At 47.5% G+C, this 144179-nt stretch overlaps 2 protein-coding genes across 2 annotated transcripts; one reads left to right on the forward strand and one right to left on the reverse strand.

Annotated features, from left to right (window-relative positions):
* Positions 1 to 2881: 2881 nt before the first annotated feature.
* LOC144102597 (uncharacterized) lies at positions 2882 to 6483 on the reverse strand. The gene is made up of 5 exons (XM_077635829.1): positions 6276 to 6483; positions 5974 to 6111; positions 5105 to 5200; positions 4083 to 4343; positions 2882 to 2919 (listed from the first exon to the last, which is right to left on the reverse strand). The coding sequence occupies exons 1-5, from the start codon at positions 6481 to 6483 to the stop codon at positions 2882 to 2884; spliced, it is 741 nt and encodes a 246-aa protein (XP_077491955.1).
* A 42712-nt stretch (positions 6484 to 49195) lies between these two features.
* LOC144124082 (uncharacterized) lies at positions 49196 to 102973 on the forward strand. The gene is made up of 6 exons (XM_077656751.1): positions 49196 to 49424; positions 52623 to 52681; positions 54842 to 54980; positions 98780 to 98790; positions 100540 to 101004; positions 102245 to 102973. Exons 1-6 carry the CDS (start codon positions 49196 to 49198, stop codon positions 102482 to 102484), a joined length of 1143 nt encoding a protein of 380 aa, XP_077512877.1. The 3' UTR covers positions 102485 to 102973.
* Positions 102974 to 144179: the final 41206 nt, after the last annotated feature.

Raw genomic sequence — 144179 nt, forward strand, 5'->3', positions numbered from 1 at the left:
GCACCTTAAAAGGTCACAAAAACGGCTTTTGCGCAGCAGTGAATGCCCCTTTGAGCTGTATGTCTGCTTTTAATGCTGTCTACACCGTGCTTTTATTGCTCAATCAACTGTTGAATAATCGTTCGAAGATAACTTCAATGGGTGAAGACAATTAAAAGTATGTATGCAAAGCTTTTCTAGTGCGGTACCGTGTAATGTACTATATATCGGCAGGAAAACATGTATAAGTATGGACCATGAAAACAACTCCAAATTTTTTGCTCTGGTATAGAGCCTAACACTAAGAAAATGAACGCGAAAAGCGTGGTCTGGCATGCTTATACCCTGTATGGCAAAAAATATTGCATTTCCAAGTTTTGGGAAGTAAAATTTTTCAGAATAATTCATTCGATATGCGGTCCATTTTCTTTTCTTGATTACACCTCAGAGAACAGCTGTCAGAACTAGGCGCCCTGAAGTGACGAAAATTTGTTAGAAAAGTGAACTGCTATACACTGTTATTTATTGCACTACAGTGTGTACATCTGCTATTATAAACAATCGACAAATTTCAAATTTATCTGGAGCATGCATGTATAAAGACAGGGACAGATTTGCTTCAAAAATATATTCTGTAATACACTATATATAAAGCAAATGGAACAGTAAACATATAATCATGCAGGCCAGTTTGCACACAGTCTGTCCACTTGAAATGCAAAAATAAAAATATACTTTATGTTCACAGTATTTACAGCTTTCCCTAGTTACTATACAGATCTCAAGAGGAAGGAAAAAAATCACATGAAGGGAGGACACAGCGGGACAGTATTTCAGCTGAATCCACATTTCGGTATTGCTTTTGTGTTGTGTACTTTCTACAAATAAGCACCAAGCAGCATAAGTGAATCCTGCTCCACTAGGATATAAATAACTATTATTGTACATTCACTAGCACAAACACATGCCAGTACAACTCCACAGATGTTTTCAACCTGTATCAAAATCATCATTTATTGTCCCTTAAGGGCCTTTAGGTGGGGCACTACATAATGCGGAGCAAAAAAGCAAGAGGACATTATGGTTACATAGAAAAAGAAGGCGAGCAAATTATTATAGGGCAATGCAAAAGAGTGTGGCCGCGCAGCAATACAAGCAACATCGAAAAGGGTGCTCATAATACGAATAGGGGTGCAAGAACTAACTCATAAAAAGATGTTAATAAGAAGTGCATTTGTGATACATAAGGAGTAGTAGGCAATGCATGTTAATTACAGCTAATGATAAGTATGGTTGAACAGTAGATTCGAGAATTTATTCAGATCGGACTCAGTTGCCATCGGCTCTGGCAGGTAACTGCTACTTCCAAAGTTCTATGGCTGATGGCAAGAAAGATTTATGGTAGGCATTAGTGGAACCATGTAAATGCTGCAAACTTAAATTGTTGAAAAGACGACGCGATGTTCTATTTGGTGGAAGTAGGAATGTTTTCTGCAAGTGAGGGAAATTGTAGCCCACACCTCCACCACGTATGTGTAGGGCAGGACTTCACGAACCAGGTTTATTCCAACCCGCAAACAGCCCAAGGGATGACGATGAGTATACACAGGTGAGGAAGATGAAGTGGCATACAGATAGGTGAGATGGATGAAACCGCAGTCAGTGCTCAAACTATAGCTTATGGAAAAGACGAAGTTCGGCAATTGTGTGATGAAAAGACAGTGGAGGTAAGCCGAGCGACAATTTTGTGCCTGAAACACTGATGCTGTGGTCATAACATCACACTATAATCCGGGCTGCACAGCTTTGCACTGATTCTAATGTGTAAATAAGATAAGTTTGGTGCAGGTTCCAAATGGGTGAGGCACATGTTCCAATTTTGAGCAAATGAACGTTTTGTAGGTGAGTTTGCGGATAGGAGGGAACAGCTAGCAATCCGCTGTCAGTTGAGTGATTTTGAACTTTCAGTGACTACGTTAGGATATGCTCAGACCATGAAAGTCTGCTATTATTAGTATGTACCGGTATGACTCTATTTGTGTTAGTGCTATTAGCTTAAGGAATCACAATAATTTAGATTATTACATTTGCAGGCTTTATGGGGTTGATGCTCTAAGCATGTGATCAGACGCTTGAACCCAGTTGCTGCTAACCTCAATCCCTTTCTATCCTATTTGGCAAGTCGCAAATCAATGTGTTTTCTTGCTGCAAAAATTCAATGAAAAGGCAGCAGTCAGCCACTTCCTCCGGCAGTACCACATTAAGTGCTCTGCCAGATGAGACAAAGCATTCTTTGATGTGCGGTGGTGCAGCATCCCTGTCTGCAATGATTATTGGACTGCACATCAAGAGGCAAATTTTGGCCTCTAGTAATAATATTTTTTCGATTCGCTCGTACGAGCCACTGCATGTTTTGATGAATGTTGAGTCAGAACGGGATGGTCGCTTGTATGCAGTGCTATGAAAGACCTGCTTTGTTTGTACAAAGCGCTCGTACTGAAGTGTTGTGAATGTACTCGTGCCTAAGCGATTATTCACAGCATCCTGCTCTTCAGCGCTTAGAGCAACGTCTTTCCCCTTGCCTAAAAGACACAACTTGCCAACATGTGTAGCCTTCTGTAAACGGGGATACCCAAAGGTCTCCATGCAAAACTCTTTCTCGTGGAGACACAGAAAGCTGCTGCTCATCACCTTGCGCAGTTGTTGATGCATAATAATATAATAATGCGTTCAACAATTTGCTGAGGGATGCCATTTGCAGCTGACACCTGCCGAACTATGTGTCCATTTCCACCTTCAAAACAAAAGAAGAATGTGCCCACAGTGACCCAAGTGACCGAGCATAATTAGCCAAATGAAGAAGCACATGAACATTAAATGTCAAGCTGGCAACCCCATATAATCACTTGCACTGAATGTAGAAGCTCTCCAGAAGCAGCTCTGAAAATAAAAAGTAACAAATATTAGGTGAAGTTGAGAGCCATAAAAATTTCCTCGACAAACACAGTCAAGTTATTCTCAATCCACCTCATTGCAAGATTTTTTTCTTCATGTTTTCTATGCGAAGGTTCATTGAAAACAATCAGTTCCATGTTCAGGAACATGAAATCTCCATATTCTAGAAAGAGCACACTATAAGATTGCATGACACTAGCTGATAAGCAAAAGCTGTACACGGCTACGCCAACAAAATTCGTCTTTAAAGGTGGCTCCTACATCTTATTTGGCCCTGAATTACAGAGACAGCTAACTTAGCAATTCTAACCCGTTGGACAAAAATGCATGTGTACCTGTGTTCAATAGTACAAACATTCTGTATAGGCATTCCAATCAGCTAACAAGAGAATTATCAGAGGCATATCATATTCACAAAAACTCTGACATATGCGTCAGCACACCATCTGTTGTAATCCATGATAGTGAAATTCGGTATCTTAATTCAACACAGTGATTCGTTTTGTCATTTTGGGGGTAGGCGCAGGCTCTGCTGGCTGCCTTGCGTGAGCTATTTAACCTTGTGTTTTTTTCCAATAAACTTCAGTTGATAGTAGCGCTTGTCCTTCGTGTTTTTCTCTTTGTGTCCCCTGTCGCAGCGCTTTCTAAAGTTTTCAAAGATTTAGCAACTAGCTCAATTATCTGGGTTACTGAAAAAGAATCATTACCCAATTTACCACATCACAACTTTTAACAGGTAAGCAATGGATAATGTTTCCGGAGTGTTGTAGTTAACTACAAGAACAAATAGCACAAAAACAGAACTATATATCCAACATGACGAATACTATGACATCAGAGAATATGAAAGGCACTCTAAAAAAGAGGAAAAGGGGTTACAAGATGGCAGGAGTTATTTTTGAAGTTTATGCACCAACCAGTTTGTGCCTTCTGTGCATATTTTAGAACCACAGTTCACAAAATTAACTATTCTGAATATACTATGCAGTAAAAGCATTTATGATTGTAAATAATATTTCAAAATGGTTTGCAGGCAGTTGTACAAGAGTGTAAAAAGGTCAAAATCTTACATAGTCAAAAAATTATATTATTACCTCAGTTACTTTACAGCTATGCTATATTCACAAATGAGACCTGTAATAAGTTACCTGCTTTGGCAATTTCAGACAGAGTGAGCTCCTCTCGCAAAAGGATGTGGAGAGCCTCTGACAGTTTGCAGAGGTGTCTCCAATAGTCCGGGTGCAGGATACCTTCTAGGCACGGCAGAGCATAAAACAGTATCCACTGCCTCCACTCAGATGCTTTCCAATGTCCTCGTTCTCTAATTGGCCTAGGCAGCCTTGTCACACAGAGTGGAGGTTTGATGGCCAACAGCCGTGAATCAATGTCTTCAAGTGTAGAAGGACGACCTGCAAAATAAATGTGCATACTTTTGTTGTGAGCAGAGAGAATAAAGCAAGGTGATAATACCCTGTAGAATACAAAAATCCCAACAGATGAAAGGAAAAAAAATTAAAGGCAGAAGCACTGCTATACACACTATATAAATACCTGTACATGCATATGGTTGCAACTTGCTTGTACCAATTAAAATAACAATAAATGCTCAGTACACTGTAAAGAAGATTCAGCATTTTATTTTATGCAGCACGTTTTCCTACCCAGCAGTTACCAGCAGCCTACTAGCCCAACCTAGCTACCACCATCTTATGTCATCATGGTTTCTCAAAATATGTCCAATAGGAAGCCAGCTTAGTAGTAAGTACTAAACGGCTGCATCATACTATTTCAGCACATTGTGTACACTATGTAGAGGCACCATCAACAGTGCCTTCCACTAATCATACTCAGTAAAGCCAAGGCCACAGATTATAGCATGTGCGTGGTCTACAATCTCTCAGCTGCGATTTCCCTGCAATAAGATACACATTTGAAAAAGTGACGATAATCAGTAATAAATGCAGTGCCACAAAAAAGCCGTAATATTTCAGCAACTTTCACTAGTAAGTTTTAATTTTAGTTTATAGGGGTTTAACGTCCCAAAGTGACTCAGGCTGTGAGAGACACCGTAGTGAAGGGCTCCAGAAATTTCGACCACCTGGGGTTCTTTAATGTGCACTGTCACTAGTAAGTGAATCACGAATGAACCGCTTTGTGTGCATTGCCTTACCAACATAGAAGTGTTGACCTGAGTTCGACGTTGACAAAATTATCTCGGTCACTTGTCTTACAACGCCTATCAGGACGGAGTGCACAAGGTCTAGACCTGAAATTAAAGAGAACGGCTAACATCATTAAAAATACAGCACAATTCCATGAGACAAAGTACAGGAATGAGTAAAATACTGATGTAGGCACTGAAGGTGGATAAAATGAGACAAAATAATACCGAAAATTAGTTGCAAAAAAATTAACATATTGCAGGGGCTGTAGAACCTAAATACTGGAAGCAACCAATTTTGCATTAAGTGTTGCACAGTTTAATAAACAAGGCAGCAGCCTAGTGCTATCGTTTTATAGCTTACGAAAACCATGGCCTGGTGGAGACATTTGTAGTGTGTAGAAAACCCCGGGTAGAAAAAAGGTAGAAAGGCTGGAGCACTGGGAAAGCATGCAGGCCAAATCTCTTGTGCTTATGTAAATGCTGCACTGATCTAGGCTTGTGTATATGACAGGCTTGGCTGCCTTGGTGCACCACAAATCCGGCATAATGACGTGGAAAAATGGCACATATCATGGCAAGCACTGCCACCCAAGAGAGTTTCCATGAGTAACTAAGGAAAGAATTCGCAGGTTACACATTACCTCTCACCACCTAAACGGATGTGGTTTGCATCACTGTTCTTAATCCTCAAAACAAGAAATGAACTTGACCATGCAGGAATTTAAATGTATAGTGAGGGCGATTAACCTTATTTTCCTTTTTACTAAGCGACCGTTCATACCTCGGACAAGTTTTGCCACATATATAGTAGTTGTGACATTGGTCAGTCCATGCCAGCTAGAGAAGAAAGGAAGAAAGGAGAAAAATGCCCTTACCTCCCAAATTCATGAGTGCAGATGGCCCTTTGAAGCCATTGATTATGTTATCATAACCTTCTGCAAGCTTCATGTCGCGTATAACCATGTACGTGGTTCTGGCTTCTGGCTGTTCTTTTATGATGTACCGCATGCTCCCTTCAGGCAAAAAGATAATACAGCACTTAAGCACATGAACAGTAGTTTCCATAAGCTGGCACCCTTTAAAAAAATAAGGCTCTTCTGATTTCGGTTCTGCTGACAGCTCTGACAACTGCTCAGTGTTCAGCAATCACCCAAACCACTGTCGAGCTGTTAAGAACCTTCAACATGCTCCCCTCGGACGAAGCACCAGGGGCATCCAAAGTACCCGTTGAAGGGGACCATATTCAGTAGCGCTGCCCTTGCTGGCGCATCGACTGAGCAACACAACACAGCTGGTTTAGAGTAGTGTGTAGTTGTCAGATATGTCCACTTAACTACTTCGGTAGTGTTGACTTCAATTACAAACTTCTTCAAGAAAAGTTGCATGTTCGGATGTTTCTTGCCGAACCAGAGCCCAGCAAGTACAGGATGCTTAAACTGCAAGTGCGGTGGCAGTTCAATCACAATGAAATGTAAGGGCCACACTGAGGTCTTTGACGATTTCCAAACTGGACTCCCGTCAGTGTTGATAGTGAGAGTGAGGTCATCTTTCGGAAGTCTTTCCCGCATTCTGCTGTAGCACTGAGCACTTGTAACGTCAGAAATGACAGACTGTGGCTCTTGCAGCTTCTCCAGGTTTTCATGAAGCTGGGCCTTCGTGCTTTCAATTGCAAAGCTGAGTTGCTTAAGCAAATTCAGAATGATGAAAAATGAGCCGTGGTCCTTGAGCTTCTGCAGGGCACTGGTGTAACGGCAGTTGGGGCACTGTGCTGACTTATCAATCACATTTAGAAGAGCACCGCATGTCTCGCAAAAATAGTGGTACTGCACAATGTCTTGTTTTTCCTTGCACCACAGTTTGCGAAAAGCATATGTGCTTTGGGGCAAGACATTTTGTCCAAATAGGAAATTTATTAGCTTTATTAAGTCACCTTTAATATGATCACCGCGGTAAAGTCCTCGTACTGCACTGCATTTGAAACCGGAAGAATGGCCATACAGTCACTCCAGCAAATAAATTAATTGCCGCACCGCGCTGCTATGCTGACGGATACCGACAAACGTACAGCCCCTATTTGCTACATATATGGGAGCCAAAGTGGCCTGATCAGGGCGGTATAAAGGTGCCGACTAAACTACACTGTCTCGGACCTCGAGTGTGATTAACGTATATTTCCCCATTTCCCCCCACAGGCTTTGTGCCTTCGTGTCAAAATAAAGGACTTTCAATCAGTTATTATTAACGAATTATTAGAGTATAGCATGCCTCCTCTCTTCGCTCTAGCTCTGCAGTTCAACGTACCCCAAAGTTCTTTGAAGGCTCAGCCTCTGTGGGGTTATTTAGAGCACACTGACATATGTACCCCTGTCCAAGGCAAGAATCAAGTTCAGGAAATGAGTCATTAATTGTACCAGCGCACGAGTAAAATCCTCTCTTTACCTAGAATCAGTATGCATGCTGTTGTGGACATACTGGACTCGTTATGGACTCGTGTGGACTCGTTTTCATGTCATGCAATGTATACATGAGACGCTCCCTTGTACTTATTGCAAATTCCACTGGTGGATCTGAAGCGAGGCGCTCGAATCGCAAAAGAGCGCCCCAAACCGCCTCGGAGCACAGCGACCGTTGTCGACCAGCGCTCCGTATTGAACGGAGTTGCTCCAAACGACCAGCGGAATTCGCGCGGTCGGTCAAGGTCGACCAGTGGAACTCGAATTTGTCGTCGCGGAGCTAGAAAAGCTGCTCCAGCACGACCAGTGGAAATCGCCATTAGATGATTTGATATCTACAAGGAGTAGAATTTTCTGTGTGTCAACCTGACTATGTACTGCACTGATATTCGTGACCAATGTACCGGAGCTTTATTGATAATGTTCAGTCCGCGTATCAATATTAGCAAAGCAGAACCGAATTGAGGTATGGGTACAGTAGCCACTGCAGTATGGTTCCAAATACCGAACGCAGCCATTCAGGGATGAAGCCGTAGCCATGCCGTAGCCGAAACGCATTGTCGCCGTCGTTCAGAGGCAACGACACTCGTGCTTTTTCTTTCATAATGCTTGCGTTTGTGAGATACGAGGACAGAGTGAAAGCAATAGTGCCGGTGGCACTAATTAAGCGATTTTCGGCTACGAATGAAGGCGACTTCAACAGTGAGAAAAAACATGAAATATATTGGTGTAGTGAAGCCGGAGCGGTACTAGGGTACTACCCAGCGTACGTTCTCGCGCTTGCAGGTAAGCCTGCCTTTGTATGATTTGCTTAACCGTATCCGGAGAGAGCTTAGCCTGCGCCAGCACTTGTTTAGAGCGCGCGAGCTGTTTGCTCCGGTCCTGAGTAGCATTCGCCGTTGGCCGCAAATGTGCCTTGAACATGCCTGGCACCTGCCGGCCTGCGGTTGGCTGTGTGCACTTTGCTTCTGTTGGCTGTGCAGACTCAATCAGAGGTACGGAAATTCACTAGTAACATTTGCGTTCGAGCGCAGTCGAGCGGACAATTTATAAATTTTAATTTGTTGGGGTAAACGTACGAAGCGACACATGAACCATGAGGAATAAAGGAGGGCTCCGGATTAATTCAGACCTTACGGGGTTCTTTAACATGCTGCGTACATCGCACAACTCTAGGCCGATTTGTACTTAGCCTCCATCCCAATACGGCCACCACGAGCGAACGCCAAAGCCACAAAGCCACGAGGGGGGGGGGGGGGGGGTCCGAATAGACATGCAAACCGTACAGGTACAGTTTGGCCCTAGCAGATCAGCTACGCTAACGCATCGCTTCATTTGCTTCTAAGCACACCGCTCGAGCGCTCTTCACAAGCGTAGTGCGGTCCTGTTCTGTACTCGTGTGCGGTCCCAGGCGCCAGGCCGCAAGGCATTGAATACGGCTGTAGCGATGCAGCACCCCTACACCCGTATTCTCCTTGTGGTCGTGGTCAAATGGCTGCCATCGAGTGTGTTTAGCTATTTGTCCGCTGCTTAGAGCACGATGACCAGGCGAAGTGCAAGCAGTAATGTTCCGCTCTTGTGTTCCCAACACGTGGCTGTACCTACAATAAACGATACCTACAGTGTACAGGATGTGTTCTCTACCTCAAAAATTGATACCACCATACTGATGGTCAATGTACAGCTGCACAGATGGTATAATATTGTGACGTTTTGAGTAAGGCACATTTGGTGTTGCCAAGGTGTGAAGCTTTGCGTCTGTGCCGAGTTCTGTTGATGGCAGCTTGATCAGGAGCACAAAAGCAACAAAGTTTCTCATCTCATAGCTGTATTAAAGCTTGAAAGTTGCCCCATTTTAACCCATGAATGCAACTAATTCAAATATGGACAACATTCTCTTTTCAGATACATTCGATTCATTAAGGAAAAAAATAAAACTGATGCGGGAACCGCTGCCGCGTTTCATTGAAAAAGCGGAAGAAAGGGTGCCAGGCAATGAAAGGGTGCCAGGCGATGAAACGGTGCCAGGTGAAAAGAGGGTGAGTGTGCAGTCACTCATGTGTATTCTTTGTATTCTGTAGTCTTGCACCAAGCGCCTTTGGCATTCATAACCACCTATCTTGTGGGTCTTTCTCAACACTGTTGCTTATTCAAAAAAGGCAAAAAACATGCAGAATTGAGACTTATTGTACAACAAATAAAGTCACTGTATTTTCTATACCAGAGCTTGCCACAAAGAAAAGAAGCTGTCAAGAAGCAGAAAGATGCGAGCAGCAGCCTTCATTCTGAAATTATTGAGGAGCACGAGCAAAAGGTAAATTTATTGGAGGAATTTTTTTGATTTTACGAGTAGCATCACTGGCGGCAATATATTGGTGCACATTATTTCTGTTGTCTACGTTATTGTTCTTGTGCATTCTAAATTTTAGACTGCAGAGTTCGGCAGCATAAAGGATGCCCTGGCCCGAAAAGAAGAAAACAGGCGCCTGGGTAGGGAATTGCAGGCTGCCTAAGAATTAAATAGGCAGCTTACGAGTGCCCTGCTGGAGAAAATTGGTAAGCACCTTTGGTTTTATTTTTGTGAGTCGGTTGGAGTAATACTTTAAACTTCAGTGAATTACACAATTCATGCTGTACTCAGATGCGTCTCTTAGCACATATTGACCCTTTGGTCACACGGAGCATCAGGTATGGTTTCACTGATGGAGCACAGGTTGAAGGAACGCAGGCAGGGCACAGGCAGCAGGAGTAGAAAGAGGCAAACTATTCACTTATTTATAGCATGGCTCGAGATGGAGACAAAGAAGTCACGTTTTTTCTCCTTGAGGTTTTTCGTCCACTCTTGCAGACTGCATTTTTGGCCGGTGGTCACGATATCCCCCATCCAGCAGAGTTGTGACCCCTGAACCCATTAGCAGCAGGTTGCAGTAGGCGATCATGTAAAAGCGCAAAAAACAGGGACAAAGAAGGACTGGACAACGCGAGAAGGACTGGACAACGCGAGCGCTTCGTGTTGTCCAGTCCTTCTTTGTCCATGTTTTTTTTGCGCTTCTACATGATTGCAATGCAACAACTCGCCCAATGGTGTGTGCTCCTGTGCAGTAGGCCTCCCAGTTTCACATCATATGAGTCCCAGGCCCATGTACTGTGCGATGTCGGTGCACGTTAAAGAACCCAAGGTGGTCAAAATTTCCGTAGCCCTTCCCTACGGCGTCCCTCATAGCCCTTGTTCCTTTGGGACGTAAACAGCCATAAACGAAACCAAACCAGTTCGACATCGTCCGAGGAAGCAGATTCCCGGGAGGTTCTCCTTCAAACTGGCCACCCTCTGGGCCCACAGGTTACCCAGAATATGGCCCAGAATGTTCACTGAGCAGCACATAAGGTTCTTCTCTCCCACATGCCGAGGCCGCCCAATTTTCCCATCGTCGCACTGTCACGGTAGCTGTGTGACCTCTGAAAGAATCTTACCAATAGCCATTTCTTAGCAGAGATACGCAGATGCATGAAATAGAGGAAGGCGTGAGTTTGAAAAAAATGGTGAATGATGTAGCGTGGCTAGGCCAAATTCAAATTAGCTGCACTAGCCCTCCTGTTTTTAGTTTCGTTTCAACGCTCGGTTTTCAAGGTCAAGGTGGCATAAGTGAAAGATAGGCGAAATTGTTGAGTGAGGGCCTATTGCTAGCGTACTACAACTGGTGGAGACACTTAAGCTCTGCCTTAAGGGTATGACACGACAGTGCTAATGAGTTAAGGCCCAAATATGCGGATTGTTTGTACTATATTTTATATTCATAGATCACTAGGGATCTTGATACCATTCCTGGCACAGTGGTTAAGCAATGCGCCACTGCCTTGTGATAGCACATGCTGACACTGGTGGGGCTTGAGAGCCCCAGAGCAACTTCTCGTGACAAATCATTAATGGAATTGCCACGGTAGGCATGATGGGATTGGGACTGACAGTCTCCAAACCAGCGAGTAGATTCTGTAGTGGTATCACACTACAAGTTACCGGAACTGGCTTGCAAACTTTGGCAGTCCCAAGAAGTTTTAGGGGGAAAAGCCTCCGAAACAACAACCCAAACACTGGGGCCTCGCCGAGGGCTTCTCAGTTGGCGATTTATGATGACGGCTTTCGTCAATTTAGTTCCTTCGTTAGCACTTGGACGTCTGCTGTGCGATGGGCGCGGAAGGCTCAAGGTACAGCCACAAAGCCTCTGCTTATGGAAAAATGGGCCGTTTCCTCTAAGATGAGCACAATAACACATGCCTTGGAAGAACAGGCAAGAGAAGTTGTTTGTTTCTCAGCTTGCTCGGACAGATGCAGTAGTTGCTTCCAGCCTGAATACTCGCTTTGTCATAAACATTTCAGTATTCACGAGGCCCTGCAAATGTAAATATAAAGTGCAGCAAATTTTTGTCATTTTTTGGCCTAATGATTGCTTTAATATTCCTGGGAATGCTCAAACTATGCTCCCCTCTTTATCTCAATCTTGCTTCATGCAAATAAACTTGCGGACATTTAGTGGCATATTTGAAGGGACACTGAGGGCAACTTGATGTTGGCCTCTATGAATAGATTGCTGAATTCAAATGAAAAAGATGCACTTTCACTGTAAAAGGAGCTTTTGTGAGCTTGGAAGCGAGAAATAGAAGCCATTTTCGGACATTGTTGTACCTTTTATGTAACAAGGGGCCTTTCTCTGCCACACTTCATTGTCGTTCCACGGTGCTTATTTTTTTATGTATTTCGATAATCGCAGATGAAATAGCGAGCTATGTTCGAAGGGGCCAGCAGCGTGGCGAGGTCATTGCAGAATATATTATGCCTCCCTATCTGGACCCAGGTAACACTTATGATATTCCCGAATATCTTGTCAAATTAGAGCAAACTGTAATCAATGTTTCGTTTGATATGTTTGCGGGCACACAACCCTTCCCGAGGTGATGCTGACGCCCACGACAAGTGCTACAGGTGCTTCAGGTAAATTTTTAACTGCTAATTTTTATTTCCGGCTCCCTGAAACATCATCAGTACAGGCATATGAGAACAGGTAAATTAGCTGAGGCCAGTTCTTAGGGCCAGTATTCTTACTTTATCCCTTGAACAGTGGATAACAATATTAATAAAACAATAATAAAAAAGGAATACATTATGCCTCCCTCTTTGGACCCAGGTAACACTTATGATATTCCCGAATATCTTGTCAAATTAGAGCAAACTGTAACCAGTGTTTCGTTTGATATGTTTGCAGGCGCACAACTTCCCGAGGCGATGCTGACGGCCACGACAAGTGCTACAGGTGCTACAGGTAAATTTTTAACTGCTAATTTTTATTTCCGGCTCCCTTAAACATCACCAGTACAGGAATATGAGAACAGGTGAATTAGCTGAGGCCAGTCCTTAGGGCCAGTATTCTTACTCTATCCCTTGAGCAGTGGATCCCTCAAAGCATTCACTGATTTTCTGAAGCAGTATAAGGTGGTGTTGAATTCAGGTGCAAACCAAAGCTTTCTTCGATCAGCTGTGAGAACTGCCAGGGGGCCATTTTTGGTCAACTTTTCTGGGAAAAAGGTGCACATTAGAATCAAGTAAGTATGATAATTGGGCAACAATGAAGTATAACAGCAAACGATCGAACACCCGCCAAATTATAAAAAAGGAAACAGCTGACGTTTTTTGCCTGTCTGGGTCCTCTGCTCACCGGGAATACTATAGCACATGGTTGGCTAAGAAAATAAATTCAAAGAGTGACTGACTAGTGTTTTGGAAGCCATTGCCAATCTCTCACGGGAAATAAGAGGACTGATCTGTAGCAGGCAGTGTGCGGTATGGAGGAAGGGAAGCTCAAGAGAGGCCCTTTCTCACTGAGTTGCACGATAAAAAGTGTGCTGGAAGTCGCATGTTTTTCTAAGGACTACTGGGATTCTTTGACCGGCGGCAGAGCCAATAATGTTGAGCGTAGCATTGTCTTTTTCAACATTGTCTGCTGTGCATACACACTGAAACAGTGGCCAACAAGCAAGGAGGAGCACTCATGTTCGGCTTAAAAAAATGTGACTTAACGGCCTCTCAAATTCTTTTTTTGCTCCATCTTGTGTGGTAAGGCGCGATATGGCAATAAAGGCATTCATGCTCCCATTGAGCAAGAGACGCATGCGGGCATTGGCGAAAGGCTGCACACATCACTAATCATCCTTTGCCTACCTGCTCTAGTCTGCACTGCTGAAGCTCTGTGCTGTACAGTGAAGCGAATATCCTCTGCAAAGGGGTAATGATACAGGCACGAGGCGTTAACTTTCTTCTGGAACTTTGCACTGCGGTTGTGATGTGCTCAGGAAACGTTCTGTATTGGTGAAGGGAATGCATAGATCGCTGGGACATTTGCATTTCACGTTTTAATTGCCAAAGTGCTTGCCTGTGTTTAATTTGCTATATTTTCATTAGCCCGAAATGCAGTGAAGTGGTGTACAGTATTTTTCTTTGACAATGGTTTTGTTTGTTTAGATGTTGACTCGGTCCTGGCTTGCTTGTCTCCAACTGAAGCTGATGTACATTCTGGTGAGTGTTGGATTTTTCTCGATCCATTAGTGACCAGTTCCGAGATTGGTTTTGTTTCATGGTGATTCAGCCCCACCTTCTACATCTCCAGAAGAAGTTGCTGTACCTTATGGTGAGTCTAGTATTTTGCTCATTCATTAGAGACCCATTCATCCAGCAAATTTCGGAAGAAAAAACAATTGTGCAATTGTTCACCATAAAATGAATTTCCAACTATGCTAGAAAAAAAGCTCTGTGAACCATTAAAATCAAGCACACATGCTTGTTTTGATTTATTTGCATCATTTTCTTTTACAATGAAAGCTCGTTAAGTCTAACCCGAAGGGGACTGGAAAATTATTCGAATTAAGCGAAGTTCGAATTATCGAATGGCAGCAGGAATGAGCGGTCATTGCGCCCTATCACACGGGCTTAATTCTAAGCAGTCGCACCTAGACTCATTATCACGATCTAGGCGCTACTATAGGTTTGTGGTGGGGAATTCTGAGAATCAAATTCATGCGGTCCTGATCGCAAATAAAATTGATTGGCCAGTTATGCACCAGAAACAAGTACTAAAATGCATACGTGTAAGCAGCAAGCTTTAGTGCTAGAATATAGGACACTATTTATGCTCCAAAGCATGTTTGTTTATGGGAAGGGTTTTCAAAATTAAAAGTAATCGGTGATGTGCATTTGCTTGTGTTCCTTCTGCTGAAGCTCCATCAGCATCATTTGGAGCTTGCCCAAGAGCTCCAGTGCAACGTCAGAGTTCTCATTGGCAGAGAAGTAGCGTGCTGCAACATCGAGTGCCGACACTACTTCATATGCGAGTAGAACCTAGAAAGCTTTGTTTCCTCTTCTCCTTTTTTACTGGAAGAGCACTGCCCGCATCCTGCACAATGGGCGAGTTGCAGAAATCTTGGAAGTCTGCTACCGTGCACAGTGAATACTCCTTAACCATGGTGACCTAGACCTGTTTTGGCTGAAGAAATTGGGTGCAGCACTGCAGACTTTGGGAGGCACAGAAGCGTTGCACATCTTTTCTGCACGCTCCTGCTGTATGTTGTAATAAAAGGATTAAGCACACCCGTGCTGAGCCATTACTTGCGATGGGAGATGAAGCAGAGCTGCTCCTACCTGCTGCTTGTCACATGCATGTGGGGCATAAGGCGATCATCTCCAGCACTGGCACCCAACTTCTGCGTTAAGGGCAACACGTGCCATGACGGAGTTCTTGGTTTGCTGGGTAGCTGACTTCCAGATTTCTGCGCCCATCATCGAGTTATGATCATGGTTTCTGTGTTGGCCAAACTGCATTTCATGTCAAAAGTGTGATGTCTTCTGACCTCAATATGTGCAGAGGACACTACTCAAGCAAACGGTCTCCTGCTACCCTGCTACTAAACACACTTGAGGCCGTGAATGGACAGGTGAGCATGTACATGTTATATTTCAGTACCAAGAGATTGCAAGTTGCATATCATACTAAACCCATTTCATAATAAGTCGTTAAGACTGCTTTGTTTTGTTGCATAGGGGTGCATAAAAAATGCTTTCTTTCCTGGAAGCACAGCTGACTATTCTGTTGGTTCTGGCAGCTTTTGCATAAAGGCACACTAGGCTGGCTACTGTCACGTTGCCACTGTCATTCCTGATGAGAAAGAAGACGCACAACATTGTTCTGGCATGTTTGTTGCTGCAGCCACAGGATGGCTTGCCTTGGGGCGAACACCGTGATTGCTGCCTAAGCGGCCATTCGGTGTTATTTTGGCTACCAGCGATGCAAAGGAGAGTCAGTTGCTGTTTGATTAAAACTTCTTTCTGGGCGAGTTGGTGCATTCTGAACCTAAGAAATGTAACAGCCCTAACTCATGCATCCGCAGAACGAGAGGAGAAATACGAGGCACAAACGCCGAGTGTCAACTTAAATTTTATTGATGGAAGGCAGGCACCTTATAAAGGCGAGGAACAGGCGGGAAAAGGATGGCAGCGATACAGCTGGGGATAACTACAGCATCGAAGAATGCACACGCTAACAAGCAGTATAAGAAAATCAATCCATATCAAAACACGCACAAAAAAGAAAATTGTTGGCCACTTGTCAAAAGTTGACTCTGGAGCAAAGAACAATAAAGAGTGTGCTAATGCACCTACTGCGATATTTCTTATATGGTATGCTTCCAGGCTGACATGCGCTGTCTTGTCGGCACTCTTACCGAGAATCTTGGTCTCTGAGCGGAGCCACGCACCCTTTGCACTTCCTAACCTGCATGCATAACCAAATGTGTGTACTTGTCCTTTAAATCACTTAAATTTCGGGCATGCTCCCCCAGACGTTCCCCGATGCACCGACCAGTTTGGCTCGACAAAGCTTTCCACATGTCAAGGCAATGGCGTAGGCCACTCATGTGGAACACTTGAACTGAGTTTCATGTTTTACCTGGCATCCACATTTTTTGGAACTGAAGCGATTTAAAGAGGCGAGTACATAGGTTTGGTTTGTGCACGTTGGTTAGTGCAAAGGATGCATGGCTTGGTTGGGAGAGATCTGGATTCTCTGTAATAGTGCAGACAAAATGGCGTGTCAGCTTTGAAGTATACCATGTAAGGCAGTAGGCGCATTAGCAGCCTGTCTTTATAACTCTTTTCAGCAGGTGTCGGCTTTTAGAAGTGGCTAACAAAATGAGTTTTTTTTTTGTTTTGGTTTTTCTTATGTTGCTTGCTTGTGCTTACATTTTTTGTTGCTGTTGTTATCCCCGACTGCATCGCTCCCATTCTTTTCCCATCTGTTCCTCACTGCTATACGGCGTCTGCCTTCCATCAATAAAATTTCAGTTGACAGCCAGCGCTTCTGTCTCGCATTTCTCCTCTCATTCTGTGAATGCATGTGTTAGCACTGTTATATTTCTTAGACAGTTGCTGTTGCTGGTGCAGCAGAATGTCAAATTGCATGTTGCAGGCACGTAACCAAGATTGTCAACACTTTTACCGTGCAACTCATGTTTTTAATTGCAGTTTTTGCCATCTCCAACCACGTGTTAACATGCGCTGTGGAGAAAAAATTCCATGAGGACTGACAGACAGAAAAACTTTATTTCTGCAAGTGAGTTTTAGACCCTGCTGGGTCCCAGGGCCACTGCGCGGTCCCGCACTGCATCATGTAGATCATGTCGGGACACGACGTTGGCAGCCCGAGTCACCGCAGCAAGCTGCGATGTCAAGTCTGCAGATGTGAGCAGGACCTCCCAGTCATCTTAGCTCGAGATGCCGTGCTGTCCCTGCGGGGGAGGGTCAGTAGGGCAGCCGAAAAGGATGTGGGGGAGTGTGGCCTGAGGGTCACCGCATAGGGAGCATGCAGGGGACGTGCCACAATAGTGGGATAACAGCTGAGGGGATGACAGAGAGCGGGTCTGGAGGCGTCTGAAGACGATCTGTTGGAAGCACGGTGCAAAAATACTGAGGTGTTGACACTGCGCCCGCTGGAGCGTCCCGATTATGTTCGGCCACGGCGGAGTGCGCCATGCAGTTTGGCTGCAAGCCGACAGATGGCGCCGATATCAGCGGGCCCAGTTGAGCGGTTCTGGCGCCTTGAGATTCCGCTGCCCAAGCTCGATTTTCGCTTTGGTGGCGTGAATTGAATTCAAAACACAGAAGAAATTCGTTGCTTAAAATTAAAATCAGTAGTGTAGCAGTTATAAAATCTTGTTTCCATGAAATTATCTTGTGCAAAGCGGTTAATGATATGGGCTCAGTCGAGCAGCACTCAAAGCTCATTCACGTTTCGCTTCCTCGCTCAATTCATGTTTCATTCGATCTAATCATAGATCTAAGCATAATAAAGATAAGTTGAGGTCCTCGTGAACTTTTACGCTCACAAGGGCAGAAAATTATTGCACCGGAAAGTTTTTGCTTGACGCTTATCGTTGCTTCTTCACTCTGTATGAAGACCGTTCAAACATTGTTTCGTTGAGTGGGCTAATTTTCAAGATGCAGAGCACTAGTATAGCGAAGCTATTTACAACTCGTTTTAGGTAAAAACTTTTTCCCGCTGCAAATGTATCAGGCAGGATGAAAGGGTGCGTCGTATCGTGTACCATAACCCAACGCAAAAGCTTGAGAAAAAAGCATTTTTATTCCGATGCAAATTATCATAGAACGGGCACAATTTTCAATAAGGTCCTTTCCACTGGATGCTAAATGGCGATGCGGTGTATTTGTTGAAGCACCATCAAGTGCAGGCATCGAAGTGGCAGAGTCAAATTGGTGTCGCTTAACCGATGGCTACAAGGCTGTTCCCTTACTTGCAGGCATCATAGCATGCAAGGAAGCTTGGAAAGGCTGCATCGCCCTGTCGTTGTCGACCTTCGCCTGACGTAGCTTGGATGCTTGCGCAGGAGGTTTCCTCTTCCGGGTTGGTTTTCTATGTCTCTGTGGCCGTGTAAGATGTCCTGTGGCCGTGTGAGATACTTAGGACAGTTCGGAAACACAGTCACCGACCGATTTTTCGGAATAGAAGGGACCCGGAAAATGGTCCGAATAATCGAACAGACCGAAAAATCTGTGAAGTACAAAAAAACCACTTTATTGAGATGAAATCGGCTTAAAAACGTCACTGATTTTACCTCGCGACAAATTTCTCTTGCTGGCGACGATTTTCGCCAGTATTTGCTCCAAACTTGTGCTTTCACTGTATACGCTAGACAGCAAGGTCACTACATTTAGTTGGAATACTTCCCACACTTCTTTGATGGACCCGGCAGGGCCATGTTGTCCACAACTCGAGTGTGCACCACACTGCTCGTCAAACACACGCAAAGATAAGGCACTTTTCATTCAAAGAGGCGGAACCGCCGGACGCAATCACAAAACGGCGAACGGATGTAACTTCGTGAAGACTGAGCGCCACTCGGTCGACGCGGTCAGAGAAACCTAAGTGACAAAACGACGAATGGCAAACGTATGAGACCCGCCACGGTGGCTTAGTGGTCAGGGCGCTCGGCTACTGATCCGGAATACCCGGGTTGGATCCCGACCACGGTGGCCGCGTTTCGATGGAGGCGAAACGCTAAGCCGCCCGTGTGCTGTGCGATGTTAAAGATCCCCAGGTAGTCTAAATTATTCCGGAGCCCTCCATTACGGCACCTCTTTCTTCCTTCTCTCAGTCCCTCCTTTATTCCTTCCGTCCGAGATGCGAGATAGCTCCTGCACAATTTCCTTCTCCCAACAACCAATTTTCAATGTATGGGACAAGCAATAATTGCCCGCGACAACGTCGGCGACAGAAACAAGATGACAGCGATGACAATCTGGCTGCAACCTCGAAGTGTCGGAGATCGCAGGGACCTCTACTGGCAACAATGAGGTACCGAAAGTATGTCAAGCCAATCCAACTGCACCGTAAATCCATCTCAATCCAAGATGGCACCTTTTGCGCCGGCGGAAAGCCGATAAGATGGCAGATTTTGGCCCGCAGGTGACTGAAATTAGTCCGAAAAATCGAGCTTTTGGACTTTTGATATCCGAAATATCCGTCGCGAATATGTATGTGCTTCTATGGGGTGACTGCCGGCGCCTCATTGAGGTCCGAAATATCCTACAAGACCGAAGTTTTACCGAATTACCCATCGGCTACTGTAATGTAGGAACTGCATCTCTGGAAAGCACGGGCATTTCTTCCGCGTAAAGTAGCACTTTTCTCGAGCTCCGCATAATATGCCCGGGATATCGCATCCTCTGCAAAATGCTTGGTGCACACATGGTCAGTGGGCATTAATGTCAGGTCTGCCCTAGGAATCGCACGGCGCCACTTCTCCAAACGAACCTTGTCGGACGGAGCTTTAAATAATGGCACACGCTCCGCACATATCTGGTAGCCCGAATTGCAGTTCGTCACGAAGCACTTTCTTCCCAGTGCGCTGCACTCACCTGCTGTGGGCTACTCTGACGACGATAGCCAAACACAAGGTCTTGGTGCAAAATAAAACAACTTGTTAAAAACAGCACAGCAGCGCAGCTGCACACTCCGAAATATGCCAAAAGCACGTGCTCAGTGCCGCGCCACGCCGGACCGAGCCGCCCAGCGTGGGCCCGCCTTTCGCATCACCATCTAATGTTGAATTCCAATATCAGATCCGGATCAAGTTTTTCTGCTCTGCTGGGAGCAATCGTATTCCAATGGCAAAATAGGAGTGCGAGTTGTCTGTTCCAATGGCAGATCGGGATCAGACGTCGATCCCGGATCGCTCCGTGGAGCAGCGATATTTGCTCCGCCGAAATCGGCAGATTTGACCGGAACCCTACGCGACGTTTTACTTTCCCGCGTCCGCTTCCGGTCATGACCGGCTGCATCTGTCCTGTCGCATACGCGAACTTCCTGTCGTCGCTACGCGGTGATCCGGGCAACGTACAAGCAGTATTTTTGACTTTTTTTGAATTGAATTCTCCCAAATGTAATTATTTTTCGTTTTGTTCACGTCCGCACAAGTTACAACAAATAATGTTCTTAACAGGATGTCAATTCCATCGCGGTCAATTCTTTGTGACCGCTTTTTAGACCAAAATCGTTGACTTGTTTGAACCTCCCGCGCTTTCTGAAGTCAGACGACGCGTACTCTCTAAGCCTAGCAGCTCTGTAAATAAGGAAGCAATCTGAAAATTTTGCGCGTTTCATCACTAGAATTTTGTGGTGCGGGCATCATCACACAAAGCGAAAGCTTCGTGCGCCTTTTGTTTGCCGTGAACGCGAGAGACAGAGTGGCGGCAAGGACGAATCGCTGATGAAGCGAGAGGCCGCGCTTCGAAGGGCGCCGCCATGTTGCCTGAACTTGGAGCTATTCTTGCGCTGAAGTGACCCCGCGGGAGCGCATGCATTCCATTGGCAAAATGGGAGGGAGTGATCTCCGCCTGAACTACGTGCTCCGTTTGTGATCCGGCGGAGCGCTCTCGATCTGCCATTGGAATTCAACTTAAGTTAGCGACTGGTTCCCATGGCAATAATTCCCTCTCCCCCCGAACATATTGTGGCCGCGAGTGGGCGGTGCTCTTGCGCACGGCGGGAGGAGAGTGTCAACACCTCCATATGCTATTCTTAAACCGTGGTTGGGAGTGTGTAAGAGAGGGGTGGGGAGACGGGTAAGACCGACGGTCCAAACGCGGTATTTGCGTGATCTCCGCAAAGGTGTGTGCCCACTTCCTTGATTGATTGTTGTGGAAGTGCAGCTTTTTCTGGGTTCATTGCTGGTTTTTCACGGCTGTGTTGCTCAACTAGGATGTGTTTTCACGGTCAATATTGCTTTTCGTTGTTTCCTCTTCCTTGCTGTGGGGACCTCTAAATTGGTGTCCCCAAATTAACATGTATGGAAAATACTGATAAGGTAGGTGAGGATCTGAAATTGGAAGGTGGCTGAACGTTCTGGCGTTAGGTGTGCCCCAAAGATCTTGGCAGGACTCCTGTACCATGTTTCCTCACATTATTCCGTGTCGCCGTGGATATCACAGCCAGTGAACTGCTTCTGTGAAAAGGTGCATACACGTTGAATAGGTAGCATACTTTCACTGTCACTTTGTGCATCGTCCTCTTGATCGATGTCTGTTTCTGTCATTTGTGCTTTATTCAGACCTTGCCATCATCTGTTACCATTCTCAAGGTGCACTGGCAGACTGGTTCATTGCCCTCGCACTGCTTGTGACTGTCTCAGCGTTTTCAAAACCTCTGTACAATTGTCATAAAGTGCTGTAAGAAAAAATGCGACTGATTGTTCTTTAATGACTGCAGGTGCAGGTACTCCCGGGACTTATCATCGCGGAGGCCAAGTGGAATTTCCTGCTGCAAAATCGATCCGATGCGAAATTCACACTTGAAATGGCACGTGTAGTTTGGTCGCGGGAGGAGGCTGCTGCACGCCGTCTCACCGGCGAAGCATGCAGGAGCATGGCAGGCTCGTTGAGAAAAATGCCTGCCACACCGGTGAAGGTAGAGGCAGTTGCAAGTAAGCACACTTTGGAAGTTGAAGTCCTACTGTGGGCACTATTGCATCTTTGTTCCCCCGTTTTTATTGTTTTTATTCAATCTTTCTCTTTAATCTGTACAGCTTTTTCTGATGTCACAATGCATCCTTTATAAGAATATTGTGATGGCACCTTGGAAATAATTGTTAGTGTGTGCGTGTGTCGTCCTTTCTGAGAAAAATTAATAATTCACGCAGTGATCGAGGAACTATTCATTGACTGCGAAAGCATTAGTGAGCAGTGCCAAATCTATTATCATTCTGGTAAAATAAGAAGCCTCCGTGCACAGCAGTCTATTACAGTAACAGCATATTTTTTGTCTTTCTAATCGCTCCCTGCATGTATGTTGCCTTCTATGTTGATACATTTGTTATCTTGCACGTGGCTGTGCCATGTCCTGGGTAGTTCCATGTTGACAAAATTTGCCCAAAATGCCAATGTGGCTGCGTAAAAATAATAGTTTTATTCAGTTACAATTGGTGTTTGAGCATTCTGTTAGACCTCTTTCTATAGTGCTCGTGATACAGTAAGAGCTCGTTAATTCAAACTCTGTCCATTCGAAGTGTTGCCTGGGTTCTGGCACAGCCCTGTGTATTTCAGTGGGGGAAACTCGATATTTTGAACAAGTTTGCATCTGCAAAAATTAATTCGAACTAGGAGCTAATGGATGACATCGCTCCTCATAGCTAGAAGTTGACCCACAGCGGGTACAGTGCGCTGCAAATTTACTAGAGATGTAAAGCAATGAAAAATTTAAAAAAGCCAAGCGCACGATGCTGGCGCAGCCCGCACTCCGGTGCTTGCCATAGCAGGTTTTCGCTGCAGGGGCACTCGCCCGTGCTGCTAATGCTTCGGCACCAGCCGTTCCTGGTTTTATTTGTGCCGCAGTCCCTGCGTCACTATCACATGGTGTGCACAAAGCAGTTCGGCCGCCACTGTCATGCTCTTTGTGCCGCAAACTACACGGACAGCGGTGTGGAGACATTGAAACCCTTGAGTGGCGCCGATATAATTGAGATTGCATGCTGTCAGCAGACGCCACAGGGCTCTCTGGCGGTGAGAAGGACCGACAGTGATGAGTCAGACAGCAGCGACGGCCTATGCCACTGTCAGGTGCATGTGAAGAATGTCAGCGCTTGATGTTGCAGCATGGTACTTCTCTGCCATTGAGAATTCCGAGTTGCGCTGGAGCTCTTGGGCAAGCTGCAGTTGATGCTGAAGGCGTCTCAGCAGAATAAACACTAGCAAATGCTGATCACTTATTACTTTTAATAGTGACTACCCTTCCCTGTAAATTGTGGGGTTGAATTGGGGAGATAAGTACGTTCTCCCCACTCAATCGCGGCTGACACTGTTCAAACCCGCCCGGACCCCACCCCGTGATCGCGTACGCTACCGAGCGCTCGCGGACCACGGCGGGCCTTGCTCTGAGGGAAAAAAGGAACGACACATTGGCTGACACAAACAGGCATTTATTGCTACAGCAACAATAACGCCAGCTAGCAACAAGGTACGCTAATGAATCGAGGTCGTCTGACTCACCAGCAAGGTTCCAAGCGAATGTTCGCCGCGATAGGGCAAGGGATATATACTCCGAAGGCCGGACGGGACGAATACGGGAGCCTGTCTCCCCGTCGCTTCCTCGCGCCGCCGGCGAAGAGCGGAGCCGCGAGCGACGCGTCCGCTCGCGCCGATTATCCCAGCCGAAGCCCCTCTCCCGCGCGCGGGCTTTGGCAGTCTCCGCGCAGCGATGCTGGCGCCCTCTCTTGCCAGTTAATGTAACTCACAAGGGAATGCGCTCAGCCTCGAGGTGAGACCGCCGCTGCTCGGTGCCTCGCGGGAAAGCAAACTAAGGGGGCTACAGGGCAGGTCCCAACATCCCCCCAACCTTAAATAGACCCACGCGCCTGAAAGTACATGCTATGGTGGAGTCTCCTGGTCTTCGTGTACTTGAGGCATGTCTTGCAGCGGAGGTCACGCCGACAGCGTCCACGCAGACTTCCGCGGTATTCCGAAGATGGCGTGAAGGTCTCCGCTGGGACGACTCGTATGGCCCGCGGACTACCGTGTCCGCAGGCCCGCGAATCGAAGGCCGCTGGGAAAACTGCAGGCCAGGATCGTGCAGTAGTCGCCAGGGCAGCAGCAGCCGGAGGTGACTGCTGACTGGTCTCGCCACAGCTGCCCCGGATGGATACGGCGAACAGGATACAGGCCGCTCCGTCGCAGCAGGTGGCAGCGAGACGATGTGCATTGGTCAGCAAGCCTGGGTGGCTCCACCGGATCTGCAAAATTGCCGAACCGCTCTCGGCGTGCCTTTAACGTAGGTCACGGGAAGGGAAACGGTATCCGCAAGGGCCTCGTGGCACAATGCCTAACTCGCTAGCAAAACGTGTCGGCGGCTGTGCAAACGCAGTTTGAGTGAACAAAGCCCTTTCTTGAGTTGAACGAGACTGCTCAGTTCGTGCGAGGTTACCGAAAAAACGGGCGGGCAGCAAATTGCCCCCCCTCAATGACACGGTCCGGTGGTCGTGTCTCTTTTAACGTGGTGCAGGCAGCTCCGAAAAGCCTCAGGCCTAACTACCGCTCCGTCAACGACCGTGACCACAACAAAGACCCGAAACGGGTTATTTGCGCGCAGCCGCGAGGAGACGTCAGCTTTGTGGGGTGGTCCTACCCCGCTCACTGCACAAAGCAGCTTCTGAGCGGTCGGCGCCCACCCTATCGGACGGTGTCGGTGCGCCCGGTGCCGAGCTGCAATACCAGCGAGCTCGTAGCGGCACCCGTGGCCCCAGGCCCCCCGGCTCCCGGAGCCGCGACTCCCAGAGTCGAAAAAGAGACAGTAGAGAAAATATATACAGAAACTCGGACCACCCACGCGGCTTCCGTACTCACTCGCTTCGGGCTCGGCGACTCCGCGGGCGCTAGACCTCGCGCTCCCTCGATGCGGACCAAGTGATTCTCGCGAAGAATCCCCAAAGAAAAAAATGTGCTGAGCATGTCGAAAAGTTCAAACATGCTGCAGCGCAATACACCTCGCACTCAAGAAAGCATGCCGCAGGTCTTAGCGATCAAAATTCACTCTAGGCATAGCACTTGTCAAATCCGGACAAAGAGCGTTCCTCGAACCGAACCGACAGTCGTCCAATGTTCCAAGAGCAGGCCCCACGTTGGGCGCCAGATGTGGGGTTGAATTGGGGAGATAAGTACGCTCTCCCCACTCAATCGCGGCTGACACGGTTCAAAGCCGCCGGACCCCACCCCGTGATCGCGTAGGCTACCGAGCGCTCGCCGACCTGGGCGGGCCTTGCTCTGAGGGAACAAAGGAACGACACATTGGCTGACACAAGCAGGCATTTATTGCTACAGCAACAATAACGCCAGCTAGCAACAAGGTACGCTAATGAATCGAGGTCGTCCGACTCACCAGCAAGGTTCCAAGCGAATGTTCGCCCGCGCTAGTGCAAGGGATATATACTGCGAAGGCCGGACGGGACGAGTACGGGAGCCTGTCTCCCCGTCGCTTCCTCGCCCCGCCGGCGAAGAGCGGAGCCGCGAGCGACGCATCCGCTCGCGCCGATCATCCCAGCCGAAGCCCCTCTCCCGCGCGCGGGCTTTGGCAGTCTCCGCGCAGCGATGCTGGCGCCCTCTCTTGCCAGTTAATGTAACTCACAAGGGAATGCGCTCAGCCTCGACGTGAGACCGCCGCCGCACGGTGCCTCGCGGGAAAGCAAACTCAGGTGGCTGAAGGGCAGGTCCCCACAAAATAAACGTGTTTTGGAGCATAAGTGCTGTCATCTTTTCCAGCACTTAAGCTCACTACTCACGTGAATGGATCCCAATACTTGTTCTTGGTGCATAACGCATGAATTCTCAGAATCGCTGCCACTAACGTGTAGTAGCGGCTAGCTCGCGATGTGTGACTGCGTGTGTCTGCTTCGGGTGCTACCTGTGTAGTGGGCGCAACGACCGCTGACTGTAGCGCCCATTCGATAATTGGAACTTCGCTTAATTTGGACATTTTTCCGGTCTTCTTCAAGTTCGAATTAATGAGATTTTACTGTATTTCAATCTAAATGCCATTATGATACAGCCGCACATTTCTTTCCAATGAGCACTGCATGTTTTGATGCTGTTTACTGCTAATTTTTGTCCTGTGTGTGTTGATAAATTATTCATAGGCCACATTTTCTGAAAAGATGAAGTTGAGACCCAATTTGTGTTATCTGCATTGCTCTTTCAGATTGCTTGCAGATATACGTGGAACTGCATCCTGCTGCCGAACCACCTGTACATTCCAGGGTTGGGGCAGCAAGGAAGTATTTGCGCAGCTTTTTCACAGAAGCCGGTCGACAGGGAAAGCGTGGCAAAGCAGTAAATACCAAATCCGCTGCTGAAGTTTTGGAAAATGCATAACTTTCTTTTGCAGTCATGTGGTAGTGCTCGGATGGTACCTCGTAGTAAATTTATAATAAACCAGTCGTGAGCTCTGAACCTCAAAAATTGGTGTGCTTTTACTGCAACATGTCGCCTCAAGAACAATCACATCCAATGGCTGAAGTGCGGCTAGTCCGTCACTATTCCAGCATTCAGCTTGCCTGCATAGTGGCTTGCCATTATGCTGCCAACATGGCTTGCCATTATGCCGGCAACCAGCTTGCCATTATGCCACCAACCAGCTTGCCACTATGCCGGCAACCAGCTTGCCATATGCTGGCATAATGGTTTGCCATTATGCCAACATTCAGCAGTCCCCACTACCACAATCCATTAAGATGGTGGTTTCCACTTCATCCACCATTGGCCAGATTTCTGACAGGGATCCTTTTTTTATATATGGCTCTTCACATATGCCTTTCTGGCCAACTCGGAAAGAACATTCGCACGTGATTACGCCTGCTCTTTGTATGACCCACTGAATGACTGACTGCACTGAAGGCGCATGTTCAGTGCGTAATGCTAAGTACGCGTGCATGCTTGATCCGTCTAGTGCACCATCGGTAGCAAGATGCGTGGGTTGCGCACGAGCTGAAGCTAAACTGTGTCTTACCGCCAAACCACGGCCGCGTCATGCGCTCACACAACCGACGAAACAGCTGTTTTTAGTGAGGACAAATATTGTTTATTTTTGATGCGTCACAACCCTGGTTAATTAAAGCACACACAAAAAACTTGGCGCTGCGATGCGATGAGTCCTGTACGCTTGCGCTACATAAAAGAAGAAACCGATCAAAATTATGATTACTTCATTTGAAATGTTACTGACTTCAGTGGTCGCTTGGAGACTTGAAGAAATAAATGAACAAGGTACAAAGCATTACTAAATTACTTTTACGTTATTCCTTCGCACTTTGATTAGCATAACATAAATACATATGAACCAGAATGAGACAGTGCGGCTTCCTTGATGTGCTGCGTGTTGCAATTCATAACCTGTTAATTTATCTCAGCAGTTGTTTCTCCAAGTTCTCATCGGTATTTTCCCCACGTTTCCTTATGAAAACATCAGCAGTGACACTGAACACAATCTCGGTGTACGTGCTGGAGGAAAGGGAGGAGTCGTAACGTTGGCATATCTTGAGCACCAACTCGAAGTTACGCAAAGCGCCACGATTCGTTATTGTTCGCGCTCTAAGGGTAAAAAGCTCAAGCTTACTAAACGTGTCATTCTCTTGTGCCGTCTTGAAGAAATGCGAACCGCTGAACACGGGCTAGTTAAACGCAGAAGGCAAGCGTAGCAGGGAGCGGCAGAAAGTTAGGTGGGCGGATGAAATTAAGAAGTTAGCGGGATAGGGTCCCAAGCAGCACGCCAATAACGGGCCACCGTTGGCATATCATTGGCGAAAATTGGCGCGAATATGGGCCCTTCGTTGGCATTTAGGCAAATCGCAACTCTTTCCAAGCATGGCCCAACATTCCCGCCAAGATTGGGCTGATGTTCAGCCAATCTGAATGCCAAGAATGGCCCAGACATCACTGCCAATATAGGGCCCAATATGGCCGAATAGTGGCTCCAATATGGCCGAATAGTGGCTCCAATATGGCCGAATAGTGGCTCCAATATGGCCGAATAGTGGCCCCAATATGGCCGAATAGTGGCTCCAATATGGCCGAATAGTGGCCCCAATATGGCCGAATAGTGGCCCCAATATGGCCGAATAGTGGCCCCAATATGGCCGAATAGTGGCCCCAATATGGCCGAATAGTGGCCTTTCGGATACCGGCATATCTTGGCTACCTCTAGGCATTTCCAGTATTTTCCGAGACCAGTGCAGAATTATCACATGCAGGTCCCGTCCGTGGTTTTCAATACTGTGCGACTTCTAGCTTTATATGCAATAGGTTCGAACTCCTATTAAAATTTCAAAACTGCATGCAGTATTTTCATTGCATATGTATTTTGATTTGCAAACAGTATTTCATGCACATTTTTTACTTAATGTCCAGCAGCTACCAAATGAAACAAGCAAACAGGAATTTCAGAAAAATGTTTTTATTTTTCATGTGCCCGTGGGGCAATGACCCATGTGGCAAGGGTGCTGCGTGGGGTGGCTGGGCGTGAGGAGGAGGCTGGGGGGGCAGGGGAAGGGGCAGAGCTTGGGTGGACGGTGGCTGGGCGTGAGGAGGATGCTGTGGGGGGGGCGGATCTTGGGTGGACCCCTGAGGGGGACATGATAGCCATTCCTGGAGGGGTTGCAGGGCAGGAGGCTGAGGGCGCGCCTGGGCAGGGTCAGGGTGCTGACCCAGCACAGGGGTTAACAGGTGGCGCTTGAGCGTGAGACTCAGGAGGCTCGAAAGCTTGGGCATAGCGCCTCTTTCGGCCGCCCCCTCGGTCGCACGCACCGGGCAGCCACCTGCCAATGAAACCCTGTGCTGCAAGGATGGCATCTGTGCAAGGTGAGTGTGCATTAAGACCAAGAAATGCTACTTTTAAAACGATACACTTCCTGCAAGCATATGGAAATCCAAGTTCATGATTTGACACAGAAAAACCACACGTTACTGACACACAAGGTATCCCAACAAACAACACAAGTACTGTACAGTAGTGAAATGAAAAAAAAATGAGCTATCATGAAGACACTGCAGTCAACGTCAAAGCGGCCATTGCAGGGAAGTTCATGACAACGGATTACAATATGAAAAATGGAAATGATTGGTTTGATTGAGGGCATCTGCTCATTCTTTATGGAGTTTTATATGACTAAGACCCCCAAATTAATCACATAAACACAGCAACAGAATATTCATCAGCTGTTATAAAAAATTACAGTAAGATACAGCAAGAAAATAGCTTGGAAAAACTTGTACATGTTTAAAAGCAGGAATCTCAATATTTCTAAATTAAAAGCTACAGCAATTAAAAATCAGATATACCTGTTGCCACCCTGCACAGCTTTGTGCCAACGAATGGGCGTTTTCCTTTTCGCCCCCGCAGGCTGAATAATCTCTGCACAGCCACCCCCATCACTGCACTCATCACATTGGCCGCCACCTCCTTCAGATTGCTCCCGCCTAGGCGGAGAAGCTGCTTCTTCTGAAAGAAAAAATTTGCAGTTGCCCAACGGTCATTTCACATAAAAAATCACATTCTATAACCACTTAACTTGTAGAACGAAATAGCAAAGAAAACGGTGTGACTTCCAAAGTAATCGTATTATACCTGCTACAACACAGCAGCAATTATAGTGGTTTTTTTACACCTCATGTGAAAAACACTTTACATTTGGCCACCGTAACAGCATCAAGAAGTTAAATATTAAATTTTTTAGCACTCGTAAGGGAATACTCCACGGTGATTCATGTCTTATGCATCACTACAGGGAAAATATGCAACTAAAATGAGCATCTATGGTTCTTGAAACTGCCCTGGTTGGAGTGGAGTACTGCACTTCAATTAATGAAAGGCATAAAAAGCAATAGCCAGGCAAAAGGCTGATCAAAGCTGTCTCCTTAATTGGAAAACAACGAATAATGTAAAAAATTAGTTCCGAAACAGCACTCCCAGTCACTCGTCTCAAATCAATAATTAAAATAATTTGTGTGCCACCTTAACTCAGCCAAACTTTGTGAACAAAATATATACCAAAAAATAGACTTAACATTACACTACACAAGCTTCATGAGGCTGAATACTTTGATGGAATGTGCCACAAATAGTATAGTAGAGCATAACATAGTCCTGTGATTAAATAAATCAAGACAGCCTTAAAATATCAATTGAAAGTATTGTTAGCAGCACAGATACAGTACTCTGTAATTCAAACTTCAAGGTAACAGAGATTTTTGTCTGAATCATCAGAGTTGCACCCTCATATATCCAAGCAGGTAAACCTTGCCTCAGTACCCCATCAGTATCAGTGATGAAGAAAGAACTTACTCATGTGGCCAAGCATGTGGTATATGTCAATGACATCATATAATTACTAATCAAAATATTATTTACTTTGGTTAATTCTCGCCCTGTTTCCTTTGTGCCTTTTCAATCAGCTAAAATTGTGCTATATACCCCCGAGATGTAGCTGTGCTGTCCGTGTTAATTTCTTTCCTTTGTACCATCTTGTGCGCTTTGTTGCAGAGGTCATGAACCCTAGTTGATACTTTTAAACGAATATGCCATGTGAACTACAAGCACTGAACTAGTAGGAAGCTAATGACAACAGGCCTGACCTACCACTAGCTGCCGTGAAAGCGGCAATGGGGATTAATTGCATAGTGCCTGCAGTCAGCTTATCGCCAAGGATCTTGAGAAGGAGCACACGACGGCGCTTGGGAGCTTAGAAAGTGCATTAAATAGGGTCTATTTTGAAGAACCGTTCAATCCGATTTTAGAAGGAACAGAAACAATGCATTCATTTCGAATGTAGAAGAAGCAAAAACAATTAAGGCACTTATTTCGAATCAAAAAGAAACAAATGTTAATTCTGTAAGGGAGTTTGGATTTTTCACTGTAATACAGGAATTAGACTTAGTATAAAGCAATCTATGCAACTGTCATGTTCGGTATAAGTGGGCGCGACTGTTTCCGGAATTTTCAGTTGTAATAAAACAGACCATTAACAATGTCACAGTAACCCTTCTATATGCGGACTTTTCAAAATTCATCCATTCCCACTATATTAGCTGAAAACTTATACAAGAACAGCGTGATTATGGCTTAGGCATGGCAAGCATCTACTTCTGGGGCTCAGATTTTTCAATAAATATCTCAACTACATTAAGCACCCAACAGGCTACTGTAATAAAACATTGAATGAAAAATTAAATTACCAGGGCAGCTGCTACTCTCATCTCTGACAGCAGCTTCTGCCGCCTCAAAATCTTCAATAGTGAAGGCTGGCAGCTGAGGGCACAGTGGCGGGAGGGAGCTCACGGGAGGAGACGGTGACCGTGTCCTCGGCTCTTGCCGAGCTTGCTCCAGCCGGCTCAGCCTCTGCAGGATTGCCCGCTGCTGCTGCCGTATTTCTAGCAGCAGCCGCAGCACCTTGAGCATTGTCGCTGAAACGAGCAAGGTTTCCAGTGAGGGCAGGCTTTCACAGCAGATGTATATATTTACACCTCAAGGACGCAATATGAGCAATATACTGCATTTACACGCTTGCAAGTCGACCTATTGTTTTCAAATTTGAAAATCCGAAATGCGGGTGTTGGCTTGCAATCGAAAATCAGAGCATGGCACCATAAATAAAGGGGAGACAAACTAGTATCAGGGATGATGCGGTAAATGAAATTTTATGTTTGCTCCACAGCTCTGCCCAGAATTTTCTGCATGGTTCTTGAGAAGGATTTTTCGTTTTCCTTTTTACTTTTAGCTGTATGCTCAGCACTCTTGGGAGTGTTGATAGTTGATGAAAGGGGCACTGTTCCAATTGCAGTGGAACTGCCACTAACAGCAACGCTTGCAGGGAGTGCCGGTACCTGATGAAAAACTAAAAACAGCGCCATAAAGACAGACTTGAAGATGGGCGAGCGCTGTTTTTGGTTCTGCAATGATGCACCAGCTCACTCTGTTATTGGTTCTTCTGCAGCTGACAAAAGAGCTGATGCCACGCACACAGTTTCTCTGTGGCTGTTTGATGCATGTAATGTCTCCTGGCTACATATTTTACCAGTTTGTAATGCGGCGCTTCATCAATTGTGCTCAGGACCAAGTAACGGCGCGTTCACACTTGGACATTCGGCAGCGAGAACGAGCGGAATCCGCTGCCGCGGCAGAGATTGCGCCGAAATACCAAGCGGTAAGCCTGATCGGTCCAGGACCGAATTCTGCCACCGGAAAAAAATCCGCCGAATCCCGTCAGCCAATAGGAAGGAGAGTACGAAGTTCGGCAACAAACATGGCGACGCCCTTCGGTGCGGGACGCCTCGTTTGGGACTGAATTCGTCGCTGTTACTGCCTGTTTGAGCGCGTTCAATGCCCATAAAAGCGCCAGCGCTCTTTCGCTTTGTCTCATCTCACCCATAAAAAAAGTGTGAGTGATAAATGTGTTTTTTTATTTTAGGTGACGATTCTTTCCTTTTTTAAAAAAGGCTTGAGAGTAACCACCAGATGCGCCACTAGGCTAATCTTATGTATTTAAAACCGACAATGCTAGAAATGGCGTAACGTCTGGCAAAATAGCTGCATTTAGCGTAAGTAAGCGTGCATACAGTTATCGTACGTAGAAAGCATGGATTAACCTCTTGCCATATCTGTGTACGCCTTGAGCAGACGACACACAGACGATGAGCGCAGACGAGGTGGTTGGGAAGTGTGAACGGTGCAGCTTTTTCGGTGGCAGAGGATTTCGCTTGCTCTCTCCGCCGAGTGTCCAAGAGTGAATGCCCCATAAGCATTCGGTGCTTCTTCACGAATATGTTCAAGATGGCTGTCATCCTTCACAGAACAACTGCGCACCTGGCCGCAAGTTTGACATATAAGAACGGGTAATGCAAATGTGGTGGCTGCCTCGAGGAAACATACTTGTGGCGGTTCTACACGATGTCATGGTGAGGTTGTTTGTGAAGTGCGAGATTTTGCAGGACGATGAACTGCTGTGGAGGATTTCACTGGACGTCAGAACAATTAACACCCTGTGGGACTGCAGCATCGATGATGGTAATGTAAACCAACGCTGGGCGTCAACATGCTCTGCATTAAGCTACTAAATTGCCATTGATTCCGTTAACGGTAGCGATAAGACGGTGTCGTACGGTATGCTAAAGGGGTTTATTATTTGGTTTAAGTTAATAATATAACACTAATTGTTACTTTCACTCTGCGGTAATCTCTTACCTTGAGCAGGAAATAAAGACAGAACAGCGATATCAAAGAGATATATCAGGCAGCGGCAAGCGGTGAGAATTAAACAGGTTGTGGGGTGTCTCTTGAATACTTATCTGGCAAACTTATCGTAGCAGGGCCATTTTTCGATATGTTCCTCATCAAATGAATAGCTCAATTCGTGCAATTACAAGGTCAAGATAGCGTCAACCGGCGCCAGACACAATTATTGCGCGGCTGATGCGTATGGCGTTTCTTCGTCTTTGCTAGGCGGAAGTGAAGTAACTACGGATATTAGTCATAAACGCCACAGTCTAGAGTTTGCCCCACTGGGAAGAGTTCTAAGCAAGGAATGTTTACGGCGTCGATGCGCAATTATGCCGGCTGAGTTTTAAATTGAGAGGCGAAGATTTCGGTATACCGGGCTGCAACAAGAATTCTACCAAACGAAGTAGGATAATAGTTGTAACGCCTCAGTTTTAAGATTTCAAGTGCATTCGAAATGCAGCAACTAAAAGCTTGACTGATGTAATTAATTTAACCAAAGCTCAGAACGAGAACTATTTAACATTCTCTCCAACCCATCGCACAACTTACGTGGAAAAGAGTTTTCGTGTTTTGTGAACCATTCTTTCATTCAAACATTCAGATTTCCCAAAAATGCACACCCTGTACTCGAAAATAGGGTACTTTTTGTCTTGTTATTTTTTATAAGGGCGAAAAGTTCCATGAGGGTGAATTGCAAAGCATGCATTGACTTTTGAACCTTAAAAACGAGCGCACAAATTGAAAAGCAAGAAAAGAATCTCCTTACTGGAATTTCCAGCCAAAGCTGTCTTTCATCGGTCGTCTTGAAGCAGAGTGGAAGCCTGCAACAATTTTCAAAGTGTTCTGATTGAGACACGAGCGTATTTGCTTAACATAATATAACGTACCTCTGCATGCAGTGAACACTTCGTGCCTTACGGACCACTGAAATGGAGGCTCATCCTCTTAGCTGGTCTCATTTTCTGTGAAACAAGTGCAGGCTCGAACTATAAACCGAACAACTATAAACCTATGAACCCAATAACAAGAAAGAGCGCCAGAAATAAGACCCCAAAATGTTTGTTGTAGGGCATCATTTCATTGAAAGAGAGGTACTAAAGCGGCGCGCAAAAATTGTTTTCCCGAAAAGATCCTGGACTAACATTCGATGAGATCTGTTCTGAATGTTGAGAACCTTTTATGTAAACGTAATGCTCCAATAGAAATAAACATAGAAGAAGTGCAGACTTTATCAAGGAAATTTCTAGAGATGTATTTGGTGTAGTGCGCGTGTTTTCCGTCCTACTACTTTCTTATTTTCTCATTAATGAATATACAAGCGCTTCAGGGAAGCCCGTCACTAATAAAAATGACAGGTTCTTGAGGTAATGAGAAGGTTTTATCGGCAAAATATTGCGGCATTGTATTACAAATGTATGATTTTTTAAGAATGTGTGACATTTGTATGACAAACCTCTGTGAGGTTATTGAATAATACAGTTTTTCTACTTGCGATAGCAGCTATTTATCAAAATGCGCTGCAGCTAGCAGTGATGCCTTTCTTTTGGGCGAATTTAGCATCCCTCCTTACGTTGTTACACTGCTGTTTTTGGCTCCATAACAAACACAATACACGTTTCTCAAGACAGTGAGCTTGCTAGCATGGTCACCGTCATTTTCACCAAACGGGTTTTGTCAAAAGTAATCTCAGGCGTATTTTTCCCCAGTTTGGAGCATAACGTGAATTTTCCCTGCAGAAAATGATTAAGGCATCCTGATGGTACTGTCTGTAAGCACTATGACGCTATGAAAGAAATTAAGGAATCTTGAAGGTACTGTCTGTAAACACTATGCCACTATTAAAAATTTTGTCCATCCTCGTAAAACATAAACCACTGGTATTTTGCGCTTGAATGCTACGTGCTTTTCTTGAGGTCTGAACATACTGTTTACGTATTTATATTTACTTTCAACTGAAAGACAGTGGCGCCTGGAAAGGTTCTCCTTAAGTTCGATAGCTGTCACTTATTGACACAAAAAGAATGCGACAATCTGAAAAGTTTCTCATATTAGTGGATCGAAAACTGGCTTCTAGCATTCTGCTGCGACTGCCATTGCAGCCCATCGAGAGTTGACAGCTTGAACCTCTGAGTGGAACATATGGCCCAAGGGCTGGCTCCTTCTGCACATTTTAATACGCCGTTGAAGGACCATGAAAAAAATGGGTGTGGTGTTGCTCCGGTTAATCCTGGAGTGACGCGAGAGCTACATCTGGCCGAGTGGAACTCGCTCGCTCAGTCGTATTGCAAAGTTAGTCTTTCGCCGCTCCGTTTCTCTGCACATTCCTTCTTCATCTTCATCCCTGGACGAGGATACACCCTCTCCCTTTCTCAACCCCCCCTCCCCACTCTTCACGGCACGTGCGCACATCTGTTGCAGCTCAGTTTCGCCAGCTCGCCGCGCCGCGCCGCCGGCAGCAGCAGCTGCTCCGCCCCACGTGACCACGGCGCTGCCACGGAACTCCAGGGGTGCCACGCTGAAGGCTCGAAGAGCTGGCGCAGTGCAGCTCTAGCTACAAAACAGCAGCATAATCTCGCCACCTAGGAACGAAGGACGGACACAGGTTGCATTGCAGAACGGCCTTTCTGAACCGCCTTTCATATATTTGTCTTTCAGAGTCCTGCCTCCCAGCATATCAGGGTAACGTATTCATCGGTGAAATTGTGTACCGGCCCTGGAGTTGTGGTTCCACAGCTTGAAAAAGCCGTGTTGTTCGGCTGCGTTCTTCACAATTCTGCGACTTCGCTTTTCATGCCACAGCGAGCAGTTAAAGATTACATAAGAGCTCTGCCGCTTAATGTTGTGTGATTTGACTGAAGATTTCTTCATCTCCCTCTTTCAGTAGCACGATATACTGATTTTTTACCTATTTAAGCATAGTGCAGGCACTTACCGAACCCATGCTGGAATGCTACACAAATAATAGGACTGAACAAGACTATTGAGCAAAGTAAATGATCTTCTCCCCAAGTAAAGGAAAAAAGATGGAATAAAATATAACGCTCTCTTTGAATAATGCGAACAACCAAATCTAACTGTGGAGCTTAGAGTTATTTGAAGCAACGGATACTACTGAGAAATTGCAAGCGAAAGCCTTCATCCTGATAACAGCGGGCCGGGAGAGGGGGAAAATGCTCTCATGTTCTCTTTGTTGCCGACCCCGTTGTCTGATTAAGCTTCGATGAAGAATAAGCTAGGACATGGACGTTCAAGTGATAGCGCTTTTGGCGTGATTTCTGTGACTGCGATTGACTTTTTGTCTTCATATGGGTGGAAAAACAGATAAAATAGTAGCGTTACAGTCAAGGCAGAACTTGCCCCGCTGACTCCTCGAAAAGCTGGCGTAGTGAAGCTTTACGCTTAAAAAACGAAGAAGGTTCGTTTATTGCATTGCATGTGCAACAACACGTCGTGTAAACTGGGGAAAACAAATCTATCTAAATAAATAAATCTGGAAGGCACCGTTCCACTCCTAGCCCGTCGTCTGTCTACCGTCGGCCTGGTATTGCGGGTAATTTCGTGTCCATAGAAATTCGATCGAAACGTCCGGGATCGAACTAGCATCATTCGGGTCAGAAGCAGAAGGCCTTACCTGCCGAGCCACCGCGGCGGCTGGATTGCTTGATGACCTTGCAGCTGTTCGCATAACCTTACCAGAATTTGATAGTACTGAAGACTTCCATGCGTCTGTATACTGTTGCAGTAATAAATATAGGCAAGGACACTGCGTTTCTCATCAACGCGGGAATGTGCTGTAGCATACTGGTTTTCTCGCCCACAGATCTCAGCCCGGTCAGCGATGTCAATAAGGTCAAAGTGGACTCCCCCGCAGCGGACAGTATTGGAGACATTGTTCAGGTAAAATCTCAAATAATGGCTCTTGGAATTGGACTCTGGATCCGCACCCAGTTTGTGACGCGCGCGTGGGCGGCCGTGCGCTGGCGCCGATATGTACCATGGAGAGACCTAGTCACCTTTCATCCGCTCATCAGCACCAACCCTTCGACACGTAGCAACGATGGTAAGAGTGTTCCTGCATACACTAACTTTTTCCAGGTCTCGATTTAGCGATATTCACTATTACGTGGACATCACAAGCTGAGCTGCAATGAGGCGCACCTTAATGTTGTTATTTATAGATCTACTTAGCTTAAGAAGTAAACAGACATGCCTACTAGCAGATCAGACGAAAAGGTCCCGCACGACGCAAGCGGAACCAACCGCAGCGCAAAAGCGACTGTCGGCGCGTGGCTCTGAAAGCGTGTACGCTCATCAAGCGGCGCATGGAAGGCACATATGCGGGACATGTGAAGAAGCGACCGATGGGTACGGAACCATCGCTTTAAAGAGCACGTAACGGAAGGTACGAGGCCAATTGCGTGGAAAGCACCGTTGAATGCAGGAGCGTAGTGGATCCCTTATATGCGAGTTCGTCCGGGCATTGGGGGCCAAATTTTTATGCCTTGCGGGACTGGCTTCCATTGTTTTTCTTAGGCTTACCTGTTTTGTTGCACTCGCGCAGACAGGAGCGTTTTAGATTTTGTTTGAATTGCTCCAATAAATGCATCTTGTCGGACCTGCGTCACTTGTCGAGTGACTTGCCGTTCCTAAACCCACTTGATCAGAAGGCATAGCCTCCAATCGTAAGATTTAAAAAATAAAAAACATCGTACAAAAAAATTCATTCCACTCGCAGGCAGCGGAAAGGCCTGCTGGGCAATTGATTTTTAAAATAGCGCATTTTTGAAACCAGCAGACGGCACATGAAATGTTCTACCTCAACCACTCGGGGCTTTAAAAGGGCTGTTCTAGTTAAAACACTGTTCGAGTTAAAGGACCCTGAAGCACGCCTAGTGATGAACGGCGCTGTAACGAACGCTAGCGCAGCTGATCCCTGGGGGATTCAATATGGCGGTGCCGTTGAAGTTGTCTCCACCCTGAACGGTGGCGCTGGCATCAAGACACCATAGAAAACCGTCATTCACATAAGGAATTTGAAGATTCTTCCTAATCTATATGAGAAGGAAGTTTTTGAAACGACACAGTAGAGAAGCCCAGAAAGATTTCCAGTGAATCACAAATTCTCCCGACTCTAGGACGCAATGGTCGCATCCCCTCAGCACAAGTAGACACAAGCTCATTCATAAAAATAGTGGCTCTGCCCTCTTGTGTTCACGGCAGAGGTCGGAACGCGAGGAGCAAGTAGAGGCAAGCACAGTGCCTAAAAAGTTTTCTAAACAGAACACCATGGATAAAGTGACTCATCTTCGCCCTAAATCTTTCGGTTGGCAGAGCGTGGAGTGAAAACGCCGTCGGTGAACAAAGATTTTTGGCAGCGAAATTTTTTTTCTGGAAGGAAACTGTCCTGCAATTCTGCAAGCTGGTGCATGCCTTGAAGGTTACTGTAAAAATGTCCATTATTTCTATTATGCTTGTGGTGAAACCCGTCCTGAGCTTGCGACTTGACAAACGCTCCATCAGTAGCGGGCTTCCCGAATGATGCAATAATATTTGCTTTCAATAAAATTATGAAAAAGTTATTTCGTAAGCATGACACACAGGGACCTTCCAGTAGAGATAAAGAGAAGAATGCGGTAATACCGCGCATCCAGCAACTATTCCACAGGCTCCAGCAAGTTGGCAATAGTTATTACGTTTAAGTGTGTTCGGCTCCCAATAAGGTCTGCTAAAGTTTAAAGAACAGCCATGTGGAACACGAGTAGCGTTTTGTGCCACACTGTTAACAAAAATACACCCAAATGGGAGTAAATGGCTTATCCTATAGCGCGCACCCAAAAGGAGGTTTTATTTGCTCCATATGAATGGAGTATTTGATTTACCTCTCTTATACAAGGGAGGTATTTGGGAGTACATGGGAGTTTTTTTTACTACCCAGAGAAAAGGAGCCCAAAAATAGCGTCCTGTTTATTTATCCTCATTCAGGCTCATTCTTACAGCGGTGCCAGCGCAGAAACGGACAGTATCTGCAGGGTCCGCCGGCAACGCAACTTGGGAAACTGCGTTGCCCTAATGTGACCTGGCGTCGCGCGTTCTTTTCGCCGTCTGGAAGCTCAGCGACGCCGTATGCGGAGACGGCAGGAGTCATCTGCTTGTCGTCTGCTTTTGCTGTACGAGCTTGTTTGTTTTCCTACTTTCGTAGATAAAGGGATATAGCATTAGAATAAAGTTAAAAACTGAAAAGGACTCTCGGAGTAGTTTTCATGGTCATGCATCGCACTATATTTGACTAAATACCAGAGCAGAGAAAGTTGAAAATGAAAACACCCCTGAAGGTAGTTGGTATGGCAGTGCTTGGCATCTTATTCACTTCTTTAAGGCTTAGGATTTCAATATGACTCAGGAGAAATGTAGCCTCATCAGCTCAATCAAGAGCTCAGCGTTGAAACTAAGTTCTATCAAAGTTCGATGTTATGAAACGCACTATAATCTGTTCCAACACACTGCGAGAATCACACTGAAAAAAGCTGTGAGAATTAGGCCTAAGAAGGAGCTCTAACTGGGTGGCGACACTAACAAAGGAAGGTCACGTATGGTAGGACACTGCAAGCTTCACAAGAGAAGTTCAAGTATGCAGCTTACTGTAGCGGCAAACGGCGACAAGCCGATATCTTGTACCGTGGCAGGCGCCCGTGAAGGAGCAGGAGTGAGCAGAGATCCAGCGACGACGGTAACCAGGGGTCGTCACACACCGCCATTATAAGACGACTGGCCACATGCAGACGAGACATTAGGTGGCGCGGCGGATGGCGCAAAATGGCGTTTTTTTTTTACTCCTTCGGGGACTTGGGGTTTTAACGACAACCCTTCTTTATACCCCATTATTTAGTGCAGGGAGTAAAATAGGTCATTCAGAACATTTTTACAACACACTGATGGAGTAAATGTTTCCGCATATGGAGTGTAAAGAGTGGCGCCAACCATTTAAACTCCCAGTAAAGTAGGAAAAATCTGTGCTATAGTTCAGATAAGAGCCAGATAAAAAACTAAGGGTGCCAAGCGAAACACGAGTTGCGTTTTGTGCCGTGTGCAGAAGAAATGGTCTATGAAACTACTATGAAATGGCAAACTGGGGAAGTGAATAAGCATTCGTTTGTGCTCCGTCATCCAATTTGGCCCCCGTATATTGTGCTGCTGTTAAGAAGCGGCGCTAAGCTAGCGCCGCGCGTCGTTGTCACATGATGAAGACTGGCTTCAGATCTAAGAATGGGATGAAAATGCTATTGGGTGCAACCTCCTTTATGTGCCGGTTCCTCATCGATTATGCTATGCAGCGCATGGAGCCTTTCAAAGTACCTTCCAATGCTGCAGGGGGAAATGCGTGACACAAGCGAGTGCTGCGTTTTCAAGAACACCAAGTTCCCTCACATCCTCAACGACTACCAAGATTGCTGTCCGGTTCTTTTGGAAAAAACAAGTGTTGTCAGACAACCTTGACAGCAGCTCACCGGACGACGAAACGAACGTCATTGCAAGGAAACAACGGGGCTATTATGGCTATGTTTACGGCTCTATTGGTATGTTGGTATGCACATTGGATTTTGCACTGATGGCTATGGCGAACCCAGAGGACATCATGCCACTCACGTATCAAGACTTCGACAACGGGATTCCGCAACTAATTTCGAAACTAAATCAGCCTTGTGCTACTTCCCGTTGACAGCTCAATATTGGGACAGCGACGCTGCAAACAAAGCTTGAGCGTACATCTGGACATTTGGTGAGACCTTCAACGAGGAGCATCAACAACGCATGTCTAACCATCGGTCGTACGCGGTATCCACCTACGCGCCAATGCGGGGTGACATCGCTTTTGGCAACGGATTCTGCGACGGTATCGGGACAGATTCATGCGTCACAAGGTATTATGCCGCCATCAATGCCTTCTGTGCAGAAAAGCGCTTACTTTTGAAGGACAAGTGGACCACGGCAACCCGCACGGCCAGTCTTGAAGGCGGTGTCATTAACGGCTTGTTTGCAACCATCTGGATGGAAGTCGACGAGCTGGAGAAGTACGGGCGCAGTTAGGATATGGGAACGAAGACGGTAATGATTACCAGTTACCAATCATGATGGCAACTCCACCCGACGCGTTTGTGAATGAGGCCGACAGCTACGTAGAAAGGCAAAGGTAGGACCACTACGTTTTCACACCCATTTTTCCTGCATATAAAACTGCTGTGCATATTCTACGACTTCGTCAGAAAAGTCAACCTCAACCGCCAGGCTCTTCGGCATTATTATACAGAAGCCGTGACGCGCATCGGAGAGATGCGCCAACAAAGCGTTTTCCATGCCAACGGATGCTCACAAAAAAGCCCTAATTTGCCGTGGCGGTGAATCAAGTCTGAATCAAGACGATATGGAGAACAAGATTACAGAAATGACAAGAACCGTAGCAGAAATTCGCATGGAAAGATTATTAACTGCTTCGATCGCCGTAGAAGGGGACGCAGATGACAACAGGAAAATGAATACATCCATAAGCTCCCCGGTAATTTCCGCATGCATCGAATGACTTTTCATCAAGGTGTACTCCTACAGAAGGGAACTCCTGTACAATTTCAAAAGAAGTAATAATATAGCTGTTGTATTATTAGGTGAAATGTTGCCCGTTTGCAGCAGTTACACTGATGAGGATGATGAAGACGGGTGCGGCGAAGACGTCAAACTTAGCGATCTGGGTTATGGTTGTTTAACATCCCAAAGTGACTGAGGCTATGAGAGACGGCGTAGTGAAGGGCGCCGGAAATTTTCACCACCTGGGGTTCTTTAACGTGCACTGACATCGCACAGCACACGGGCCTCTAGAATTTCGCCTCCATCGAAATTCAAACGCCGTGGCCGGGATCGAACCCGCGCCTTTTGAGTCAGCAGTCGAGCGATATAACCACTGAGCCGCCGCGGCGGGCTAATCTTGGCAATCTGTCAGACGATTTGCTAACCGCACTGAACAGCAACGAGAGAGCGACGCAGAGAGAACACGGTGATCGAAGACTACGGGCGAGCATACGACACGTTGATGTGCCTTTTCGTTTCAAACAAGGCAGCCATGCAAGGATCTGCCGGCAGTATGTCTGGACCACACTGCACAACACGGACTCGGAGGATGTTTTCATCATTTCACTGCTGCTGCCCCCAGAAAGAAAAGATGCTTTTCGAGTACGTGCTATAAAGCGACGATGCCACGTGCCGCATATGGATCGGTCTGATGTCCGAGTACGCTCGATTGGCAGAGACGTGCAACAAAAAAAAGAAGAATCTAAACCCATCCGCTGGGCTGTAAAACACGTTCACGAGCGCAATAGCACGGACAAGGACAATAATGATGAAGATGACAGTTGCTGATACCAGGGTGAGATATCTATTGCATCTAACACAATCAACAACACGATGATTGCCGGCAAAGACGTCATCTTGGATTGCTCTTCCATTTCCGCACACCGTTATTATCTACTGAACAATTTCGGTAAAAAAACCATGACGTACGTCTATGAGCGCCAGGCAAGCAATTTAGTGCGCCTATACGAATACAGGGCGGGTGAGAACCGCCGCTAGTCATCTACCAAGTGTGACCCCCGCGCCTTCGACTGCAACTACAACGACCCGAGTGTTCACCCCATCTATGTTGTTTGTAAACTCAAAATTATCATGGATGTTGCCGCGACATGCGCGAGCGACTATGAAAAAGAGTCCGGTTACAGCGCAGGTCACGATGACGATGAAGGTGTGATCCTTTAATAATGGAGTGAGGCTAGCCTGTTTGCTGTTGTGCAAAAAGAGGGTTTAGACTTCAGTTGCGTCGAGGTGGTTGACGACGTTATGGCAATATCACCATGATGACGGTAAACTCCATGATGCCACACTTGTGTAGTTTCTCCGCATATTTATCTTTTTCTCCAATTTCTCTTAAATCACACAACGGTAACGCGATTAGTTAACTAGGCAACCCGCCTATGACGTAAGCGGGTATGCTTTGCAGCTTTTCAGCTCCTCGTCATCCGTTTCTTTGATTACACTAATTATGTATGAAGTGGGTGCTGTTTAGTGCACAATGCCGTTTTTGCTGTACAATATTGTTTCAAGCAAACGCTCATTTCCACTCATGAAAGCACCTTTGGTGTCATGTAAAAGCAGTTCTGTTTTACAATCTTGAGGTGTTTCTTGAAAAATTGCTGGCGGTTTAGCTCTGGTTAACTCTGCTCGACAGCGAAAATCTGCGTCTCTCTGGCTACGTTTGTGGTCGAGTGACTGGCGGTTTCCATCGATAGCCATACTGGCACACAGTAGTACCCATTTTTTATTTGTTAAACATCTTTCTTTCTTCGAGACGACATTTAAGGCACTCACACAAGACAGTATATATTTAATATAGCTTCGGTGATATTTACAACTATATTGCTCGACACCTCGACATGATTAGTGACATTATTACATAGACAATACCCGCACTCTTTGCCCCATCGTGCAATATGTTCCGGCGAAGCGCTAAAGAAATCGTATTCTGTATGTGAGGGTCCTGAAGCTACTTCACCAGGACCCTTTAGTATCATCCACTTCCCCTGCACGCACTCTGGTTGCGGCACCATCGGCACGAGTGCAGGCCAGTCTCGCGGTTCGCGTGGCCCACGGACCCCCAGAACCTGTGCGCCGACGAGTACCATTCGGGGCAGCGCCTCTAAATATCTCTGATAATCGAGGGCAACGTTGTCTGAAACGAAGAGAGCCTGCTTCCCATCAGCGACAAGTTCTGCGACCTGCTGGTGCATAGGGACAAGGCTGCATACACGCCAAAGCAGACCGTCAATATAGAATGGCTGGTGTCGGAGACCGCTGAGTGCCTTCCATACGCAACCTCCAGGTAGAAATAAAGAAAACCCAGAACATCGTAACGTACCACGCGGGGCTGAACGGGAAAAACAAAGCCACGGGGATTTTCAGCCACTCCTACAAGTTGCCGCAACCTCCGATGCGTGGTGATAACGCGAGCAATTATTGAGCGATGACAGGCGGGCTGAGAACATTCCTTGAACATGTGCTGGCGATCTACTCGAGTGAGATTGCGCAATTATATGCGATCTTATGATGAGGCATACATTGAGAAGTTGGGGACCGAAAACAATCATCTGCACTTTGGAAGCGTTCATTGAAAACCACATCCCTGTGCTAAGAAACAGATTGTTCTAAAACAATTGGCCTCCGGCGAGTGCAAGCTCACGTGCAGTAAGATACTCGGCCGAAACCTTTGTCCAACACTCTGCTATAGATTGTATCTTATCTGGCAGTTACCCATGCGCATAAATTGACCCGGAACTGATGAATAGGGTTTTAGTTCCAATGTGATACCGCTTGATCTGGGTAAGCATGAATGGGTGACATGCTGAGTATGTTTAACGGCCACGAGCAAGGCTAAAGTAAATCAGATTCATTTCACTTGGCTTCAGCCAAAAAATTACCGTCACCCTCAGTCCGGCGGGGAGCGGGGGGGTAACCATCCATGAATGTAGTTCTTTGTACTACAGTAAAGACGTGTGTAAAGAAGGTAACACCTTGTTCTGGTGTGGTTTCAAGGGGTTTAACGGCAGAAAGCCGTTAGGGACGCCGTAGTGAAGGGCTCCGTAAATTTCGACGACCTGGGGTTCTTTAACGTGCACTGACAGCACACAGTACACGGGCCTTTAGAATTCTACCGCCGAGGACGTGATCGAGCCCGCGTCTTTTGGGCCAGCAGCCGACCGCCATAAACACTCAGCCACCACACCTCGTTCTCAGGACGTGTAGTTCCTTGAAATTCAGAGCTGTATAGGACGCAAGGTTTATTTCACCAGGACGGGCACAAAGCGCAAATGAAGCGTTAGCTGCAGATATTCCTTGTAATAATAAGGCAAGGAGCACGCATGCGACAACTTGAATACAGTATGTGGTGCATGTATGGATTTTGCGCATTTAAGTTTTCCGTCGTCAACAGAAAAAAGGCAAATGAAAAACTATAACTGCGCAAGCAAGCACCAGTCGACAAGAGACCAGAGCTGATAAAAACCCAGTCGCAGAACTAGACTAAAGAAAATGACCTAACAAAATGCGCGCTCGTTCCTCTCGCGACAGCGAGCACACGCCTCGCCGCAGATAACGTCGACGCCTGCGATCGCACTGATTTCGTTGCGGCCGAAGACTCGGATCCGCTGGGCTGCTGACGGATGCTCGCGGACGAATTGTTTCCGAAGCCTCGCTTGGCGGTTTCTAGCAGAGGCGACACGTGACGCAGAGCCAGGGCAAAGAACTTGCGGTTGGTGACGCACTTCGCGAGTTCCGTTTCAACACTCGCGGTGCTGCGGGCCGGGCTTTTCGCCCTGGGTATTGTTTAGTTTGAAATAAATTGTCTTTGGCCAGGATCCGTTGCCCTGTTATTATAGGAATATGCCTCAACACCTATTCAGTGCTTGAATTTTCTATTGGCAGCAGCCAAAACCACTATTACTACTTTAGTTACAGAACACTAGCAAGCTTTGCTTTAGCGGCGACCGCTGTTTTACTGAGCCAACCCCCGAGAAGGGCTTCAGTGTAATCCGCCGACTCTGCTACTGCGAAAACCGAGCCATCGCGTGTCCTAAGATAGAGCTAGAGGCAACCAGGTGGGCAAAGCAGCTTAGAATGACGGGGAACGCCGGGAGTGGCATAGCAGGTGGCTGGAGCCAGAGTTGCCGCGATGCGATAACCTATACTCGGCCTGAGATGGAATAAAGTGGAGGAAGTGCATTGGCGCTATCCAAACGAACCACACTTTTTCACCCTAAATGTGGTAAAGTTCTTCGTGAAAGAAAGAACAAGCCAAAACGTCAGTGCCCAAATACCGATTGCCTCATGGCAATTAGGATAGTTTTCCGCAGGTTCGCAAGGTCTGAGGCAGCAGGGCGGCTGCCCTACCGCTTGTGGTTATGCAAAAGCTGCATCAGACCTGCAAGACATTGCAGAACAGTTATTCTTAGAACGGAATATAAAAGCGTTGTGTATGCTGGGTGTTGTGGCACATCAGTAGCTAAGGCTACCATGCGCCAATCAGTCCTTGAAAAGCACCACTTCGATCTTCAGAGTTGCACTCGGTTCTTCGGCGAATATCGTGCGTGTGATTTTCAATGACTTCATTAATACTTGCCGTACAAAATAAATCGACATCTTTACGTATACTGCATCCATATGGGACTGCCATTTTCCGCGTTGTAAATTGTAGTCCCTGTTTCACATTCCTCTAACACGCCTCGCATACTACAAACACGTCACGCTTGACCTGCCATACTTGGCCAACCTGCTAACTTTCCGCTATTCTAAGCATCTCGTGTAGTGCCAAATTGTCTACGTAGGCAGTCGCAGAACGAGGATCACACATATTAGCTATTAAACATTGGCACCGTCAACGATAGCATCGATCCACGCGTATGGAAAAAATTAGAGGCCGAAAGAAACAGTCTGGCTAGATCGTTAGGCTCGAAAATTGACCCTCCGAAGACAGTTACGAAAGCGGCCAGAGCGGTCGCCCTACTGTTCGAAGTGCTGGGATGAAAGCCTGAAGGAGCTCGGCACAGAACCTGCGAAAACGTTAGTCCGAAGGGCTCGGCGGTTGTGGGCGTTGTAGTGAACACCATGAAAAATGCAGCTGTTAGCCATTCGCTATTTTTGCTGGCTCCTGTGGATATGCGCTTTCTTCACGCATGGAACACAAAGCTGCATCATGACGACACCCAACTTGGTCCGGTCAGAGGCTGAAGAAATTGGCGATCTTCAACCGGGAGTCACCTAGGGCCGTCACCCTGACCATAGAGGATCGTGCAGCGCGCCTGCGCACTCTTCGAAGATATCTCCCTAAGAGCAGGCAAGTCTGGCGGGGTTCGCCTGCCGATAAACTTCGGGAAACTTAACGTCCGTTCCGAGAGCGGCACTGTCAGCGCTACCACAAGCAGGTTCACAAGGATAAAAGGAGGAGGTCCTGCTGCTAATCAGTGAGAGGAGCCACTGCCTGCGATTGCAGATCGCAGAGCCGTTGTTCGCGACCAAACCGACCATCAATATAATATGACGGATTTTTTTGTAAAGAATAATGCTATTTACGGGTGGGCTCGAGAGATAAATAATGTGTAGAACGTAGTCATGGTGCTGAGCGCGAAGGGCAATGCCACATGAATGGTCAGTCACTCGTAAAAGTTGCCGATTCTCGGCCAGTAGTAGAAGGCAGCCGTCACTTATGGTGCTTCGATTGCCATGTGATCACCTATCTTCGTCCTCGCCACAGCTCCTTAATTCGATGGTGCCGGCGGTTACTACAACCAAGAAAGATCCTAGACACCATCGTGGCTATACCCGCTAACACAAACCGAAGGCACAGGCCTGTGAGCTGGTGACGCGCGCTCGTAGTTTCCACTGCATGGCCAAAACATGGCCGGACTCCTGTCCTGTGTAGGCGATGGCAGACTGCTGTAGTTGGCCCGCTGGGCGGGTGGCTATCACGGCGCCCGTATCTAAAACGATCAAGGAACCCATTAATGGAGAGGGGCTCGTGCCATCCAGGTTTCATGCTGCCTCGCACACTAGGTGGGCCGGCACGGAGGTTGGCATAATAATTGATCTGGAGCCGGACTTGGCCCCTGGAGAACGCTTCGATGACATCGCTATTGCGGCTCTTCACCCGATTAGGTCAGCAGACGCCATTCGTGGCCTAAGGGAGACAGACAAGTACAGACACAGGCTTGAAGCGGAGAGGGAGCGTCGTCGTCGTTCAGGGGTTCGCCCCTCTGCGGCGGCCCGGCTTCCAACAGCCTCTCTGCCCCCCATCACCCCTCCCTTCCATTCGCCACCGAGAGGCGATGAAGAATCCGCCGCTGACCCTCCTTCCCTAGATCTTGTGGCGGTCATAGACTGCTTGGCACGATACGATCTCCACGAAACAGGTTTAGCCACCAATATTTGCTCCGGTCTTCTTGCTTCCTCTGATTTTTCTTATTTGATCGTTTAAAATAAGCATGAAGCCCTATAGAGCGCCGAAGAAGGTAGAGCCAGTTGTCCGGCGTCCAAATGAGTCTGCTAAAAGTTTCCACCGCTGGCTTCACAAGTACCATCAACAACTTTTTACAAAGGCCGAAAAACCTCACTGGACGAGCTCAGCAAGTCCATGGTGATGGCCGGAAAATCTGTTTAGCCGAGATTCACGAACAATATTCATTCCAAAACCTGACATCCCAGCTTCGGCTGCAGATTTGAGGCCTATAACAATCGGTTCGGTCCGGGTTCGACTTTTTTCTAAGTTTTTATTGGGACGTTTCACTTCATGCCGATTTCATCCTCTGCAGAGCGGGTTTTCTGGTGACTGCTCCGCACAATCCAACCTGCTCCTGCTACTGGGCCTTATGAAATGGAGCAATACAAACAAAAATATACTTCCATGCCGCCTCACTTGATCTCCGCAAAGCGTTCGACACCGTTAGTCATCATGCGCTATTTTCAGCCCTGCAGGAGGGGGGTGCGTGCCCGACGTACCCTGAAGTTGTAAAAGATATTGATTCAATGCAGAGGACCACATTTTCATATGCGGGGGTCACGGAAGGTATCCGTGTGTTCATGCAGCGGGGAATCAAGCAGGGGACCCATTGTCTCCCTTCCTATTCAATCTGGCGCTTGATCCACTGCTGCTTGAGCTGAACGAATCCCGTCTGGGGCTCCACATCAAAGATACTAACATGGCTGCATTAGCCTATGCTGACGGCATCGTACTTGTCGCCAGCAGCCTCGCCGAGCTACGGACAAACTTGGATGTTCCAGTTAGGCACTTCCCTAAGCAGGCCCTTAAGCTGAATCCAACCAAGACTCAGTATTTCGGGTGGCATTACGATGCCTACTGGTTGAAGTGGTTTGACCGCCGCATCCTCGAGCTCCGGCTCGAGAGCGCGGTGGTCAAACCTAAGGCTCGTAATGAGCCTATCCGCTATCTGGGCGTCGATCTTTTTGTAAACAAGCCAACCTGGGTTTCAACCGACGTCATTAATCACCAATTGGCAGTTTTGAAATCCGCACGGTTGAAACCATTGCAGAAACTCTACTATCCCACCAGTGTTCTGGTTACAAAATTGTTATTTGCAACATCCAGCACTCTCGCTGCTAAGGCCTGCGGGACATATCTGGATAGCCACGTCCGCATCGAGGCCAAAAGGCTACTGTACTTGCCACTGTCTTTTTCGAACACCATGCTTCCTCTTCCATATAACCAGGGGAGGGGGGGAGGTTGGTCGTGTTACACCTCGCCCGATTAGGACCAGAGGTACAGCTAAAAGCTTCTGCCACGTTGCAGCGGTTAGGGTCAGAACAGGTAGACACCGCTGTGGAAGAGTGCCTAAGGGACGAGAGAGAGACCATCTATACCAACACCTAGACGTCTGTCACGACGCAGCTGGCGTACGTCGTGGTAAGGCGTGAGGAGGGCCACCGAAGGGGAGCACGGGAACGCGCCGACAAAAGGGAGAGGCTCTCAGGGCGGCGTCGCGCGCGAGTGTCGGGAGCCTCGGCCTAAGCGAGGGGGAATGGTCCGACACAGCAGCTTGCTCGATGGGCCAGCGCCGGAGGCGAGCGGGCATCCGGGCACCCTAGGCCAGAGTGGCTAACAGGACGCATGTGTCATAAACTGTTTCTCCCCCTTCGTTGTGGCATTTTTCTAGTTAGCCACGGCAGCTTGCAGCGAGCCGTGTGTTTGTGCTTTTCTTTTGTGTTGCAAGGCGTGTGTTTTATATTGTGTGCTTTTCTTTTGTGTGGTGGTATGTTGCTTCCGAAATGTGGCGGGAAAGTCACCTATTGGCTGAGGGTGTAGTTTGGGCGGGAGGACAAGGAGATGTGCACGCGCTAAGGAGAGCGCGGGAGGTTGGTTGGTGGCAGCCGGACAGATCGGTCGTGTGCGGCCGGTGGTGGTCCCGGGGTCGCAGAGTTTGAGAAGCGAGTTGCTTGAGCGGCGGCCGGGCGGGTTGGCCGTGTGGTGGCGGACGGTGGTCCGGAGTCGCGAGAGTGTTGGAGTTTTGTCTTTTTTTTAGTTAAAGTGGAGAGGCCGAAATCTGTCGGCATATGTAAATAAGTTGTAAATATTGTAATAAATAATTTTTTGAGGTAAGCCTTTCCAAGTGCCAACGTCGGAAGACCTGCACGCCTGTCTCAAACTCACCAGTCGCGAAGTACGTCCCCCTCCCCCCGGGTCACTCACGAGGCCCGCCCTCTACCACTCCACGTCAACATCTGGATGCAACAACACAACCACAAGAGAGAGAGAGAGGGAAAATAAATATCGTGACTACGTCCCACACGGTGTCTCAGATACTGCAGATGGGAACAAGGCCTTGAAGACCTCTAGACGGTCTACACTAAAAGACTGGCAGGACCGCTATATTCATAAGGACTTGGGTTCTTTTAGGAGAGAGCCACTTGGAAAAAAGTGGCTCAAAGCCGGGGTCAAAATTCCTAAAGGACTGGGACAAGGTAAGGCCATTGAGACTGAGGGGAAATCTTTATCCCACCAGGTCTTTATCAAACAAACAATCATCTGATCTATCAACCAGGTTGTGCAGACGCTGCAAGTTCCGACGAGAAACTGCAAACCACATTGTCGGCAAATGTACTTCTGTCCATCTCTCCAGAATTGCTCGTCACGACTTCATCGCGCATGCCATTGCCTCTAAGCTCCGAGTAATTCATCCCGGTGCCCAGGTGTGAACTGAATACCTAATCACAGACCGTGCGGAGACTTGGCTCAAGCCCGATAACGTTCTGAAGCTGCCCCATTGCACGTACATTCTAGATGTGGCAGTCACCTGGGATTGCGACACCGAGAAATTGGAGCGCATGTGCAAACATCGTACTGTAGTACATCGACAGCTGATCCAGTCCACATTAAAAACAAGCTGAGCGATGTGATGTGACCATCAAGCGAAATATCTATCCAATGGACAGTCATGCGAGGTCATGTGGGAAGAAGGTTACTTATCTCGCCAGTAACTCCCGGAGACACGATCAGCTCAGCCGAGTCCGTCAAAACGACTGCGAATTTCATTTTCTCGTAAGCCTTTTATTTTCTCTTAATGCACATATCGTAGCCTTTATACAAGCGTTGCACGCCTCGTTTCTCCCACTATACCGGTAGGCCAAAATGTGCGATACGTTTATGGCAAGTGAAATTCGAAACCAATTTAAAAGCAACTCGACGGCCCCCGACGAAGCCAGGGGATCGATACACGAGCGGTTTGGCATCGTCCTCCGTCCGGCCCAGCAGACCCCGCCACGAGCACCTCTTCAGCTGGCGCAGCAGCCGGCGAGCACTGGACCGATGTTGACGATTCGTAATGGCATTGTCATATTGTCTCTTTATTAGGACGTCTTTAGGGGTAAAGGGAGGTCCTTTTCGTGTGGGAAAGGAGACTGAGGAATATGGCCACCTGGCCATGGACATGCCGTACGATGTCCACATGACGGCTTCGGATTGAAATGCGCTAAACCACAATATGCGGATAGCACTGATCCGTCGAGCGGGGACAGCTGGGCCACGCAGCGGATAATTCTGTTCGCCTCTTGTTGCAGTACCTACGCTTTGTTCCTCGTCACTGTGGCGCCTTCTCAGCTTGGCTGACCTGGCCTGGTGCATTACGCAGCGTTTGTTTCGTTTGCCTGTCCTTCATGTTCCGTTGTTTTTGCAACTAAAGGTTTCATATGGGTGGATTTGTTTTGCCCCGGAAATAAATCGGATTCTCCGTCCGAGTGGCTCACCGCGGGCGCCCCCCCCTCCCCCTTTCATGTTTCCATACAGACAACCTCAAAACTGAAACCAAGTACTAACGTCAGAGCCTCTTTTTCTAGTTGCAGTTAGATTCAAGTATCTCAAACTAAGGCAGAAACGATCTGATAGGGTGATTTGTACAATTGAACCGGTGGGCAAGATGTGCTCCCACTGCAGTGTAGTGCTAAATTGTTATGCAAGCAGAATTGCAAATTTGGGTTGATTATTGTTTTGATCCGCATATGCTACTGGGTGGAAATTTGACATGTTAAAATCTAAAATCTAGACACTAACATTGTATTGTAAGCTGCTTTTTACTTTATCCATCTGCCTTTCTTGTTTTCCCTCTTATTTTGCAGCTGTATGGCCTACAGCACAATTGGATGACACATTGGGAACCACGAATGAAGCTGGAGAGGTGCGTGGTATTTCGCTAGTTTTTTGTTCACGTACTGTATTAGCCATGAGTGATTAAAAAAGTACTTTTTGACACTTCTTAATGGCCGTGGACACTGGACCTTCTGTTTACCATGCTCGGGCAGCTTGCTAGCCGCCAGAAAACTCTATACAGGAAGGTTCACCGTAGTCGTAAGGGATCGCCGCCACGGTTCACGGAAGCACGCTGCTTTGCGGGCTACTGCGTCTCGTTGCTTGCACATGTACGGCATATATTGGCTCCTTGGGAGCAGAAGAAACGACGTGAAGTTATTGGGCGGCTGCAGGCTCTAGAGCAAACAGCTGATCGCGTTTCGCCCACATATGGCTACGACGACACGAGTGTATGGCGTTGTGTGCTGTCATGAAATCTGAACTTAAGCTTCGAGAAATCCTGAAAAGCATGTGACGGGCAGTTGCACTGGCCGCTCGCTTGCGCCCTCGCGTCTTGTCCCGCAGCTTGCCACCACCCCTTCTACAGGCAGTGGCTGAATCGCTGATGTGGAAGTTGCGGGACAAGACCCTCAGGGGGAAGCAAGCGGCCCCCCCTTCACAAAAGCCAGCTAGAGGTTATAACCACTGGGAATAAAATGGCTCATAACCTGAAGGTGGCTGCTAAGCAGGGAATCGGTCTTTTGTTCTCCACCCCCTGCAAGCTGTTTCAACTTTGCAGGCGTGTGGCTGCCGGTCCGTGCAGCGCCGCTTGCACCACTGAGGAGGTGTACCAGTTTCCATTGCAGTGTGGCAGAGTTTATGTTGGCCAAACTGGCCAGTGCAATGATAGACTGCGGCAGCATTTCCGTTCTCTGAAGGGTGAAATTGGCGCTAATGTCCCCAGACATTGCAGGGAATGCAATGGTTGTTACCCGAAGCTCAATCAAACAATTATCGAAGGAAGGGGAAAGACTAGAATTGAGCGGGAGATTTTAGAAGCAGCACACATGCACAGACTTGGCTTTGACACCCATGTAAGAGAGCCTCCTCTGGCTCTCCGAGATAGAGACGTAATTTTTGTTCAAAAAGTGATAGTTGTGTCACCCCTTTGAAGTCGTTTTTCCTTTGTCATCTGCGATTTTACCACGTGTTATTGTTGATTTTATGTTTTTATTATTGCATGGCATTCCACACGAAGACGCAATGTTTTGCTGCTGTGTGTTTCTTCATAGTAAACGTTGTTTGGTGTCTACTTCTGTAATCTTCCACGTTGAAACACAACTTACGCTGTGCCACATGTAATTGTTTTGTACCACAGTGACAACTTCAGACGTGACGGAGTGCTAATATGTGGCCACCGCTCACAGCATGCTTTGGGCAAGTCACAAGGCCTGTAAAGCAGTTAAGTTTACAAGCATGCTTACAAGTTTACAAGAGAAGTAAAACGGCAGGTGCTGCGCTATATTAATTTTTCAGACCTTCGCTTACCAAAAAAAATACCAGCTTGACTAACTTGCCATAACTCTGCGCCTCTTGTTGCGACTGGAGTCTTTGCCAAAGGGATGCAAATAACGAGGTGCGATGCCTAGGTCTCCAACAAAGCAGCCCGCTTGGACCTGAGAACTAAGTTTCGGCCCTTGCTAGCTTGCTAATAAATATCGCTGTACTGGCTATGTGTGTTAGTATTTTAAAGGCGCCGGTACTGCGCATGGAATAAGAGCAGTTAGTGTAACAGTCAGTGTGCCTTGACTGCTGGGGCCCATGAAACTAGTCCGCGTTGTTTTTCTGCAGTACTGATGTAATTAGGAATATACAAGAACCCCATCTGATAGAAATTTCTGAAGCTCTCCATTCCGACGTTCCTTATAGCCTGAGTTGCTTTCAGACGTCAAACCCCATAACGACAAACCAAACCATTTTTTACCATGAACATATGAATACTGCACGTATCATACTTTTGGAACAACTAGTGTGCAGCATTTGATGGAAAATACACGCAAGCCCAAAATTTGTTGTCTCCACCCCTGCAGTGTGTCTTGGTTACTTTGAGCAGAAATTAATATGTGAAAGTGCTTCTCAGGAAACACATCTAAGACTGGTGCATTATTCTGTGCCTTTTTATCAAGTATGTTTATGTTGGCATTTCATGTCGGGTGAGCTCTGCATTTAAAACAGTATTAAAACCATCTGTGCTGTGTGTTCATCTTAGGTCCATGTTGGGCATGGAAGTTATGTGCCAGTGGCTGCGTGGAATCTCCTGCTGGCATTGGGCAGCGAATCTACATTCTGCAAACAGTTGGCAGTGTGCCTGTGGGGCAACAAAACCCTTGCCCAGAGTAACCTCACAGGTACGCTGTCAAAGAATGCAATCTCTAAGGGGATGACGAAAATACATCCACCGCTTTCCCCTCTAAAGGTGGCTTCAGTGTCAGGTAAGCCACTCGTTCTTGTTGCATAGCTGCATGCATTTAGTCACTCTTACGGGTTACCAACGACCCCTTTTTTTGGAATGCGGCCCATTTGAGATTCTGAGAGTTTGTAACTAATTCTATTACTCTCATTGTTGTCAGACTTATGACAGCCGTTCCACACAATAAAGAGGACTTTACAGTGAAAGATCGTTAATTCGAATCTCAATAATTTGAATTCTCAGATAATCCAAACTACACTACTTGGGGCGGCCCAGCTGCATTGGGATCTGTGCATAAAAAAGCCCGTTAATTCGAAAGCGAGTCGGTTCCGCTACGGATAATTCGAACTATGCGCCGCCACGTATGGGCAGCTTGGCACACTGCACGTGGCCAAAAAAGCACCTCCGCATAGTTAGAGCTTGCGCACGTCCTAAACGAGGAGAAAAGAGGGAACCAGATAAAACCGTGGAAGAGTGGATAAAGCCCAAATGGCGCCATCACCGGCGGCGCCGACGAGTAGGGGTTGACCGCCGCGGTGGCGGCTGCCTAACCTCATTTCCGCGCAGCCTCCGAAACTCGCGAGTTTCGTTAATACTCGTTAATTCGAGCACTGTTAATTCGGAAATACGGATAAGTACTGTCGACGCGGTCTCAGCCAACGCCCATGAAAGGCTATGACTTCGGAGGGGCGCTACAAATGACATGCGAAAAACTTTTTTTCTTTCCCGAATGTCGTCCATCCTTCCACCCATCAGTCGCCAACGGAAGCACGCGGGCAGCCGCGATCATGATGCCGACTTTTACCATTGGCCGGAGGTCAGCCACTGGCCGGAAGCGGCCAACGTGGGCTATCAGCGCGGACCTATTAGGGCGCGACCGCGTCTGTCTTCCGGCCGCTTCTATAACATGGCTGCGCCTGCCGAAGCAGCCTCTCGTTTCACCACGAACTCGTCGTTGCCGCTACACTGTGCCGCATGTTCACGGCAAACAAAAGTCGCACGAAGCTTTCGCTTTGTCCGAAGATGTCCGCAGCACAAAACTTTAGCGATGAAATGCACCAGATTTTCCGAATGCTTCTGGATTTTGAAGGCTGCTTGGGTTAGCCACTACGCGTCGGTTGGCGTCAAGAAGCGCCGGAGGTTCAAACAGGTTAATTATTTAGGTTCAGAAAGGGGCCACGAAGAATATTCGTCCTCTGTCGTTATTGAATAAATAGTTTAATTGCAAATGCACAGCTAGTCTTTTCAGCATTTTACTCAGCATATGAAATCCCGCAGTTTCGAAATCCTGGCGGCAGCCGGCCGTTTTCCGCCGCTTGTGGTGCTGCACGGCGGCGTTGCGTCGGCGTTCCGGCGCGCAGCTCAACACCCGCAGCGCAAGTTCGCTCTTATGGGTCGCCCTTACAGCGATTGTACTGAAAACGAGGCTTGCAAAATGTGACAAGCGCTGGCACTCTGCAAAGTTCGCTTCTCCTCCTTGCTAGAGCTAACGTCAAAAGGCAAACACACCGTGATCTTATCGCAGCGCAGCATCTTGGCGCACTGACAAGAAATGCGTTGTGGTCCGTGACGGTGCGAAAGAGAAGGAAGTGTGAACGACTAACGCTTTTTTTTTTAATTCTTAGGCAAACATCGGGAGTGGGTGGGTTCATTATGCGAGTGGGTTCGTTACACGAGTGAATACGGTACGCATACCACAATTCAAATGGTTCTGGTCAGTTTTTTCGAGGGCATTCGATATTCGAACATCGGATAATTCAAACTTTTTTTCGAATTTCAATTAAGTTCAAATTAACGAGCTTCTACTGTATACGAAAGTCACTTGAGTGATGCTCTGCTCGAGTAGAGGCAGGTGCAAAGTGTACAGTGGGCTGTGGGATCAGGCGGCAGCTATTGCAGCCGCTGCTTTCGAACCTTCTTGCGAGGAAGGTGGTTTGAGAGGTCAAAAGAGAGGTCGTGAAGGCATGACGTATGATTCACTGCAGTTTCTTTTGCGTTGGCTCATGATGGTAGCAAGATCTTTTGTGTCAGACTGATTCTGTCTGCTGTAAATAGACTGGGGGAGTAAACGCATTCTGTTTGCATTGCCGTCACAGCAGTTACTGAAGGGGGTGTGTTGTTCAACAGGTACAAGGAAATAACAGCATCGTCAGCTGCCCCATTTTAGGTGACTGTGTCTCGGAATGAACATGGCAGCACCAGTACAAAACAACAAAGATGCAGCGAAACCTTGACACACAAGCACTCCAGTGCCAGGAAAAAGTGCTACTGTTGCTATATTTAAAAGCGGAGTAGACTGCTGCTAAAGGTTAGTGAAATGTATTTTTTTTCAACATGCGCTGTCCATGGTTCAGGCATGATTCATACAGAGCAATGACTTCGAATCGCGCGATGCTCAACCAGCTTCTTGAATAGTGACCGACTCCTGTGAATCGGGTGTTACAGTTTAAACTAGAGGACAGAAGCCCCCTCTCAAAGTGATCTTCAGTGAACTCTGCCTGTGCACTTGCTGCCACCTTTTCAGAGTCATGGCGCAAAATTTGCTGGTGCCAGTTGCTGGTGCCAGGCGATTGCAGTCAGCTGTATAAATTCATATTGTAGTTCACTATCCGTTTTTAACGATTTTAAATGGGATGTTATCGTCAACCCATAAGGCAGTGATCGCATTCCTGTGTTAATAAGTTTGACATCTGCACCAGAAATCATCCCAACTAAACCGCGACGTTGGAAGCTGCATTTAGTAGACTGCGAAAATTTTAGAGCACAAGCCAACTCACAAGATATAGTTTTATAAAACCTCGGCATCGATGAGATCAACGAAAAGTTCACGAGTTGTATAATTACTGCCGCACTATAAGCTATTCCTAAGTCTTCATTAGAGGTGCGGCAAAAATACAAAGTGTGGTGGACAAAAAATACAAGCAAAAAAAAACAGCATGGGGTAAATGTCACAGGTACCCTACACATGAGAACCTCGTACGTTTAAAAAAAGGCAAGAGGCAGAGCTCGGTACGTCCGCCGCAGTGCCGAGAAAGCGTCTTGGCAGAGTTATTTTCCATCTATAACCCGTCAAATCACGTAAAAAAAATGCGGGAGTAGGTTCGAAAATTAAATGGCAACTTCTCACCGTTCACAATTCCTCTTCTAACAACACCTGGTTTACAAACAAGCTTAGGGGAACAGGCAGACATTTTGAGGGAGGACTTCGCTGCAGTTTGTAGTTCCATCTCACTATACGCAGTCATTCCTGAAATACAAAAGTATTGCCGAAAAACATACTTCCAACAAGTGAAGGGGTAAATGAAGAATACAACAATTTAATTACTCTCCAAGAAATAAACAGAGTACCGTCTGCCGGAAAAAACTGCACCAAGACCCGATCAGATACTCTGCGAAATGCTTGCACATCTTTCTCAGCCTGCCATAGGGGCACTCTTGAATTTCTTTAACAAAATATTCATTGAAACAAAAATGCCTAAAGCATGGAAAACAGCAGTGATAGTGCCTTTCCAGAAACCTGGAAAACCACCAACTTTCCCTTGTAGCTATAGGACGACAGCCCTCAAAAGCTGTCTCGCGGAATCTTTTGGAAGTGTCCTTAATATAAGATTGCCATTTGTCCTTGAAACCCGAGAACGTCTCGATGTCCGTCAATGCGGTTATAAAAAAAGGATGCTCAACGACAGACCATTTAGTTCGCCTCTAAAACACAATAAGAAGCTTTTATACACCAACAGCACTGTCTTGCTTTTTTCTTCGATATGGAGAAAGCGTATGATACAACCGTTTGGGATCCTCGGCGACCTAGCGAAAGCGGGGAGTTTGTACTCGCCGGAAGAACGGAAATGCAGCGCTGACAGAAGGAAGTGCGCATTGGCTATGAAGGGGCAAGATGCCTTTGATTGCCTTGTCACTGGTCCATCAAATTTTTCATTGTTCTAAACGGTGTGGAGCTACACGCTTCGCTGTGTCTGATATGCGCGGCCGGTAGTCGCCGCCGCCGCGAGCTGCATGACAGCGATGCTCCGAAAATGGAATTGTGCGGCCGGACTCTCCCTCGGCCTATCAACGGTGGTCCGAAAATATGCCAACAGGATTACGTAACTTTTCAGGTCTAAGAAGCTTTGGGGACTGCCGGCGGTCTGAATCAAAAAATATGTAACATCACTGTCGGGCACCTTCCATGTTGTTATGCCAGAAACAATGGCCTGCAATATCCCTTGCTTGACAAGCTATGGCAAAGCCAACACAATGCAGTCAACGAGCCAGCGTCAACGCAGGCGTCCATTGACAACTATTATAAGTTGTACGAAAAACTACTGCAAAGCCAACGCGATATACCCGACAAGGCGGCTCGTGGCCGACTGGGTAGTAATGAGGAGTTATTTCCGGCAACAGTAGATATCCCCTCGACATCGTCACCTGACGACGTGCAAGAAGAGGCAATGGCAATGGAGCTGACTCCTATCATTGAGGAAACGCCAGACATCATTGCAAACTGCACAGCACTCCCATCTAACGATGATGTATTCATCGCTGATGATGACGATGCCATTGTGCCCCCATCCCCAAAAGCCTTTCGGAATGTTATAATCTCCATTTGCGACGAACAGAGAAGCGCAGGTTCAGGCGGGTCAGGAACACCTCGGATGGAAGAGAGCAACTCCTGCTACTGCTCCGGCGATCTCGAGTTCTACGGCGGTGCACCGTGGACTTGCTGCCGTTCCTGACAGCCCGTTCTGGGGTGTCAACGGCTGACGCAACCACCTGCTACGGCCAGGGGCGCCTCCACCACTATGGCCACCCATCCGGGTGGTGCCCACAACGCCAGCATCACCGGCATTCCCTCCACGGGCACTTGGACCGGGAGCTAGTACGACGCCGCCAACGAAGCCGTCAGCGAGGCCAGCCCGAGCACTTCGAGCGCCACCTCGACGCCGGCCACCTGGATGCCACTGACTGGACCCATGCAACGCTTCATCAGCACTGAACCGTGAGCACGAACGCCAAACTCTGGTTAACCCTCATCGAAAGCGAAAAGCTGCGTCTCCCTGGCCAGCTTTGTGGTCAATGACTGGCGGTTTCGATAGATAGCCATACTGCACAAATAAAGTTTGCTCCAATCCAATCCAGAAAGTAAAATTGGAAAAGAATTTTTTTTGCAAATGAAATGGTGTAATGTGAAATGGCGCTACATTCAATGTCGAACTTACGGCCCCGCTGACGGCTCGAAAAGCTAGCGTAGTGAAGCTGAAAAGAATATTCAAGTTGGTATTCAAAAGAAAACCCTCAGCACCGACATAGCAGACGTAACTCATTTCACCGAGTGCAACTGTGATGTTTTAGGCAAGTCGTATCTGCAGCGTCAAGTTTTCGCTAGGACGTTCTAGTTCCAACGAGGTTAATAAAGCACTGTTTAGAATGTGTAAAGTCACCCGACATGAGACAAGCTAAATAAAATGTGGATAATATTCTTGAACCCAGTTCAAAGCTCTGTCCTGTCGTCCTTGAGCTTCGTTTTTGTGCGCCGAGTCGTGCAATCATGAAATCAAACCAACTAGCCCAACAAGAAGTATTCCTAAAGTAAAAGGCGTTTCGCATTGCCTCAAGAACTGGTCTTTCAGGTATTCATTCTCCTCCTTGTCGTAAATTACACGTCTTTCTGCGGTACACAGTGTCAAACCATACTCGACGGTATCTTTTAGAACGCCACAAAATGTGCTTTGCAGGGTGCTAGATGGCTCGAAGTGTTTTCCATGCAGTGTGCTGAGGCGCAAGGTATTTTCTGATAGGACTTGGGTACAGCGACGTTGAAACAGCGTACCCACTAGGGAGCTTTTGGACGCATATTCGATGGGCTCAGGTTGGGACACGCGATGACAGCGTCAGCGACCTTTGCGTTGCACTGTCAGCTAAGGAAGGAATGAATAGGGATGCCACGTTTTGCTGCTTGACTGTCCCGCCGTCGTTCTGAATGCATTTGTCGGAAACCCTGATTAAGTACGCACTGCCACCTAGAAGTCTACCCGCCTAGAAGTCTACCTGCCACATAGAAGTCAAACTTACAGCACTCCATCAAAACTACGTTGGTCGCCCTGTAAAAAAATTTCTGGTGCTTTAGCTCTGGTTAATCCTGGTCGAAAGCGAAAAGGTGCATCACCCTGGCTACGTTTGTGGTCGAGTGACTGGCGGTTTCCATACATAGCCATGCTGACATGCAGTTACTTGCTATATATCTTGCATTCCTCGAAATGACACTGAAGATGCTCACACAATGCAGTTATACGTTTAATATAGTTTCGCCGATATTCACAAAGGAATTATTGCTCGTTGTATGCGGAGATATAGAATAAAATACGGATTAAAACAACGCGCAAACCCTGCAGATAATTTTACAAAGCCAAACCGAAAAATAAGTTTTTTTTTTTGGGGGGGGGGGGAGGAAGTGGCGCAATGCGAGACAGGCGTCATTTCCTTTACTTAAAATCAACTTAATTTCATTTTCCTTCCCTTACGGGCGTGGTTCGGGCGTCGGTCTCCACGGCAGGCGCCGCATCGATCACACGCAGCGTTCCGCTGAACGCACCAAAGCGTACCGGCGTTTTATGCAGAACCCACATTCATGACCTGCGCATGTGATGCCGCCAAACGCTTTCCCACTTCACCGGAGGTCAAGGTCAAAGGGTTTACGTTTATGGGGGTTTAACGTCACAAAGCGACTCATGCTATGAGACGCCGTAGTGAAGGGCTCCGGAAATTTCGACCACCTGGGGTTCTTTAGCGTGCACTGACATTGCACAGTACACGGGCCTCTAGAATTTCACCTCTATCGAAATTCGACCGCCGCGGTCGGGATCGAACCCGCGTCTTTCGGGCCAGCAGACGAGTGCCATAACCACTCAGCCACCGCGGCGACGCGCATACAGATGCACAATGGTCGGTGACGCCCGCTAGATGCTAACCGAGCAGCTCAACAGCATGCGGATGCCCTCGTAGGGGCAGCATTCCAAACTTCTCAGGCATGTAAATATCACCTTATTCGTAAGTATATATTCTTGTGTGTGCATGTTCTTCATTTTCAGCTTTGTATTTAATCTTTTTTTCTATAGACAGTCTACAGACTATGAATAGACAAAAATATTATAGCAAGGAAACAGTCTATAAGAAGTCTATAGACCATTTTTGTAAGGCAACACTGCTGTCATCATCACTCCCTCTGCTCCACTGGCAGACCGGCTCGGCCAGATTACCTGGCTTACCTTGGGCAACAAGACCTTCGCTATGACCGCCTACGACGCCCCTGACGACTCGTGCAAAGGCGTCATCCACAATGTGCCAACGAACAACACCCCGACCGGGGGAATCCGACGGTCTAATTAAAACAAAGCATTGCGAGGGCCAGCATTGGTGCTGACGCAATGAGATTTCTGCCCATTGCTCTGAATGTCAACGTAAAGAAATTCAAAAAAGCGCGGGTAAACGGCGGGAATAACTATGCCTTTTGTGGATACTTCTTGCGCTATGAGACAGACTGCTCATTCGGCTGGGAGTGCTGCTGATAGAAAGAGTTTCCTTGGCCACAGCTGTGTTCATGAGAGCCTAGGCTTTTTTAGATCTCCGCGCCCCGGATCCCCTCCAGACCGCTGGACCACCGTTACAAGCATCCGTGATGCGAGGTTAAACTATCTATATACTCTGTAGCACATTTCCCTGGTATATAAGGGATTTTTATACTATTCTCTCTTTAACCAGCGAGTGGCGTTGCACGGCCCCTCTTTAGCTGAACAGGTGCATAGTTGGTTAAACTGCCATGATGCAGGTTGTGTGGGAGTAATGAATGACCGTGTGCTCTTCGATCGAATTGATAAATTGATGAAAAGTGAGCTTTTTGCTCGTATGTTTGGATCTGTTCGCAATTTAATCTTCATTTATTTCATTTTTTTCTTTCTTTGCGCAGGCCGTACAGCCACTTACACACCTTTTTTTTCTAGCGAGGGGGGGGGGGGGGAATTATCTATCTTGTGTTCCTGATGTAGACTTTTGTGCTGGCTGCTCTTTTGAGCCTTTTTTCTCCCCTGAGGCTATTAGCTAAGGGGCTGCTTTCGGTAGCCTGCGCTCTATGCCTGTGTTTGTTGCTGGATTGTGGCCTGCTTTTGCAGTGCGCAATATCTACAAGTATCGACGCAACAGCTAAGGCTTTATTAGAGCTCGTTGATGGAAGGGGGGAGGGAAAGAGAAAAGATTTGTTTTCTTTTTTTGATAGAAATTCTGGACCTAAACAGACTGCCTCCGGCTACGGCCGCCAGTGTCGTCTGGAGCACCGCATAGCTGTGCACAGAGATATATAGAATTCCAGCCTACCCTGTATATTTAGTCCGCGGGTCTGTTATTTTTTTTCCCTTGTTCCAGCGTAGCCCGTCGACCGGGAGTGAGTAGGTTAGCAATTTACATCTGTTCGGGTGGGGGCTCTCGCCCCTAGCCTGGCGCCAAAAGTACAATCTAGTGCTCTAGAAATGCACAACTTCCATGAATTTTTCACCCGCATTTAGCCTTAATTTTGTTTTGTTTTTTCCTTTCTTGGGGTTTCCCCGATGACGGAGCTATCTCGAAGCCATGCGGCGTGCACTGCGTAAGGGTATTTCGAGCCTCTAACAGGATCTGCCATGAGTTTCGCCGTTTGCGGCGCTGTGCCGTGCCTGCAGTGCTTCGCAGCCACAAGTGTTTTTCTTCTCTCTGATCATCGGCGAGAGCGCTGCTACAGACACTGAAAAAAATCGAATGACCTTTCCGAAATTTCAGGAGGACAGTACCGCCACTTCGGTGTAGAAGCAGGAATACGGAAAATCCTGGGAGAGTGTCGAGAGCTGCCACCGGGACTGAATTTGACTTTTCATATTGATGGCCTCCCATTACCGGAAAGTTCTAGAGGCCAGTTTTGGACAATTCTCGGCCGCATAAACAACCTCAAGTATGCGGCACCATTTGTGAAGAGTGTTTTCTTCGGGGACAGCAAACCGAGAGATGCAAATGACAAGTGAATTTCTATACAGCTGTGTTGAAGAGCTAAACTTTCTTTTAGCTACAGGAATTGCTGTTGAAGCTTTCGCAATACCTCTAGAGCTAAAAACCATAGTGTGTGATTCGCCTGCAAAGGCGTTTGTTTTGTGTGTCAAAAACCACATGGGCTATTACAGATGCAGGAATTGCACTGTTAAGGGCGAGTACATTGAATGAAGAGTGTTTTCCAAACATTAGCAGTGAGTTGAGAACCGACTGCAGTTTTAGGCAGAGGTCGCAGGAGCAGTATCATACTGGAAGCAGTATTGTAGAGCAGCTGCCAATAGACATTGTGAGGGATGTCCCGCTAGATTATATGCACCTCGTTTGCCTAGGCGTGGTGCACAAATTGCTTGTATTGTGGTTCCGTGGCCCGAAAGCTATAAGGCTTGTCACCAAAGTCCTCATTGAACTCGCAGAGAGAAATGTCAAGGGCGCACAGTTTGTTCCTTGTGAATTTAACAGAAAGCCGCGTAGCCTCACAGATCTGGATCGCTGGAAGGCCAGAGTTTCGTTTCTTCTTGCTGTATGGGGGACCCGTGCTCCTGTCATCGCTTCATCCGGCACAGATGTACGAAAATTTTCAAGCTTTGCATGTTGCTATTACGATTATTTTAATGACTAATGGCACGAAAAGTGAAGGCAGTATGCAGGGGAGCTTCTGAACCATTTTGTTAAAGGCTTTACAAAGATATATGGTTAGGATCATGCTTCGCACAGTGTGCATGGACTATGCCATCTGGCATCCGATGTTGAGCACCTGGGGCCATTGGATTCATGGAGTGCGTTCTCATTTGAGAACCACATGTATACTCTGAAAAGGCTGCTCCGAAAACGAGAGCGACCACTTGAGCAGCTCTCTAATCGACTATCAGAGCAAGGAGCTGTACTGAAGGAGGCTGAGCACACGCCAAACTTTCCACTGCTCAGTGGACGACATGAGTCTGGGCCCCTTATTGCTCCATGTCAAGGGCCTCAGGTCAAGAAAATGAAGCTGCCACTTTGCTTCAGTGCCATGGTGATTTTATTCTCATATGAGCCCATGAATACCTGTTGCAGCGATAATTTTTATGGCATTTGCTCATGCAGAAGAATGTGTTGCACTGCAAGTTGCAAGTTCAGATACTGGAAGTAATATTTGCCTCTCGTTGTTGCACTAAGAGTAAAAAAAAACTGAGTCTGAACTGAACTGCATATATTCAACTGCTGCTTTTCCATCTCTATTTCTGTACGCACCACAGAATACATCTGCAGCTCAGAAGAGCAGTAGAGAGGCTCGTGCGGCGTACCGGGACGACAACAAACGGCAGCAAGCAGCTGGGGAATTTAACGAATAAATTATTCGCACAAATGTTTCGCTTTTTTATGCAGCTTGATGAGTTATAACCCCGTCAGAATGTACTCAAAACAGAAATTGTTCTTTTGAGGATGTCCTGAGGCCGGACATGAGGACCTTTTTAGTACAATTTGAGGACCATTTGAGGACGTCCTGAGGATAAAGAATATCCTCAAAAAACATCCTCACTATGTCCTCAGGATATTTCAGTGTTGTCTGGGCTCATTCAAAGGACACCATGAGGGTTTGGTCGGCCACTGCCCCCCTAAATCTTGCGAGTGCTTCGATTTAGCATTTATGTTACCAATACTTGGTATGTTAGATAGTTATTCAGCCTCTCGTGAAAACATAGGTTATCCGTATTTAGCTTCGCGAGTAAATAAAGAGGTACTGCTTGGTAGCTCTCCTGACAATCTTCGTCTGGAGGGCCATTCTGGGGTTGGAAGGGTTTTTTTTTTGGAGGGGGGGGGGGGGGGGCACGTAAAAGATATATCTCAGGTCTCCTACACATGCTTCTCCGCTAGAGTAGGAACCCTGCGTTCTTGCTCGGTTTCAAAGTCAAGGGGAAATCTTTGATCTTCGTGACCCCAAGGGTCGCTGCCTTGAATCGGTTCGTTTCATTCCTTGCGCAATTCAGCGCGGACCTATGGCTTCCTTATACTCCCGATCAGCTCAAAGCCTGCATCTCGTACATTATTGCTGTGCTCGTTCATCTCATTCCGCTCCACGATAACCGAGCTATATTTCTTCGAACAGCAGCCTAAAAATGCGTCGCGCTCGCCTGTCGGGCCACCTTTTATGCCGGTCTCTGCAGGGGTCTTTATGACCTCTAGCGCACCACGTCACCCTGTCGCCCTTGCGATAGTTGCGAGGCAGCCTAGAGGAGAGGTGCAGTTTTTTTTTCCTTTTTCCCCGTGGCAGTGCGCGGAGTCTGTACCCTCCTCGGTGTTCCATATTCCTTTGCAGTAGACATGGCGATACTAATAGTTTTTGTTTACTTTTCGCTACCGGCGGTGGCGGTCCTTCCGGTGTCTCTGCGGGGCGGGATCTCCTTGTTCAATGGCTATCAACGTCTTGCAACTAACTTATCCTAACAAGCCCCATATCTGCCACTTATGTGGCTTTGAGGGCCCGATTTATTCTGTGTCAAAGCACTACCGTTCGTGTCACGACCTATACGTGATGTGGAAATGCCAACACTGTCCCAAGAACCATCCACAGGCACCGAGCCTGGCACCACATTTCATCCAGCGCGCCAAGCGAGCTGCGACATCCTCAAGGCGAGGCAGTCGAGTAGGCCCCCGCCTGTGCCATTTCAGGGCACAGAGACTTATCCGTTCCTTCCACGCTCAGTAATAGTCCTACATCTAGTGCAGACGAGGCGATTGGGTCCTCTCCTGTTTCGGGCCATACTCGCGGTAGGGAGTCGCGCTGGGGCCCCTTCACAGGCCTGGTGTAATAAGCCTCCTCTAACCTCCCTCCGCTGCTAGATGCATCCCTTGCAAGCACATTTATTCCAGTCGACAACGCCTACAGGATCACTACCTGCAGGTCAACACACCAGTCAGGTGGGTACGCAGGCGATGTGTTTCTGCTTCGTATGACTAATTGAAGTCGGCATTATCGCACTATGCAAGGTGCAAGATATCAGAAACCCTACACACCGCTTTGTAGGTGTCTCGTATTTGTGGTTCTTGCGGTGGCGGTGGCCAAGGGAGGTCGGTCGGGTGCTAGCCCTTCTGGCGGTGGCGAAGGGATTTCTTCTGCTCCTGTTTTTTCCTGGACTGGTGGAGACCTGCGGCAACTAATTGGCCTTCAGGTGAAATTAGACAGGCTGTCGGTCCAAAAATTTTAAGTCAGTATCTCCCTAACAGAACGCCAGAGAGTATTGCTCAGGAATTTGGAACCTGGAGGTACGAGCGCATTGCTCAAGAGGTTCTCACGGGCGCGGTGTTGCCCACCCGCTCCACACGGGCTGCGGCGTCTCGCGCCTCCATCCGGTCGGGCATTTCCAAAAAGACGGCGAGTGAGTTCTGTTAGCAGCTGTTGTCCTCCTCTGACAGCTCGGTTACCTCTGGGGATTTCCCGACTGCAATCTGAGTCCGCACCCTGCCTTGATGGCATGGGAACGCAGGTCTTACCGGGCGAGGAACCAGACCCGTCGGTGGCCTTTGGCATATCTCCCGTGGAGGCCAGTACTGCTTCCTCTGGGGCGTCTATTTTCGTTCAGTTCTTGGCAATTACCTCAGCCTACCACAAGCAGCCCTTCAGTGGGCACCAACATGCACGGCAAAGCAATTGTCAAACCCAACAGGCCCACTATTCCAAGTTTTATTTTGGGCGAGGTGTCACCGCCCCACCATAGGCGTGTAGATGACATTGACCGTGACACCGTTGTGGCTGAGGCCTCTGCAACCCCCGGTATTGCCCCTGAACCTTCTAATGCCATGGCACCGGTGGTTAGGCATGTTGCCCCACTAGCCTTTCGCAGCACACCACGGGGCAGGCATGGCAACGCCTCATTCCCTTCAAGCACATCTGCCCGGGGTACATTTGGAGATGCCCAGACAGCGGTTCCTAAACCTTTATTTTTGCCAGAGACACAGGGGAGCCTGGGGTCATCGCCTTCCCCGTCATTCCGACTGCCTGATGATGTAGACGTCGCTAGCACGTCTCCACAGTCTGTTAACATTAGGAGCACCACTCCGTGTTCTCCGGACGAGTCATATTATAGCATTCCCGACAGCCCCTGGGTGGAGGCGGATGGCAACTCGCCATCAACCATTACGGGTCGCCCTGAGAAGTGCACCCAGTACTTGGATCAAAGGACGTCTGAAACCAGCCCCAACCTGAGAAAGCCACCCCCCCCACTCCTGTCCTGTGGGGGGGATGGTAGACTGGTAGTTGGTCCGCTGGGCGGGTAGCTATCACGGCACCCGTATCTAAACGATCAAGTAGTCCATTGATGGAGAGGGACTCGTGCCATCCAGGTTTCATGCGGCCTCGTACGCTAGGTGGACCGACGCGGAGGTTGGCATAATAATTGCCCTGGAGCTGGACTTGCCCCCTGGAGAACGTTTCCATAATATCGCTTTGCAGCTCTCTACCAGATTAGATCAAGACAGACAAGTATAAACATGGGCTTCAGGCCGTGAGGGAGCATCGTCGTCGTTCAGGGGATCGCCCCTCTGTGGCGGCCCGGCTTCCAACGGCCTCTGCACCCCAACCCCCCAACCATGACGCCTCCCTCCCTTCGCCACCGTTAGGTGGTGAGGAATCCGCCGCTGACCCTCATTCCCTAGATCTTGTGGAGGTCAGACTGCTTGGCTAGATACAATCTCCACGAAACAGGTTTAGCCACCAATCCTTGCTCCGGTCATCTTGCTGCCTCCGATTTTTCCATCTTATATGATCGTTCTAAAATAAGCCTCAAGGGCTATACAGCGCTGAAGAAGGTAGAGCCGGTTGTCCGGCGTCCAAATGAGTGCTAAAAGTTTCCACCGCCGGCTTTACAACTACCATCAACAACTATTTAGTAAGGGCCCAAAAATCTTACTGGACGAGCTCAGCAGGAGCCATGTTGATGGCCGGAAAAATCTCTTCAGCTGAGATTCACGAACAATATGAGCCCCTCTTGCAGAAGTAATCTCCGGAGGTCACATGGGTAGGGATATAATCTGGAGTGTTGCCAAGAGTGGCCCCACTCTTTACATCTGGTGAGTTCCTTTCCTGCTACCATGAAATACGTGAGAATACAGCCCCGGACCAGACGGCCTTACGGTGGCGCAGCTAGGTAAAATCCTCATTGACGTCATCACTTTAGTCATGAATAACTTCCTTTCAGTACATTGTCTACCCGAGGACCTGCGCAAGTCCAGAACAGTTTCTATACCAAAGCATGACATTCCAGCTTCGGCGGCAGATTTGAGGCCATAACAATTAGGTCGGTCTGGGTTCGACTTTTTTTCTAGGCTTTTATTGGGCTGTTTCACTTCATGTCGATTTCATCCTCTGCAGAGCGGGTTTTCTGATGACCGTTCCGCGCAGTCCAACGTGCTCCTTCTACAGGGTCTTATGAAATAGAGCAAGACAAACAAAAGACTTCCATGCCGCCTCACTTGATCTCCGCGAATCATTTGACAGCGCAAGTCACCATGCGCTATTTTCAGCCCTGCAGGAGGGGGGTGTGTGCCCGACATACTTTGAGGTTGTAAGAGACATGTATTCAATGCAGAGGACCACACTGTCATACGCGGGTGTCACGGACGAGATCCGTGTGTTCATGCAGCGGGGCAGCAAGCAGGGGACCCTTTGTCGCCGTTCCTATTCGATCTGGCGCTCGATCCGCTGCTGCATGAGCTGAACGGATCCGGTCTGGGGCTCCACATCAAGGGTGCTAACATGGCTGCATTAGCCTATGCTGACGACTTCGTACTTCTTCGCCAGCAACCTCGCCGAGCTACGGGGAAACTCGGATGTTCCAGTTAGGTACTTCCCTAAGCTGGGGCGTAAGCTGAATCCAGCTAAGACTCAGTATTTCGGGTGGCGTCACGATGCCTGCGGGACATATCTAAGGCCTGCGGGGCATATCTGAATCGCCATATCCGTAACGAGGTCAAAAGGCTGCTGTACTTGCCACTGTCTTATCCGAAATTCATCCTTCATCTTCCATATAACTAGGGGGGGGGCGTGTTACACCTCACCCGATTTGGACCAGAGGTACAGCTAAAAGCTTTTGACAGGTTGCAGCGGTTAGGGTCGGAACAAGTAGACACCGTTGTGGAGGAGTGCCTAAGGGACGAAGGAGACTATCTATACCAACACCTAGACGTCCCACACAGTGTCGCCGATAGTGCAGATGTAAACAAGGCCTTGAAGACCTCTAGACGGTCTACACTAAAGGATTGGCAGGACCGCTACATTCATAAGGACTTGGGTTCTTTTAGGAGAGAACCACTTGGGAAAAAGTGGCTCAAGCGCGGTTCAAAACTCCTAACGGACTGGGACAAGATAAAAGCATCAAGACTGAGGGCAAATCTTTACACAACTAGATCCTTATCATCGGATCCATCAACCAGGTTGTGCAGACGCTGCAAGTTCCGACCGGAAACTGCAGGGCACATTGTCGGCAAATGAATTTCTGTGCATTTCCTCAAAATTGCTCGTCACAACTTCATCTTGCATGCCATTTCCGATGAGCTCCGAGAAATTCATGTGGTTAACGAGAACAGAAAACTGGACGAGTTGGAATGTATTCACCTTTAAGCAGCGTGAAACACAGGACCAGAGGAATAAACACGAGATCACACGAGCGCTATTCTAACAACTGAACTTTTATTTTAGAAGGGTCACTTATATAGGCACCAAAAACAAGAACCGAAAAACAAAAACCCAGAACATAAAATCGCCAAAGTCCGTAAAACCGTACGTGCTCACAGCGGGAGGTTAATCGCCTCATTTTAACAAAGCACACCAGCAATGTTAACACATGACATGCAGCCAGCTATCACCCTGTCGCCACACATTCCCCGAGAGCGTGAATCTGTTTTTCCATAAGAATAATAGAAGGCGAAGCGACACAAGATTCAGACTCCTGCCTTATCAGAAATGCTTCAACTAACTCCCTGCAGGTCCGGTCTGGGTGACTAAACAAGATATTCGTCCTGCGGGAATGCAAGGAATGAGCAACACCAACTCCGGCTTTACGCGGACTGGTCCAAGACTGCGGATCGCGTAACAGTTTTTGTGGAATACCGTGCGGCCTACGTTACCCACTAGGAAGAAAGCTTCAGCAACGAGAGGAAGGGTTTGTCTTCTTGGCAATGGGTAGATTGAAGATCGTCACCGACGCACTTTAGAGCTTGGTCCCAAGTTTTGCTTTGAGCCAGCATTAAGACCTGTCGAGAAGGTAGCGCTCGCGCGGACGGTGTCTCAGGGCGTACCCGAAGGAGACAAACAGAGGTGTGTCAGTGAGTGCTCAGAAGTCGTCTGCAACTACCTGGGCAAAAAGGCGTCAAGACGCATGAAGAGATTGATCAACCACTGGGCAGCTGAAGGCTTTAGGCCTCTCCTTTCGGATAAAGAGGGATTCTTTGTTCTCGAACCAGAAGATGCGTTCACCAAGAAAGCAGAGGAAGCTGTGAAAAAGGATTTCATACAAGTGGAGTTGAGGTCTGCAGCCGTCAAGAAGCAAGCCGTGAGTATGTTACAAGGAATGAGCCTGGATGGACTATATTCCACCGTCAACAATACAAAAGGTACGGTGTTGGACATCTTTTTTACGGCCAAGACCCACAAACCCGATGCCCCTTTTCGGGCAGTAGTATCGGAACGGGAGACTTGGCAGCATGTTGTTTGAGGCTATTTGCAGCGTAATTTAGGCTGCCTTAAGCTGTCCGGTCCTTTTCTGGTGAAAAACTGTACTGAGGTAGTTGATTTCCTGTCGAGGATGGAGGACAAGAAACATGCCTTTAGCATGGATCTGGAGGATCTATTTTACTCCCTACCCCACGCTCAGCTGTTGAAGAACGTCAAGGACTGCATTGTCAACGATAACGACAAAACGGGCTTCATTGCCAACTGTGGCACTTCCGTGGAAAGTTGTCTTGAACTTTTGTCCTTTTACTGACGTTCGACCTTCGTTGGATGGGGTGAAGTTTTCGTCCAACGGTCTGGTGTGTGTATTGAGTCTAGAGTCGGCCCGGTGTTGAGTGACATTTCCCTCAGCAGGATGGACATGAGACTGGAAGAACGTCCTAAGGACTTAGCTGTGAAAGTTTCGCTATGTAGATGATTTTTAGTGTTTCTGAACCATGTGTCCCACAGGGGTGTTACCAATGTCATTAAGATTTTCAAAAAGAGGAGCCGGTCTGGGTTTCACGTTTGAATTTCCAGACGGGTTCTATTCGGTATATAGCCCCAGAACAGCGAAGCCGCTCCTAAGTTACAATTCAGAGTACTCAAAATTAGTCAAGGCGGGGATAGCGACTTCGTGTCTCAAGGCTTCATTGCGTAAATCGTGCTCCCACAGGGTTGAGTCTAGCTTCCAGGGCCAGGTTCAGAGACATAGGGACGCCGGTTTTCCAGATGTGGCTCTGGCTCAAATATCGGAAAGGATATTCACTAGGGGTGATAGTCTCGCAAAAGAAAAAGAAAAAGACGGCTCGCTAACAAGAATAGTCTGGATTCCGTACCTACATGTATTGTCACACCGGTTGAAGAAGGTAGGGGCAAGATAAGGGGTAAAAGTAGTTTTCACAGCTAAGAATAAGCTGAGCAGAGTCTGCAGTGCAGTAAGAATGAAGCTTGAGGGCCCGGATGACCGAGGGAGGAACAGATGCACAGTTACACATAAAAAACCGCTCGTCGATTGCGACACTGGAGTGGTTTATTCTATCCCGCTTTCCTGCGGCAAGGCGTAGATCGGCCAGACAGGCTGCTGTATAAACGAGAGGCTGTTTGAACATCGAAGATCAGTGAAAGGGGCAGTTTCGTCGAACCTTGGTGTGCACTGCCGGAAATGAAAAGATTGTTTCCCCCATTTGGACAGAACAAATATGGTGTTTAGTCACCCAGACCGGACCTGCAGGGAGTTAGTTGAGTTTCTGATAAGGCAGGAGTCTGAAACTTGTGTCGCTTCGCCTTCTATCAATCTCGTGGAAAAAGATTCACGCTCTCGGGGAATGTGTGGCGACAGGTTGATAGCATGTGCATGTCATGTGTTAAAGGGACACTGAGGAGAAATTGAAGTTGGCTTGTATCAATAAAATACCAGCTTCTGATCACAAAAACGCCACTCTTCCTGAAAACAAAGCTCTTGTAATGTAGAAAATAGCAAGAACCAAAATACAGGTATCGCCGCCACAGGCCAATCTCGCAAGTACAAGCGTGATGACTTCCTAGGACAAGAGGCGCCACCAAGCAGGAATTTTCCTTACTTCATGGATGTCACGAATCTCTGAGGCTTGCAAAGGAAGGTTGCGCACCGCACCGCTACCCGTCAGAAATCACGGAGTCTCCGTTTACGTCGCGTTTCACGTCATTCCGTTCTGTGTCGTCATAAGAGTTCTCCGTGTCGTCATAAGAGTTCTCGAGTTTGAATCGGAGCGGCGGGAAAAAATTTTTCAACTTCGAATCCAAATTTCTTTGAAATAAATGCATCTTTCGCTCCCGGACAAGCGTCAACAAAGCCATGAAATGCCGAACTATCAGATATTGCTAACAAAAAAATTTTGATAGGGTTCTCCTCAGTGTCCCTTTAAGATTGCTGGTGTGCTTTGTAAAAATGAGGCGATTAAACTCCCGCTGCGTGCACGTTCGATTTTACGGACTATCGCGATTATATGTTCTGGATTTTTGTGTTTTTTCGGTTCTTGTTTTTGGTGCCTATATAACTAATCCTTCTAAAATAAAAGTTCAGTTGTTAGAATAGCGCTCGTGTCGTCTCGCGTTTCTTCCTCTTGTCCGGTGTTTCGCGCTGCTTAAAGATGAAAGATCGAGAAATTCATCGCGGTGCCCAGGTGTCAACTGAAGACCCAACCACAGACCATGCGGGGACTCGGCTCAAGCCCGATACTGTTCTGGAGCTGCCCAATTGCACGTACATTCTAGATGTGGCATCAACTTGGGATTACGACACCGAGACATTGGAGCGCATGTGCAACACAAGCGAGACAAGCATAGGACAATTCCAGAGGTTGTTGCTAGACCGAACGAGCGCTGCAAGGTATTAGGCCTCTCGTTTTGTGCGCGTGGGCTAATTTGTGCTGGTAGTAGGAGGCAGTATAATTTCACGAGTCATGGCTAGGTGGCTTGGACCACCGCCTGAATTATAGGGTGCAGCCATATCCACCAATCCATCCATGCGCACGTGGTCCTGGTATGCGCCTTTCCCCAAGGGAAGGACGCGATCTGGCGCTTCAGACTTGTTGACTTTGGGATTCAGCACAATAAGTAGCAGGTGTGTCCACAAGTTGCCCAGGTTCCAAAAGCACTTCTAATGTCTCTGCAACCATTCATCTTTTCACGCAGGGAAAATATCTGCCGAACAACAAGGATGTCGCCATCTGTCGAATAAGAAGGCTACTGCACCCAACCTTACGGCTCGAAATGCGACTAAATGTGCTACAAGGAATCTCAGAACAAATATACACTGCGCCTTCTCACAAATGGTTTCCTATGCGATCCACGGTGTTAAAGATTGGGCTTCGGTTCGCTTCGGGTAAAGGTTCGGCTGTCTGCTGAATGCTTTTTGTCATATATGGCCTTTCACCCAAGAGTTTGCAATTTGCAAGAATATACATCTTGAGTAACTAACCGAAAGAACTTAAACTTATTAAGAACTGTCCGGTCCCGGTCACCAGGGATGCATGGAGAGGGAAACTTTGCTTCGAAATACCAGCAGCATTCTCTAATTACAATTCTGAAAAGCTTGCTAGTTTGAGGACACTTCTATAACGCAGTGGTTAAGTTCATTGTAACTATCAAAAGTTGCTATGATAGGATGCAAGTCCCAACAACTTACCCTGCTGTGCACTAACAACGAAGTTGCCGCCTTTGATTTCGTCATGCATGAGTATTTTCGGACGACTGCGTCATTTATTGACGCATCACCAATAACACCAACTAGGAAATGCTACAAACCGGCCTCAACCGTATCCAAAAGGGGTGCTCCGACTGGCTCATGCAGCGGAATACTTCGAAATATGAATGCATGCGCATATCACGGAAACCCTGGATGAACAACACTGGTACAGGTACATCGGCATTCAAATATTGAGCATAACTACTGAATATAGCTTACAATATGAAAAACATGGCATTTGATGGTGGTGCTCACGTCTAGGTTGCATTCCTAGATGATTTTGAGCCAAATCATTGTTTAAACCTTCCTACCCGCAAGCAGTAATTACCTGCAGGCAAAAAAAGTTGCCACTCCAAGGACGTGCGCTACCCTTAAATTGCATTGCGGGATGCTTTCTAGAGAAAGTGGGCATTTGAAAAGAATAAATACGTGCTTTACTAAGCTCTTCCCGGATGGCGCCACATCGTATGTGTGAGGGCACTCCAGAGTTCCCGTAGTGCCATGGAGCAGCACTCTAACCGATGAGCTATCGGGGCACACCATTAAAGTGAACACGCAATGAACTGAAAATCGCATGTAAATGTTTTCAGCGCTTATAAAGGATGATACAGAGCGTTCACACCTAGATGAAGTCCTCGGAACAGAGCCTTCGATCCATTACGAGTTCTTAAAAACCACGTTTTTTTTTAAGTCGTGGAGGGATTTGTATGCTCGTAGTGATTGATATTAAGACTACTCATGCAAGAGAGACGTTAGGAATGAAGTGACGTCGACAGGACGCCACACGCTGCCATTCGTTGGAGGCACTTCAGCCACGACTCCAGGGCCACACTTCCGGTAGCTGCGAAAGTCGTCTGCCTGTGTTGCTGCGCGAACCCTCGGGCAAGCGCGAGCTTGCCGGACCCACTATTGCAGACAACGACAGACGAGAAGGAAAAAGCGCCAGGGAAAGACAGGATGGCGAAGACCAACGCTTGGGGTAACGGGGTTCGACAACCTAAAACCGCAAAGAGAACGTCAATGTACGATGTATGTATGTATAGGAACAATAGAGGGGTGTTAATGCATCCATGAGCGGGGCCAGGCGAGGCGCAGTCCCCGAACTGTTTTCTTTATTTTTCTGGGTCCTGCGTGTACGAGTTGAAGGGGGAGAGGAGGATCATATCATCGTTAATCGCCAATATCTGGTGCGTTATTGAAGCTAGCTCAAATACTTGTGACTGCTGGGGTAGTGGTGTAGTACATTGCAAGGAGGAGGCTTTTTTCACGGCCAACGCCGACTTTTCTGCGACGCGGGGCCCTTAAAGCTGTTGCGTTAATACTTGTGACGATGGATGGAACACCTATCTCGTCCAATTAACGTCAATAAATTCTCTTCACAGTTCCTTAACAGCGCAGTGCGTGCCGCGCTACAGCGGCGACTACCTTCAGAAGGGGTGCGACGGCTGCTATGTAGAGCCATGCAGAGGTATAACTGCCAGGTGCGTTGTATTGGTTTACATCACGCTGCAGCGAGCGGCGACTGCGGTCACGAAGTGAGCGGTCGAGTTTACGCCTTCTCACACGCAAGCGGTATTGAAAATAACTAAAGGATTCAAAGTATGTTCTAGTTGATGCTCTGACAAGGACTAACGTCCAACGCCGTCACATAGCAGGCGGTAATAAATAGCAAACGAACAGGTCAAACGAGCGATTTTAACGACAAAGTAGCCAACAAGAGTTTGCGTATGAGGCCTCGTGACGCACCCGTTCTGTTATTTGCGCAGGTCAGGGGCGTAGGACTGGCGAATAAGCCCTCAGTCGCGAGTCACCGCTTGTGTTATATGCTCTTTCTATGTCCCTCGTCTTTTTGCGCCATTTTTTTTTATTCTACGATGCTTGACCAACTAGCTCAAATGCCGGTATTACTGATGAGTTGAGTAGGCGTACGCATCGACACAATGCCGCTACAATACTGACCACAATCAACACGCTCATAACACCGAGCGGCAGCAGCCTACGAGTGGAATGAAATGTCGTGGCCAACCGAGCGCAACCAAACGCCAACGTCAGTAAAGCCTATTATGAAGTATGCGAGAGTCAACCACCGCAGTACCTTGCAGTTAACAAAAATTCGCACGAAAATGCCCAAGAAGAGGCGGTCGCGTATGCTTGCGTCTTTTAGGCGATAGCGCATACAGCTCGTTCGGTCGAACAGCCGTCGTCGTGGCCTAGGATTGACCTGAAGGCCTCAGAAACGTGACGGAAATACTAGCACAAGTTTCAAATGAACAAAGAAATTCGCAGGAATTCGAGTTCGAACCCGTACGCTCTGCGGACCAGGAGGGCACGCAGCACGTATGCCACAAAGGGTCGTTGGCTAAAGCGTGTAATATACAGGGGCACCAAGTGAAGGCGATGTGGTGTGTGCGACAGTAAAGTGTGTTGGGGATGTGCACTTATGTAATTAAACAAAAAAAGGAAAAGGAGATATCGCGTCTACCTTAAGTCAAGGCTAAGAGTCTTCCTAATTTGTTCCCGCGACCCCTTTTTCACTCGTTCATTATGGCTAAAACATGGACCAACTCCACCAAGTTCAACCCCACAGTCCTATCTGGAACACCGAGATGATAGCGCTGGATACTTTTCGCCGAGCGCTCGAAAAGGGAACCAACCTCTCAGCTTTGCAGCGAGTGCTACAACGGCTTCTTGCGGCGAGAAAAGGGACAACTCACTCTGCAACCGAAGAGTCCCGCGCGGCTACCGTGAAAGCGACGCCACTCCGTCGTCCTCGCCAGCAGTCACGTCCTTCGAAAGTTCCAGAACTTCGACGCTTTCCATACTACCTAGTTCGCACCACGCAAAAGGCATTCGCTCCATGCTCGCACAGTCGCCTGTTCCCGGCTGCTAAACTGCGCAGAACCGCGAAGTCTCGCAACCGCCGACAACCAGAGCCACCGGACGACTGCCGCTGCCACACGAACGGCGCTCAGACTCAGAGGTGTGGGCAAGGTTAGTGTGGGCGGTAAGGCAAGCGCTGATATAGCCCTTGCGATGACGTCACACGTAGCAGCGAGGCCCTAGCGACAGTGCAGAGCGAAGGAAGTTGCCGACTCATGGCTTGATTCCGTTCATGACCGCCAGAGCGCGGCAGCTTGAGCCGGCCGGCTCGGAGCGTCGCACGGCAGACACATAGCAGTGGTTTTTCGTCTGCGCAGCATGCACTTTGCTATCAGTGGGTGCTGGTGCCGAAGGAACCGGAGAGTGGGCATGAAACCTCGAATACCCCTTTCTAATGCGCAAGCTTTGTGCAAGTATCACATGTGTAAAATAGTAAAATTGTGCTCGTGATGGCTCTTGGAACTGAATGACATCACTTTAAAGCCGTTTCGATTATTGATTGTGTTAAAAATGTAGGCACATATGCATGTATTTGTGCCAGTCGCTTCGTAAAAATACCTGAAATGTGGTATGTGTTCGTACCTGTATTTTAACGTGTAAGAAAACATGCTTTATATTGGAAAATTGCTACAAGGAGGCAGTTGACTGATGGAAGAGGCTTGAATGCTTTACAATGTTTTAAAAAAAATATTTCCCCGCCAAATTGATCCCCGTCGATTTGCTCGGCTACTGATCCGGAGTTCCCTGGTTCGAACCCGATCGCGGCGGCTGCGTTTTTATGGAGGAAAAACGCTAAGGCGCCTGTGTGTTGTGTGATGTCAGTGCGCGTTAAAGATCCCCAGGTGGCCGAAATTATTCCGGACCCTCCACTACGGCACCCATTTCTTCCTTTCTTCTTCCACTCCCTCCTTTATCCCTTCCCTTACGGCGCGGTTCTGGCGTCCAACTATATATGAGACAGATACTGCGCCATTTCCTTTCCCCCCAAACCAATTATTTTTACCAATTGACGAGGCCTATTAGCGAGAGATGAAAACCCGTTTAATGGTACGTCTGACAGTTTAGTGGCATTCAGCATGAAAAAATACGATTCGTAGTTAAACTGTTGTTTCTGTTTCTCGGAACTTTAGGCTTGTGGGAAAATTCTGTTCCGCTGCCCTACAGAGGGATAAAATGACTACAGTTCTTGTACCCTTGCCAGTGTTGGCCGTCGGAAAGTATCAACGTAAACGGTTCCCGAAACCAATTCGGGGAAGCTCCTGTCCGACTTTGCGAGAGTGTTCGAGAGGGCTTGGTGCGCCAGGCGCATCGTTCGGCCCTAGCGGATATGACATGTTGCGGCTGTCTAGCAGTCCTAAAACTCCATAACAACTAGTCGTCAATACCGTGTTGAAAATAAGTGTTATAGAGTGTCAACGAACTTTTACACTGCCGATGGTTTGTTCTGTGTTCTCCCCATCTGCTCAACGCGGCACGCCTCTTTTGGCAACGAAATCCACGTGCAACTGCGCCGAGCCCGTTGGCTTAATTGTTACGGAGTGGGTATCAATATGGTGGACGCCGTAGCAGACGAGCGCCTCCGCGGTGGCTGAGTGGTTATGACCTGAAGTGGTTATGGCGCTCGGCTGCTGGCCCAAAAGATGCGGGTTTGATCCCGGCCGCGGCGATGGAATTTCGATGGAAGCGAAATTTTAGAGGCTTGTGTACTGTGCGATGTCGGTGCACGTTAAAGAACTCCAGATGTTTGAAATTTCCGGAGCCCTCCACTACGGCGTCCCTCATAGCCTGAGTCGCTTTGGGACGGTAAACCCCCATGAACCATGAACCATATGTTCCACGTTTTAAAACATAGACTGTTTTGCTTTGTCTATTGAATTTCTTCAACTGCGGGTGCACTACTTACGCGCAGTTTTTTTTTCTGATAGCAATAGCGAGCGGCGGCGCCTTCAAGAGAGAACCTTTTTTTTACCCAGCGGTGCTCAGGAGCAACAGCCGGAATATTTTTTTTCCATCATGCTTATCCAGCATTGATACTTCAGTTGCCAGCTGTCGTATGACCAGGCCCTTTGAACTTCAAAGTATAAAAATTCAGACGGCTGTTCTCAGTTCTTTCCATGCATGGAGGCAATGTGGTGCACGCGCACATCGAGGCACCCTGCAGTCGGATTCAGCTTGAAGGACTATACATAGCTAATTTTAGTCGTATGTTTTCTTCTTTCAAATGATGCAGTAGACATTAGAATACATAGGTCACCGCGTGGTATTCGCCTACGACCGGTCAAAAATTTATAATCAAATTTCTTCTCTCATGCTGTTTCGGTTTCCATTTCATCATACCAACAATGGCTGTGACATGCCGCTGAGCTTTAGACCACGTGATTCAAGAAAAACTGCAATACCAATGCTTGTGGGTAATTTAATTCACTGCAACTCTTAAAAAAGCCTATTTCAAGAGCCATAATTGCAACAAACGACGTGTCAGCAGCTACATTGCTGTTTTTTTGTGCCTCATGTGGCCTGAAAGTCAACAACACGTCACAGCCACTGGTCGCTTGATGAAACTGAAACCAGAACATTGTCGAGAAGAAACTCGATTATAATTTTTTTTAGCGGTCGCAGGCGAATATCATGCCTGCAACCGCTATGTTAATGCATAACGGATCATTTGAAAGAAGAAAAAACACAAGCAAAAATTTGGTTTCTCTCCCGTGAGGCTCGGGATCCGCTCACAAGGACGGCCGCCCGATATGTACAGACGTAAGCTTCCGATGAAATTAATTCTTATGATAGTCTGGGATAATGACAATTTTCGTTCTGCGAACCACTTGGTTGGATATACTTGAATCCGCCGGATTTCATTACAGTTATGCTGGCAGTGCGATTTGGAAAGAATGAGACGGGATCACTGCAGCTTTTGTGTGCCTCACGTGAGGCATACAAAAGCCGTATAATGGCTGCTTCTTCGTTGTAATTTAAGCCAGCTCTTGCGCTAAAGAGCTGCTCCAGAAGCAAAAATGAAAGCAAATTAACAAATAACTATTATAATTGCAGTTTTTGTGTGCTCACGTGATCTTAACCCTACTTGCGACGTTGCTGCCATCTTTCAGCTACGGAAACCGAAATGGATTGTCCGATCCTGCACCGTTGAGGCTGCTGCTGCACGCTTTACGCCAAAATGGCGGCCGTCAAGAAACCACGTGATGTCGAGACGTGCGTACGTAAGTTATTACTTTTACGGTGCGCACAGGCCACCAAACACCGCGGGTTCGACGTTAACCCAAGGCAAAGGGCCCCGGATGAGAAGTCTGCAAGAGCCCACCACGATCTTGGCCGGAGGCGGCAATTGTTATCGGCGGCGCTTCCCGGTACCGAGGTTCTGACGGCGAGGCAAAGGACTCTATAGTGCACCGCTGCGGCGCCCACTCAACCTTCGAAGGGAGCAGCGGGGCTCGCCGTAACGAAACAGGCCTCCTACGAAAGAGAAGACTGGGTCCAGGGCACAAGACTGTAGGGAGTTTGCACGAAAGCCGGCGGCGCTATGCATTCTGGGTAGTCTGCCATTTTGTCGTCCTTGGTAGCAGCCGACGCAGGCAGCGCACGTTGGTTTTTACGCTCGCGTAGTACGTGCGTGCAACAGTGCTGGCGTTATGGTGTACTGTGCTGTTGTGGGCTGCACCAGCAGAACCCAAAGCAAAGCGCAGAAACTGAAGACAGGACAGGCCGACTGCCGGTTCTTTAAGATTCCAAAAATACGCCTGCACGAGTGCGAGAAAGCAAAGCAGCTTTCATATCGATGCCGACGCGAGTGGCTGGCACGTATTAACAGGAGTTAGACTGGCGCCAATCCAGACAAGTATAAAGTCTGTGCACTCCACTTCGTTTCAGGTGCGTACAGCGATTTCTTGGCTTACTGCTCGTTTGTTTTTTACTTCTGCACCCGCGCTTTACGACAGGTCCATTTCCGACACCGGCCGCACACCAATCGTCTTGACGGTGGCCGGCAGCCATGCGTTGGGGCCGTCTGTGCAGGATTGTTCTTGACGTGCGCGCACACCACACTCCCCATAAAATAGCAGGGCAGCAACATGCGAGCAGGCCTCTCCGTTGCCGGCCATGCAGGTACAGTGAGCCGAGACAATGTGACCGTCACTTTCTGCGAGGACCCACACGTCCACGGGTGCCTTATTCAAACTTTGCGAGCGGTTCACCTGGGCGCAAATGACAACGGCGACGAAAGGAATTAGTACTTCACGAAAAAAAAAGGTTTTATGTCTTTACCTGTGTTTTGAGTATCACTGTGTCGGCTACGACCATTTTCATGCATGGCTCGCGTACCCATCCACTTGTGAGGAAGTTGTGCCCTTCCAAAGCTTTTCTGGCATTAAGCTGCTGCCGAGTAACAAAACTAGTTCTCAGAACTAGAAATTCGTGAATATCGGCGATGTCGACGGGCGGCAACAAGTTGAAATCGACAGTGCAGTCATCCGTGTGTAGCGTGAATGGGTCCACGCCGCACTGTTTTGTTTTCTCCTCGTAGCGCGCCCGGTCTTTCGGGCACAGAGTCGACACGTAGGTCTCTGACGAAACTGCCGACATCTTCAAAGCACGCCGGGGCGGCGAATATGCAACCCCTTGTTAGTTTTGATGACTGTAGAAGACGATACGGCACTCGGATAAAAACACTGCTGCCTGGCCTGGGTGCGTCGGCTGCTAACAAGGACGACAAAATGGCGGACTACCCAGAATGCATAGCGCCGCCGGCTTTCGTGCAAACTCCCTGTACAGGAGGTGAAACTCCCGTCAGCGCGAGCGAGCGCAGGCGACCAGATAAAGTCACAATTGTATGCGCCGACGGGGTGGCATGCAGTGGCGGCGCCATGCAGCGCCTCGTAGAAGCACAATGGAAAAAAAAAAATTTAAAAATGCAGCGCCCGGGCAGGCGGTTCCGGCGCACGCTCAAAGCAGACAACACGGGTGTTTGCTTCAGCGGGAACGCCGTGACGTTGTATTTCAGTAGTTTCTTTCCAGGCCGCCAGCATGATAGTGGCGCCGCGGGCTTGTGACCTTTTCTGGTCGCCGCAGACGGGGGAGTTTCCACTCCTATATAGTCTTCCTCCGTGGTCTAGGGACAGCCAATCTGACCGCCGCCCCCTCCTGACGGCGCAGCAGGAAGGCTTCCCGCGTTTATGCTTAGCTATGCACAGGTCTCTCGCGGCGGCCACAGAATTAGTAGTAGTGGTTTAATAAAATAATAAACAAGGATAAGATTTTTGCTAGCCCGGGCATCTGCCATCGATACTGAAGCACCTGAGCTGGGGCAGCGGAAATAAAGGATAGCAGGCAGAATGGAGAAATTAAATGAAAGAGGTGAGAGACAGGAAGAGACGATGTGGGGAGAGGTAATATACACAAACTATTTACACAATGAGAAATGTGTACAGATTGCGCGAGTGATTACTTCATGATGAAGCGAGTGGGTAATCAAAGGATGATACCGTCTTTGTAAAAAGCCCAAGAGGATTGCTTCTAAGCTGCGTAGTAGTGGGTGCCCTTTTGTAGCATCGGTGTGAGTCCCGGAGCGGTGGGGAAGATCCCACGCTCAAAAAATCTGGAACATTGGCGATGTATATCTAGTCAAACAGCATGGCCCAGAAGCAAAGCAGACCTCCATGTGCTTATACCTTCAATGCGATAGCAATAGGAGGGCCATGAAGGCGAAAACTGTCAGTCGGCGTCAGTGTGAAGCCCCCAGCCGCTAGGTGGTGTTTAGGGTGATTCCCCTCTATGCACCTGAAACCTATTCAGCCGTCCCCCTCTTCTGCCCTTATCCCTTCTTCCCATTTGCAGGGGAGAGGAGGGAGACGCCGGACGAATGATGACACTGCAAAGATTAAAATGGCTAAGAAATCACTTGCACAGTAGGCCGACGTGAAAAATATACAGGCTGCTAACGCAGCAGTGCATCGCTTTACCGCTGTGCCGGTAGGGGCATCAGGACTCGTCGAATTCTCTGGATGTGGCACATTTTGCATAGTCGGAATTGCAACAGAAACAGACATGGAATAGATTGGAGAGTGAAAGCAGCATGCGATCGAATTTCCTCCGCATTAATACAATAGACAAGCGTCCCGTTTGTAAACAAAGATGGCGCTGGGGTCGGCAGCTACGCAGGGTGTAGACAAAACGCAGCACGCCTACACTGTGCCAAAGGACGCTGCCTTCAAAACCACCTGGTTTATGCGAATATTTCAAAGCGTGCGCGTCGTTTGTGGTTAGAAAAATTTTTGTTGATGCTCGAGAGCAGTTGTGCACTTTTTCAGCCTACTCGCCAGGCAGAATTAGTAGGCGGAGCGCTGCATCGGGTGCTTCTCCGCGACAATTGTAAAAGCGCACAGCTATACGGAAGGGTGAAAGCGCGAGGTATGATGAGGAACTAATCTTCCACAGTTCTCAACTTGCGGGCCGAGAAAGAATATCCGATTGCTATAGTGCAAGATAGGACGACGTGATGCTCGACGCGAGTTAGCTTTCTGACACGAGAAACCTTGTAATGTGGCCTCTTTTCACCGAGCTGTTTCACTTCAGAGACCTTGGAAATTAATGAACACTATAGCTGCTCTAAATAACGCAAATGGGATCCGAGACCTCCACGAGCGTATGCACAGATCTTTTCCTGGAGCTCCAAACGAAATTTACGCACTCTGCTAAGCTGTGAAATTTTGCTTCTCATTTTAGAATTTATTCATGTGTGCGCATTCAGCTTGATCGGAGTGGGTTTTGGCGTGGAATTTGCTGTGTTCTCCAGGTTCTGATCGACCTTGTGGTGATTGGGCTTCTATAGCGATCGGAGTGCGCGCCCGCTGCTGCCGTTTGCTCGTTAGAGAGACCCCCCGTGGGGTGTCCGCGAGCGGAATGCAGGCGGCCGCGCTGCTTCATTGTCCTCCTTTCCAAAGGAAGCTCTAGTGAAGAACCGCTGTAAGTCACACTCCCATCCGTTCTTCCCGCTTCGACCTCGCGTCCCCATTGGGTCACTCCGAATGACAGTTGGGGGATGTCGTTTCGGCGAGAGGGACGTCCGAGCGGGATATGAACGGGGAGATCGCCACCGACTCAGGCAACGGAGAGGTGCGTAGATTTAGCCTCCCGGGTGCCCCGGCCCTTGGCGGGGACCAAGAGCGCGGGTGGCGTAACCTTGCGCACCTAGCATGTACTCTTGAGTCCAGGCATGAGCCTCCAGAGTCCTGTCGCTAGCCTGTGCGGCGCTCACGCGCTCCGGATTCGGGAGGGCCTGATTTGGCTGGTAACGTTCTCCGTCATCGCCGGGCACTGCCGGTGACGACGTGCCACCTGCGTCATCAAGATTCCCCATACTCCCTCGTGTTGTGTCGCTTGGTTGGCTGTACGGCATGCTATCGCCCTTGGATGTGCTGTCACGCGCGTTGTTGGGGACGAGGGGTCCTTGAGTGAGCTGACTCTTTCAGCGCCGCAGGTCCCTTCTCCGAATGACGTTGCCGGACTTGGTTATGAAGGAAACTGTACAGGGGGGTTATTTTACATATTTTACAAGATTTTGGAACCCATTGGAGGGTGATGGGGGAAGGTCGGAGGATCTGTGAAGATCTGAGGATGATCAAGGATTCCTTTCTCACGGCACTCGTCGTCCGGTTTAAAAAGGGTCCGGTCCCTTGGATTCCCCAGGTTCGAGGAGGTCTTCGCCAGGTTGGGTGTGGCCTAACTTGCGTTGTCGTACACACACAAAAACACACACACACACACCACTTCACATAGGGACACGCCCCCGTCACATGCCTCGCTGGAGAGAGAGGGTGCCGCTGGACAATCGCCCCCACCAGAGAGAGCGTTGTCTTCGCGTCCGAACGACAGTTCTTACGCTGTCAAGTCGGACACGTCTTCCGGGAAGTCCGAATGGGCGAGGCGCCGGCGAGCAGGCACAGATGAAGGGGTGAGTCACCCCTGCTCGGTTCTGGCGGTCGCTAACTGCCTTCGTGCCGCACGGTCGATCTTCCGGGAACAAGGTTTACAAACGGCAGTGGAATCCTCCGTCTCGAATCCAATAAACCACGCGAGGACCGGCCGTGGAAACCAAGATGCTTATCGCCGTGCAGTGAACGCGGTTGCAGGTGTCCTGGCCGAATACGCAGCTGGATCAGACCACCGGATGTCGCCAGAAACCTTACAGCTCTCCGTGGGCTGAAAAATCGCGAATGTCCAGCGTTGACGACCGCTGGGCAGGAAGAGATGAGATGGCGTCCGTGTTGGTCCCCTGGATTGCAATATCATCGCCCCCAAGGCAGAACCCAAAGCACCACCAACAAAGGGAAGCGCAGGTGGAACGTTCCAAACAGCAAAGCACTGCCCCACCCGCAAGCGCTCGGACTTCACCAAAGAATCACCAGGCTTCTTCCATTGACAACAATACACTTTTAATAAATGTTCAAATTTGGGTTAATTTTGTGCGGACTGAGCGCGAAACATCCCCTTTTGAAACTGCCACAGCCGGATTACTCGGAACAAAGTAAAAAAAAAAACTCACACCGGAGGAGATTCCACTTAGTTCTCCCGCTTACATCAGTCTGCTCAAGCCATCAGCATTTCCGTGCAGTTTCCCCTTCTTATAACGCACCGATAAATTGTACTTTTGGAGAGCCAGACTCCATCTGAGCAAGCGACCCATTTTTGGGGGACATCTGTCGCAACCCCGATAAAGGACAATGGTCAGTCTCAAATACAAACTTTGCTCCGTACAGGTAACACGACAACTTCTGCGCTGCCCAAACTATACACGCGCACTCTTTTTCGGAAGCGCTGTACGCTTCCTTTCTACTGGTCAGTTTGCGGCTGATGTACAGAACTGGGTGTTCTTCATGGTCGTAGCCAACTTGGCTAAGACAGCACCCAGCCCTCTATCGCTGGTTTCACACTGGACTATGAACTCTTTCCCATAGTCAGGGGTCGTGAGCAAGGGTCGGGACACAAGTGCTTCCTTCAGGTTTTCTTTTTGGTTATCCCAACTTACGTTAGTAGGTGCTCCCTTTCGCAAGGCGTCAGTTAAGGGACTAGCCCGCTGTGAGTAGTTAGGAACATATCGCTGGTAGTACCCAACTAATCCCAAAAATGAGCGAATGTCCGTTTTCGTCCGTGGTTCCGGAAATGCTGCGATCGGGGGAATCTTTATTTCGGATGGGCTCCTAGTTTCTGGCCTACAACGTGACCCAAGTACGTCACCTGTGCGCAACCAAATCTACACTTTTCTGCCTTCAGTGTCAGTCCAGCCTGTCGTAAACTGGAAAACACGGTCCTTAGGTGTTCCAGATGCTCTTGTCAGGTTTCCGAAAAAATTGCCACATCGCCTAAATAAGGGAGTGCAAAGCACTGCATGTCCTTCAGTACAATGTCCATGAGTTTTGAGAAGCTGTAGGGGGCATTCTTCAACCCAAAACTAAGCATTAAGGGTCGAAAGGTGCCCGCTGGGGAGATGAAAGCGGCATACCTGCTCGCGCTTTCTGAGAGGGGAACTTGCCAATATCCCCGTACGAGATCGAGGGTGGAAATGAATTTCGCGCCGCTCACCCTTTCTATCCTTTCCTCTATGTTGGGAATCGGGTATAGCTGATCCCTGGTAATTGCATTCCGCTTTCTATAATCCACGCAGGGACGAGGATCTTTCCCTGGGGCCTTAACAAGAAATATCGGTGAGGTATAGTCACTTTCCGCTGGCTCTACAACCCCTAACTTCAACATGCGCTGAATTTCCGCGTCCATTATTTCTTTTTCCCGCGGTGATACCCTGTAGGGTTTCGACCATACCGGCTAATCAGAGGTGAGCTCGATTTCGTGTGTCAGGAGGTGTGTCTTTCTCGGGCCACTGCTAAATAGGTCAGCGAATTCGCTCAACAACTGCTTTAGCGTGTTGACCTGGGTCCCGCTTAGGAAATCTGCATTCATGGAGTGAGCCAGAATGTTCTCCACGTTGTCACTAGCGTCCGCACCTCCCTTCCAACCCTGACTCTCGCTGTCCAGCTCTTCTGGTTCATTTAGAGTCAGATTGACGATCCCGCTGCGTTCCACGAACAGCTTCATCAGATTGCAATGATAGATTCTCACCTGCTTTCCCCTGCCTGGAGCCCTTAGTGCGTAATTCGTCTCCGAAAGTTTTTGCAACACTTCTACTGGACCATCCCAGTGAATTACCAGCTTGTTTTTTTCTCGTTGGCCAGAGGATCATCACGCGATCGCCCGCGGTGAAGCCACGAAGGCGCGCGTTTTTGTCATAGTAGACTTTGGCAGCCTCCTGGGCAGCTTTCATATTTCGATTTACTAATTCCCTCGTGTTGTTAAGGCGGTCCAGAAGCTGAAGCACGTACTCAACCACTGTCTGGTTCTATCCTGTCCCTTCCCACATTTCTCTCAGCATTCGGAGGGGAGAGCGGAGGGCTCTTCTGTGCACGAGTTCTGCTGGCGTAAACCCCGTAGCTTCGTGGGGGACTGTTCGTAAAGCGAAAAGTGTGGCCGGCAGACAATCCTCCCAGTCTGCTTTATGCTCATAAAAAAGAGCGCGTAGCACCCGCTTCAGCACCGAATGCCATTTCTCTACACTGTTGGACTGCGGATGATACACCGAGCTGTGTAACAGTTTTATTCCGCATTTTTCCAGGAATGTGGTCAAGGCGCTTGTAAAGACTGTCGCCTGATCGGCTTGGATTTCGGCCGGAAATCCTATTCTCGCGAATACTGACAAAAGGGCATCAACTATTTCTGTGGAGCTCAAGTCCTTCAACGGAATTGCTTCGGGAAATATTGTGGCGGGACATAGCATAGTAAGCAAGTACTTATAGCCTGATTTCGTTTTAGGCAACAGGCCTACTGTGCCTAATACAAGCCGGCGGAAGGGTTCTGAGATCAATGGAACAATTTTCAGTGGAGCCTTCCATGTCTCTCCCGGCTTGCCCACGCGCTGGCACGCATCGCATGATTTTACGTAGCGTTCTGCATCTTTGAAACAACCCGGCCAATAATATTCTATTAATAGCCGCTCCTTTGTTTTATTGATTCCCAGATGTCCTGCCCAGTCATTTCCGTGGCAGACTCAGAATGTCCGCTCTGTATTTTTCGGGCACGACCAGCTGATCAAATGCTTTGCCTTTTCTGTCCTGGTAGTGTCGGTATAGTAAGCCTATCTTCTGATGCATCGTTATGTTGCGTCTCGAGATGCCCTCTTTAGCTGTAAGGTGCAGTCTTTCCAAAGTGGGATCCTGCTTCTGTTCTTTTATTAGGGACTCCCTGTTCACCTGCAGAAGGCGATCAAAACTACGCGATGTTGGAGATAAAACGGATCCTTCAGCGTTTTCTGCCTCCTCTACCGACTTAGTGGTTGAAGTCCCTGGTCGCTCATCTGCTCGGTCAGCTGTCTGGCTTTCATTGTCTCGTTGGTTCCCTTCCCTCCTCATTTGATTGCAACGATATGCTGGCTGGTGCGTCCTCGGGCTACCTGAGGTTCGGGAATCTGACTAGTTGAGATGCGAGCTGACGAGTTTTCGACCATGTCAAAGCTTGTATCACCCCGCTTCCGAGTTTCTGGCCTCTCTCGCGTAGCAATTGGTCTGATCGATTCGAGAAGAGGTAATGATATTGAAGTGGCACGGCCTTCAAAACTGCGGCCTCAGTGATTAGCTCTCCAAACGGTCCACAAATTATCACTCTAGCTATGGGAAGGCATACACTGTGTTCTTCTACTGCCTGTTTTATCCACGAGACTTCTCCCGTAAAATCGTCCACTGACACGTAAGACGGGTGGACAACGTCCATCGTCGCGGCGCTATCACGAAGCACCCTGCACGGTTTCCTGTTAACGTGCAGCTCGTGCAGGTATTGCTTAAGGAGCTCTAGATTCTCGGCGTTATCCTCGACACACGAGAACACCAAACGTTGCTTTGTACACTTGGCTGCAAAGTGCCCGACACCATTGCAGTTGTAGCAACAAAATGGCCTACTAGCCTCAAACTCTTTTTCCGCGGCTTTGTCTGCTCCCTGTCTCTTCGCCTGTTCTTCACGCTTTTCTTGCGCTACCTTCGTTGCCTCCGATTGCTCCGAACTTCTAGCACTTCGCGTCTTTTTGCTAGGCCCTTTATCTCGCATCGCGTTTCGAGCGTGTGACGCACCCTCTTCAATGCTCAACCTTCTGCGCGAAACGTACTCCTCTGCTAGCTCAGCGGCCCTTTCAACGGTGTCGACTTTTTCCCTGTCTTGAACCCACAGTTTCACCACTTGGGGAATGCTTCGGTAAAATTGCTCAAGGCAAAAACACTCAATGATTTTGTCTCGGATTTCATAAACCTCGGCTCCTTTTAGCCACTCTAGCAGATCCGTCTTTAGGCCATACGCGAAATCCGGATAGCTCTCGCTATCGTTTTTCATTGCGTTCCTGAAGCGCTGTCGGAAAGCTTCGGCTGACAGCCGGTACCTTTTTAGCAGGCTGGCTTTGACTTTTTCGTAGCCAGCTGCGTCTTGTGTGCTAAGTCTCGCTATGACTTCAGCTACTTCACATGGCAAGAGTGTCAGAAGCCGTTGCGGCCATGTACTGCGAGCAGAGTTCTCCCTTTCGATAGTTCTCTCAAAGTTTCCCAGGTACAATCCTATGTCCCTTCCACTTTCATAGGGCTGCATGAATCTGTTCATTCTATATGATTGTACATCGCTTGCTCTTTCAGGAGACCCGGCTCTCGTACTGTCGCCTTTTTTTCGATTTTCGCTTTCAAGCTGCAATCGCTTTAGATTTCTTTCTTCTTTTTCAGCTTCCCACTTTTGCCGTTCTTTCTCTTTTTCCCATTCCGCTTCCCTTTTTGCTTTTTTCTTTCTGTACCAAATTCCACGTATCTACCAGCTGATCGTCATCTACGTGTTTCTCAATTATCTTGCATATTTCAAGTTTTGTAATTTTTCCCTGTACTTCTATTGACAGTTCCTCGCATAACAACAAGTCCGACTTTGACAATTTCATAAGGTCCATGACAACGCTTTCTCCGCTTTGGCAATGCTATCTTCAAAATGTCGTGAGTTTACCCTTTCTCAATTGACATACACTTCCCAGTGATTCTAGATTAATCTCTCAAAATCTTAAGCCTGGCGAATCCTATAGCGAAATGCCGAAACGCTTACCGGTTGAGAAAGCACGATGTCGCACGGTCCATCCCAGCTGCTGCCAATCAGCTGTAGGGGACGAGGGGTCCTTGAGTGAGCTGACTCTTTCAGCGCCGCAGGTCCCTTCTCCGAATGACGTTGTCGGACTTGGTTATGAAGGAAACTGTACAGGGTTTATTTTATATATTTTACAAGATTTTGGAACCCATTGGAGGGTGATGGGGAAGGTCGGAAGATCTGTGAAAATCTGAGGATGATCAAGGATTCTTTTCTCACGGCACTCGTCGTCCGGTTTAAAAAGGGTCCGGTTCCTTGGATTCCCAAGGTTCGAGGAGGTCTTCGCCAGGCTGGGTGTGGCCTAACTTGCGTTGTCGTACACACACACAAACACACACACACACACACACCACTTCAGATAGGGACACGCCCCCGTCACATGCCTCGCCGGAGAGAGAGGGTGCCGCTGGACAATCGCCCCCACCAGAGAGAGCGTTGTCTTCGCGTCCGAACGACAGTTCTCAACGCTGTCAAGTCGACACGTCTTCCAGGAAGTCCGAATGGGCGAGGCGCCGGCGAGCAGGCACAGTTGAAGGTTGTGAGTCACCCCTGCTGGGTTCTGGCGGTCGCTAACTGCCTCCGTGCCGCACGGTCGATCTTCCGGGAACAAGGTTTACAAAAGGCAGTGGAATCCTCCGTCTCGAATCAAATAAACCACGCGAGGACCAGCCGTGGAAACCAAGATGCCTATCGCCGTGCAGTGACCCCGGTTGCAGGTGTCCTGGCCGAATACGCAGCTGAATCAGACCACCGGCTGTCGCCAGAAACCTTACAGCGTATGTAGTGTTTACGCGCGCGGCTCCGCAGGCCCGCTTTCGGGTGCTGCGGCTGGGCTATGGGTTGTACTGAGGTCTGATTGTCAGTGCAGTGTTACGTAATGCAGCTTCCTGTATAACAAACACTTGCGCTTCCTATTAACTTCGCGTTCCTTCCTTCCTTCGGATCGAGAGCGCAGGCGCGTCTCGGCGAACGCTGCCTGTGCCCTCAGCTTGCATGTTCTGGCAAGAACCCGCGATATGCGGGCGGAGTGCCACAAAATTAGCACTTCGTCACAGGTTCGTAAACAACCCCGCAACCTACATCGTGAAAATTCGAATAATTTGGGAAATAACAAAGCGGGACTTTGTCGAGATGCTAGCGTCGTTGTAACGGTGTTTCGACGTGCACACTTAATGAAATTCGCGAAAATGAAAAGAAAAAAAAACCGTCGTGCGTGCTACTACCCGAGTCCGGTGCTTCTTCAAGCGCGACATGGTGCGGACGTTGAAGGCGACTGGCGGCAGCTTTTTGTCTTTCTTTTTAGCGCAAAGTGATGCTCGGGATGCTGTGCAGCTGATAAGCATCTGGAGATGGTCCCCTGTGTTCATCTTACTATCCCAAGCATATGAAATATCGCGCCTAAAGTTATACTGAGAGCACGACCGAATGAGAACGAGTTACAGGCGTTAGTTTATTTTTTCACAGTTCACCCAGCGACCGAACAGCAACGATGCGAAGTCAGGGACGCGAACCAACTTATTACATTTGAATGCAGAAGCGCAATATGATAGCCAAACGGCTGAAACGAACTCGGCGTAAAAACCCACGAGCTCAGCTCTAATAAATAGCCCCGAAGCCAATCCGTCGCCGAACTTGGCCTGCTCCTCGGCCCCTGCCCGCCGCTTTCTCGCCTATCTGCTGCAAAAAAACTGGTGGAAACTTATGCCGCTTCCTCTCTTCTGCATTGCGGCTCAACCAACCGCACCACAATTTGTCGGCACGCCGTGATTGTGCCCAAAACTACTCAAGCGTGGCGCACCCAATGCGCAAGGTCCCGCTTTTGGCCTACACGGCGAAAATCGTCCTGTCGAGTCTGCCTGCCCGCTGCCTGCCCGGGTGCTGGATTTTTTCCCCCCTGCTGCTTCTACGACGCGCCGCATGACGCCGCCACTGCATGCGACCCCCGTCGGCGCATACAATTGTGACTGTCTGGTCGCCTGCGCCGCGCTGACGGCAGTTTCACCTCCTTTAATATAGTCTTGTTCCGTGTCCCCGCCATAGCTTCGCAAGTGCACAAAAAGAAAGTAAAAAAGAGAAGCCAGTGGTGTGCGCTCCGCCGCGTATGTCCTTTCGCAGACGGTAGCGCAAATCAGCACTACTAACGACAAAAGCAGAAGGTAAAGCTGCAGCCGCCTGCGAGCCGCGAAAAGACAGGCAGCGCAATCAGTTAGGACACCCATTCCCACACTCCGTCGTCTCCAACCAGGCGTTATCGCTAGACATCGCGCACGTAGCTCCCAGCGGCCCGGAGCACTCAGTTCGGCCGTTCTCGACATTAAGTTTGCCCTCTCTACAAGTATCGCATGCGTAAAATCTGAAATTTTGCTCGTGATGTGGCTCTGGGAACTGTATGACATTACTTTAAAGCAGTCTCGATTGTTGGTTTTATAAAAAATGGGGGCACGTGTATTTGTGCATGTCACTTCGTAAAAGGGCCTCAATTGTGGTATGTGTTCGTAATGGTATTTCTCAAGTGTAAGAAAGCTTCCGCTATAATTGAAAATTACAAGAAAGAGTCAGTTGACTAACAGAAGAGGCTGGAAAGCTTAACAATGTTTTTTTTTAAAAGCCCCGACATAATTATCGCCATCTAACTGCTGACTTGTGCATGCCGAACCACAAAAAGCACGAATTCAGGAGGCCTACAAGCGAAGGATGACAATACGCGTAATGGATTGCCGGACAGTTTAGTGGCACGCGGCATGCAAAATTTTGCTACGTAGATAGACTGTTGTTCGTTTGTTGGCACTGTACTTGTGACGAAGAAGGGGTAGGAGAAGAAAGGGCGCATAGACTTCTGCAGTAATCTCATTCAACAGTGCAGAATATTTCCACACTTAATGCTATAAATACTGCACGCGCGCACACTTACTTAACGCACTGATCATTGCGGTGGGAGATATTTTCCTGCCTTGCACCCGACCACAGAAATTGATTTTTCGCGGGACCACCATAATATACGTGAAACTTCTACGAAGCAATTCCATGATGCCTCACTTGTGTATTCTCTCCGCACTGTACCGCCGTACATTGGCCAAGGAACTGCGTCCCTTGGTCGCCCACTTCAAACAGGAGGGGGTCAGCCTCCTCGAAGCAGACAAGGAAGGTGGGTTCGTGGTTCTTCCCTCTTTGCTTTACAGTACTAAAGCGAGCCAAGCTTTTAAGAAGACTTCAAGAAGTCAGATTTAAACTAAGAAAGGCTAAAGCGTGAGATTTGAGGCTTCCCAATCTGCTGAATTTGGGGAGCCTAGAAAGTGAAGATCGAAAATGCCAACAGGACATCCTGCATGTGTTTTTCACTGCAACGATACGTAAGCCTGATTGCCCTTTTAGGGCTATTGTCACAGAAGAAGGTTCTTGGCAAAAAGTGGTCTCCAACTACCTGAAACATTCTTTCGAGGGCCTGGTGCCAATGGATCCTTCTCTTGTGCAGAGCTCAATGAGCCTGGTTGAGTGCCTCCGCAGTGGGTTTGCCGGCACTAATGCAGCTTTTTCAGTGGACATCGTGGATCTGTGCTCCATGAAGATGTTTTCGTAGGTGCGCGAATTTAATGCACTGGGGCAATTTCCACAATAATTGCGGCATCACTCTGGAATCCTTCCTTAAGCTTTTTATTTATTCATTTAGCAAATACTGCCGGCCTGTGTTACAGGCCTTAGGCAGGAGTGGGGTACAAACATATTGATAAAAATAACAAGTACATTGCAAAAGAAGCAGATAGCGAACAGAGCAAAAACCAGTACATACAACATAAAATCGATTACAAAGACATAGAACATATAATGACATCGATCCTGGCAGCAAACGAAGGCATCGGACTTGGCCCAAAACAAGGATACATAAGAGCCCTATACATCCTTCAGAGCTTGTAAAAATAAATCCACCGATTCGCAATTAACAACATCAGCAGGTAAACCATTCCACTTAATGATAGTATGGGGAAAGAACGAATACTTAAATACATTAATTTTGCATGAAAACGCGGCAACTTTCTTAGTATGGTAAGAGCGTGTAGGGTGTCGAGATGTGTGCTCAACTAAAATTCCTTCCTCTATTGTTAGTTGATTGTGATAATACAAGTAGAATAACTTTAATTTTTCTCGATGACGACGCATGGCCAGGTGTTCAAGTCCTGCGGTTTGCAGTAGGGCTGTTGGGGAAATATTACAACTGTAACAATTAAAGATAAATCTAGCAGCTTTGCGTTGGACATTTTCTATTATAAGTTTGTTACTTTCGGTCCAGGGATCCCACACTGCCGCAGCATATTCCAAAATTGGCCGAACAAATGTTTTGTAAGCTAAAAGCTTTATTTCTTGTGTGGATTGTGCCAGCGTTCTTCTCAAGTAGTGCAGTTGTCTTAGAGCTTTTTTTTCTATATACGATATGTGCTCGTTCCATCGAAGGTCTGAGGCTATCTGAATTCCTAAGTATTTAAAAGCGTTGACAACTAAGAGGGGCTCATTGGCTAAGCGGTATGTAAAACTAAAAGGATTCTTTTTACGTGTCACAGTCATCGCTACTGTCTTGTTGGAATTCAAAGTCATTTGCCACGTGGAGCACCATTTTTCTACTGCAGACAGTGAATCGCTTAAAAGGAGTTGATCTTCAGGGCTAGAAATTTCTTGATAAAGTATGCAATCGTCTGCGAAAAGCCGTACTTTAACATGTATGTTGTGAACTATGTCATTAATAAATACTAGAAAGAAAAGGGGACCCAAGACTGAGCCCTGCGGAATACCGGATTCTACTGGGACAGAATCAGAGAGGACACCATCAACAACCACACTTTGACGTCTATGCGAAAGGTAGGCTTCGATCCATGAGAGTAGGCACTCGTGTTTCAGTATAGGTTTTAACTTCTGCAGTAATTTTTGATGAGACACACGATCGAATGCTTTCTCGAAATCAAGAAAAACAATATCAACTTGATTATGCCTATCTAGTGCTGCCGCTAAATCGTGGACTGTTGCAATAAGCTGCGTTACTGTGGAGAGACCGCGACGGAACCCGTGCTGGCGATTATCAAGGACGTGGTTCTCCTCGAGAAAGTTAGTCAAGTGTTTACAGATGATGTGTTCAAGCAATTTTACTGAAGTGCACAAAAGAGAAATTGGCCGGTAGGAAGAAGGTGCTGATTTGTGTTGGTCTTTGGGAATCGGGGTGATTTTTGCGTGTTTCCAATCACTTGGCAATTCAGAGCAGTTTAGTGATTTCCTAAATATTAAAGTTAAATATTTGGCGGACCATTCAGCGTACCGTACCAGAAAGGCATTAGGTATTTCGTCAATCCCTGGTGACTTCTTTGTGTCCAAGTTAAGCAGAAGAGCTAGCACACCTTCCTCAGTTATGCAAATGTCACTAATTGGTGCGAGATCATCAAAGGAAGAAAAATGTGGCTTGCAGCCGTCATCGTGAGTGAATATCGAGCTGAAGTACTGGTTGAGCGCCTGCGCTGTTTCTAACTTGTCGTGCATACCCGCACTATCTGCAGAAAGGCCAAGAATCAATTTCTTGCGTGGCGCGAGATATTGCCAGAACTTGCTTGGAGAAGAAACAAGGAAATTTTTCATACGTACAGTGTGGAATTGGTGTTTGGCTGTATTGAAAGCGTTCCGCAACGACAGGCGTAGCATGGAAATCTTATCTGCAGTGGCCGATGAGGGATGCTTTGAGTGTTGTTGTCTCGCTTTCTTAAGCTTACGTCCCAGACGAGCAATATCTTTTGTCATCCAAGGATTGCTAGTGCGCAAAGTTTTCCGTTTTCTTGGCACAAAATTGCTTATACATCGGTGAACTAAGTTTTTGAAGAAGCACCACATGTGCTCAACAGAGGTACTCTGTGTTTCGTACAAACAGGAAAAGGAAGAAAATGAAGTGTCTAGTGCATCTAAGATATCGACATCACTTGCACGTGAGAAGATCGGGATAGTTGTCTCTCTCTTCTGAAGCTTTGATATAGGGCGCAACTGCAAAGATAAACTTGACATTTTATGGTCTGATATTCCCTCTAAGACACACACACGTGGTGTTCGGCGTAGCAGGTTGTCAGAAACAAGAAACAGGTCCAGAACTGATTGAGAGTCGTTTTGTACACGGGTGGGCTCAGTGACTAGTTGTGTCAAGTTATGAAAGAACACTACATCGATAAATAGTTGGGAGGCACCAGTGAGAGCCACCGGAGTATCGGGCAACCAATTTATTGACGGAAAGTTGAAATCACCCGTCAATAACAAATTGGCTGAGCGGATTTCATTTCGGCATAGGAATTCATTAGGCTTTTCTGGAAATATGTTATTTGAATTCGGGGGACGGTAGAATCCTCCAATAATTAGATGACATTCCTCAAGGAATACTTTGAGTATAACACTTTCTAACCCCTCTATGTTTGGCAACCTTGAGATCCGCAGGGACTCTTTGTATATTATGGCAACGCCACCACCGCGGCCATCTCTGTCGCTCCGGCAAATGTTATAACCACAAGGTGTTATTTCACAATCATAAATATCAGGATGCAGCCACGTTTCTGTCACGACTACAACGTGAGGATTATGTGCCAGGACAATGCTCTCTATGTCAGTTAGTTTATTCAAAATGCTTCGGGCATTGACGTTGATACAACGGAAGGTCTTATTACAGCAATCATCTATTCATTGTGACCGTTTTGAACTGCGGCGTTCTTCGATTATAGGAACTCTTTTCTTCAGAGTGCTGTCCCACTGAAACACTTCGTCGTTTATTTTAATCTTATCGTATACTAGTTTTACTTTCTTGCCTTCTTTTCTCTCCTCAGCTGTGCTATCCCAGAGGTATTTTCGAGTAGTTCTTGTGGCAGTGGAAAAGTCGTTAGATACAGAAATGCTCTTTCCTTTCAACTTGTGGCAATTCTTGAATATGTTTATTTTTTCACGGTGGTCGATGAGTTTAATGCTTACTGGTCGCGATTTATTGGTTTGTTTGCGCCCTAATCGGTGAATTCTCTCCATCGAAGACACCTCTACACCTAATTTTTCTTGAAATAAGTTTACTACTGCCTCCGAAAGTGATTCAGAAGTCTCATCGACCATTTCAGTCATGCCATATATGATAACATTGTTGCGGCGACTCCTGTCTTCAAGATCGACCAGTTTTTTTTCGAGGCTCTGAATAGTGCTTTCCATGTCAGTAATTTTACTGCCTAATTCCTTTATAGTTGACACGGATTCATCTACCTGCTTTAACTTTGCTTCTATGCCATCCAAGCGGTTATGAATAGCTTTTTGTCCTTCGAGTAACTGTTGGAGCAGCTCTGCTGTATTACCAGGCCCAGGGTTACGCTCGACATCTCCGCAAAGCATGAGAAGATCAACAAAAACATTCCGAATGCGCGAACATAAAGTACACACACTGTGAGGGCACATCAGCTGGACGAGGCAACGATCACCTGTTCGAATAGAGCCATATTTGTTACTGACCTGCGTAAAAAGCAGAAATGGGTTCATGGCGATGTTGTCGGACGGCCAGCCGATGTGCCCACTAAAGGAATCCCAGATCGGACCGCTCCTTATGTAGGGCGAAGACGATGACGTGCGAGGGGGCGGTGTCCAGGCGTTGGTGTCGATACGTCATGACTTTCCGCGTGCGCAGGCTCCGATCAGGTGAGTCTGATAGGTTCGGCACACTGCTTCTTCCGTTGCGCTGTCCGTCAGAGCAGTTCCTAGCGTCAATATCTGCGTAAAAAGCAGAAATGGGTTCATGGCGATGTTGTCGGACGGCCAGCCGATGTGCCCACTCTATTTCAACTCAATGCTTGCACAGCATGACAACAACTTCGCTGCACAAAAACGGGGCATCTGTATTGGCTCCTGTGTAGCGCCAGTTCTTTGCAAGGCACCTGTGGTCAGGGTTTCTAGAAATGTCTACGACGTTTTAGTATTTTTAAATTTAACAGAAACTGACCAGCTCACCTTTGCGGCGGACGAGATTTTAAACCTGTTCTAAGAACTTGGTTTTTACCAAAGATGCCCCGATTGACAAGACCACTATGTTCCTAGATTTTGAACCCATGCGTTGAAAGTATGCACCTAGATCTAAAAAGGCGCTTTTTCCACTCAAATCAGCACATTCGAAGTTGGTTAAGCGAAGCATCGCGAACTTGTGCTGTGTAAATTATTTTAAAAAAGCTGCCCGCATACGATGCAACAAAGGCTGGCGGAGCAGGTTTACCGCTTGAAAACCTCAGTTTCCCCCATCAGTTTTGCTGGCGGTCTGTGAAATTTCAGGGGAGAAATGAGAAAGAGTCCCAAAAAGCCCGCATGCCCAGTGGAATAGGATGGGACGAAGATTGAAGTGCTCCCCTACTTATACAAGACGTCACATGGGCTGAAAAAGTGGCTCAAAATTTGGCGTCACTTTGGTTTCTTCTGCCCCGCGAAAGCTCTCTGGTTTCTGCGCCCGAATATCAGGTGGCCGGCTGCAGACTGACGCCTGCACCACTAAGCACGAGACGAAGTTCACCAAGTGCGCAGTGGTGGTGGTTTACTCCATCCCATTGTCCTGCGGCAAAATATATAACGGGCAAAGTGGAGAGTGCCTAAACGAACGTTTAAGGCAGCCTCGAACGACTTTGGGCACTGTCATAGGAAGCTGTTTAGCCTCGCATGTCAAGGAGTTCCACTGTTCCCCTTGGTTTCACCTGGTCAGTGTTATCGGTGGGGGAAACCAAGACGTGAGCGCGAGCAACTGGAAGCGTTTTTAATCAGAAAAAGTAAGAAGATATGCGTAAGCGATGGCGTAATCATAATAGAAAATGATTTTCAATTCTTATCATCCGAGCGTTTCCCTCAACTGTCCAAAGTGTGCGCATGCTCAAAAAGCATGTACAAATAGTCCAGCGGTGTTGTGTGTGTGCCTCCTTGTTCTCGTACTGCGTATGTTTCGCTGTTTCCACCATTGCGTAGTTCATGTTGTGTTGGTTTAATGACGCATAAGCAGCTAAGGCTATCATACGGCAACGTAAAGGCATAGAAAAACTGTTTTGTGAAGAATTTTGGACCAAAACGTAAAAACGGAGGTTACGTATGTTGTTTCTGTCAGAGTGAGAGCACTCCAGCGTGAGTACGTTGGCAGCCCTGCATTTGCAACAGCAGGTCGTGCAAACTGGGCAAAAATAACTTCTTTCGAATACTGCTTTGCCCTGATGTTTGCTCCCACTCCAAGGGATATATACAGGCGCGGACAGAAGTAAACGGAGCGTGGAGCACAAGAAAAAACTGCGTGTCAGCGCCGGCGAGCCGAGCCGGCACAGCACGCGCGGCGGCGCCATCATTGAGCTGCTTCGGCTGAGACAGCTGTGGGCGTGTTTCCGCCACAAATAGCCCGCGTGACTCGAACTTCTGTTGGTTCAGGAGCTCAACTTGTGGAGAACCTGTTTCCACCCTCCGTTTCGATGCGGCCCATCTTCATCGTCGGCCGCCGGGACGGACAGCCCCCGGCTGGGCGAGGAGGGAAGTCTCCCTCATGGGGGAAAGAGAACGGCGACGGGAGCGCCACCTCGTAGGTTACGCGGAATTCTGCGGAACCGGAGAGAGGCCCTTCGGGATCCGGCCAGCGTCGTGAGCGGTTGGAGCCGCACGCTCTCGTCACCTTCCGCGGCAAGCACACGGGGATCCGTTGTGCCTTGCCGCTGGACTTCTGGTTCCAGGCAACGAAGCGAGTGCAGCAAACGCGCGCTCTGGTCGCCTTCCCCGGCAAATGCTAGGGAATGGCTTTGCCTCAAGAATGCGGCGCGCACGGGAGAACCCGGCCGCCATTATCGGCGCATACAAACGTTCGCCGCCGATACCTCCGAAGTCGCGCCCCTGTCCCAGCCGGTAAGTCGGAAGTCCTTCTTACGTAGCCTTCTATTTCCAAGGAATGCCTCGTTGATATTTTGTAGCTAGCTGGCCCGCTCTGTGTATTAATTGCAAGTGTAATAAATAGCATATGAGTGTTAACGCTGTGTCGTCCCTTCCCTTTGTCCCTCGAGCACGAACCCCTCCGCGGTTAGCGAGCGGGAACGCTGCATCCGCGGAGTGGGAGTGCGGGCGGGGCGAAAGGCTTTGTTCCCCCATATTTCCACAATGGCGTCCCAACGTGTGGCAAGCTCTTGGGACGAGGGACGGCAGTCAGTTCGGTTCGTGGAATGCCCGCCCGGATTTGGAACAGCGTTAGGCCTGAACCGAATTCGGAGTTGCTAACAAGGCGAAGATGCTTTCTTGACAGCGAGATGAGCGTAATAGCAGCATGGGAGGATTGCCGTGCATGCTACGCTTTTGATGAGCACTTCATCGGTACACCTGTGGAAGGTGAACCTACGAGGTCCGCTCATGGAGAGCGAGACCGAGACGTCCACGGAGAACAGCAAGCCAGAAGCGAGTGAATGCGGAAGCCTGGAGGGTGGCCCGATTTTTCTTGTACATAGTTGTAAATATTCTCTGTTCTGTCTCTTTCGCTCTGGGAGCCGGGTGCCGTAGTCAGCTGTTTTGGATTGCAGTCGTGATTACAGGAAAAGCACCGGGGCGCTGCGACACCGCGAGAAGCGGTAGGCGCCGTTCGCGTTAGGGTCACCTTGGCAGAGACGTATCTCCTCGTGGCGTTGTGTTCTAGCTATTGTCCTTGGCCCTTTGTTGGCACCCGGAAGTGTAAGAGCGAGTAGGCCTAAGGCTCTTCGGGAGCTGCCTGTCGCTTTTGGGAGGACATAGTCGTACCGTGGCACAAGCACGCGCAAACGGGTTTGCTTGTTTTATATTTAACCTCGCTAGAGCCGAGAGGTCTCGCTCAACAACAGAAAGCTGACTTTGTTCGAACGAACTTATTTTTTGGGCTGCGAAGCGAATTTATAATTTCGCGGAACCAGAGACGCTAACGCAGCTCAAGTGAGCTTAACATCACCATGCCGGAAAGCGAACCGCGAATGTGCTTCATCCGAAGTGAGCCAGCTACGTTCAAATGAACCGAGCGTTTGGGCGGTGCCGGATAGGATTGTTTGGCACTTGCATTGCTCCGCACTTTACCAAATGGTGAGTTTACGCGGTCTCCATTGTTTTTGATGCAAACTTTTGGATATCCTAGGAGCGATATGCAGAGTTCAAGAGAAGCTGCCCCGGCCTGCTGTCCATTGTATGGGTCTCTGCCTGCTGCCTTGCGGCCATGAGTCATCGAGCTGCAGAGTCTCCGGCGAGCAGTTTGCAGCGGCTACGAGAGGGGGGCCAGCCCCTCTACCTTCCAACAAAGGCGCGTCGGCGCGAACAACACCCTCCCGACACGCTAATTTTGGATGCCTGCCGCGGGACAAGGACGGGTGCCTGGTGACCTTGCTGCTCATCGGATGACCCCGGCACCCCGCCTGTACGAGCTGTCTTGCAGTCATCATCGCAACGCTCGTGGCCCCTTCGTCGATGGCATCCATGGACGGGTTCAACCGTAGGCCGACATTTAAGGAGGGAGGGATGTGGAGAACCTGTTTCCACCCTCCGTTTCGATGCGGCCCATCTTCATCGTCGGCCGCCGGGACGGACAGCCCCCGGCTGGGCGAGGAGGGAAGTCTCCCTCATGGGGGAAAGAGAACGGCGACGGGAGCGCCACCTCGTAGGTTACGCGGAATTCTGCGGAACCGGAGAGAGGCCCTTCGGGATCCGGCCAGCGTCGTGAGCGGTTGGAGCCGCACGCTCTCGTCACCTTCCGCGGCAAGCACACGGGGATCCGTTGTGCCTTGCCGCTGGACTTCTGGTTCCAGGCAACGAAGCGAGCGCAGCAAACGCGCGCTCTGGTCGCCTTCCCCGGCAAATGCTAGGGAATGGCTTTGCCTCAATAATGCGGCGCGCACGGGAGAACCCGGCCGCCATTATCGGCGCATACAAACGTTCGCCGCCGATACCTCCGAAGTCGCGCCCCTGTCCCAGCCGGTAAGTCGGAAGTCCTTCTTACGTAGCCTTCTATTTCCAAGGAATGCCTCGTTGATATTTTGTAGCTAGCTGGCCCGCTCTGTGTATTAATTGCAAGTGTAATAAATAGCATATGAGTGTTAACGCTGTGTCGTCCCTTCCCTTTGTCCCTCGAGCACGAACCCCTCCGCGGTAAGCGAGCGGGAACGCTGCATCCGCGGAGTGGGAGTGCGGGCGGGGCGAAAGGCTTTGTTCCCCCATATTTCCACAAACTGCGTCTCGCTATCGACCTTACGTGCTCGAAGTACTCGACGTACGGTCGCAGTTTCGGGTCCTTTGATTATAGCTACCAGCACTTTCCGCCTTGCTGCTCAGCATGCGTCCTGTCCGCCTCTCCTGCAGCACACTGCAACTGTACTGGCCGTTCCCGGCGCTTTCTGCAGAGTGATCCACCGTCGCAAAGGCTGTGATATTGCTCCCAAGGATGCTGAATGCTGCTGGGATGCAAAACGTATACTGCAAAGCAGACCGACGCCGCAATGTAACCCGTACCTGTGAAGCACACATAGCGCGGACCGAGGAGTTGCAATCGCTGGCTAGAGTGAGTGTCGTGGCTCTTTCTCCGATTTGTGGGCGCACCCGAGCATGTATGCCGAACAATTTGCTGCGCTGGCCCCTGCATTTGTGAATAAGCTGCTCTAAACGCTAGTAAACTGTGGTTTCCTCCACCTTTCGGAACTTGTTCTGAAGCCATTGTTCGTGCTACAAGCAAACTGAAGCCGATAATGGTTATGCTTTACCGTTTTAGTAACTGCCTTTTTTTTCACAAGGTCCAAACTTTTTAACAGAAAGCTAACTCGCCTTGCACTGTTTTAGCCATACAGCTGTATTGCGGTCTACGGTGGGCACCAGGTAAGAGGCAGAACGCTTTAATTAGTTCGATAGTTAATAGTTAGTTAGTTATATTGATTTTAATGGCGCAAAAGCAACTGAGGCTATGATGCGCCAAACACACAGTTAGAGCTTTTGTTAAAGGTTACGCTTTTTATATCTAAAGTTTGTATAAAACATTGGCTTCTCTAAGAAATTTAAAAATGCTTGAAAAATCAACCAGTGCTTGATCTCCTAAATGTAAAATGGGGTGTAGTGGGATGTATTCATTGTACAATGTTGTGAAATATTTTTTCCTCAGTTGTTCCAGTTTTTTGCATACAAATTAAATGTGGTTTACCGTGAGTTCATCGCCACACATTTCGCAGAGAAGTTTGTCTTTTTTTGTCAGTAAGAAGTTGTAAGGTGTGTGTGTGTCCAATGCGTAGTCGACACAAAATAACTTCTCTGAAACGCTCCTGATCTGTACATGATCTCCATTCTCCCAAAACAGGTTTTATAGAATGTAGTTTGTTGTTTGTCTGTTCATCCCATGCAATCTGCCACTTATTCTTGAGTTTACTGTGCAGTAATTTAGAAAAATCCCTCTGTGGTATGTTAACTTGTTTTATATGGCCAATTCTAGCTTGTGCTGCGCAAGCATCTGCTCTCTCATTACCTAAAATTCTAACTTGACTAGGGACCCAGCAGAATATAATGTTATGTTTTTGCTTTGTAAATTTAACTATGTTATGTATGATTTTTCCTATTATGGGTTCAGCAGCATTTGTAGAATGCAGCGCTTATAGCATACTCAGTGAATCGGTGTAAATGATGCTATTTTTTATGTTTTGTTTTACTATTTGTTCTACAGCTACAAAGATGGCATAACACTACGCAGTAAATACCGATGCATACTGTGGCAATCGTATCATTTTTTCATTTGTTCCTTGAATTACTGCACTTCCGACATGACTTTCTATTTTTGAGCCATCAGTGTGAAATTCAGTGTAAGTGTCATATTTTTCTTGTAGTGCAAAGAACTCTTGCAGTATGTGCTCGTGTGGCATTTTCTCTTTGTTTACGTGTGTCAGTGTGAAGTCACACACCGAAGGAAGGCTGTACCATGGTGGTAGATATTCATGTCTTTGTGCAATATTCGGTAGGGCGTCCAGCACTGCTAAGTCTTCACATTTATCTTCAAAGCGCATTATTAGTGGCCTGATAAAATGTGGTCTATTATTGAATAGTCTCCTAGATGGGCACTTGTTAACAATGGGATAGCAGAGATGTTTAGGGAGAGAACGGGTTTTTAGGATGTACGTGCATGTTAGTGTGACTCTTCTGTCCTCTAGTGTGGGCTCATTAGCTTCAACATAAAGGCTATTTACCGGGGATGTTCTATATGCTCCAGTTGATAGGCGCAGGCAAAGATTATGAACAGGGTCCAGTCGTTTCAAGTAGGATGCTCTTGTCGAACCATATACTATGCACCCGTAGTCCAGCTTGGAGCGCACTAAAGAGCGATATATTTGTAATAGCATGCTCTATCGGACCCCCACCGTTTTCGCGAGAGTACCTTTAATACATTGAGGGCTTGGGATGCTTTCTTTTTCAGGTTGTTAATGTGTGGTAGAAATGTAAGTTTCTTGTCAAAAGTGACGCCTAAAAATTTATGTTCCTGTTTGACTGGCAGTGTGGTTTGATTCAAGCACAGATTGGGATCGACCTGTAGGCCTCGTCGTAATGAGAACAAAACAGCTACTGTTTTTTGAGGGGAGAACTTGAATCCATTTTTCTCTGCCCAAGCAGCCAGTTTATTTAGTGTGATTTGTATTTGTCTCTCGCAGGACAGTATTTTGGAAGAAGTGTATGCTATCTGTATGTCATCTACATAAACTGAATACATTACAGACTTAGGTATTACTTTGGCCAAAGAATTCATTTTTACTATAAAGAGTGTCGTACTTAAAATGCATCCCTGGGGTACGCCATTTTCTTGGGTGAATGCCATTGATAGAGTTGCTCCTGGACGGACTCTGAATGTGCGGTTAGTCAGGAAGTCATTCAAGCAGTTCAGCATCCTGCCGCGGATCCCTAGCTCTGCTAGGTCATGGAGGATGCCGAACTTCCACGCGGTATCATAGGCCTTCTCCAAATCGAAGAAGACCCCGATACAGTGCTGTTTGTGGATGAACGCCTCCTGGATGGTGTTTTCTAGGCGGACAAGGTTATCAGTGGTCGAGCATGCTTTCTTAAATCCACATTGATGTAAATATAAGAGTCGACGAGATTCAAGTGTGAAGGTCAGTCTAATGTTTATTATGCTTTCGAAAGATTTAGCAATGCAGCTGGTGAGGGCTATCGGTCTGTAATTGTTAGGACTTGTTGGTTGTTTTCCGGGTTTCAGAAAAGGTACTATTATTGCTTTCTTCCACTCCTCAGGTATATTCCCAGTTGTCCATATTTTGTTAAAGGATTTCAACAATGCCTGCTCGGCAGCCTCAGAGAGATGGGCAAGCATAGTGTAATGTACATTATCTCGGCCTGGTGCTGTCTTTTTACCAGAAGATAATACCCTAATCAATTCCTGGAGTGTGATGGATTGATTGTAGTCCTCGTGCATACCTGCTGCAAATGGAAGTTTTTGTTTTTCTGCTATTGCTTTGTACTTCTGGAACGTGTTTGTGTAATTGGACGAACTGGAAACTTCAGCAAAATGCTCACTTAGTATGTTGGCCTGTTCTTCTAGTGATGTTTGTGTACCGGGTGTAGTCAATCGAGGAAGTGTGAAAGGGGTATGGTCACGGCTGAATCTATGAACTTTTTCCCACATCTTTTTTGAGGTTATTGAGCTGTTTATTGACGACACATATTTCTGCCATGAGGATTTCTCGGCATTTCTTCGAATGAATCGCGCTCTGGCCTTGGCCCTCTTAAAGGCAATCAAGTTCTCCGCTGTTGGATACCGACGCAGAGAGCCCCAAGCTTTATTTTGTTGTTTTTTTGCTAATGTGCATTCTTGCGTCCACCATACTTTATGTTTTTTGTGTACGAGTCCTGTTGTTTGTGGTATGGCTAGTTTAGCGGCCGATATTATGCATTTAGTAAACCTTTCGTTAATTTCGTCTATAGTGAGGTCTTCACAGAATTCTTTTTCTAGTGTGGCATTAGCTGTAAAAAGTGACCAGTCGGCGAGGTGAAGTTTCCAGCGCCGTGGTCTTGTGGGGATGACTGGAGTAGACGATGGGAGGCTGATGATAGTTGGTAGGTGATCACTTCCCAGAGAGTCATTTAAAACATCCCATTTAAAATCGTTAAAAAGCGATGGTGATGCAAAAGCTAAATCGAGAAAGCTCATTTTTGCCGAGCTTAGGCTACAATAAGTGGCTTTTCCCGTATTTAAAACACAGATGTTATTTGAGAGGATAAAATCTTCGATTATTTGTCCCCTTGAGTCACATCGTTCGCTTTCCCAAAATGGGGAGTGAGCGTTAAAATCGCCAACTACCTGATATGGCTCCGGCAGTTGATCAATCAGGCCTTCTAAATCTTCGACTGTTATTGTGATGTGCGAGGGAAGATATACAGAACATACTGTTATTGTTTTGTAGGTAACGACGCTAACTGCAACTGCCTCAAGTTTTGTGTTAAGTTTAATTTCTTGAGTAGGGACGCCGCTTTGAATGACAACTGCGACACCACCCGAGAGTCTACTTGACTGCTCGCGATCGCGTCGATAACTTTTATAGTGTTTTAAGATATTCACATGTTGCGGACCAAGATTGGTCTCCTGAAGGCACAAAGCAATGGCCATTTTTGACCCTAAAATATGTGTTACGTCACTGTAGTTTCTCAGTAATCCTCGACAGTTCCATTGAATCACAAAAGTCATGTTTGTGTTGTTAAGTGGGAATGGAGCAGAATAAATTTACTTTTCTGGGCCCGTAATTAGCGGTCTGCCTTTTTTTCGCTCGAGAGAGCTGTTCCGTTGCTTCAAAGCAGACGTACTGGGAGTTATATCCATCACCTCAAGAGAGGTGCTGGAGGACCGCGAAGCAGCAGATGTCTGATTTTTAGGCCTCCCCCGTTGTGGGGAAGTCCTGCGGGAGGCCGACCCATTGGATGGATCTCCCTGCTTTGGGGATGACAGAGCAGCTTTCGCTGTCTCTGCCTTGGGCGTGGGTGGCTCTGCCATAGGCTCACTGAGCGTGGCCTTGGCAGATGCCGGAGTGCTGTGTGGCGCACCGCCCCTGCGCATCACATCAGCAAAGGTTGTTTTTGTAGAGAAGGTGAAAGTGTTCTTCGCGTAGAAGAGTCCTCTCGCTTCCTTGAATGTGATGTTTTGTTTTGTTTTCATTGTAATGATACCTTTTTCATTTTTCCATGTTTGACATGATTTTGAATATGCTGGGTGATCATCTCCGCAGTTTGCCAGCGAAATGCTGCTCCATACCTTCCATATCCGTGTCCATATCTTTGACAATTGAAACACCTTCGTGGGTTTGGAATGTAATGGCGTACATTTATTTTCAAATAGCCTGCTTCTATGGACTCTGGAAGTGTGCTGCAGTTGAACGTGAGCACTATGTGTTTCGTTGGGATTTCTTTGTCCTCTTTTCTTATCTTTATACGGTGTAAGTTTATGACGTTTTGGTCCTTGAGGCCTTCCAGCATCTCTTCCTCAGTGAGGTGGATAAAATCTGTTTCAGAAATCACACCACGGACGGTGTTCAAGGATCGGTGTGCAGTGATAGACACAATGTTGTCCCCAATTTGCACATGGTTAGAAAGTTTGCAGTATTGGACGATGTCTTTTAGTTCAAGTAGTAGTTCACCATTGGGCATTTTTGACAGTTTGTAGCCTGGACCGATGGCATCAGTCAGACATTTTGAGAATATGAATGGGGACATAGTTCTTGCAGATTTTTCTGCTTCCTCACTATGGAGGACATGAAATTTTGGAAATGATTCCTTCGTTTTCCTGAAGCATTCAATAGATATATCTTCGGTCCGCAATCTTTTATGAGAGCGATCAGGTTTTGAAAGGGGGCAGCCTTAAAAAGGTTTGGTGTTCGGCAGCGGTGCTAGCCGCCCACCACGGAGCCCAACATGGGGATGGGACAGGCGCCTTTAAAAAGCCCTGCACACACCAGCTATACACCGCCACTATAACCTAATACGGCATAACACAGGGTTGTCAGCCACACATGGTTAACCCTCGCCGCCTATGAAAAGTGAAAAGGCCGAGAAACGAGGAGGGGACAGGAAAGTTGCAAAAAAGAGATAGGAAAGTGAAAGATGGAGGGCAGGACAGGAAAAGGCGACTGCCGATTTCCCCCGGTCGGGTCAGGCCGGAGGTGCCGTCTACAGGAAGCCGAGGCCAAAGTGGTGTGTTGCCTCCGCCGAGGGGCCTTAAAGGTCCAAACGCTCGGCATCGGCTCAACCACCAGGATCCCCTTTTCCCCGGACAAGGCGATGCCACGCACGGCGAGGCGCGGGTGCTCGTGTCCGTGGTGATGCACAGTTCACCATCATCCCCTTGCGGGGATGTCCCTGCGGATGCTAGGGAACCCGCGGTGTCGCCACTCACCGTCGCGACGCCTGCAAGCTGCAGGCGCCCCCCTGCGGGGATGCCACCTTTAACATATTTCTTTTGTTGAGTAAGGTGGTGTTCCTGTCCTGGTTCTTCAGCCACTAGCATGCGCATTCAGACAGAGCAGTGTTCCACTGTGCGGACATTTGGCTTTAACAAGAAGCCCGCCAAGTGGGCGAGCACATCTTCCTCGGGAGAAGAAACTTCCTCTAAGTCAAGAAGGAAGTCTTTTCTCTCATCGCGTCTTCCGACTCGGTGATACTTTGAAACCGTTTAATTTCTGATTAGAGAAAATCGACAAGGTAGATGCTGTCATCGATTGCGTGTCCAGACGCCGTCGGTACCTTGAAGAACTGGCTCAGCGACACTCTTCTTAGTGCGTTTTTCAGATCATAAGCATTCGGTACAGGACTCATTATTTGTACTTCTGAGAACAGGTTTCCAAGGCAGTCTTGAGCGAGCCTTCCAGTCAGCGCAAATGTGTACCTACGCTCGTTAATAAGGAACAGCATGTAGTTCCATTACCACTTCCGTTGACATCAAGACGCCAGACTGGCATGGCTTCCAATGTTGAGACGCCAATGTTGAGACCCCTGATCACATCTGAAGCAAGACTCAGAGTTGATATGTCTTGCTCGTATTTTGCTTCATCGAGATGGCTCAAAGCAACTACGGGATGGCGAGCTGTCGTGAGCGTGTACCATTGAAAGATAAGCTCAAAGAACCATGCTGTTTCAGCTTCAGGAGGAAGCATTTTTTTTCAATCCAGAACCGAGTGGCTGGTAGTACCTCTCTGAAAAACTGTACGGCAATGCCAACCTTCATTTTCGTGAAGTGGCCATTTGATATGTGAAAATCAGTAAGGTTTGAGGCCACCTGTAGCTGGTCATCTCGGTGCAGCTCAATCACACGTTCAACATGCTGAATGGAAACATGAGTACTTGGTAATTCATACTTGGATACAATGTCATCACTAAGCCGCATTGCTTCCTTTCGTACAAGGTGCCCTCTTAGAATTTTGAGGGCATGCGCATTGTCCGGCATAAAGTGAAGCTCCTTTTGTTCATCACAATGGTGTGGTACACTGCATGTAGTCACTGAATTTTGGGAGCAGGAGAGATATAAAGCCAGCCACATGGCATGGTTTAATGAACCCGTATCACAGGTTACACAACACACGCAGCGATATTTGTGTGCAGAGACGTATCAAGAGGAACACGAAGTCTTTCAGCGTGTCTCCAGAAACACACTCCCCGGTGAAGTGGTAGGCGATCACCTGCTTCCATCGGGTGTTCATTCCACCAACCATAAAGACAAGTACATGGTTAGCAGGTTGGTGACTCTGGAAGCGTCGTCGTTCCAAGGAATGCATCACTGCCGCGGTCAAGTTCGAGTCCCCTTCTTATTTCCATTTCTTTCTTTCTTTTTTCTTATACATTTGCCTAAAACAAAAATATTTCGTTCAAAAATAAAACGCAGTCCTTCTCAAAGTGTTTCATTGCTGCAACCTTTGTTTCCATGATGTAAAGTATCTCTTTAAGAACACTAGGTTGAAATGACAGATGTTGAAGCCGCCTACAAAGAGTTCTTCTAGAAGGCAAAGGATTGTCCTGCTCTAACAAAACGTCATACCCTGTTGAGCCGCATGCAACCTTGAGCTGGTGCGCCTTCTTCACAGTCTCGGCACGCAACACGCACCCATTTCTGTTCCGTTTATACAAGGCAGACTTCTGATCTTCCTTTAGAAGCTTGATGTTTGAAGTGAAAACAGTCATGTATTCTTGAAGACGCTTTGTTTGTTTTGCTTCTTCCTTTAGTTTACTCTTGGAACGTAACAGCTGCTCATTGAGTGCACTATTCTTCTTTTGCAAGTCCTGCAACTTCTTGATCAGCTCGCATGGTTGCAGAGAAAAGACATCAGCGGACTGCGCCACTGTCTTGCACTGCTCAGCAATATCGGAGTCACTACTGTCGCAATCCCCTTGTGCAACAGACGAACTCTCTGAAGCATCGACAACAATGGTGGTGGGCAGTGTTCGCTGAAACGGAGGCTTTCTGTGGCTGGGCCGAGCTGCAAAAGTGAAAATTACAAATATCAATAATTATGGAAATGCTGTATATCTAAAACCACCTAGCTTAAGCTTCGAAGCTTGTGTGCAGTTAGTGCAGCCTCAGTATGTACTACACAAACAAGTGGCGAAAAAATGAGGACAACACCTTAGAGAAAAAAAGGGACCAATGAGAGCAGTAAGTTCACAAAAAACAATTAATCCACCCTGACAGCAGAGACGGCAAACAGAGCTTGTTGCCCATGATAGCCACGTGATTAAGGAACTGGCAATGATAACACAATCAGTGCATATTTTGGGAAGAACAAGACCCCTGCTCTAATAATTCGTAATACTTTTGACCTAATTAAGGATTCAATATTCAGTGAAACAAATAGAGTGATTAAATATACGCTTGCATATTACAAAACACACGTGTAAGTTCAGCCAAACTTCTACATAATGAGCAATGCATGCAAAGCAACGTATGCACACTCCATGAGCAACGCTTAAACGAGTGCAGTCTGCGGAAAACAAACACGAAAAATTCGCGCTACTGCAGCCTTTAGAAGATTTTTGACAATAGCGAAATATAAAAAAAAAACATAATTCATGTTTACGTACGCCTGAAATCGAAGACAGTAGGCAAGACATTCCACTAGAGCAGCCGTCGTCCATCCAGACGATTTAATTCGTATTGATCTTGCTCAAAGTGCAGCTGTAAGAATGTAAAGCGAAGCACAGCATGTCATTGAAAAATGAGGTGGCAAAAAAAATCGTAAGGTACTTTCTTCACACAGACCCGAGTCGACGAATAAATAAACCTCTCATGCCTATCGAGATCAATACACGAACTCGGAAACGAACCGAGTTTATAAGCGCCCCGATACTTCTAGATAAAAAAATGTGCAGTTTGAACGTCTAGAATAAACCTACGCCGTTGCAACGAGTCAAACACGGCGATCACACCGTACTGCAGCGTGATCACTACGAAAGGCACGCCAACATATGCATGCTGCTGTATTGAGATGGTGAAAAGCAATAGAAAAAGACGTTATTCGAAACAGTGTATCACAAAATCATGAGCCTTGCCTCGCATATCTTAGTTGTATCCGTTGGTTCCGAGCCACCACGTTTTACTTGCACTGCCCATTTCTTTCTTTGTTCAGCATCGCGGGGGAAACGAAATACCCGCTGCCCTTTTGCGCTCGATCCAATGCACAGAGGGACACAGCAGCCCGTCATGTTTCGTTTAACAAGCGCGCACATCACAAGGGACCACGTGAAACACCAGCTCTCGCACCGCAAAGACAGCAAATAGAATGCGACGCGCTTCCGTTCAGCTCGACGGCCGGCGGGAAAGAACCAACATGGCGCAGAGGCGGCGCGGGGAGGGTTAAAGGGTGTCCCCACCTTGAAAAGTGGCGCTGGCATCGAGGCGCCCTAAGCCGTCTTGAGATCATACTGAAAGCGCAGTAAGAGTGCTATTGGGTTCCGACGAGGTAGCAATCCGCGCAGCGAAGTGAAACAGGCAGCGATACAACCCGTCTGTGTCTGACGTGACACAAGCAGTGTTATGCAAAGCGCATGGCGGAGCTATCGGTACTAGAAGCCCTCATTGCCGCGGAGGTGCGATTCGGATTCGCTAACGAAGGTGTCTTTTTCTCCCCTTTTAACATACGCTAAAAATATGTTGCAAGAATTTTTTTCTTTCCTTCACAGTTTGAAGGACAATCTCCAATCCTGCAACTACAACATACCTCTGAAACCTTACTAATAATCTAAAGAATTAGAGCAGTCTGCTTCTTACTAAGTGCTCACCGTAGCCCTAGAAAACCCCCGGGGCTAAAAAAAGTGCAACCAAGTTACCTTTTTTTTTAATTTTGGACCTCGTGAACCTCAACCAATGCCACATCTGAATGCAGCGGGGAAAGTGGCGCCCTCTACCTGCAGCTTGCAGAGCGAAGCATATGGAGTGCCTCAGCGCTGCCTTCACTGCTGTCACCGCGCTTTGAATCCGCCCCTCTTCATCGTTGTATGCATGGACAATGCGGTACTCTGTCATAGGCTCGGCTTTCAGTATTTTAATTTTCAGCGTTGGCATGCCCTACGCGACAGGGTTGATGATGTTCCGCTCCTCCTTTGTTGAATTTGAAGAAGCGTCTTCCAACTCTGTGCCACGAGCCAGCCACATCTCTATGAAATTATTCTTTGAAAGAGCTACGCACAGTATGATGCGCTGGGCTGTGCGAAGCAGACCTGCTCCAATCTATTGAAGCAGATGCACAGTTAAGCGCGCATCCTCATAGTAGCAAGAAGAAAAAGTTGGCCATCGGATGTGCTAACGACGGACTTGTTCCTTGTTGAAGTGTATGCGACATTCACGAACGGCGTCTGGAGCATTATCCAGTCTGGAGCGTTATCAGACCCGGCCGGCAGCCTTCCAGGATAAGTACTGCCTCGGGAACATTTGGCTCGCCGTTTTTTCGATTAAATTGTGACATGTCACAATAGCACAACGGGTTCTGAAGTGTGCGTTCAGAAGCTCAGCCCGAACCGTGTCGGTCTTTCGAAGCTGAATTTCCGCTCGAACACACTGCGGCTCTATCACAGTTTTTAGAGGTGCCACCTCGGATCCCAGAAGATAGGAGGCGGCAGATTGTCAACCTTTCTGTGCAGCGTATGTCAATGACAGGGAGTCGAAGGTTGACAGGTGCGCCTATGAGGGCCATAAACCGCACCGTCCGTGCGTAAAAAATGTTGAGGGGCGGATTCGAGACGCACCGCGTCCTGGCCGCCCAAGGTCTACGCCAGAACACGTCGACCAGCTGATCATCGCCGCCGCCGTAGATAACCAGTTTTTAAGTGCTGCGGAGATCAAAAAACCCTTGACCTACAAATGAGCGAGCGAATCATACGCAGGCGCCTGAATAACGCAGGGGTTCACGGCCACATCGCTGCACAAAATCCCCAACTTACATCGAGGCAGAAGAAGCAAAGACTAGACTTAGCACGGCAGCACCAAAATTGGACAGCGGAAGACTGGAGACAAGTAGCCTTCACGGACGAAAGCAAGTTTTCCTCTCGGTGGGACCAGCAACGCTGTGTTTGGAGGCCCGAGAACAAAAGGTATTTCTCAATAGTAGAAGTTCATTGTGGCGAAATCGGCCGGAAGGTCTTACAGCAAATATAAAACAACTTCACAGCGACTCCGGAACATCTTTTTAGAGCGGGGGAAAGCATTTGGCTTTGTTATTTGTTGGTTGCGCTTTATTTTTATATTCAACTGTTTTTTTTAATATTTTTAATGCGAAAAGTTTTAGCATAGTTTTCGTATAGTTTGTTTCATGCGTTGTTGAACAGTGATCATACAGGAAAAAAACTTCTGTTGGGGCCTTATTACATGTTTTAAGTTAATGAAAAGAAATGCTTTAATACCGTGGCTACAAAGCCAAATAGCAGTGCTTGAGAGTGATGACGTTCTAGAATTGAAGAATTTTTCAGATATCTTATTGATTGCGAGGGCTGCCCCTTCTGATGAAATGTTCAGGGCGATAGGCGCCCCCCGCCCCGTCCTGTTCCGGACTCTATGCGCCAACTTTATCGTCGTTGTTGCTTTTGCAATTTGCGACTTCTACGATTCTTAGTTACAATAGGCTGTCTCGGCTGCTTTCTTCTTAAACCGGGCATGCGAAGAGAACTGACGCCTTCACGTTTTTCTCATTACCTCACCACGTACGAGCCCCACTACGTCTGCGAGGTCCTAAGCAGTGGGCGTTGCTCTGGGAACGTATGGGGGCAGTCAGCAAAAATGCTTCCTCTTCCAACAGGACCTGAGTTCTATTCACACCGCCAAAGTTGTACGCGAGCTCCTTGAAGAGCGTGCAGTGTGCACATGGTCCTGGGTGCCTAAAGGTGCTGACCTGAACATCATAGAGAATGTCTTGGGCGTGCTTAAAAATGAGCTTGCTCAGATGAACCCCAGGGCTGCTACCGCCGACGAACTCTAGGCAGCCATCCAACAACAGTGGGACCGCGTCCGCGAGAGAGACGATTTTGTGCACAGTCTTATTGAATCCCTACCCCAACGAGTACAGGAAGTGATTGAGCGCTGCGGAGCGTTTGCGCACGTCTGAAGTGCCCGTTGCAGACCGTGCGCCGTGTCCTGTGGCGAATTTTCTAGAGGTGTTGTCACTCTGTTGTGCCGTGTGGGTTTGGTGCCACAGTGTTGACATTATGTTCCTTGGCGTTAATAAAGCAATAAAACCTTGCGTTCAGTCACCAGCGAACTTGAAGCAGTTTAACAAGGCTGCGGTTGTATCTTTCACGTGGTGGAGTTCGCTAAGGGCCATTGTAGGATCATTTCGGAGCGCCTTCCACCAGGTCCGCTTCGCGAGCGGGACTGGCGGATCCGCCTCGTTCAGAGAACGGATGGAAAGTTGGTCAACTTCAACTTTCTGGCGGACGAGCGCATCCGGCAGGCAACCGGATTGCAGCTATTGGCTGCTTTTCCCGTGACGTCAGTAACGTCTCGAGTCCTCCGCCTCGGTTCTGCCCTGCCGGGGCAAGATGGCCATCCGTCGACTGAACTGGGGAGCGCGGCCTGGGCAGTTGCAGCGATGTCGCGAAGCGTATTTTATTGGACACATCTTGATATTACCAGTGTTCAGAGCTACTGCAAACTTCGCCGCGTTCAGCAGTAATCATCTACGCTGACGGAGTTGACAGCACGCCTCTTCAAACTCAAGCAAGACCTGTGCAGTGGCGGTGTCACGAAGTGTTTATTTCGAGCTGTTTGTGGTTGTTGCAAGCGTTTGTAATTCCTGCGAGGATCATTACGGACAGCGGCGAGTAACAGCTGCTCACGGTCAATTTCTTGTGCGTGCATGAGCTGCATAGCACAGTGACAAGTGTCCGCGTAGTGAACGTGATTGCGATCGGAGCGAGTGCTTTTACGTCAAGGCAGCGAAATGTTTCCCTGCGAAAGCTCACGACGGACGCCGTGCTTTCCGAATGCTGAAATGATCGTGGCGTTACGCATCTAGTCGCATTCGTTGCGATGGTTGCAGTGATCGTGACCACACGACGTTATTTTTGCTACGTATCCATTACCATTTTGACCGCGATTCGTGCGGGCTCGAGTACTGCCGTGTGTGAGACGTGGCACGATCTTGGCTGCACGGCCGTCGGACTGTTTTGCCGCGGCGACAAAAGCAATGCCGCCATCCTTTTGCGTCGTGGTGCTCCATTCAATACATTTTGTGATTATGGGTGCTCGGGTTACGAGAGGCCGGCCGACTGTGTGACTTTTGTGAAAACATGGGTGTGGAGTGCAGATGTATCTTCGGTGGCGTCATTTCTTTTTATTTCCTGCCCGCTGTGCAGACATTTGTCTGCAATAAATATTTGCGTGATGAATGGGTGACTGAACACTTCCTCTAGCCATTTCGGTTTAGGTTGTGACAACATGGTATTACGCGATTACGAACAAGAATCATTGCCGCATTTAAATCACGGCTAGTTCACAGTGTAGAATCTGTAATATGTGTTAACTCATGAGTCTACTTTCCAATGTGCATCCGACTCTGTTGAGGAAAAAAAATAATAACTGTGGCAGCAGCTTATGGGGTAAAAACTGTCCACAGAACAAGTTGGGCATAACAAGTCTTGTTGAATATATATATATATATAAGAAAATCTTTCCCATTGCTTTTTTTCTCTTTTTGCTTTGTCAAACTCTTGGCAATGTGAAGTTGAAGTGGAATTTTGGTTTCCACTGTAATCAGAAAAATTCGGTGATCTTGAAGCGCCTCATGAACCGTGACACTGTTTGTTGTTGATTTTGCTCACGGTCCCTTTCAATCATAAGGTCAGCGGTACGAAAGTGGATGTGTGCACAATGCTATTGTTGCAGAGCAGCTCGTGAACTCTGCTTTGCTGGTGTTAAGTAGTTATTCAGCAGCGCTCCCTGGGACAGCCACACCAGTTAGTTTAACAATACAATTTCGAAGCCTTGAGAAGGAGATTTCAGAATGCACATGCACCCTGCTACCTTCATTTGCCTGTGACTGCTTGCTACGGACATGATTACTTGTCTGCTGAGTGACGGCGATGGCGAGCAAAATCAGCTATGTATCGAGAGTGTAGAACGCTTCCCAGATTTCCTTAATCCTCCTTATAGTTTACACTAACAAAAATTTAGTTGCTCACATATAGACGCATATTTGCACCTTCCCCAGTGATCGGCTAGGTTTCCTGACCCACTTATCCTTTCACATTTGTGTGGTCACGACAGTACCATTCCTGCACAGATTCAAAGCTACAATAACATGGCTTATTTCAGTTCTTTGAAATGTGCTAAGCATTGTCGCATGGTGGTTGGTTCTGCAATACCGACGTTGCCCTGTTTCTAAGAGTCCTGTAGTATCAATGGAACCGTTGACCTGCCAAGGCAAAGACCACATTTAATTTGAACCCGTTCCTTTACTTGAATGAAATGGCTGTTGCTGCTTGCATTAGCAGATTCTCCGCTTTGCACCGGCGCCTAGTTCTGTTCTTGCCCGCTGCGCATGCCTGGATCAGGAGTGTTGCATTTTTCTTTTCTTCTGCGGTGTACTCAGTATAAAAGATGTTAACCTAGCATTGCGGGCTGCGAGGAGGCATATGTGAGGTTATAATATAAGCAAGCGATTTTGTTGTTTTAATTTTAAGCAGGTTATTTCATTTTGTGCAATGAGCAATCCAAGCCAGGATGTGAGTCGCCGAGCCCTGACAGTGATTTTTACACTAGAAAGAGAAGCTCTTTGGCAACCAGAAAGTGTATGAGCTGGTTAGAAGTCAGTGTGCCTTGCAGTCCACGGGTTAGCATAACAGTCTGTGCAGACAGTGGGGCAAGCATTGTGATGGCAATTCCAGTGTGCAAGAAAGGTATATGATTCAGGCAGCGTTTGATTTATCTGCTCAAATCCAAAGTTTTAAGTCTTTCCCCTCTGGACATGAAATGGGACAAGAACACATGCGACAATGGGCCGTACGCATTTTCACTCTGTCCATTATGATCAGCAAGTTTCTATGTTAGCAAAGCGTAAGTAAATTGAAAAAAGTTTTTTCCCCAGAAACACTGCTAATAGTTTGAGTCCATATAAACGAGGACTGCACTAATGAGGAATGGCTGTATATGTGAAAGTATGGTTAATTTGTTTACTTTTGATGATGACACAAGCAATTAATCTGTTATTTTGAATACGAGACTAACGAAGTACATTTATCTTGCAAATTATGAAGATGATTAGAAGGATGTGTTGTATGGCACAGCAGTTTGTTGGTTGAAGAATAGTGATTGGCTTTACCTGACACCACTTAAAACAGCAAACTCCAAAATGAGCCCTGTAGAGCTGGTAAAGGTATGTTAGGAACAATGTCGACGGAAAACAGCACCACTGCACATAGTAGCAATTCTTGCTCTGTTGTCCTCGTCCCTTAACACAGTTTCAACATGCAAACTTACAACCGGCTCACCCGACAGTACACTCGTACCAAGTTTTGTGAAATTGGTAGCAAACATCAACAGGACAGGAAGCAAGGTGTATGCATATCTAGTGCATACTGTGGAGATAGCTTCCTGCCTCATCATAGTTCTGCCCCTCTATGTTTCTTACCCACGATTTCCCAGCACCTATGGCCCTATTTATGCCATTGCCATGTGCTGCAAATCACCAAACACATTTTGTACTCTTGCCCTGCTACATTGTTTTGGCCAATTAAGTTGTTTCATCCAAATTGGCAAGCTTTAGAAAACATTCCTGCAATAGCCAACTTGCTCTTGTTCTTCACGACTTGCACCTTTACTGCAATATCCCCCTCGATGCTTTTCTTCTTGGCTTTGGAAAAGCATGTGATTCGCTTATTTATGTATGGCTTTTTTGTCGTGCTCTAACTTGCATCAAATAGCTCTAAACTGGATCCAAGCGAGCCGTCGGCAGATTTCTCTTGCCAATTCTTAAGCATCCTGCCTTTTCCTGCAGTCTTGGATGACCCCAAGGCATTGCCCTTGAGCCTCAGCTTTTTACTACCTACATTATGGCTTTCCTTTCAGTGTTTTGTTACATGCCTTCACTGATGGCTATATTAAGGGGTCTGCCATCTTGCAATCAATACCTGTTTTAGTTCTCCAAAACAACATTTTGCATGCTCTAGAATGGCCTGTTTGCTAATGTTACTAAGAATGCACTCATATTTTTTTATTTTAAGCAAAACTACATTTTGCCTACTTATAAGGCCTTACCGAGAAATGTGTATTCACTGGATACTGGTTAAAACCCTCAGCCATTCACATGGCTCGCATGGTTTCACCTCATAATGCTTGTACGCCCTCCCACAGCCTAGGATATTTACACCATAACATGTACTTAGCATCGCCGTCTTCCAAGTTACTTGCGTTCAGATCCTCTGTGTGGCATCACCTTGGGCGTTCTAATGGTGCATGGCACAAACCGAACTTAACTGAAATCCTAGAATGATTTCAGACCTGAGCCCTTGTTTTATTTTCTCAGACTATTGTTGAAGCTCCAGTTTCACAGCACCAAAGGTGAATCTTCAAATTTCTTCATGTCGTGCAGAAACTGCAGGGTTTTTTAACTCTTTACCGTAACATAACCAACTAATCTGTTCTTACTCATGTTTCCTTCTGCACTAGCCGCACTAGTACTGTTGTGCCTAGTTAGCTCATGCCACTGCATATCAATATTGATTTTTGTTTTTGCCACTAAAGGCTGGAATGGCCTTTCACCTCACAAGGCTTACTAACCTCTTGGCCCTTGAGCTAGTCACTGCAGAAATGCACGCAATAAATGATGATGCTCGTCCACTAATTAAAGTAATTCCCTCAAGGCAGAGAATATTTGTAATAAGCAAGTAATCACTCACTGACATCCACCAAAGTTCAGCCATAAGGCCACAAAGAAGAGCTACAAAGCTTTCTTTTGTAGCCGTATGGCTGTGCTTGCATGCTAATGGCTGATTACTTCTACACAAAGCTGACCACTCAAGTATTGTCATTTAGTACTGTTTGGGTATAATAAATGTTAAAATAAATTGTTCTAATGACGTGCTTAGTCACTTGCTCAGCTCGGCAAGCCAACGCAATGTTCTCTTACACGTAATAACTTTCCACACAATCTATTTCAAGTAATATTGGGGCAGATTTACACAATAGTTTTGTCGGACGGCATAGAGTTGCATTTACGCTAACTTGCACACTGCGCACAAGCTAGGTCTAGCCAACTGAACCTGTGCACTCAAAATCTAAGCATGCATTATTGTGCCTATCTAGGTCATTTTTCTTGGTTTCTCTGTCTTATCGTCTCTTCAGCTTAGCAACACACCGCCTTCATAACATGGCTCAGTGAGAATGCTACGAATGCATGTTTATGCATGTGATTTTTATATATTCATGATAGTGTTAACAGGGCTGTTGGTTCATCTTGAACACAAAAGCCGTCAACTTCAATTTGCAGCAAAGAGACACCAGTAAAGACAGAAGTCATCACTGCTTTTCTGGGGGTTTTTTTGGCTTTCTTCGGCCTAACTTCAAATTGGTCTTCTCCAAGTCTCTGATGCCTATTCATGCCTCAATTAATTTCTTTCTTTGAACACCAGACTGGCAGTGAAATAGGTATATTTTGCTGAAAATGTTGATAGTCGACAACTAATAGCACACTCTAAAATTCAACACATGTTGAGTGGTATAAACATCCATTAACAGTAAGCAATGCTCACTTTAGCTAGCTAGATTGTGAACTGGTCACCTTTACATTCAATCAGTCTACATTTTACTAATGAGTGAAAATAATTCTTAAACATTGCTTTAAAGTCGCATCAAAGAACATGCGCATATATGCCTGTCACATACTTAAATGGCTCAATTTTTATTTCATTTTATTGTGCAACATCATAGTCCTCATACTGGAAATCCAAGTTTACAAATTCTGCTTGAGATGTTGGTGTTTGCTCGAGATAACAAGATTATACTTTCATTATATCCTGTTTCCCTGACTGTACAAAGCATTCTTTCCCAGCCTAAGCCAGGAGCCATTGCAATGTAAACCCTCCAAATTGGTTGTTGCATTTCCTCTACCTGTAATCCACATTACTGGCTCCCACATCTCATTATGTTTATAGTAATAGAAACACATGTGTAGACTCTTATGCAATACAAAGGCACCCACTTTGTTTTCCACTCACTGCGACATTTGCGAATGCTTTGGAGTTGCACAGAGTATATGCCAGCTTATTTTGTACATGGCAGCAATGACATGGACTTCAGCAGAACTTCCCATACTTGTTTTCAAAGCTGTAGTGTGACTTGTGCAACGGCAATACCAGCTCATGAAGATATGCTAAAGGACTACCTGATGGCCTGCTGTCTCTGTCGAGAACAAAGCGCCTTGCACTACAGCCAAGTGATGCATATCTAAGCCCCTTTGCAGCCACACAGTACTATTTCTATTTTGGCTTTAATAATGGACTGAAAAACAACAAAAATAAGTCACTACTGTTACTGTGTCACTGTTCTGTATAATGTAGAACAGCTTTAATTAGAACTGGTTTTACCTGTTCCAAACAACTGGAAAATTCATAATTTCTCATGCGCATTTGTGTTTGACAGCAGTGTGCCAAAATGTGAATTTTTAATGCATACACAATTCAGACACGCACAACTTATATATTGAATAGATAAGCATGTCTTTTGCATTAGCAGTCAGCTGACTGTAAGTAGTTGGGGGGGGGGAGGTTGTTTACATATTAAAATGACAACAACTGTGCAAAAGACCGGCCAACAGTCGTCCAATCTGGTCTGCCAAAACCATGTCGTCGTGATGTCTCGATCTATGTCACACTGCGCCGACGAAAACAGTCGGTCGACTGTCGGTGTCGGCGCCACGTCTCCCACAAGACGGCAGTTGGCCGATGGTTCGCCAACTCCCATGTCATGCGAGACAACGTGCGAGGCCTCCCGCCGACTTGGCCCTTTCTCGTTCTCACTCTTCTTTTACCATTTCCTGCTATGCAAAATTCATGGGCCGGGACGCTTCATTTTTCACTCTTGAATAAACCCCACCATAGTAAAACAAACTGAACACTCCTGATTATGAACCTAGATTGAGTGCAGCCCATACTGAGCGGAACTGGGTCAGAAAGGCATGGCTAGAAAAATAAATCCAGTCGCTCGCGGGTAAACAAGACGGGAGAGATTATTTAAAACTAAAATAATAAAAAGAAAAAATTCTTGACCACGCGGATTCGAACTAGGAACCTCTGGAATGCGCAGCTACTGCTATACCCACGACGCCATGAAGAACAAAGCGCTTCATTGTTTTCAGAGGTGCTGATAAGGAGCACTCAGCAGTGTGACACTCGCGACAGAAGTAAAAAGCAGGCGACTCATGTGCGAAAACTCGGCCGGCGCACTGCACCGGTCGCTGCTTGCGAATTGCAGCCCCACTGCAAGCAGGGACACACAGAGCAGCAAGCATCGCTGCGCCGCTCGACTCATGCACTCGAGCTCAAAGCGTACGCTTTGCCACTCGCAGCGGTCTGATTACTGCTTGGCTTGGTGTTGAAGTTCGCACCATAAAAGACAAAATAGCAATATTATCAGAAAGACCGTCTGCTATACACGAGCAGCGACAAAGCATGCTTGCGCTAGTAGCGAGATTTCGGCAACGGCACCGCCTGCGGTCGCGCCAGGCGACGAACTGCGCTGCTGCCTGCAGCGCAGCGGACGCCGCTTCGCGAGTAGCCTGCGCTATAATATCTTTTAATATCGCTTTGCTGTTAACAGTATAATCTCACAATAAACTAAAATTATGGTCAATTTCCGCGACACCTTCGGCTGCGGAGCCAGCGGACGACAGGCCAGCCGGATCGCAACGGCGGGCCAGCGGCAGCTTGCGAGGCGATTCTGGCGAGAAATTTTGCTCGTATCAGAGTTGTTGCTTTTACCAGCAACTCGGTGTTGATCAACGATCCTCAGGAATGATAAATTTGGCACATTTCTCTGTGTCAGCGTTTATTTCTTACGTCAAAAACAATCTTAAGCTGATTTTTATTACGGCGGCGGATGGGATCCAGGATGGCCTGCCGGCGAGCAGGCTTGGTTTATTTCACATTCGCACCAAAAAAGACAAAACAGCCATGCTATCAGAAAGGCCGCCTGCTATATTCGAGCAACGACAGCATGCCTGCGCAACAGCCGCGCTTTCGGCAACGGCGCCGCCTGCGGGAGCGCCAGTGCGACGAACTGCGCTGCTTCCCGGCTGCCGTGCTTGTCGCTAAGCCTAGCTGGTTTCGCATCGGTGCCGCAGCTCGGGGCGCTTTGGAACTAGCCAGCGCCGTAATAAAGAAACTTCTCTAGTCTCCCCTTTACTGCCAACCTGTCCCATAATTAAATAAAGTTATTCTGGATTTCCGCGACGCCTTCAGCAGCGGATCTAGCAGACGTCAGGCGAGCAGCACGAAGCAGCAGCAGCAGCAGGCGGCTGAAATTTGCTTGTATCGTAGTTATCACTTCAATCAGCACCCTGGCGTAGGCCAACGATCCTCAGTAATGATACTTTTTTGGACATTCATCTATCCCAGAGCTTGTTATTAACTTAAACAAACAGCACTAGAGCGGAATCGCGTTCGTGTCTGGTGAATGTTTTAGCTCGGCGAGCGATCTCGCGTCGACACGGTCGGCAGACTGGGTTTGTCGGGGTCGCGGGCGTCAAAGCACGTCACACTACGAAGACATCTGGTCGTCGGACGCGTTGGTGTCGTTGTCGGCCTAGTGTGACAGCTTTGTCTGCCACAGACACGGTGTGCAGACCCGGTCGGCCGATCATCGGTGTCGTTGTGTCTGCATCGGCGTCGTGTCGGGCTAGTGTGACAGGCCTCTTAGGAAAGGCTGCAAGTGCCATTATTTTTTTCTCTGTCAGCAGAGCAAAAACACTTCAGTGTGCAATTTTGAATAACTGACTGAAATATTAAGTATGTAATCTTAACTATTTGAAAAATGTGATTGTCCCTGTTATAATTACGGTCGGTTGATAGCAGCCTGTACTGTGGCCTGACCCCATCGAGAATTTTCAATAAGAATCGCGTCGTTGTTCTGAAATCCACAGGGTAGCCTAACTTTCAGAGGGGGCAGCCTTCTGTTATTTTCGCAAATCGTCGACTGTTGTGAAAACATCGCGATCGAACGAGGAGGAGTTCCCGATCGCGATGTGACGCGTTTTTCGTTCTCTTGGATATAAATGGTCCACATGTCGTTTCCCACACATATCACAGCTGACCACGATTGTACCTTCGACGAAAATCCTGCGGCAAAAAAAAAGCGTTGACGGAACGGATGTCTCGAGTACGCCGCAATTAATACGGGCTATTCCTACTGCAAGATATCTGCGTGTTTTTCTACAAGCATGCATGCCTGTACCGCCGCACGCGATTCGATGACAGGCACTGCCGGGCGCGCCACTCGGAAAGCTGGGACCATCCGCCTCGCTCGCAAGCGCCAAAGTGATCGTACAACACCTTTCCGCCTCACGTTTGCCTGGCGGCCGAAAACTGGCGGACCGCTCGCGAAGCGGACCTGGCGGAAGGCGCTCCGATACGATCGTACAACGGCCCTAATGATCCCTGGCTCCGGACAGGACTGAACCTACGTTTAATTCTACAATTTCATTCAATGCGGCTAGTCTAGCGATGTTGCTCGAAGAACTACCGGGAATCACATGTCACAGTGCTTATTGAGGTTATCGGGACAGATGGCGTGTATACAGGATTAGAAGTAGACACGTACCATGCTTTTGTGGATTGGCGGGCATAGCAGAATTGGGTGTGGGGTTCCTCATCAATCAGGATATATAGCTGGCTAGATAGAGAACTTTTGTAGTATTAGCGATAGGGTGGTAGTAATCGTAATCAACTTAATAAGGCACAAGCAAAGTTGTGTTGGCTTACGCGCTTAGATACAGCCATGATGACCAAATCGTCGGAAGTATCTATGAACACGTGGAATCGGCAGTAAGCAAGTAAATACACAGTACAGTGTACTGATGAGTAACCTCAATGAAGCACGCTGGAGATCAGGCACTACGCGATTATGGCACAGGCCTTAGGAATAAAAGGGGGAGTTATCAGTACAATTCGAAGATAGAAATAATTTGCGGATCATGAATACCTTCTTCCGCAAACGAAACAACAGTAAGTAGGCGTGGTAGAATCCCTAATGGTAACAGTAAAAATGAAATATACTTCATACTATGCGCTTAACTTGGCATCGTTCAGGATGTGGCCGTCCTCAGAAAGGCGCGCTGTAGCGATCACAGAATGGTAAGATCTCGAATTAGCTTAGGCTTGTAGAGAGAAGGGCAGAAGCTAGTGAAGAGGAAGTCCATTAAAGAGTTAGTGGTAAGAGGGAAAGTGTAGTAATTCAGTATATCGCTGCAGAGCAGATATTAAGGTTTAACTGAGAACGACGACCATAATGCTACTGCTAGGAACGATAATCGCACAGCTATCGTAGCAGAGTGAGCACCAGAGGTAGGCGGTAGGACGGTTCGACAGGATACAGGCAAGCTTTGAGGACCAGGCACCGAACTTCAGAATAGTGATAGATGTAACGTTAAGGTACAGGGAGAGTGCAGATTGGGTCAGGGAACAAACGAAGTTTACTTATCATAGCCGAAGTCAAGACAAATAAATGGGTCTGGGCAAGGCACTTATCATGCCGCCTGTGCGAAACTGGCAGTGACTGCAAATCCTCGGTCCGCGCTATGTGTGCTTCACAGCTATGGGTTACATTGAGGCGTCGGTCTGTTTTTCAGTATACGCTTTGCATCCCAGCAGCATTCAGCATCCTTGGGAGCAATATCACAGTCCTTTCCACGCTGGTTCACGCTGCAGAAAGCGCCGGGAGCGACCAGTATAGTTGCAGTGTGCTGCAGGAGAGGCGCACAGGGCGAATGCATAGCAGCAAAGCGGAAAGTTTATACTCCGACGCGTTTATACTCCGACGTAGCGCGCGCGCGCGGCACGGCGACGTCACATCGGCAATACGCGACCCTCTATACTCCAGCGGCGCCCGACCGCCAGCGTGTTCGGCGGCGTCCGGCGCGGTCTGACGGCGCCCGGCGCGAAATGCAGCCGGATGCATTTCGCGCGGGCCGCGCCCAGGTAGTTCGCACTGCGCGGCCTCTCTCGTCGTTGCTTCTCCTCTACTAGCACAAGATTGCCGCCTACAGCGAGACCATGACGCACCTCACTAATTCCGTGAGAGAGATTTTTGGACGCCATGCGGCAGCATCCTTGTGTCTTTGACACGAAACGTATGGACTACCGCGACGTGGAGCGAAAAAAGAACGCCTGGTAGCAAATCCGCTTGCACGCAGGCCTCTCGACAGGTGCGTCAATGCTGCATACACGTGTGCATACATCTTCGGATCCGGTACGCATATGTCAGTGTGTGTGGTTTTTGTCTTGCTTGTTTTGTTTCAGTGGAAGATTGCCATAAACTATGGAAGCGATTAAGGGACCGGTGCACGCGGGAGCTCAAAGCTATAGAAGGTAGCCAACGGAGCGGCAGCGGCTATGTGTCCCGCAGAACATGGGAATTCACCGAATCCATGGCTTTCTACAAGGATTGCGGCCGCCCGAGGAAGTGAGTTTTTATGCATTGTCAGAGTTCTGCGACACCGTCAATTGCTGTTTAGTACTGTGGTCACAGTAAATGCTGATCATTTTAATCACGTGTTTGCTATTTTTCCCGAAACAGCAGTATTTGATTCGCTGGATTGGATCCAGTGTACTCCTTCCTCACACGACGCTTCTGTCATGCGGTGCAGGCAACCTAGCTTGCGAGTCCTTTTGGCGGCCGTAATCTGGATGACATTTTGCATTTTTCAAGTGTGCGTCAATAATACTTTTTTTGTGTGTTAATAAAAAATGTTGTGTTTACTATAATTGGAAACACATGCAGTTTTTTTTTCTTGCACAGTATTTGAGGGATTAAAGCAAGTCAGGCACATTTCTGCACATTTTGCCCCATTGGTTAAGAGTCCTTTGCAGAAAACAGTATATAAAGAAAAAATTCATTGAATATTAATCAGTGATAAAAATGCAAGAGAGGCCTGCCCATGTGCCCTACAATATTATTTATCCTTGGCACTTTCCAGCATGCACAGCAAGTGCCACTAACGGCTGAGTGATGTTGGTACACAAAACGAAATTTTTCAGCCTTGCCAGTGTGGGCCTGGTATCTCTCAATCCATGTAAACTGCTACTTTGCAGAACTACATGCAGCCTGAACGCTGCTTCCTCTTCTGGTGATGGCGACACTGTGGAGGACATCCTCATGACCATGCAGAGCAGTAGATCGTCATCACCGATGACAGAGTTCCTTGGATGCCACATTGCATGCAGGTGCATCGACACCATTACTGCGAACATCACCTTTGCAACCACGAGCGTTCATCACAGCGGCACCAAGACATCTCGCTGAAGGAGACAAACCTGAAGCCAAGAAACAAAAAACAAAAGAAAAAATTTGATGCATTTGAGGAAGACCTGCTGGGACAGCTGAAAAAAAAGATGACTGAGAATGAGGCGTTTGGCCTATCTGTCAGCCTCAGTTTAGACAGGATGACAAGAAAGATGGCCTCCAGGTGGAAAGCAAAGATTATGCAGCTTATTTCGGAATATGAAGAAGAGATAGATTGATTTTATTTTGATTCGATATTGGGCAGTTTTCAATCTTCCTTTTAATTGAATGCATGATCTGGGAGGAATGGAGCAGTAGGGAAATACATGGACTAAGGAAAGAAAACACACACACAAGTGCCAACTAGAGGTAAAATCTTGGAGCGCGAGCAAAAATCCAAGGCCATGTGCTTGACATTCAGCACTGGCAGCCAAGGAAACGAGCACAGATGGATCTAAAAATTCAAGAGAAAAAGGGTCCGATGTACCAGTAACGTGGTTGAGCAGTACATCGAGCTCTTTCTCTTCAATGTTTAGATCCGTGTGTCCTCATTTCCTTGGCTGCCAATGTCAAGCATGTGCCCTTGGATGTTGCTTACGCTCCAAGATCAAGATTTTACCTCCGGTTGGTGCTTGTGCGTGTTTTCTTTCTTTAGTCCATGTCTTTCCTGTCTAACCCATTGTTTTTGTCTTTGGATGTGGTATGTATTGTGATTTTTGATCTCATTTTATAACTGACTTTTTCTTTCCATGTGATATGTATTGCTATATTTGATCTCACTTTTATACTAAGATATGAGCTCAATTTGTAATCCTGTACACAGAATTTTGAGAGTCAGTACATGAACTGAAATATTTAATTTTGTGTCATTTTTTAGAGCATCACTGTGATGAAAAACTGGGCATTGTTCAGTGCAATGCTATTGTTTCACTTATTCGCACACTGTTATACAGCACAATGTTCTCAAGTTCAATTGTGATTGAGGTGCTTATTCTCAGTTTCTTTTTTTAACATGTACTAGAGTTGTGAACAGTTTTTACCAACATTACAAAAGAGTCCTCCATTGAAATAAAAGCTTTGTCATCTCAGAGAAGGCTACAGATTTACTAATGGGTAATGGGTGACTGACTGCAGGTACTGTTCTCGAATTTTGTATTATTTGTATTATGAAAGTATGTAGAGATGCCAAAGCATGCAAACCGACCTCCATTGAGACTAGAGATTGGAATAATTTTAATCAAAGACAGACAAATTATATTACCTGTATCAAAAGGAATAACACGATACAGCACATGATACGCAACTTGCAATTAGAGTGTTAAGCAACCATGTTACTGAACAACCTGTACTGTGCAGTTTATATGAAAATGACGGTGAAACTTCAAAAAATAAATGTATTAATTTCTCCCCATTGAAACTTGCACTGCAGCATACTTTTGGCTCACATGTCTGAGAACGGTCGCAGTTGTTTCCTTGTGTAAAAGGAGTTTGATATAAGGTACCACTCTCTTGTAGAGGAATACATTTGGCGTGGTGAAAAAAGTGTCTCAGTGAAGGCTTAAGAGATCAAAATGGATGCAAGGTCATGAAAGAACTTAAAGCTTGGCAAATAAATGCAAGAAGGCAAATGCATGGCTGACTTTTTTAAATGCAGTCAGTTTAGCATCCTGACCAAACAAAACATTCAGAGAAGCTCAGGCTACTACGAAGACCATACAGCCTAATGAGGTCACGAAGAAAAGTTTGACTCGTTTATTTATTCATTCAAACAACTAACCAACTACACATGGTGTATTAAGTAAACAGAACGTGAATGAAATCATTGAACATATGAGCAAGAAATGTTTTACAATAGAAAATGTTATACAGTGGATAGTAAGAATTAACAAGCAAGATATGCTTGAATTCAAAGAAACTTTAAAATGTTGAAAATGTGGCTACATAGTAATGGTTCAAAATCCTGCATATTATTCAATGAAAGCACAATTGCATACATTTCATCTACTACTGGGGACGGAAGTTTCCGGGACGCAAATATTTGGGAAAAGGTTATTGTAGCTCCACCTTGCTACCCAGGCGTCTGATATTGTATGAAGGCAATAAAGGCCTAAATGCTCCTTGCTCTCTTAACAACATCAGGCGACTGGGTAGTGGGATGGAGCTGCAGTAAATGTTTTCCCTAGAACTCGCGTCCCGGAAATTTTTGTCCCCAGTAGTACATCTAAGATAGCAATGGAGACCTGGAAAGGATGAAAAAGAAATTTAATAATACACAAAGGAGAAACCGTGAGTGTTCACCCTTAATTCGCTTTCAAATTTTTCTGTGTTGCAGTTTAGTGCTTTATTTTGTTTTCGAGATGTGGTATTTACAGTACTGAACATGGCCTTAACCTTATCGCTCATGCCTCCCTACTCAAAACATTGGTTATTGAATGCACGCAGTAAGTTCCTTACAGTCAGGCAATGAAATACAGCACGATTAAGACAGGAAAGCAATTTCAAGTATGCATTAAAGTGGTACTAGCTCGCCTGACAACACTCATCTGCCATGGTAATGAGCGTTCAGGAGACATGAAGCAGTCTGCAATTTCATCTCTCATTTCCATAGCAGCTGAGCTAGGTCGGTGGCTTGATGGTGATGCAGTGGCACCAATTTGAGCAACCGTGCGCCTCCATTCCCCATCCTGCACAGTTTCCTCACTTGGCCAGTCCCCGTAATTGTCAGGGCAGTATGCATTGTCAGCCATGAGGAAATTATGAAGGACCACGGCTGCTTCTATCATAGAGCTGAGGAGTTCTGGCTTGGCCTCCACGGTACCCAAAAACACTCGCCATCTAGAAACTAAAATGCCAAAAGCATTTTCAACACACCTGCAGGCTCTTGAGAGGCGATAGTTATATACCTTTTTTCTTCCTTCTAGTTTCCTGCCAGGGTAGGGGCGCATCATATAGGTTTGCAGAGGGAATGCTGCATCCCCAACCAAACAAACTGGCCAGCTAGAAACTCCTGAAGGGAGTCGCAGGGTTCCCTCTTCGATGGCTTTCTTGAGATCGCTATCTCTGAAAAACGCACCATCTGAAAGCCGGCCTTGAGCTCCAATGTCAACCATAATAAAGCGGTAATTGGCATCTGCAACAGCAAGCACTAGCAGTGAGTGGTACCCCTTATAGTTGAAAAAGTCTGACCCACTGTTGTCTGGGCATTTGATAGCGAAGTGTTTGCCATCAATACTTCCTATCGCATTTGGGAAATTCCACTTATCTGCATATTGCTCTCTTATATTTTCCCACTCTCTCTCACTTGGACACCTAAGTACAACAGGCTTCAGGCAATCATAGATTGCTGGAAGTGTCTCCTTTATGATATTTGCCACTGTGGATGCATGAATCGTGTAGCTCATTGCGATGTCTTGTATCGATCCGCCAGTGGCCAGGAATCTACAAAAGTATGTTGACAGAACAAGCGCTTCATATTAGTGTTAAAATACTTATCGCAATGAACTTTATTGCTGCAAACATCTGTTATAGGGTGAAAAATGCATGCAGCATATTTCACAATCAGGACTAAAAACAACAGTTACAGTGCCATAGGGAATAGCAAGGAACTAGAGTATTGATGGAGAACGACATATTCATCTCTTTAGGCAGCAAAAATTTTTCGTGAAAATAAGCGAACCGTCCAGAACATGCACGTCAATATAAAAGTTTCATTTACTCTGATATAAAGAGAGGGGGAGTTTGCGGCTCAAGAAAACGAAAGAAACATTGCGATCGTGACGTGCCACATATTGTTCAGACCTCCTATAGATAAGAGCCAAGAAACTAGGAGACTGCATTACGCAATGTGGAAAGGACATTGGCTGAAGCGCGGCACTTCGCGCGCAAGACAATGCATGTGGCATAACCACTTTTCCTCCCGGTGGTGGCCTCCCACACCGTCGTTGCTACGTGTATCATCCGTCCCGCGCCCATCCGCAACTTCCGTTTCCTATCACCTGCAGCTCTCCCAACCTTTCCTTTTATGGCCCGTGCGCTTTCCCGCGACGGCCCATGATTGGCGAAAGACTGGCTTCTCACAGCTCATGAGCATTGCGGTTGATGTGGACACATTTAAGACCAGAAGAAAAGGAAGAACACAAACGCGCACGGTACGTTGCTTCTGAAAATCACGCGAGTTACGTTTTGAGGATGTGATGAAAACACTGCTGTATTCGCGCAAACACGGTACGCATGCACGCAGGCTCACTTCCTGATTTCAGGACAAATGCGTGCAATACTTTACCTCAGTGGGACTGCAAGCCTTTCTCCTGGAGAGATGGGCCTCCTATGCGTTGATGGGTGCAGGATTCTCTCGTAGATGAGGCCCAATAGCTTGTCAAATGAAGCCTTCGTCATCCTGCACTCAATAAATTAACGGAAACTCTGCATGACAACACACTTTGGATACTCACAAAAAGCTGCTTACAAAACAACCGAGAAGGAGCACGCGTTATATGTACCTGGTTTTTATTTACCTGAAATACTTAAAATGGTATTCTGGATCACTGTGTCGTAGCTCCTGCACGAGGTGATGGTACTCCCCATACCATGGACGTTGGTCGAATATTTTTCTCATGTAGAGTGATCGCCTCCTCTTGCGGCGGAGGCGATGCAACAACAACGCGACAATAATATTTCTTCGCGCTGGGTATGTCCACGCCATCTTCAAGAAGGGAGCCAGCAACTACCACGGCCGAGCTCCAGTAGCGGATGGATGGATGGATGGATGGATACGGCTGAACCCTTTAAATCAGGCGGTGGCTCAAGCCACCTAGCCATGTCTTGTGAAATTTTACTCCTGTCTTGCTTTTAGCCACCAATCGTATAACCTTCGCTTGGCTACTTCTAACCTCTTAAAATCCACTTTCCCTTCCCTATCCCTAAACCCCAATGCCATGGTTAAGGCAGCCCCGCTGCTTTCCACTGTAGGGTGAAGCCCTTTACAGAAAAGTATCAAGTGTTCAGCCGTTTCCTCCTCCTCTCCGCACGCAATGCACAAAGTGTCTATCTCATGGTACCTGACTTTATACGTCTTAGTCCGCAAAACTCCAGTCCTGGCCTCAAACAACAAAGAGCTTCCCCTACTATCATCATAGATATTTTCTATGACAATTTCCTGTTTAAAGGTCCGGTATGTTCCCAGTGTAGATTTCGTCAGCATCCCTGTTTTCCACAGAGCTCTCTGTTTCTTTAACCTTTTTCTTAACCGATAATTGCTGATTTGCCCCCTTACTGCGGTCCAGATATTTGCTTGTGAATTTTCTAGTTCGCTTTCTCCCTTTCGTGTCAACGTTCTTTATATACAGGTATCTGAAAACTTTCCTAGCCCACTGCTTTTCCTCCATTTTTCTCAATCGTTCCTCAAATGCTATCTTACTGCTAGCCTCTCTGCTCTCGAAAGACGCCCATCTCATATCACCCTGTACCCCCTGATTTGGTGTATTGCCATGTGCTCCCAAAGCTAACCTCCCTACTCTCCGTTGTTTAATTTCTAGCCTTGCTTGAACATCTGGCCTCATACACAGGACCGCATTGCCGAAGGTCAGGCTAGGGACCATCACCCCTTTCCAGATCCCTCTTACCACCTCATACCTATTGTAATTCCACAGTGCCCTATTTATCATGACAGCTGCATTCCTACTAGCTTTATTCATTACATATTTTTCATTGTCATACTCAGCACTGTTATTTATCCAAACCCCCAGATACTTGTATTCATTCACTACTTTTAGCACGAACTCCTGTATTCTATGCTCGCCGCCCTCTTCATTAAATATCATGACTGCCGATTTTTCCCTACTATACTTGAAGACTAATCTATCTCCCTCTGTACTGCATATGTCTAACAACTTCTGCAGGTCTTCCTTGTTGTCAGCCATTATCACTTTATCTTCCGCGTATATTAGTCCCGGTAATGTCTGTTTAATCCATTCCCCTTGCTTGAAAAAAAGAGAGGTTGATAGCGGCGGCGGCGGCGCGCTCCCTGGAGACCGGCCGTGGCACTACTGGGATTGTGTCGCGAGTTTCGCGGCAGGCGGCTTGTTGGATGCTCTGCGCATGCGCTGCACAAGCCACGCGCCCGCACCCGTCCGAGTGTAGGAGGACCGGTTTTGCGCAAGGCGCAGCGTCGCCGACTTGTATCCGACCTCAGCCAGCGCTCGCCCGCGCGCCGAAAGCGTCGGAGTATAAGTTCACCTTAGGCGCGGTTATGCTCCGACGTAACGCGCGCGTGCGTGCGCGCGCGGCACGGCGACGCCACGTCGGCAAAACACGACCGTCTACACCCAAGTGGCGCCTGACCGCCGCCGTGTTCGGCGGCTTCCAGCGCGGTCCGACGCCTCCCGACGCCGAATGCAGCAGGCTGCATTTCGCTCGGGCCGCGCCGGCCGCCGCCGGCCGACCGGACCGGTTCCTCCTTTCGTCGGGGCACAGCCGGTCTCGAGGATGGGCAGCGCTGTTTGCGAATCCACGCCAGAGGGCGGGTCGGACGTTCTTCGCATGCACACATCCAGAAGCAGGGCCTGCGTCGCTTCGGAGCAGTCAGACTGTTGTAGGCGGGCTAATTTGCGCCTGACGTGGCGTTGCCGAATTAACGTGGCCGACCGCCACCGGCGCTCGCACGCGCGCCGAGGACATCGGAGTATATTGGCGCCTTAATGGTAACAATAATCAAAAGACCCGAAACTGTGACGATACGTCGAGTATTTCGAGCAAGTTAGGGTAATAGCGAGACGCAGTTGAGCTCCTGAATCAAGAAAAGTTCGCATCACGCGGGCTATTTGCGGCGGTAAAGCGCTCACAGCTGTCTCAGCCGAAGAAGATCTAGCGCCGCTCCGCTTGCTCTGCCGTATAAAGGGAGTGGACTGCGCATTTCGAAAATGCCCGCTCGCTGCAGGGAGCACCTCCATTAGTCAATATCATTAGCGCGACATTGACGCCGGCGGAATGCAAGGCAAGCTGAGTAATCAGAGTGTCGCGCCGCTTGGTGACGTGCACATGCGCCTGGCAATTTTCAACTTTTGGCCGGCTCGGCTAGGCGGCACTGACACGCAGCTTTTTCTTTTGCGCCGCGCTTCATTTACTTCTGTCCGCGCCCGTACCCATTAGGAGTGATCGACTGTATTAAAAGTTTGTTCATACTGTTTCAGTGCTAGTAATCATGCTCATGAACAGAGCTCAGTCAATTAACAATTTTTACTGGGGCATGATTGCTTTAGGTTACTGAAATTAAACGTTTTAAGGCTGGCTGAAGTCAACGAGCGCAGCCTGGTGTGCTTTACATTTATAACGTCCTAAAATTGAAGCGTTTGTTAGGAATCTTAACTGAGTGCATGAAGATGGACACTTGGAGGGGGGGGGGGGTGCCCCCTCTGAAGAAATGCTGGGAGGCAACCGCCCCCCTCAGCTGTACAGTTCTTATATATATCTTCCAATAATTTGGCATAAGGCATGCTATGTCCCGTCGCGGCACCTCGGTGTTTGAAGCATTCTGCTATTGATCTGGAGCAGGTTAACTTTCAGCCATGGCGGTCACATTGCGATGGACAAACAGTGCGCGTGTGCTGCGCAATGTGTAGACACGTTCAAGAACCCCGTGGTGTATATCAATACGGAGCCCACTACAAAAGTGTCCCTACAAGCAAGTGTCTCACATCGGGTCGTTAACGCACACAATTAAGTGAATGTGCTAAGGAGGAAAATTAATGAACATATGATATGGCCATATGATATAGAAGTGGCCTTATAGCTAATGGTTTGTTCTTAAATAGAGTTCTAGATGGCCACTTTGTGTCTATTTGGTGACTGATATGTTTAGGTAGTGAAAGGATTTTTAAAACGAACCAGCATGTGAGCATGGTTCTTCGCTCTGTAAGTGATGGTTCGTTGCTTTCCACATAAAGACTGTTTATCGGGGACGTCCTGTATGCACCGGTGGAAAGATGCAAGCCTAAATTGTGTACTGGGTCTAGTTGTTTAAGGTACGATTGCCTCGCTGACCCATAAACTATGCGTCCGTAATCTAATGTAGAACGTACTACATAGCGGTGAATCTGTAAAAGACAAGTCCTATCGGAACCCCAATGTTTTCGTGAAAGTACTTTAGTATATTCAGAGATTTAGAAGCTTTCTTTTTGAGTATGTTTATGTGTGGTAGGAATGTGAGCTTTTTGTCATACGTCATTCCTAGAAATTTGTGCTCATCTTTAATTGGTAGTGCGACTTCATTTAAATACAGGGAGGGATCAGTGTGAACAGCTACTGACTTTTGCGTAGAAAACTTGAAACCGCTTTTTTCTGCCCATGTTGTTAGTTTTATTGCTCTCATCTGTATTTGCCTCTCACACGATGTAACGCTGGAGATCGTCGACGTAGACAGAATACATGATAGACTTTGGGATTATTTTTGCTAGGGAATTCATTTTTACTATAAAAAGCATGGTGCTTAAAATGCACCCCTGAGGCACGCCGTTCTCTTGAATGAAATTCTTAGGAAGAGTGGCACCCAGGCGTACTTGAAATGAACGGTTGGTCAAAAAGTCACTCAAGCATTTTAGCATTCTACCATGGATTCCGAGGTCTCCAAGGTCCCACAGTATGCCAGACCTCCATGTGGTGCCATATAGCTTTCTCTAAATCGAAAAAGACCCCAAGGCAGTGTTGCTTGTGTATAAATGCTTCTCGGACTGTGTTCTCTAGGCGGACTAGATGGTCGGTTGTAGAGCATGCCTTTTTAAACTCACACTGATGGATGTCAAGAAGATCACAGGATTGTAATATAAACATTATTCTGTTAAGGACGCTTTCGAAGGATTTGGCATGTACACTTGTTAGGGCTATAGGTCTGTAATTGCAAGGAGAGGTAGGTACTTTTCCCGGCTTCAACAACGGTACAATAATGGCGTTTTTTCATGCCTCTGGAATCTCCTGGTAACCATATTTTGAATAAAAAAATTTCAGAAGTGAGTCTACACCATGTTCGGACAAGTAGGCAAGCATTTCGTAATGGTCTTCATCTGGTCCTGGTGCAGTCTGTTTACCCGAAGAAAGTACACTGTTAATTTCTTGTAGTGTAAATGGGCTATTATATGCTTCGTGAGCACTGCCCTTTATCGGCAGTCTTTCTTTTTCGGCTGTGTTTTTATATTTTAAAAATGATTCTGTATAGTTATAGGAACTAGATACAGTGGAAAAACGTTCGCCTAATATGTCTGCTTGTTCTTTTATATTTGTCTGTACACCAAGGGCGGTCAGAAAAGGAACTGTGAATGGAGAGTAGCGACCATCCATTTTGTGTACTGCCTCCCAAATTTTTTTCGAAGAGACTTGGCTGTTTATCGATGAAATGAAACGTTGCCAGGATGATTTTTCGGCATTTCTACGTATGCACCGCGCTTTTGCTCTTGCTTTTTTAAAGTTTATAAGGTTCTCCTGTGTGGAGTATCGGCGAAATATACCCCAGGCTTTATTTTGTTGCTGTTTTGCTTCTTTGCAATCTCGTGTCCACCACATTTTATGGTTGCCTTGTACTATTACTGAAGATATGGGGGATAGCCAAGTGTGCGGCAGAAAGAATGCAATTTGTGAACTTTTCATTCATTTCATTTCCATTAAGATTTTCTAACGTGGCTGCTGTTCTAAAAAGCTGCCAGTCTGCTAAATTGATCTTCCAACCCCGTGGTTTTTTCTGGGTAACTGATGGTAGGGATGACAGGCAGATTTCAACAGGGCTCCCTATGGGTTGTCTAAGACATCCCATTTAAAATCGTTAAAAACTGATGGAGAGCTAAAAGACAAATCTAAAACACTCATTTTTCCTGAACTAGGGACAAAAAAAGAAATGCATGACTTTCCTGCACCTCCCAGAATAAAAAATGTACAAAGACTTCCAGCACTTTGCAGAAGGGAAAAAATAAATGCATAACGTCTGCACCTGGCAGAGAATTAAAAAATATTCTGCACCTTGCAGAAGGAAAACAAATGCATAATATCTGCACCTGGCAGGGAATTAAAAAATATTCTGCACCTTGCAGAAGGAAAACAAATAAATGCATAATGTCTGCATCTGGCAGGAAATTAAAAAAATATTCTGCACCACGCAGAAGAAACAAAGGCAAAAAACGGGGGAAATGAAAGAAAAAGACCCACCGGACAAGTTACTGTGGTGGTAGTACCTGGTTCTGCAGGATAAGCATAATCAAAGCCACCGCAAGCACCACTTGTTCGGTGAGGCGCACCCAATCGGGCCCTTACTGCTCTGCTGCCCGCGCCATCGCTGCTCCAGTTTCTCTCACGGCACCAGTGAGGTCCCTCACTGCCGCCGTGAGGCTTCGGACTTCTGCTGTCTCGCTGTGGTGCTGCACATAAAAGGAGGTTCATTTGCACACTTAACGGACATGGAGGGCTCGTTTTACACTAAAGATGACCTTCCAAAATATGTACTAAGTCCCTCAACGCGCTGTCATATAGAAGTCAGGCAGAGGTTTCGAACTGCGAATGTAGATTCATGCAGCTGCTTCTCTTTCACTAAATGTGGTGGGTCCTGTCTGCACATACCTCCAGGAGACGTGTGTGAAACACAACGTCCTCAACATTTCGAGCTTGCAGACGGTCATTGGTCCGCCGGGTCTCCACCAGCAGCTGGCGCACCTCAGCCCGCGTGCTCCTCTGCTGAGTGGGACGGCCCGACATCACCGCTGGCTGCTCCTGTGTAGCGGTCAAAAGGAGATAGTGAGTGAATGTACACTTGTCATATAGTGGAGCACAATGTGCAATAACCTGCCTTTGGTGCAATATCTCAGAGGGCTGTTGACATGCACACTTGGGAGCACTACATAAAAGCATTCCTAATCCGCGCAATGACAAAAACAGCATTGCTTCAATGTGCACATTTGTGTAACTATCGCCGACACCACAGTTTCCGTTGTAAGAGAAAAAAGCTTGCACAAAGTAGCAGTGGTGCACATGAAAGACACTTCTGTGGGTATTGTAAAGTAATACTCATAGTCTGCTCCTGCAAATGGTATTAACCTTAGGTAGCTTGCGAAATGGATAATGTTGAGCCTGATATTGTAACTTTTTCAAAAATTATATAAAGCGCACTTAGGACAACAGACAAGGGAGACCAAACAACACAAGCGCTTACTCGCAACTGCGCGTTTATTCGAGAAACACACAAAAGGAAGAACAATCACAAACAAAACAAAAGCCATCGCGCAGGCGTGACAGTAAAAGTGCTCATACAGGTGCGTCATGATAACAAAACTCTCTTTCATGCAAAACCACCATAGGGTCGGCAACACACGTGTGCTGATTCTTACGGATGTTATAGGCCTCTGAAATTTGAGGGCATCATGAAGCAATATCCGCCAGCATCCCCTAAGCCACGTAATTGGTTGGTTTTTTGGGGAAAGGAATGGCGCAGTACCTGTCTCATATATCGTTGGAACCCTTATACACGCCGTAAGAGAAGAAATAAATGAGGTGTTGAAAGAAGAAAGGAAGAAAGAGGTGCCGTTGTGGGGGGCTCTGGAATAATTTCGACCACCTGGGGATCTTTAACGTGCACTGACTTCGCATAGCACACAGGTGCCTTAGAGTTTTGCCTCCATAAAGACGTAGCCGCCGCGGTCTGGTTCGAACACGGGCACTCCGGATCAGTAGCCGAGCGCCCTAACCAATGAGCCACCGCGGCGGGCAAGCCCCGTACCTCAAAATCGCGATTTAGCACTCCACTGAAGGAAAAAAAAAACGCTAAGTCGCCCGTGTGCTGTGCGATGTCAGTGCACGTTAAAGATCCCCAGGCGGTCGAAATTATTCCGGAGCCCTCCAATACGACACCTCTCTCTTCCTTTCATCTTTCACTCCCTCCTTTATCCCTTCCCTTACGGCGCGGTTCAGGTGTCCAACGATATATGCGACCGGTACTGCGCTATCTCCTTTCCCCAAAACCAATTAAAAAAAAACTCCACTGACAGTGTGCGCATTTCCTTAACTCAACAGACGGAGGAGGAAAACATTTATTCAGAGCATAAATACTGGGTGGGTTCAGTAGGGGAACCCATTGGTCGCCATCATGATCCGGCTCCTCTCAACCGGCGATTTCTGGTCGAGGGGACTGTGGCTATAAAGGGTTGCCTCCCAGCGCTCATATGTCGCATCGGGATTGCTGTCCAAGACTGAGTTTTCTTGACATTCCCAAACTCTGTCAAAGAGTGTGCCAACTGCTCCACCGAAGGGCAGGACGAATCGTAGGTGTCTGGATACCATTTACTCATCAATTAGGGATTGGGCAGAGTATTAGTTTATAGTCGACTGATTATGTGCTCTTCAAATTTGCTAACAGTTTTGTGAGGAAGAGGATATTTCCTTCTTATGATCTTATAATACTCCGTAATTTATGCGTAGCTTAGTAACGGTGAGGGGTTGTTAACTGTGTCAGAGAGAGGCTGCGTGCCGGATGCTCGGAGGAGTAGAGCTCGAGCAGCTGTGTTGGCCGCCTCATCGCCCGTCGTTGAGAGGTGCCCTGGCGTCCAGAAAATCTGGACTTCGAAAGGATTGGAAGGATAAGACGTTTCCAAAATTTCCCAACACGGAGCGCGAACGCGACCTCTGAGGTAATTGCGCGCCGCTGCTTGTGAGTCGGACATAACTGTTGCCTCGCTGTTCTTTGATATCGCTAGTGCGATAGCTGCTTCTTCAGATTATGTGGTATCCCCCGCTTGGATAAGGCTGCTTGCTATTATATCCCCTCGGGGTGAAACTCCCACAATTATCGCGACCCCGATAACGGGTCCAGCCTCATGGACGTAGGTCGTGTCCTTGCTTCTATCTCAACGCTTAGAGAGGGGTCTAGCTCTGGCTAGTCTGCGTACTCTATTGTATTCCTCATCCATGCGCTTTGATACTGGGTAAGTCGTGATGTGTGATCTCATGTGCATGGGCATGTCGATCTGATCAAAATCAAAATGATCAAAATGTGCGGAGTATTAACGTTCCGCTGGTTGTCAGAATAGGAAAGGCGCATGACTGTCTCTAGTTCTATAGGCGAACGCCACTGCATACTTATAGTGCGATTCAGGTGTCCACTGACACCGTGACCAAGTTATACTTGCTCTCGCATTTAGACGTCATAATTGCATAGGTATCTCCATTGTTTAACGGTTTGAGCTGCTAACAAGTTCATTTTAATTAACAGTTTGGTGGAACGCTTTGGAAGAGCTTAAATAAAGGAATAAAAAAAATTCTGATTGGATGCTGTGAATATTGCTTTAAGGTGTGCTAAATAAGCCGCTATATCTTAACGCGCTGGATAAGAAAACATGCGGTAATTAAATGTCCACTAGATGGTTCCGTGATTCCATAAGTCAACCGTCCCACTATAGTTGTCTTATTAAGATTAAGGGCAAAAGAATTGAATTGATGCCCACAAACCGAGCCACAGTTGAAGAAATAGATAGTGGAAGTTCTCAACCGAGGTGCCTAACCAGATCTAAAGACGGGGGCGCATGTTGGGCGCCGGAGCTGACGTGCCCGTCAGCCACACCCTTAAGGAAAAATAGGAGGCAGAGGTGTGGTATAACATAAAGCTCCGCAGGTATGCATAGCCCGGAGAGTGCTACAGAAGGTGAGGAGTGTCAGGGAACCCATCGGAATGGCAGCAATGCAGGCGACCTAAACGACGCACAATATTGTTTATGGTTTATGGGGGTTTAACGTCCTAAAGCGACTCAGGCTATGAGAGACGCCGTAGTGAAAGGCTCGGGGAACTTCGACCACCTGGGGTTCTTTAACGTGCACTGACATCGTACAGTACAAGGGCCTCTAGAATTTCGCCTCTATCGAAATTCGACCGCCGCGGCCTAGATCGAGCCCGCATCTTTCGGGCCAGCAGCCGAGTGCCATAACCAGTCAGCCACAGCGGCGGCTGCGCACAATATTGTGGGTAAGGCGGGCTGTAAGGAGGCAATATGTTGGAGCACTGATTCAGGTTGTACCCTCGGCGCGCCTCATCGACGTACACGGCAGGGCGCAAAGGCGTCTGAGAGCGCTCACCTCAGCGAGCCGAGAGCGTCGGTGGAGACGAAGATGAAGGCTATCAGACTGAGAAAGGGGGCATCGACCAGTGCATTTCAGGACGCGGGAAAAGCGCCTTGGAGCTTCCATGCTTATGCCTATGGAAATTGCTTATGGCCTAGCTTCCCGGGTTCGAACCCGACCGCGGCGGCTGCGCTTTTATGGAGGAAAAACGCTAAGGCGCCCGTGTGCTGTGCGATGTCAGTGCACGTTAAAGATCCCCAGGTTGTCGAAATTATTCCGAAGCCCTCCACTACGGCACCTCCTTCCCTTCTTCTTTCACTCCCTCCCTTGTCCCTTCCCTTAAGGCGCGGTTCAGGTGTCCAACGATATATGAGACAGATACTGCGCCATTTCCTTTCCCAAAAAAACCAATTATTAATTATTATTATTATTATGGCCTAGCACTATTAGGCCAGGATATATGTAGAGAAAGCGCGGCGAGATCTGCATCGAAAGAGTGCATTCACTAGATGCGCCTTTATTCACAGATAAACTTGAGCTGCCGTGGCGGAGTGGCAGCGTCTTCGCCTCAAACGCCATAGGCCCTATATTCGATTCCCAGCCACGGACAGGTTCTTTTTTATTCAGTGAGTGTGCGGGGGGTTTTAGTGGCTCCCATAGATGCCGCCACCTAATACGATGGTTAGCGGTTAAGCGCAGGCTCTGCTAAGGCTCGTTTATACTCCGGCGTAAGGCGCGCGCGCGTGCTGCATGGCGACCTAAAGTCGGCAAAGCGAGACATTGCGCTTGACCGCCGACGCGTTCGGCGGCATCGGCGCACTCTGACCGCACTGGCGGTGACTTGGAGCTTGTCTCTATTTCGCGCCGAGTGCGCCAGCCGCCACCGGCCCGACAAGACCGGTTCGGCTCCCCGGCGATTCCATTCCATTCCAAAAACCTTTATTTCCACCAGAGAAGAGGCTCCCCTACTCCCCATCTCTGGCACGCAGGCCTAGGGGTGGGGGCCGGGAGCCTCGCATCTAAAGGCAGGCATAGAGTTCTTGGTCTCTTGCGGCCTCCAGTGCCAGGTGAATGACTTTTTTCTGCACGGCGGGGTCCGCGCTTTGCAGAAGTGTTTCCCAGGCTTCCTTGCTATTTATTCCTTCTTTAATCCCTGGGGAGTGTGTACATTCCCAAATGATGTGATCTAGGGTCCCCCTATTCTCACATTTTTTGCATTTTTCCTCTATTTCCTTTTCCCTAAATACGTGTGATGCCCAAACCGGGTTTATGAAGTTCCCAGCTTGTAGTCTACTCCATGTTGTAGCTTCTTTATTCCCTAGTGTTTTGTCCGGCGGAGGGAAAATCCTCCTTTGACTTCAATAGCTCTCTATTATTTCTGCATAGCTGATCAGTCTCTCATCCAGGTCCTTGCAGTCGGGCGGCTCTCCTCTGGCTCGGAAGTAGAGGTCTCGAGCCAGGGTGTTTGCCGCCTCGTTTCCAGGGATGGATGCGTGAGCTGGTACCCATACGATGCGTACGTCCCTCCCAATTTCCTTCTTTTTTAGAATTTGTGCTGCTTCTAAGGCAATCCTCCCTCTGCCATAATTGTAGACTGCAGTTTTGCTGTCACTAGCTATAATTTTGGCCTGCGTTCCTACGCATGCGAGCGCTATTGCGACTTCTTCCGCCGTTTCCGGGTTGCGGCTTCGAATGGATGCTGCTATCTCAGGTTCCCCCTTTCCGTTGACCACTGAGGCCACGGCTGCTCCTAGCTTCCCACTTGCTGCATCTGTGTATGCCACTGCTTTCTTATCTAGACTGTCCAGTCCTCTGGCCATGGCTTCTGCCCTCTTTTCCCTTCTTTCCTTGTTGAATTCTGGGTGCATATTTTTGGGCAATGGGTCTACTCTGATCTTTTCCCTAGCACATTTTGGAATGTCTTGTTTCTTTTGCATCCCCCTGTCGGTTTGCCTGTCGACCGCTTCTAGTATAGCTCTGCCGGTGCTCGTCCTGCTGAGCCTATCTAGCTGCG

The sequence above is a fragment of the Amblyomma americanum genome, chromosome 1 (assembly GCF_052857255.1).
Source record: "Amblyomma americanum isolate KBUSLIRL-KWMA chromosome 1, ASM5285725v1, whole genome shotgun sequence".
Lineage (NCBI taxonomy): Eukaryota > Metazoa > Arthropoda > Arachnida > Ixodida > Ixodidae > Amblyomma > Amblyomma americanum.

Bases quoted from the DNA above. Each gene is read 5' to 3' on its own strand.
- LOC144102597 (XM_077635829.1), bottom strand. From the start codon at position 6,483: ATGCAACTTTTCTTGAAGAAGTTTGTAATTGAAGTCAACACTACCGAA. The intron at 6,112-6,275 runs GTTCTTAACAGC...TTTTGCCTGAAG, and splicing joins CCGAGGGGAGCATGTTGAAG to GGAGCATGCGGTACATCATA. The intron at 2,920-4,082 runs GTAACTTATTAC...TTTTATTTTCAG, and splicing joins GTCTGAAATTGCCAAAGCAG to AGCTGCTTCTGGAGAGCTTC.
- LOC144124082 (XM_077656751.1), top strand. From the start codon at position 49,196: ATGGCTGCATTAGCCTATGCTGACGGCATCGTACTTGTCGCCAGCAGC. The intron at 52,682-54,841 runs GTGCGTGGTATT...TGTTCATCTTAG, and splicing joins CCACGAATGAAGCTGGAGAG to GTCCATGTTGGGCATGGAAG. The intron at 101,005-102,244 runs GTAAGTCGGAAG...TGGATATCCTAG, and splicing joins TCGCGCCCCTGTCCCAGCCG to GAGCGATATGCAGAGTTCAA.